The 144,179-nt window shown below is 42.2% G+C and overlaps 2 long non-coding RNA genes across 4 annotated transcripts, besides 8 other annotated features; both read right to left on the bottom strand.

The window, feature by feature from the left end:
* Positions 20,088–20,137: an enhancer, noted in NCBI's record as "active region_16442". NCBI's record gives its function as "activates an Ori minimal core promoter by ATAC-STARR-seq in GM12878 lymphoblastoid cells {active_cell/tissue: GM12878}" and the evidence as "EXISTENCE:reporter gene assay evidence [ECO:0000049][PMID:35858748]".
* THORLNC (testis associated oncogenic lncRNA) lies at positions 33,571–37,035 on the bottom strand. The gene is made up of 3 exons (NR_144530.1): positions 36,880–37,035; positions 35,987–36,039; positions 33,571–33,971 (listed from the first exon to the last, which is right to left on the bottom strand). It is a non-coding gene; the product is annotated as a testis associated oncogenic lncRNA (long non-coding RNA).
* Positions 37,020–37,199: an enhancer, noted in NCBI's record as "active region_16443". NCBI's record gives its function as "activates an Ori minimal core promoter by ATAC-STARR-seq in GM12878 lymphoblastoid cells {active_cell/tissue: GM12878}" and the evidence as "EXISTENCE:reporter gene assay evidence [ECO:0000049][PMID:35858748]".
* Positions 37,340–37,389: an enhancer, noted in NCBI's record as "active region_16444". NCBI's record gives its function as "activates an Ori minimal core promoter by ATAC-STARR-seq in GM12878 lymphoblastoid cells {active_cell/tissue: GM12878}" and the evidence as "EXISTENCE:reporter gene assay evidence [ECO:0000049][PMID:35858748]".
* Positions 38,622–77,237, bottom strand: LOC105373578 (uncharacterized). Of its 3 annotated transcripts, none has more exons than XR_923249.3 (5): positions 74,429–77,237; positions 58,751–58,824; positions 48,374–48,486; positions 47,822–48,018; positions 38,622–38,829 (listed from the first exon to the last, which is right to left on the bottom strand). It is a non-coding gene; the product is annotated as an uncharacterized LOC105373578 (long non-coding RNA). The 3 variants fall into 3 exon arrangements; XR_923250.3 differs by lacking the exon at positions 74,429–77,237 and adding an exon at positions 74,369–74,421; XR_001739664.2 differs by lacking the exon at positions 74,429–77,237 and adding an exon at positions 60,008–60,381.
* Positions 72,682–72,976: an enhancer, noted in NCBI's record as "tiled region #9538; HepG2 Activating non-DNase unmatched - State 12:CtcfO". NCBI's record gives its function as "activates a minimal TATA promoter and a strong SV40 promoter by Sharpr-MPRA in HepG2 cells {active_cell/tissue: HepG2}" and the evidence as "EXISTENCE:reporter gene assay evidence [ECO:0000049][PMID:27701403]".
* Positions 75,195–75,244: a silencer, noted in NCBI's record as "silent region_11896". NCBI's record gives its function as "represses an Ori minimal core promoter by ATAC-STARR-seq in GM12878 lymphoblastoid cells {active_cell/tissue: GM12878}" and the evidence as "EXISTENCE:reporter gene assay evidence [ECO:0000049][PMID:35858748]".
* Positions 100,073–101,272: an enhancer, noted in NCBI's record as "MED14-independent group 3 enhancer chr2:119007000-119008199 (GRCh37/hg19 assembly coordinates)". NCBI's record gives its function as "activates an origin of replication core promoter dependent on BRD2, BRD4, P300/CBP and CDK7 cofactors, and independent of MED14, by STARR-seq in HCT116 cells {active_cell/tissue: HCT116}" and the evidence as "EXISTENCE:reporter gene assay evidence [ECO:0000049][PMID:35650434]".
* Positions 100,791–100,840: an enhancer, noted in NCBI's record as "active region_16445". NCBI's record gives its function as "activates an Ori minimal core promoter by ATAC-STARR-seq in GM12878 lymphoblastoid cells {active_cell/tissue: GM12878}" and the evidence as "EXISTENCE:reporter gene assay evidence [ECO:0000049][PMID:35858748]".
* Positions 106,774–107,612: an enhancer, noted in NCBI's record as "OCT4-NANOG-H3K4me1 hESC enhancer chr2:119013701-119014539 (GRCh37/hg19 assembly coordinates)". NCBI's record gives its function as "activates a minimal SCP1, AML or CMV promoter by ChIP-STARR-seq in naive H9 embryonic stem cells {active_cell/tissue: H9 hESC(naive)}" and the evidence as "EXISTENCE:reporter gene assay evidence [ECO:0000049][PMID:30033119]".

A 144,179-nucleotide genomic window follows, 5' to 3' on the forward strand; every position in this document is an offset into this window, starting at 1 on the left:
AGTTTGACTGGATCCCCAAACATTGTCCCTTAATTTCTTGATATCCTGTGGTCTACTTGGTTTTAAGTCATCTGGTGTCACCCAGACCTTCTTTGAAATAAGAGAAAACATCCCGATAAACTGAAGTTTCATTGCTTTCATTTTTAACTCAAACCCATTTTAGTTAGCTGCCATTTTACAAATCTGGAAAACTGAAATCCAGAGATGAGAACAGGGATTCTTGAGAATAAGAGTGGATGGATTATTTCACTGACGTGGATCAGTACCCAGCAAACATTATCCCTGCCTGCAAAACTCTGAAATTTGTAGGAACTTCAAAGAGGAGGTGGTGAGAAGTCGAGTATTTGATCATTATGAGCCCAAAGAGGTAAAACAGAAAATCTGGACTGCTTCTTGGAGGGAAAAACCAATGACTTCATTGGTCCAGTTCAATTTTAATTTGGATGATTTTTAGTCTTGTTATGGTCACTCTGGTCTCCTTGGCTGGGGCTGAGTCTTCTCAGAGTGTTGATGATTCACATTGGCTCAGGTCAGCCAAAATTCCAGGGACACCCCTGGCTCCAACCGAAAAAAATGTCTCCTGTTAGAATCCAAAAAGGTGTTGCATTGATGTAAAATGCAGAGTTTCAAAAGAGGGCTTTTCAAGCAAGTAAGTGGACAATAAGAAAGGAAAAGCATTTTAGAGTAATTCCTTCAGCACACAGAATGCTTCTACCGCAGGACTTGTGTCAAGACTCGTCTTGTAGGATTGAGATATTTTCAGCTGTATCTAATTTAAGTTTCAGCTTTTCCTTACAGATGGATTGCTCCTGAAACAATCTTTCTCACTGCCCTCCCCATCCCTGTCTTCTAAAGCCTGTTTGTAGATTTGGGGATTGCTAACAGATTTTAAGAAGAGCCAGAAATCTCTGAAATACCATACAGCTGAAAGCCAAAACTAGGAACATTTGAGAACTTGATTTAATTTTTTTTCAAGGGGTGGTCTCAAGCTCTCAGCCAGATTTCTTCTCTGGACTCAGCCATGAAGGTTGAAAACTCCACAGAGATTTGCAGGTTGAAAGTTGGAGTTTCTGTAGTATACAAAGGCTTCCTTTCAGGGGGTGACCTTTTCTCTTTATTCATTTTCTTCATTTTCTTCTTGGCATCTTGTCAATGCCAGATCCATGAACAGGGCCCACTAGATGAATAGCAGGAGCAGAATATTCAGCACACAGTCATCCTGGTTTTCCAGCCAGGAGTCTAGAGCTGTGCTGTCATTGGAGATCAGGAAAAGGCAGAGCATCAGTACTAGATGGGCAGTATGCAGGCAGACATGTGGGCAAAAAGCAAACCAAAGTTCAGGAGTCCTGCAAGCCATGCAAGTTGGGTCAGACTTCATCAATCCAAACACTTCTGGGACCTGATTCAAGACAAAAAGTCTAGTGGGTAAGCGCATGAATCAGTCCCACCTCTAATGCAAAGTTCTAATTCAGTATCTCTACCTTTGCGCAAATAGCTTAATCTTTCCATGTATTACTTTCTTCATTGGTAGTGGAGATTACACGTCTTATAGAGTTATTGGGAAGGTACAATGAAGTAATGCTCTCTTCTCATCAAAATTCCTACCCTACGAGTAGCCACTATTCTGACTTCTAGCAGCAGAGATTAAATTTGTTTGCTTTTGGGCTGTATGTAAGTGTAACCATGTACCACATGCTCCTTTGTGTCTGGCTTCTTTCAGTCAGCATTTGTTTATGAGGTTCATTCATACTGAGTCCTGTACATGGAGTTTATTCACTCTCACTTCCTATAGTATTTCATCATGTGACTACATCACTATGTTCATTGTTGGAGGATATTCAGGTTGTTTCCCATTTAGGGATATTGTGAATAGTGCTTCTGTGAACACCCTTGGACATGTCTCTTCATGGACCTGTGTAGTTTTTTCTCTCGAGCATATCCCTAAGAATGGCATTGCTGGGTCAGCTATGGAAGAGGCTGTCAGTTTTTCGAAAGTGATGACCAGTTACTCTACCAGTAATGTTTGTGAATTTCAGTTGCTCTACATCTTCCCCATCACTTGATATTGCCTCTGTTGTTTTAATCTTTCTAGTAGTTCTAGTATACTGCACTATGGATTTAAATTTGTACTTCCTTGGTGACAAATAGAGTTGGGCATATTTTTTGCTTGGAAATCTATAGCTCAGAAAAGCTAAAGTTCTCTCCAAAGATGTACAGTTATAAATGGCGGTTCTTATGACACCCTATGCCAACACTGCTTTTGTAAACTGAGGTGTGGGTTTAGGTCATAATGATTAGTGTGGGGGAGGCAAGTGTTCTTCACACTCTGTATCACCTCTTTGCATCTTGAGCAGTACTTTTCTATTCTGGGCCCTGCATTTTAAGAGGGATGTGGGTGAACAAGGTGATGTTCACCGGGGAGTGATCAGGTCAGCAGTCAGACCGCTAAGGTCTGACCATCTGATCACCAACCTCAGAAGTGGGTGAAGACAAAGGGGAAAAATTGTTGTCTGATTTGTGGAGGGCTACCTTCTGAAAGAGGGGACAGGCTAGTTCTGTGGGGTCCATGAGGCAAAATAAAACCTACAGGAGTGAAGTTTACAGGATAGCAAAGTTCAGCCCTTTGCTATCACACTCTTGGTCTGGGGTTGGCCTAGACAATAAAACCAGGGCAGTTTCCCTGGAAGGCCACAAAATGCTCTCATGCTCATCTAATTTGCATAGATTCATTAGGTTCTGTAAATAGTGGTTATCTGAGAATACAAATGTCACTCACTTCATAATGTTATCCCTCCCAGTAAATATTTATGGAAACTTCTCAAGACGCAGGGCCTAGACCTGAGTTGCTCACAAAGGACAGACATAACTAGAGGTCTCCACGTATTCACTGATGAATTCCTGCAAAATTAGGACTTGTAAAACAGAACTAACTGGGGCCAGAACAGGCAATCAAACAAGGATAGTTTAAGAAAACCTCTTCTTATGCTCAATGGACTCAGGGTGAGTGAGAGATGCTGACAGCCAGGAGTCAGGCCAAGGCTGCACAAGGCTAAGGAAGTTTGAGAGGCCTCCGAAAGGACACAGGGAACAATTTGATTTCAAAGGAAGGGATGGCTAAGCAATGGCTATTGGAAAGGAGCAGGAAAGGCAGGCCAGGCAAAAAAGGGAGAAGAGGTCTGATATTTTTTAGAGGCCGAAAAGAATCAGGTTCAAATGCAAGGGAGATGAAGTCCTTCAGGAAGAGTGCCACAGGATGAAGGAAGTGTGAGCAAAGGGGATGGAGGGAGAGAATAAGGAACAAAGGATGGGAGTTATTTCAAGGGATCTGAAAATCCATTTAAACATCAAATATTGTCTGTATGCTTGATATATAATGTCACACACAGATATTTATGCTAATTTTTAAATATGTGCAGATGATACTCCGGTTTATATATCTTAAAAATGTGACACTAGATTCATAGTTGATTTTGTCATGTGTTTTCTCAATCAGTGGATTTTAAAAGTCCAGCTAACAACGTGTATGTCCAACAGGAATTTTTTTGTCATGAAAAATGAGCCTTATAGTTGCAACCATTGGTAATCATTAGCCTGGAATATGGTTGTTGGTGTCAATCTACAGAGAACTGGAAATATGCAGAATTAAGTAGGGGAAAGATAGATGAAGTCCGAAAGGGATTTTGGGTGTCTCACTTATCTCTTCCAGGGCTGAAAATTATCCAGAGAGCTCATGTGATACCTTCCCCTCCTTCTGGCCAGGGTCAAATCCCATCCATCCAAGGCAGATGACAATCTTTCTAGTTCTCTATCATTATTTGAATTTGTTTCCCAACTTTTTGTGTGTGGAAATCACTGCAGTGGATACCATGGAAATACAAAAATAAATAAAATATGTTCCTTGCTCCCTGAAAAGAGAAATGCAGCTATGTACCTGGATCCTTCATTTTGAAGTGAGTGTCCCTCTCTAGGATGTCTTTACTGAACCTGTGTTTGACCTTTGCAAGACTGTCATGGAGTGGTCTCAGGATTTACATTTTCTTCTCTAGGGGAACCACGAAAAGACACTTGATGCTTAAAAGACAGGACAGACAAGAGGCTAGATTCTCTCTACACTCTATTGTATTACTATCCATAATATTATTCCAATACCAGTGGAGAAATGTAGTAAGGGCACTGAAGGAGCCTAGCTAGAGTCACAACTATGAGAATGACAATGTCTTTCCCCGTTCCCCCCCCAAGCACATGTGCACACACACATGCACACGTGCATGTACACATGGACACACACATGCACACGTGCATGTACACATGGACACACACACACACACCTTGCAAATTATGCACTTGTAAAACAAGCTAATCAGTACTCGAATGGGCAAGCAATCAAACAACAACAAAAAGACATTTAAAGGAAAGCTCCTATTTCCTCAGTGACAGGACACACATTAACTAAACTTAGCAACAGCTGCTCTGGTAGGAAGATATTTTTCTTTGGGCTGTCAAGAAGTTTTGATTTCCTTTTCCCCCATTCTCCTAGTATATATCTAGAAAAATTTCTACATGATATCACTATCTCAGCATTAGAGGAGAAGGTTAGGGTAATGCAGGAAATATTCTCCATCACTTTCTGGATGGAATAAGGAGGTCATTTAACTTTTCTTATCAGCCTATAAACTCTGGGTACAGGAACACTACCATTCCAAAGAATAGCAGACCTGGAAAGAAATTTTCCAAAGGTAATAATCTTTGAGCTGAGCTTCGAAGAATAAAATCTGCCATACCTTCCATCACAGCCTGGTCTATATTACTAGCTCAATTTGTGGTTATTCACCGATTGAATTAATATGACCAAAAAAGACACACACATATGTATATTTAACAGAAAGATAGTGCCATGCATATATGAAAATAAAAGGGGAAGCATGAAGGATATTCAAGGTTGGTAGCAGGCTTAGTGATGCTTTGTACTGATTAAGCCAAGGAAAGTGAGAAGTTAAATTGGCCTCAGAGGATCAAAAGGCCATATGTGCTGGGATGGATCCAAAAGCTATTCCATGGAATTGAAAAGGGAGAAAGGTCTGTTGTTTGGGAAGAGTGAGAAAGACAGCCCAACTGGAGAGATGGTTTCTCGCTAAAGAGCAGTATGATATATTCAAAATAATTTATTAAATACTTACAAGATACAACAAAAAATGAGATGACTCCTGTCCACAAGGAACTCCTAGTCTGATGTAAGAGATAAGTGCAAAAGCACACAAATTAGAATACAGGGAGATAAATGCTGAAATAGGATAGACATAATGTTTTATGAGCTTATGTAGAATGGCCACTAACCCCATCTGTCCTTAGGTAAGAAAAGGCTCCTCTAGAAGTCAGTCAAGCAGAGAATGTAAAATGGTTTTCCTGGCAGAGGAAATTGCATGTGTATGAGAGAGTACGATAAGTTATGGTAGAGTTTCTTAATTATGATTACATATTACAGCCAACTGGGGGACTTTAAAAATAACCAATCAACTTCTACTTCTGGCTATGATAAAATAGCTTCTATGAGAATATATTTCCCCTTGAGAACAACTATAAAAGCTTTATAAAAATAAAAAAGCAAACTACTCCTTGAAGGCATTGGAGAACAACCAAAGCAGCCAGGCCTTGAGGGGCCATGATCCTGAAGAAAAGTCAAGCTCAATATTTTCTGATGCTTTCATTTTTGAGGTATTGGCTGATTTACAAGCAGAACAAGGCCAAGAGATTGAGAGAGAAGCAATGAATCAGAATTTTTGGCAATCTCGTGGGCAAAATTTGGAGTTCAGGGCTACTAAGGCAGATGTGGACTTGGAAAATTAGGATCCCAGAGAAAAGAGAACCTCAGAGAAGTGACCCCTCTATTCTGCCTTGCTTTCACCTGAGGTATTTGCCAGTTTCTAAGTTGCATGGGCCAACATAAAGAGACTATAAGCAACAAAGCAACACAGGACTTTCTGCAATCTCATGGTACTGCAGGGAGATGTAGAAATCAGTGGAGTTCAGGATACAACAAGTAAGAGTAACCCTGTAAAAACTAAGGCCTTCACTTGAGATGTCTAAAGGATATACCTCAGAATTAAGGGCAGACCTAGTATAGATGAGCCCTTATGAAAACCAAAATCAAGTCTTGAATCATCTCAATCATTGCTCAGGCAGGTGATTTTTTTTCAACTTTCACTGCCAGCCAGAAGAAAATTAAAATTTCTCTGGAGAAAGATAACATCACCCAAATCTACAATTTCTTATACATAATGCTCAGCATTCAGTTAAAAATCACTAAACATGCCAGAAAGGGAAGCAAGAGAAAGAAACAGACAATAGAAGCAGCCAATCTCAAGCATTACTCAGGCAGGTGGTTTTTTTTCTAGTTTAACTGCCAGCCAGAAGAAAATTAAAATTTCTCTGGAGAAAGATAACATCACCCAAATCTACAATTTCTTATACATAATGTTCAGCATTCAGTTAAAAATCACTAGACATGCCAGAAAGAGAAGCAAGAGAAAGAAATACACAATAGAAGCAGCCCCACAGGCAATTCAGATACAAAGGTATTGGACACAGTCTTTAACTATAATTAATATAATTAAAAATTATATTAATTATAAAAATTAATGGAATACTATGAATTAATATGCAAAAATTAAATGACAACAGAGAATTTCACCAGAGATCTGGAATCTATAAATAAGAATTAAATGAAATTTCTACAACTGAAAACTACAGCAACTGAAATATGTAACTCAGATGAACTTGACAGAAAAATAGACATACCGGGAAAAATTATTAGAGAACTTAAGTGTAGACCAGTTGAAGATGTCACAATGAAACACAAAGGAAAAAAAGTTTGGAAACCACCAAAAAAAAGGGCATAAGAGACATATGGGACATGGTGAAAAATTTTAATATACCTCTAAGTGTAAACTATGAAAGAGAAGAGAGGATGAGACAGAGGCAACATTCTCAGAGATACTCTCTGAGGGTTTTCCAAAACTGATGAAAATTATTCAGCCACAAATTCAGTAAACACTGCAAACTTCAAGTAGAATGAATATACATAAAACCATATGAGGAACACCCTAGTCAAATGGCTTAAAATCAAAGACAAGAGAAAATCTTAAAAGAGGCCATATTGAAAAGTTACATTAACCTTTAAGAAGCAGCGATAAGACTGACAGTTAACTTTTCAACAGAAATACTGAAAGCCAAAAGGACAACTGGGTGAGATGTTTAACATGCAGAAAGAAAATATTTTCTATTCTAGATTTTTATACCCACCAAAACATCCTTCAAATATGAAGGCAAAATGAAGACATTTTTAAACAAACAAAAGTTGAGAGAATTTGCTACCAGCTGATACACTAAAGTAAAAACTGAAAGGAGTTCTTTAGCTAACAGAAAAGATCTCAGATGGAAGCACAGAAATGTCAGAGGAAATGACGGCAGTACAAAAGGTAAATACATGTATAAATTAAATGAATATTTACTGGGATATTATCACTAAGATAAAGAAAAAAACTAAATGAATATTTACTATGTATTATAACAACCACAAAATAATGTCTTTGGAGTTTAAAAGTATGTAGAATTTAAAATGCCTGAAAATGATAGCATGAAAGTAGAAACAAACATAAACAGTGTTAAAGTAGTTTAAGATTGTTGCATTATTAAGAAATAGTAAAAGTATCAATCTATAGTAGATTAATAAATACAAAATAGAACCAATGCACTTCCATTAAAAATCCCATGGATTTTAATAAATTGGCAGGCTGATTCTAAAATGTATATAACTTCCTATGGCGTAAAAATAAGAAAGACAATCTGTAAGAAGGACAAAGCTGGAAGACTTACATTGTATTAAAACTTACTGTAAAGCTACAGTAAATATGTTAGATGGTATTGGTACAACGATAGACAAATAAACCATTGAAAAGAATAAAGAATTTATAAACAAACTTACACATACATTATCACTTGACTTGTGAGAAAGAAAGAATTGTCTTATCAACAATTGGTTCTACAATAGTTAAATATCCATTTGGAGGAAAAATTAATTCTTACCTTATATCACATGCAAAAATTCTATTCATGTAGATTGTAGATCCAAATATGAAAGATAGACAATAAATACAACAGAAAATAATATGGCAGAATATTACCTTGTGTAGAAAATATTTTAAAAATAGGATATAAAACCATAACAAAATATTGACAAATTAGACTCCATTAAAATCATTACAATTAAGAACTAAAAAGCATCAGAAAGATGCTCACTGAGGGCAAGGAAACAATGCATGAACAAAGTGAGAATTTCAAAAAAGAAATAGAAAATATTTTTTTAAATACCATACAGAAATCAGGGAGCTAAAAAATACAATAACTAAACTGAAAACTTACTATAGGGGTTAGAGAGCAGACTAGATTAAATAGAAGAAAGGATCAGTGAACTGAAAGACAGGTCATTAGAAATGATTCAGTCAGAAGAGCAAAAAGAGAAAAATGAAAAAGAATGAAGAAAGTTTAAGGGACATAGAGGACACCATCAAGTGTACCAATACATACATTATGGGAGTCAAGAAGAAGAAGAAAATTAAAAAGTGCAAAAACTCTTATTCAAAGAAATAATGGCTATAAACTTCCCAAATCTGGGGAAGGAAATGGACAGCCAGATCAAAGAAGGCATAAGGAGACCAAATAAGATGAATCCAAAGAAATCCACACCTGGACAAATTATAAGCAAACTGTCAAAAGTCAAAGGCAAAGGCAGAATTTTGAAAGCAAGAGAAAAGCTACTTGTCACACGTAAGGGAAACTCCATAAGATTATCAGATTTTTCAGCAGAAACCCTGCAGCCAGAAGAGAAGGGAAATAATATATTCAAAGTGCTGAAAGAAAAAAAATCCTGCCAATCAGAAATACTATACTCAGTAAAACTGTCATTCAGGCATGAAAGAGAGATCATTTTTTCAATGAGGCAAAACCTAGGGAGTTCATCATTAGAACTGTCTTACAAGAGAAGCTAAAAGGACTTTTCAAGTTGAAATAAAATGATGCTACATGGCAACATAATAGCATAAAAAAGTATGAAACTTATGTAACTTAATGATAAAGGTAAATACAAAGACAAATGCAGAATACTGTATTACCATAATAGTGATATGTAAATCACTTTTAATTCTAGTATCCAAGTTAAAAGACAAAAGTATTAAGTATAACTATAACCAAAAAAGTTAAAAGATATGCAGTATGACTACATGTAAATTATAACAAGAGTAGCCTAAAGTGTATGTGTGGAGGGAAAATGTTAAAATGTAGAGTTTTTGTGTGTGTCATTGAACTTAAGTGATTATCATCTTAAAATAGACCATTATAACCACAACATATTTTATGTAAATCTCAAGGTTACCATACCAAAAACTACCTATAGAGGTATATAAAAAAAGACAAAGCAATAAAAACATATCAATACAAAAATATCAATAAAACACAAAGGAAGATAGCAAAAGAGGAAAAGACAATGAAAACTATAAGACTAACAGAAAACAAAAGTGGCAATAGAATATTCTTCCCTACTAATAATTACAGGTAAATTAAACTCTCCAATCAAAAGACAGAGAGTGGCTAAGTAGATAAATAGAATAAGACCCAACTATGTACTGCCTACAAGAAACTCGCTTTATATTTATGGATATACATGATCTGAGAGTGAAGAAATGGAAAAAGATATTCTGTGAAAACCAAAAGAGAACAGGGGTGGCTATGTTTACATCAGACAAAATAGACTGCAAGTCAAAAAAGTGTCACAGGTGACAAAGAAGAATATTATGTAATGACAAAAGAGTCAATTCACTAGGAATATACAACAATTATGAATATACATGTACCCAACATTAGAATACCTAAATATATAAAGCAAACATTGACAGAACTGAAGAGAGAAATAGATAGCAATACGATAATAGCAGGAGACTTAAATATCCCACTTTTAATAACAGACTGAAGATCCATACAGAAGACCAATAAGGAAGCAGAGAACATGAACAACGCTATAGGCCAAATGGGCCTAATAGATATATACAGAATATTTCACCCAGCAGCAGCAGAATACACATTCTTCTCAAGCACACATAGATCTTTCCCTAGGATAGATCACATTTTAGGTCACAAAACAAGTCTTAACAAACTTAAAAAGACTGGAATTATACCAAGTATCTTTTCTGACTACAATGGAATAAAACTAGAAATCAAGAGCTTAAAGAAAACAGTAAAACCCACAAACATGTGAAAATTAAACAATACTCTTGAACAACTATTGAGTCAAAATAGAAATCAAAAAGAAAATTGGAAAATAAGGCAAATGGAAATGAAAACACAACATACCAAAACTTGTGTGATGTGGCAAAACCAGTTTTAACAGGGAAGTTAATGCTGATAAATGTCTACATTAACCAAAGAAAGATTTCAATAAAAAGCCAATTTTATACCTCAAGGATATAGAAAAAAAAAAAAAAAGAACAAACCAAGCCCAAAGTTGGCAGAAGGAAAGAAATGATAAAGATTGGAGCAGAAATAAACAAAATAGAAAATAGAAAGACAATAGCAAAAAAATCAATAAACTAAGAGTTTGTTTTTTTGGAAAGATAAACAAAATTGCAAACTCCTGCTACACTGAAAAAAAGAAAGAAGACTAAAATACAATTAGAAATAAAATAAGAGACATTGCAACTGATATCACAGGAATTCAAAGGAACATAACATATCTGTTTTGAACAATAACATACCATCAAACAGGATAACTTAGGAGCAATGGATAATTCCTAGAAATACACAACCTACAAAGACTAAATTATGAAGAAGTAGAAAGTCTGAACAGATCTATGACTAGTATGGAGATTGAACCAGTAACCAAAAATCTCCCAACAAGGGAAAGCTCAGGACCAGATGGCTTCACTGGTGGATTCTACCAAACATTTAAGGAATTAATGCCAATTCTTCTCAAACTCTTCCAAAAAATTGAAGAGGAGGGAACACTTCCAAACTCATTACATGAGGACAGCATTACCTTGATACCAAAGCCACACAAAGACACCACAAGAAAAGAAAATTACAGGCCAATATCCCTCATGAAAATAGATGCAACAAAATACTAGCAAACTGAATTAAACATTAAAAGGATCATACATCATAACCAAGTGGGATTCATCCCTAAGATGCAAGGATATAAAATCAATTTATGTGATACACCACATTAACAGAATATAGGATATAAATCACATGATTGTCTCAATTGATGCAGAAAAAGCATTTGACAAAATTCAACACCCCTTCATGATAAAAACTCTCAACAAACTAGGAACAGAAGTAAAATATCTCAGCATAATGAAGACCATCTATAAAAAGCCTACAGCTAACATCGCACTCAATAGTAAAAAACTAAAAGCTTTTCCTCTAAGATTAGGAATAAGGCAAGGATGCTTACTTTCACCTTTTCTATTGTAGGGGCCAAGGGAAAATTACTCTTTATCTTCAGATGGTTCACTGAAAAATCAACTGATAAAGGTGGATTAATTGGAGAAAAGGCATACAAATTTATTAACTTGTATATGGGAGAGAACCACAGCATAATTACCCCAATCACCCAGTAGGTTTCAGAACCTTATGTGCCATCTTGAGGTTACAGAAGGAATGGGGGTTGGATATCAGCAAAACAGATTATGGGAGGGGGAGAAGAGGAAGCCTGGCTAACAAAGGTGGTCCTGCTATGTAAGTGAAACCTCACAGGTAGTAGCCTTCAGAGAGAATGAATAATGAATGAATGTTTTCTTCAGATCTTTTTTTTTTTTTTTTTTTTTTTTTTTTTTTTTGCATGTGTGTGGAGACAGGGTCTTGCTCTATTGACCAGACTGGAGTTCAGTGGCACAACCATGGCTGTCTGCAGCCTTGAACTCCTCGTCCCAAGCAATCCTCCAGCCTCAGCCTCTCAAGTAGCTGGGACTACAGGTACACGCCGTCACACCTGGCTAACCGTTTTTTTTTGTTTTGTTTTTTGAGATGGAGTCTCACTAGATTGCCCATGCTGATTTTGAACTCCTGGACTCCAGTGATCCTCCTGCCTTGGCTTCCCAAAGTGCTTGGATTGGAGACATGAACCACTGCACCTGGACTTTCAGACCTTTAAATGTATTATACTCTCAGTTAATCTTTTGTAGATAGGACGAGGGAGAGCCCCAGAGAAAGCCTGGCAGCATCAATGAAGATTTCGTACAAATGCAAATCTCCCCTCCAAAGACAGCTTTGCAGGGCTACCTCTGTTTGCAGACTTGCTGAACAGCCACCTCAAAATATGTCAAGGAAGTATATTTGGGGATGAAATACTTTGATTTCCCTCACTCTTCAATGCAACATCGGAATTCCTATCCAGAGCAATTAGGCCAAAAAACAAACAAAAAGGTACTTAAATCACAAAGAAGTAAAATTGCTCCTATTTGCAGATGACATGATCTTACGTATAGAAAACCCTAAAGACTTCATAAAAATTTTCGTTGGAACTAATAAACATATTCAGTAAAGTTTCAGAATACAACATTAACATACAAATATCACTTGCACACACATTAACAATGAATATGAAATGGAAATTAGGAAAACATTCCCATTTACACTAGCACCAAAAAGAATAAAATACCTAGAAATAAACTTAACTAAGGAAGCAAAAATCTTGTATACCAAACACTACAAAGCATTGTTGAAAGAAATTAAACAAGACACAAGCAAATGGAAAGTCATCTGTGTGTTCATGGATTGGAAGACTTAATATTGTTAAAATGTGCATACTTTTTAAGACAATCTGCAGATTCAATGCAATTCCTAAAAAAAATTTCGTTAGTATTTTTTACCAAAATAGAAAAACAAAATTCTACTATGCAGCCACAAAAAAGAACAAGAACACATCTTTTGTAGGAACATAGATGGAACTGAAGGCTATTATCCTTAGCAAGCTAAAGCAGGAACAGAAAACCAAATACCACATGTTGTCACTTATAAGTGGGAGCTAAATGATAAGAACTTATGAACACAAAGAATAAAACAACAGACAGGTCTACTTGAGGGTGGAGGTTGGGGGGAGGGAGAGGAGCAGAAAAGATAGTTATTGGGTACTCTGCTTAATATCTGGGTGATGAAATAATCTTTACAACAAACCCCCATGGCACTTGTTTTCCTATGTAACATGTACCCCTGAACCTAAAAGTTAAAAAAAGAAAAAAATTCTAAAAATAATTTGGAACCACAAAAGACCAATAGCCAAATAAATCTTGAGAAAGAATGACAAGGCAGTCATCACACTCTCTGACATCAAAATATAGGACAAAGCTATAATAATTAAAACAGAATTGTCATGGATAGATATATAGAAAAATGAAACAGAATAGAGAGCCCAGAAAAAAATAACTATGCATATATGTTTAATTGATCTTCAATAAGGGTGCCAAGGATATACAGTTGGAAAAAGATCATCTCTTCAACAAATGGTGATAAGAAAACTAGATATCCACATGTAAAAGAATGAAATTGGCCCTTTATCTGACACCATACGCAAAAATCAACTCAGAATGGTTTAAATGATTGAATGTAAGACACAAACCTATAAAACGCCTAGAAGAAGACATTGGGGGAAAGTGCCATGACAATAGTCTTGGCAATGATTTTGTGGATATGACAGCAAAAGCAGAGGCAACGACAACAAAATAAACAAGTGGGACTACATCCAACTAATAAGCTTCTGCACAGCAAAGAACACAATCAAGAGTGAAAAGACAACATATAGAATAGTAGAAAATTCATATGATTTGGCTGTGTCCCCACCGAAATCTCACCGTGAATTGTAACTCCCACAATTCCCATGTTCCATGGCAGGAACCCAGTGGGAGGTGATTGAACTATGGGGGCAAGTCTTTCTTGAGCTGTTCTCGTGATAGTGAATCAGGCTCACGAGATCTGATGGTTTTAAAAAGGGGAGTTTCCCTGCACAAACTCTCTTCATTTGTCTGCTGCCATGTGAGATGTGCCTTTCACCTTCCACCATGATTGTGAAACCTCCCCAGCCATGTGGAACTCTGAGTTCAGTAAACCTCTTTCTTTTGTAAATTGCCCAGTCTTGGGTGTGCCTTTTTTTTTTTTTTTTTTTTGAGATGGAGTCTCGCTCTGTCACCCAGGCTGGAGTGCAGTGGCATGATCTCCACTCACTGCAAGCTCACCCAGGCTGGAGTGCAGTGGCGTGATCTCCACTCACTGCAAGCTCTGCCTCCTGAGTTCACGCCATTCTCCTGCCTCAGCCTCCTAAGTAGCTGGGACTACAGGCACCCACCACCATGCCCGGCTATTTTTTTTGTATTTTTAGTAGAGACAGGGCTTCACCATGTTAGCCAGGATGGTCTTGAACTCCCGACCTCAGGTGATCCACCCGCCTTGGCCTCCCAAAGTGCTGGGATTACAGGCGTGAGCCACTGCGCCCGGCCGGGTATGTCTTTATCAGCAGCGTGAAGACGGACTAATACAGTAAATTGGTAGCAGTAAAGTGGGGTGTTGCCAAAAAGATACCTGAAAATGTAGAAACAACCTTGTAACTAGGTAACAGGCAGAGGTTGGAACAGTTTGGAGGGCTCAGAAGAAGGCAGGAAAATGTGGGAAAGTTTAGAACTTCCTAGAGACTTGTTGAATGGCTTTGACAAAAATGCTGATAGTGATATGAACAATAAGGTTCAGGGTGAGGTGGTCTCAGATGGAAATTAGGAACTTGTTGGGAACTGGAGCAAAGGTGACTCTTGTTACGTTTTAGCAAAGAGACTGGTGGCATTTTGCTCCTGCCCTAGAGATTTGTGGAACTTTGAACTTGAGTGAGATGACTTAAGGTATCTGGTGGAAGAAATTTCTAAGCAGCAAAGCATTCAAGAGGTGACTTGGATGCTGTTAAAGGCATTCTAGTTTCAAAAAGGAAACAAAGCATAAAAGTTTGGAAAATTTGCAGCCTGACAATGCAGTAGAAAAGAAAATCCCATTTTCTGGGGGAGAAATTCAAGCTGGCTGCAGAAATTTGCATAAGTAATGAGGAGGCAAATGTTAATCACCAAGACAATGGGGAAAATGTCCCCAGGGCATGTCAAACACATCTGTGGCAGTCCCTCCCATGACAGGCCCTGAGACCTAGGAGGAAAAAGTGGTTTTGTGGGCCGGGCCCAGAATCTCCATGCTGTGTGCAGCTTAGGGACTTGGTGCCCTGTGTCCCAGCCGCTGCAGCTGCGGCTGAAAGGGGTCAATGTAGAGCTTGGGCTGTGACTTCAGAGTGTGCAAACCTCAAGTCTTGGCAGCTTCCACATAGTGTTGACCCTGTGAGTGCACAGAAGTCAAGAATTGAGGTTTGGGAACCTCTGCCTAGATTTCAGATGTATGGAAACATCTGGATGTCCAGGCAGAAGTTTGCTGTAGGGGCAGGATACTCATGGAGAACCTCTGCTAGTATGGTGCAAAAGGGAAATGTGGGGTGGGAGCCCCCACACAGAGTCCCTACTGGACCACCACCTAGTGGAGCTGTGAGAAGAAGGCCACCATCCTCCAGATCCCAGAGTGGTAGATCCACTGACAGCTTGCACTGTGTGCCTGGAAATGCCACAGACACTCAATGCCGGCCCATGAAGGCAGCTGGGAGGGAGGTTTTACCAGCAAAGCCACAGGGACGGAGCTGCCCCAGACCATGGGAACCCACCTCTTGCATCAGCGTGACTTGAATGTGAGACATGGAGTCAAAGGAGATCATTTAGGAGCTTTAAGATTTGACTGCCCTGCTGGATTTTGGACTTGCATGGGGCCTGTAGCCACTTTGTTTTGGCCAATTTCTCCCATTTGGAATGGCTGTATTTACCCAATGACTGTACCCCCATTGTAACTAGGAAGTAAGTAACCTGCTTTTGATTTTAGAGGCTTATAGGCAGAAGGGACTTTCCTTGTCTCAGATGAGACTTTGGACTGTGGACTTTTGAGTTAATGCTGAAATGAGTTGAGTCTTTGGGGGACTGTTGGGAAGAAATGATTGGTATTGAAATGTGAAGAAATGAGATTTGGGAGGGAACAGGGGAAGAATGATATGATTTGGCTTCGTGTCCCCACCCAAATCTTGTCTTGTAGCTCCCATAATTCCCACATTTTGTGGTGGGACCCTGTAGGAGATGACTGAATCATGGGGGCAGCTCTTTCCGGTGCTCTTCCTGTGATAGTGAATGGGTCTCATGAGATCTGATGATTTTAAAAATGGGAGTTTCTCTGTACAGGCTCTCTCTGTCTTTGCCTGCTGCCATCCATGTAAGATGTGACTTGCTCCTCCTTGCTTTCCACTATGATTGTGAGGCCTCCCCAGCCATGTGGAACTGTAAGTCCAATAAACTTTTTTATTTGTTAAATTGCCCAATCTTGGGTATGTCTTTATCGGCAGCATGATGGACTAATACAGTAAATATTTGTAAACCAAACATTTGATAAAGGGGCTCCTATACCTCAATAGTAAAAAACCAAATAACCTGATTAAAAAATAGCTGAAGGACTTGAATAGATATTTCTCCAAAGAAGACTTACAAGCAACCAACCCATACATGAAAAAGTGCTTAAAGTAACTAATCATCAGAGAAATGCAAGTCAAAACTACAATGAGATATCACCTCACACCTCTCAGGATGGTTATTATCAAAAAACCAAAAGACCACAAGTGTTGGCAAGGATGTGAAAAAGTTGGAACACTTTCACCCTGTTGGTAGGAATGCAAAATAGTGCAGCCACTATGGAAAACTGCATGAAGGCTCTTAAAAAAATAGAACTGCCATTTAATTTAGCAATCCCAATTCTGAGTATTTATCAAAACAGTTAAAACAAGGATCTCAAAGTGATATTGATGCCCCAATGTTCACTATAGCACTTTTCACAATAGCTAAGATGTGGAAACAACTTAAATGTTCATGGATAGATGAATGAAGGATATGTGTTATATACATTGGATATGATACTATTCAGCTTTCAAAAAGAAGGATATTGTGCAATATGTAACAACATGGATTAACCTTGAGGACATTATGCTTAGTGAAATAAGCTAGTAACAGAAAGACAAATGTTACATGATTCTACTTATAGGAGATATTTAAAATAGTCAAATTCATAGGATCAGAGTAGAATGATGATTCCCAGACTCTGGAGTAGAATGATGATTCCCAGACTCTGGGGGAGGAGGAAATGGAGAGTTACTGATCATTGGGCATAAAGTTTCAGTTAAGCAAGATAAATAAGCTCTGGAGAGCTGCTGTATAACATTGCATCTATAGTTAACAATAAGGCACTGTATACTTGCCATTTGTTAAGGGGGTACATCTCATGTTCTATTCTTACCACAATAAAATGTAGTGAAAAACAAAAACAAAAAAGCCCTAAAAGACACCAAAGAATGGACAGATAAGCCACAGGATGAGAAAAGATATTTGCAATACATATATCCAACGAAGGACTTTCACACAATATACAAAGATCTTCTACAGATCAATACACAAAAACAGACAACAACTTTACAAAAGAGGGAATGGTTCAAGTGGCCAATAAATATATTAAAAGATCCTCATATTTATTAGTTATGAAGAAAATTATAACAACAGTGACATAGCAACACAGCCATTAGAATAGCTAAAATTATAAAGAAACTCAAAATACCAATTTTTGGAAGTTGTGGAGCAGATGAAACTTTTACACATTGTTGGTGGGAATGTTAATACAACGTTTTGGAAGACTGGCATTACCTAGTAAAAATGAGCAATTATGTTTCTTAATGATTCAGCAATTTTATCTCTAGGTATACATATTCAAGTGTGTGGCCACCCATTAGATGTTAAGAATGTTCAGCTGGGCATGATGGCTCACACCTGTAATCCCAGCACTTTGGGAGGCAGAGGAGGGAAAATCTCCTGAGCCCAGGAGGTTGTGGTGAGCCGTGATTGCACCATTGCATGCCAGCCTTGGTGACTGAGTGAGACTCCGTCTCAAAAAAACAGCAAAACAAAATAATGTTTGTAGCAGTAGTATTCATAATATTCCTAAATGGAATATTCCTCAAATGTTCATAAATAATAGAATGGATACATAAATTGTAATACACTCACCCAGTAGAATCCTATATAGCAATGGGAATGAGCAAGTTACTATTAGGCACAAAAACATGAATGGATCTCATAAATTATTGAGCTGAAGAAATCAGATGCCAAAGAATACATACTATGTGACTCCATTTATATGTTGTTCAAAAACATGCAAAATTTAAACTTTAGCAATAGAAGGAAGAACAGTGGTTACCTGGAGGTAAGGGGTGGGTGCGTAATGACTTGGAGAGAGCACGGAGGAGATTTCTGGGGCGCTAGCATACTCGATGTCCAGATATGGTGGTAACACAAGCATGTTCACTTTGGGGTTGGCTGACCTGAGCTTGAATCCTGGCTCTTGGGGAGTATGACCCCAACTTACGTAACCTCTCCAGGACTCAGTTTCTTTATTTGCAAAGTTCAGATAGTGAAACCCAGAAAGATTAATGACACGACAACAGGTAAAGCTCCTAGCCCAGGCCCTGGCATGAGCTGGGGCTCTGCAGTTATTCATTTCTTTCCCCTCACTCTGTGGTTATAAATGCACTGCCTGACCTAGTTAAACAAGATACCACCCCTTGTCCCCTCTTCCTCCTCTACCATCCACACACATCAGTGAGGCCTTCTTTTTATTTTTTATTTATTTTTATTTTTATTTTTTTTTAGATGAAGTCTCACTGTGTTGCTGTTGCCCAGGCTGGAGGGCAGGGGCCCGATTTCAGATCACTGGCTAACTGTAACCTCCACCTTCCTGGTTCAAGTGATTCTTGTGCCCCAGCCTCCCAAGAAGCTGGGATTACAGGCGCATGCCACCATGCCCAGCTAATTTTTGTATTTTTAGTAGAGATGGGGTTTTACCATGTTGGCTGGTCTTGAACCCCTGACCTCAGGTGATCCATCTGCCTGGGCCCCACAAAGTTCTGGGATTACAGTTGTGAGCCACTGCACCCAGGCAGTGAGGCATTCTTTATGAAATGATTTATCTTTTATGAAAGGGTAGAGGCAAGGGCAGCCATCTATGCAATAGGGACTCTGTCTATGGCTATTCAGCAGAGTAAAGATATGTAACTGGCCTAGATGCCAAATCTATAGGCTTGGCTTTCTCAGGCTGGGCTGCAGGCTGTATGTATAGTATGTATTCCTCAAATGTAAGGATCTTTCCTAGTTCCAACTCTCTTCATGGGGAGGGCATGGCCTCTCACATGCAGATAGATGCCTGTCACTTGATTCATTCAGTCTCTTAGAATAAAGGATGAGGCAATGGCGTGGAGGGTATCCCAAGCTTTGGCAGAATCCCAATTCTCAGGATTAACTTTTACCTCCCTGACCTCTCCCTGCAATTCCTTTTGGATCGGGTGTCCTTAGCTTCCTGTCCTAAACTGTTGGAGGGTGGTTGCCGGGCAGCTGTGAAACATCTGCCACCACATTCCACCTTCATTGGAGAGGTGGGCAAAGTGATATATGTGTGAATTTTCCAAATATTGTGTGTGTGTGTGTGTGCACTTGTATAAAATTTCATTTTTAAGGCCCTTCACAGAGTCTCAGGGATGAAAGCATGGAGTTGGTGCTATCATTATTACCGTGAGGCCCTCGTATTGCTTTGGCATATATAATGTTTCCCAGGCATATAACATTTTTCATTTAAAGAGGCAGCCTAGAGCACATTCCAACTTCAAAGATTTTCCTTTCTGGATGGTGGTTTTCTGCCCTAAGTCCTTGGGAAAATGTTGCCACATTTTTTTTTCTTTTTCTTTTTCTTTTTTAACCCAAGTGATTGACTTCCTTGAAAGGAGGAGATAGAGCTCTTGTAAAGATTTAATTTTTATGAGTTCTCTAATTCTCTCCGGGAAAAAACAGATTACTCCTCAAAGTTACTCTATGGGGTGTAGAGCCCCAGTGGCAAGGCAGAGGCCGGCCCATGGGTGTGACTTCCTGTTTGGTGCCGGTGGTGCACTGCAGGCTGTGGAGCTCAGGGTCAGAGGGAAGAATGCAGTCTCTGGCAGAGCCGGCTTCAATTCCGGTTCCATTTCTTCTCAGCTATGTGTCCTTGGGCTTTTAACCTCATCCTCAAAAACAGAAACACCATCTCTGCTCTGAAGGACTAAATAAGATAGTGTACATAGGTGGTTTTCAACTGGGATGATTTTGCCTCCTCCCACCATGGGGTACTGGGCAATGCCTGGAGACATTTTTGGTAGTCAGGATTGGAAGTGGGGTTTGCTACTGGCATCTAGTGGGTAGAGGCAAGGGATGCTGCCAACATGCTACAGTGCCCAGGACAGCCCTGCAACAAGTAATTAATCAGCCCAGAATGCCAACAGTGCGAGGCAGGGAAACCCTGGTGTACATGGCCACTTGGGGCAGAGCTGTCCTTTAGTGGATCTTCCCTTCCTTTCTTTTTTCCTTTGGTCTGTAATTTCTTCCCCAATCATTTTCCCCATGGAGGACCTTCTTGGAATTTTTGATGTTTTTTTTTTTCCAGTGAGTTCACCCCCTGCTTCTCTGCTGTGGTTATTTTAGATCTCTTCACTCCCATCAGAACTCACACCCACAACCCCTTCCCTCTCACTCTTAGCAGATGACAAACTTAGAGGGAAAATTGACATTTCCAGAGAATTCATTCATTTTTTCTGCTCCCAAGCCCACTGACCTACTTCATCTGTACCTTTGAGGCAGACATGGCTATTTCTAACCCAGAGTTGCCCCTTTCTTCTTTCTCACTGAAGCACTGATTCTGTTCGTGTGCTGGGTGGGAACTGGGCCCAGCCTTGGTCTGTGCGTGACTGTTAAGTCCCAATTTTACATAATGAGATGTGTCAAGAAGTCTTGTGAAGTGCTTCTGAAAAATGTTTTTCTTTCTTCTAAGAGAAAAGTGCATGAAGAGAATTATGCCCTTTACGGACACATGGTTCCTGGTTATGAATGGGGTATGTAAGGATGTGATGCTTAGAGCTGCTGCAGCCATCCTGCAACCATGAGGCAAAGGTGAAACAAATTACAGAGCTGTTGATTCTGAGCCCTGCCAACATTGAACAGTTTAATTAAGGGTAGCAAAAAGCTACTGTTTGACTTTCAAATGTCCAAGCTACTTTCCAAGTTACAATCCCAGAGGGTGTACTGTTACCTGAACCCGACAGAGTTTCTAACATATACAGCATCTTCTTTCATTCTTGTCCCAGTGAAATACCTCCTGGATCCAATCTCCATCCATCTCCTCAGAGATTTGCCTCTACTATTATTATTATTTCCTCCCTCTCTTCTACATCTTTAAAACTTTTCGTTTCTTGTATTGGCTTTTTCTTAGATGTATTAAGACATGATCAAATCTCTCCCATATTACACAACAAACAAAAAGCATCATTCCCAAAACTCAGCCTATAGGTATTTCTTTCCAGGTACTTTCCTATCTTTCATCTTAATGTTTACAGTAAGTGCCTCCTAAGCTTTGCCTGCACTTGCTGTCTCCTCCTTCCTACCTCCTACATTCTCCTCCTTCATCTTGACAATCTGGATTCCACTCCTACCACTCCACTGAAACTTGCCAAGGTCACTGAGACTTCCACTTTGGACTATCCAATAAGTACTTCTCAAGTCAGATATCATCATAGCAAAATCAATTTACCCCACCCTGTTGATATCCTCTTTTTCCTTGGCTTCTGTAACACTGCTCTCTCTGTGGGGTTCCCTCCCATCTCTCTAGCTAATTTCCAGGCTCTTGTAATGACACATCCTCTTCTGCCCTGTTAGAGGGGCTTTGCTGGCTGTCCTCTCTTCCTTGTTGCCCCTGCTCTCTGTAGAACGTCATCAGCAGCCCAGCAAACATTCATTATCTGGGGGCTGACATAATGCCAAACTTCTGTCTCCAATCCAAAATTTCCTGGTTTGGAGTCCACGTACTCATCTGTTCTTAGACAACTCCACTTGGATATCTCTCAGGAACCCCGATCTTGATATATCCAAAGCTAAACTCAAGATCTTTCTCCAAAACCTCATATTAGTCAATGGTCCCACCATTTACCTAGCTGCCTCAGCCAGACACCTGGGGGCCACCATTGACTGCCTCCTCACCCTACCTTTAACTCCGATCTCTCATGAGCACTTTGAGTAATATTCTGCTTTCTGTAGTGTCCAATGCTCTCTACCTTTCTTTATTTCCTGCAACTCTCTCCTTACTTGTCTCCCTGGCTATCTTGCCCTGCTCCACCCAAATCTGCTACTGAAATGCAAATCTGACCATGTGTGTCACTCTCCCACTTGAAACCTTATGGTGATTATTACCATGTGGGTCAGACTCATGATCATGGCTTATGAGGCTGTCTTCTGGTCACTTCTTTCCCTCACTCTCTGGGGGAGCGCAGGCCTGAGATGCAAGCCTTCCTACAAAGCTCAAATCCCATCTCCTCTTCCCCACCCCACCAACCTGGATGACTCTACTTGCTTCTGAAAGCTGAGATGTCACTGGCCTCTAACAAGTCTCTCTACACCCACCTGTCTGAATGAGGAGCCACTCCCATGTCCCAACTCTCCCTCGTGTCTCAGAGCACTGAGCTGAATTCACATCATTTCTTTAAGCATCTGTATCCCTGTTAAACTGTCAGCTCCATGACATGTCCCAACTCTCCCTCGTGTCTCAGAGCACTGAGCTGAATTCACATCATTTCTTTAAGCATCTGTATCCCTGTTAAACTGTCAGCTCCATGAGGGCAGACCTTGTGTCTGACTTGTTCCCCATTTGTATATGCTCCCTGAATATTTGTGGAGTGACAAGAATAACAGGATGAATGAACAATTATGGATATGTCAAGTGTGCTCCCTTGCACCGCCAGACGACCTCTCCCTCTGGCTCCTTCGGACTTCTCTCTTTCTGTGCCCCATTTCCAGCCCAGCACCTTCTACAGTCCACGTGCATTTTCTGCCCACCTTTGCATACATAATCTCATTACATTTCTTTTTATCCTTACACATGACACATATGGGGTGGCATTTTTATTTCCATTGCAGAGATAAAGTTTAGTGAGGTGAAGTAAACTGCCAGAGGTCACGTGGCTGAGAAGCTAGCATTCAAATGTTTTGTTCTTTGGTGTCCGTGCTTCTTCTACCACAAGAATCTTGTATGAACATTTTATAGAGGCGTTTCATTTACAGTATTGTTTTGATGTTCATGTAAATGTGTTTGTATGTTGCTAAGAAGAGTGTTGAGATATGGTCCAGGTCTTTTTTTAACTCATAGGTTCTTAGGAAATAGTTGTAGGTGGATTGGCTGATAATTCCAATTTAGAGCTGGGTGCAGTTTCTGGGTGGGAAGGGCGGGAAAGACGAGTGTTCTTCAGGGCTGATTTCAGGACTCCTCTCTTCCTCTCTGCTAGAGGACAAGTTCATCTTTAACTTCAAACTCTATTTCTGGCACAAATGGGAGCACAGAAATGTTAATTCTCTTCCTTCTGCCCCTCAATAACTTTTCTGAAATCTCTCTAAGAACCCTTCCTGGCACCTGATTTCATGGAGTTTGCACGGCCTTGACGCCTAGCTTCCAACTTTGTGTTTCTGAATGTTCTATCATGATTAGGTGCTTCATAAATGGAGCCCTAGGGATGTTAAACACAGCAAGTGGTAGCCCTGTCAGCATCCCAGGGATCTTGGGAGAAACTCTCCTTGTATTTAGATTCTACAAGGTCCCCTTGAGAAATTTGACACTATTCTGTCATCACTGTCTTTTAAGAAAAGGTTGGCCAGGCGTGGTGGCTCACGCCTGTAATCCCAGCACTTTGGGAGGACGAGGCTGGTGGATCATGAGGTCAGGAGATCGAGACCATCCTGGCTAACACGGTGAAACCCTGTCTCTATTAAAAAATACAAAAAAATTAGCTGGGTGTGGTGGTGGGTGCCTGTAGTCCCAGCTACTCGGGAGGCTGAGGCAGGAGAATGGTGTGAACCCGGGAGGTGGAGCTTGAAGTGAGCCGAGATCGCACCACTGCACTCCAGCCTGGGCGACAGAGCGAGACTCCGTCTCAAAAAAAAAAAAAGTGTGTTCCTCATTTATTTGTTTATTTACTCACCAAATAAGTATATGTTTTTGAAAACTAGTGGTAGGCTTTGCATGAGCAATGAAGAATACAGATCACAGAGAGACAATTACAATAACTGGAGAAATTCTGGGGGCGAGGTGTTAGGAAAGGCTGTCTGGAAGAAGTGCTGAGCTCACCGAGGGCTCAAAGATAAGGACGTACTCTGTGGGGGCAGTGTGGGTGGCACCATGGCAGGCACTGGAAAGGGGTGCACGAGAAAACCAAGCCTTGGTCTCTGCCTTTCAGAAACTCAAAATTAAGTTAAAAGGCAAAGTTAAGTCAAAATTGAATTAAAAACCACGTCCTATGAGATGGTTAAGAAACAATGTCAAGTGTTCGCTATTCAGTGTCCAAATGGATGAAATAGATTTTAAAAGCTAAAGAATTCCCACAGTGTTCAGGATGAGGGTCTCATCATCTAAAAGCTTCCCTTTTAAATATATTTATTCCTCCTCCTGAGGAAGTGAGTTCCCCATTACTAGAGGTATTCAAGCAGGTCTGGAGGGCCACTTATTAATAAGGTTGGGTGGTCAGGAGAGCAGGCAGAATCATAAACAAGACAGAACAGTGTTTCCTAAGTTGGTAGTTTTTTTTTCCTAAAATTTCTATATGAACTTCAATGGCCAAATACCTTTCTCACGATTGTTGCTATGCCATAACTCCAACGGTGTTGTTATTTATACACTGTTTTAATTAAATAGATAGATTTAAAAGGGAAGCTGGTGCAGATCTATGTCTATGATATAACCTCTAATATTTAAGTGAAAATAGTAAGTTGTAAAAAAGTGTGATGGATCCCATCATTTGTGTGAAAAGTTGCATTTATATTCATATATACTTGTTAGTGAATGAACTATTGCTAGAAAGTACAAAACAAGCTGATAACATTGGTTGCCACTGGGGCGGGATGCTGACAGACTAGGGCACATACATGTTATTTATTGAAAAAATAGAATGAAAATCATTTAAAAAATCAGTATCAATTCCACACCTATTTTGTAAATTTGCATGTATGCCATATGTCCCGAAAAGAAGGCTTGAGTAGTAAACACCTGCCTTTCTTTATTTTCCTGTATTCTCCAAAATTTCTACAGGGAACATGTACATGATTTTTAATTTAAAAATTGCATTAAATGATACTATCAGATAATAGAGAATAAAGCAGTCAGGGTTAAGAGGTGGGAGGAGGCAGCAAGAGCTATACACAGCTTAGAGAGCAGGGATGGGGAAAACACTAAGGCTGGGATGAGGGAAGATATCTGGGGTTTGTGATCTGGAAGGGAGGTTTGACCTGATGGAGAAAGGTTGGACCAGCGATCAGGAGGAAAGAATCCCAGGGGGATCGGAGATTGACTTAGATTCCTCCAGTGAGGGGATGAGAGCTTGGGAAGGGCTTTGGCTAGAGGAGTCCTGGAGACTGAGAGCAGGTTCATACCTGAGCAAAGGGAACCAGCAAGCTGGAGGAGGCCCAGGGTGTAGAACCAAGATGGAGCCAAGCTGGTGGTGATGAGTGCCAAAGGGTTATCTGGGCCACCGAGTTGCACAATCCTGGGAGGCACCTTCTACTTGCAATTGTACATACAACTGAATGGGGGAACATGGCTACCATGGCTGGGACCCGGGAGGGGTGCTGGGTGGGTTGAGGGAAGGCAGGCTCAGTTGGGGGACTACCAGAGGTGAGAGTTGAGAAAAGGCAGGATGGAGGTAGAGGATTAGGAAGGGCTCTACACTGGGATGAGCTGCAGTCTAGGAGATGTAGGGGCAGGCGGCTAGTCAGGGAAGATCTGGTTTGGGCAATCTTGTGTCCCAACTGCAGTAGGTTAGGTGGGCTGCCTTCCTGATGTGGAACATGACCATGGTGTGCCTGCAGGCAAACTCTTAGCAAATGAAGTCGGGGTGTTATCTGAGAATTGCTTAATCATCTCCATTCCAGTGGGGGCAGGCAAGTCACGCCTTAGGAAATGTTGGCTGGGGTTAAGGTAGGACTAGATAGCCTCATTGGTCATACAGCACCAGTAGATGCAGGATTCTAAGCAGCTGAGAAGCCCTAACTTGCTGGAGTGGTTGAGGTAGAGGGAGGGCTCATGGTTTCTGGGGAGAGGGCCCATGGTTTCTGGAGGCAGAGGTGACAAAAGTGAAAGAGAGCTATGGAAGGGAGGGTAACCTCTAAAAATTGATGCATTGAATCCATGCATGATGTTCTCATAGGAAGGGTGGTGGGCAGCAGGGAGGAAGCAAACATAGTCATCATTTTCCTTGACCTCATGGTCATTCAACGGGTCCTGCTAGGTGGAATTTAATATAATCAACTTGGCCTTCCACCTTGTCCCATACTAATGAAAATTCCAGTTCATATAAAGCATTTCTCCAAGACAGCCTTATTGGTCTTCTTGGAAAGGAATATCAGGCCTCTTAGAAACCTTAAATTTAAGATTATAAAAACATTCTTTTCCATAGTTCTGAAACTCTACCACTGTATTTATTTCTCTCTTTGTTTAGGAATCCATCAGAGACATGTATTTCCTTCCCCTTTCAGACTAGGCAAGAAGGAGACACGCTTTTCTTTTCCCTAATTTCCCTTAGAAGAAAATGACATTTGCCTATACAGTTCTATTTTTTTTCTTTTGGTTTTTAATTATAAAAAGCTTCTAGTAGCTGATTTATTATATAGGGAACAAATTGTGTCTTTGAGACCCACTGCTCTGTAATTACTTGAGTTAGCACTGCAGATATCTACACAGGGGCCAGCAGTCAATTTTGACTCAGAGTAGATAATACACGGACTGCTATTAAGTTTAATGTAGATTAATGTGAGTTGCTTCCCTTTGCACGTATGTGTGCAGGTACCAATAATTAAGATTAATTTCTGCTAGGTAGAATGGCCTTCGTTGTGCACAGTGCCAGAAAATGCTTCTTTAATAGCTGCTAATTGGATATATTTGCTTTGATGGTGAAATCCTGATTAGTCTTGTTACCCTGAAAACTCCCCTCCTTGCTCCTTCTCCCCACCCCCACCTACTGTTTAGGGGAAGAATAGATTGACAGTCTTCTTCCCCTAAAGCAGAGTCAGAGCTTTGGAGGTGATGAGCTCTTTTGCACTCTTCTATGTAAAGCCATGTTGTGCAGTCCATTTTCCAGCAAATCAGTCATAGCTGCTTCTACTTACTGAGAGCCGACTACATGCTCGCTGCTTTATTTTCATGTTCATTCTGAACAACACCACTGTGGGGTGGAAATCACCACTCTGTTTGTTCAAATGAAGATATTGAGTTTCAGCAATGTTAAGGCAGTTGTTCAAGGCCACAAGCTGGGAAATGATAGAATGGAAATTTCAGTCCAACCACTTTCTGGTAAATACATCAGAATTTTAAAAATTGCCAAGATGAGCCATTATCTTATCGGCACTGTTCTTTTTCATTTTCCTGTTTTTCTGCAGGTCTCAGAGCCCACACTGAAGTGCCATTTCCCCTCCCTACCCCAGATCTCTCCTCACTATAATTCCCCTCCCTGCTGTCCTGATGGTTCAAAGCCACTTAGAAATAAAGTGGAAGGCTTCAGAGTTGGTCAGAAGCACAAAGCCACACCTGGAAATTTCCTCAACAGGTCCCAAAGGCTAGCTTATGGAAGGGAAAGTTGTAAAATGGTGATAGTTGTAGAAAGGTTTTCTCCTTAGCAGTAATGCCCTTCCCCACTCCCGTTCCACCACAGGAACTTCCTTTCTTATATATTCAAGTTTTTTTGCATCAAAAGCAAAGCTCCTGGCAGCAGCAATCGAGAACCAGGTTCTACTGGCCAAGTCAGGTGGTAAAGGGATGAAGCTGAGGGAACCACATGAGGAGAGAAGGCTCTCAGATGAACTTTGCCTCTCTTCATTTTGCTCCAGGTTGGCAGAGCCTTCAGAAGACCTGAGGCGTGGTTTGAGGCACCCAGTGGGTGTTGGCTGACCTCACAGGGCTCCATGGAAGGACTGTGCGATTTTCTGCCTGGGACAGCTGAGTTGGCATCTTGCCTCTGTCACAGATGAGCTGTGTGACCTTAGTCAGCTTACTCAACCCCTCTGAGCCTCAGTTTCCTTTCTTCCATTGCCATCTGATTCACAGATTTTTCATTTTCCCAGAGGAAATGAGATTGTCTTTATTATATTTAATGCAGGATTTGATAACTTTAATGAATACCATTTCCCTTTCTATTTGTAGAAGCTGCAGCCCTCTTGATGAGTTTAAGAGGAAGTAACAACCTTCATAAAATGTTTTCCTGGAGGAGCTGAATTTGCACTGACAACACTGGGTAGAAAAAATTTTCTCTAGATCTCTTCCAGGAGATTCACTGAAATCCTTCCTCATCTATAAATTTAGAAAAGAGACTCAGTCATCGGGGTCCCAGTGGCATTTTGAATGGGCAATTCATCATTGCATGGGACTGTCCCACACATTAGAATACACTTAGAACTTTCCCTGCCCACTAACTACCCACAGCACCCTCAGTCATTGCAACAACTCACTGTCACATGTCTGAATGCCCTCCAGGGAGATCCTATGCCCCACCCCAGCTGATAACCACTAGCTGAGTCTCCTAGTTCTAACATTCCTCCTGGCACCCTGCACCCCTTTCCCTGGAGTGTAAGGGCACCATAAGTCAGGCTCGTCCTCTTGGCCACAGCTTCTGGTGGTTTGAAGAGGTCACCCATGAACGAGGCCCTGCTGTGCAGCAGTCTCCTGCAGCAGTCTCCTGCTGTGCAGGCTTCCAGGGCTGGTTTAGCCACCCATCTTCCTTCCTCACCATTGGGTGGTTAATTTCAGCATGGTTCCCAAATCCTTGCTGGCCAAAGAGCATGTGGACCAGAAGAGGTGAAATGCTCTGATCCCTTTCTTGATGCTCTGTTCTTCTGTGGCTCTGAGTTGAAAGAAGAGATTTAAGTCTTGTGTCCCTTTTGCACAATGACTTACTTATAGGCTAACTGACTCCTTTCATCAGGAGTTTAAAGTGCAATTAGAAAAACTATTGTCGATATTTAGATAACAGGACATGATCTGGGGGCTAAGTCAGGTAAAGGTAATTAATAGCTGTGAAGATTTTTAATGAGGCCTGGATTCTGCTTCCAGAACTCTGTATGTAGATCTCACTACAATTGTAAGGTGAATATATTTAACTCTATTTTTTTTCCTGATAAAAATATAGCCTAGTATTAGTAGCTCTGCTGATGGAGTCTGGCCAGAGTTTGCGCCTCCTTCTGTCATTTATTAGCTGTATGATATCATGTGGATTACTAAACCTCTCATGGTTCTAGTTTCTCATTTCAAAATGGAGAAAATAAAATCTATCTTGCAAAAGGCTGCTATGAGAACTAAATAAAATAATCTCACAAGGTAACCAATATGATGCCTCACAAATGGTAGGTATATAACTAAGAGTGTTATTATTAAGAAGAAGAGTTCATAAAGAAGCAAAAATTAGGCCAGGCGTGGTGGCTCACACCTGTAATCCTGGTAAGTTGGGAGGCTGAGGCGGGTGGATCACCTGAGGTCAGGAGTTCGAGACCAGCCTGACCAACATGATGAAACCCGGTCTCTACTAAAAATACAAAAATTAACCAGGCATGGTGACATGCACCTGTAATCCCAGCTACTCAGGAGGCTGAGACAGGAGGATCACTTGAACCCGGGAGGCAGAGGTTGTAATGAGCTGAGATGGCGCCATTGCACTCCAGCCTGGGAAATAAGAGCAAAACTCTGTCTCAAATAAATAAATAAATAAATAAGCAAAAATTGTAAGCCCCTAGGATGGGCTTTAATTACAGCAAGATGGGCCAAAGTTGGCTCTGAAAGAAACTTTTGAGAGGTGTATACTGTTTGATCTTGGGACAAAGAGTGAGAGAATATCTGGAATACCGGGAAATCTTTAGGAATGTGTAACCTATTCCATCAGAAGTAGTTCTGCTTATGCCTGAGCAGAGAGAGGGAGAGGGATTAGGTTAGTGGTTTTCAGACCTCAGACTGTATGTGTGTGTGTATGTGATTGCTGCATGCTCAGCTGCTAGTACACATCAGATGGGCACAGGCATGTGCCAGGCAGGTGTGCTTGTGTCTTGGCTGACCTCTAATTGAGTATGGCTCAAGCAGCCCCTGGTCAAGGGTGAGCTTGTGCAATTTTACCTGAATGGATGTGTATAGAACTGACTTTTGAAAAGAACTAGTGCAGAATTTTTTCTCCCTAATTAGGCCACATTTACAAGAAGAAATTTGTATATGTCCAAGTATGACCAAAGACACTGGATTCAGAGGTCTACAAACAGACAAGAAACCTAGCAGCAAAAATGGGCATTTTGAGATATTAACATTTGGAACATGATACCTCAGCAATAAGTGGGATTTGGAAGAGTCAGACCTGAGTAGGGCCCACAAGATTAACCTCAGTGCCACAGAGTAATCGCAGAACTAGGCAACCAGGCAAAGCAGGCACTAGTAATTTTGGAGTGCGTGAATAGTGGGAATAGTTGAGAGACCATGGTATGCCCTGAGATCCTGGAGTGGATATTAGCCTGCTCACAGGGGCTTTATGCTGATGTCTGCAGATCATTGCTGAAGGTGCACAATAGCTGCCTCAACAGGTGCTGAGGCTGACCTTGCTCTTAGAGCTGGACTTCATTTCATCCTATTATTAAGGTGCATTATTCAAATACAAAGTATAGATTGGCATTTCTGCCTTGATTGGGATATTTGTGATGGAAAAACAGGTGGATGGAGAAAAATGGTTAGGAAGAGCAAAGAATGAAAAGAAAGAAATAGATGAATGAAAACTGAATATAAAATTTAATTGGAAATGCTCGGAGCAGTTATAGGTTTCACACTCAAAAACAGAACTGTAGAGACAGCAAGACCCCAAAGAGTGCAAGGACCAGGGTGAGGTCCATGAAAGAGAGAGAAAAAACAAAAACAGAAACAAAACTCTTTCACCACACTCAATATGAGCTGGGATGTGCTCAAAGCTAACATAGAAAGACATGCATAATGCCAACTTGGGCACAGTCACAGACCTCTTATATTCTAGTGAAATCATCAAAATGCTTCAAGAAGATAGTTTGAACACAAATTAAAGGGAACATTTCTTTTCATTCTATTAAATTATGTGGAACATGAGGTGGTTATGGATTGGAGTTATTACTGGGACTAAAGGATAGAATTTACATGGAGGCAGGTTTAGCAGGAAATTTATCATTAAGAAACTGTCCAGCAATGAGGCAGACTTATTTAGACATCTTGAGCTCCTGGTCATTGAAAATGACCCATCAGGCAGGTGCTGGAAGTGATTTCTGCACCGGGTCAATGGTTGAACCAAAGACCTTGCAATTCTCTGTTTAATTCTTAGGTTTAATATTTCTAGAATCAAGAAAGACTTAGATAAATTCTTATGTGGCAGATCCCATTACAGGTTGTTACTGGAGACTGAAATATGGTATAATACACATTTATGAAATAAGGTCAGGGAGGAAGGAAGGGAAAAAGAAAGGGCACTAACCTGGATTGTGCTTGGACCTGTGCTGAAATTTGTATTGTCTTATTTAATCCTTGCAATTATCTTTTGACGTAGGTGCAATTAGCTTCAGTGTTACAGATAAGGAAAAAGGCAGTCAGAGAGGCTAAGTGGCTTGTCTGAGATGACACAGGAGCACAGATGGATTTTTTTGCCTAATCTTTCTAAAGCCTAGTCCAAGCTCTCTCTGCCATGCCATGTGCCTCCTGAGTGCCCTAGGCTGGTATTCTCCTGCGTGCTGCTGTCCAACTTGGCTCTGGTCATATGGCTTTTGGGCTTGAAGTGGTGCGACCTACCTTATTTTCTATTGTTATCTAAAGGAACGCCCATCTCCAGGCAGGATGGCATAGTAGTCAGTGAACTGAAATGGAAGTAAGAATGCACTGGCCGTTTTCCTGTTCTGTAAACTGCAAAATGAATACAACTCTCTCCACTCATCCCCTCAACAAATATGAAACCAAAAAAATCATAATTGTGTAATGTTCTATTACTTATAATTCTTTGGTAAAGCATTTTGACTTGGGAATCAGAAAACAAGATTCTTGTCCCTGGACCAGCTTTTTAGTCCTGCTGAGCCTCCATTGCTTTATTTTAAAAGCATAGAAAAAAAGGAAAAGCTAAATTATCTCTAAGATCTTTTAAGTTATATATATTTATGTGACATACAATAATTATATATAAATTATGTGTGTAAGTCTGTACGTATATGTATATGTACTTATGTTAATAGTTAAATCGACATCTACTTATCTACACTAATATCAGCAACAGTGAAGTAATTGCCCAATAATCCCAAAACAGAAAATAGTTTAAAATCCAGTGTTTCGTTTTGGAGTGCATAATTTAGTGATCTTACTGTAGATTTACTTAAAATAAGGATAGAATAAAATTCTGTTTCCTAGTAACACCATAGTTGGTTGATGCAAGTAAGACATCCAGGAGCATTAAAGGAAATTCACTTGGGTTGAAACAAAATCATCTGCAGATTAATGGCCACCAGCTGAGATCTGACTACAGTTCAATGTGGAGGCTGGCATCAGACAGGCCTAAGTTTGTGTCCTGACTCTTACTTTCCCTGACTAGAATAATCTTAGGCAGGTTATTTAACTTTTTTGAGTCTCAGTTTCCTTACTGGAAAGTGGAGATAATAGTACCTATCTCTCAGGATTGTTAAGGGCAAGAATTGTGCAAGTATGGGGCCTGACATAGGTTGGTGCTTCACAGATGGTAGCCATATTGGCATGCAAGACCTTCCTGGTCATCCACACTCCTGCCCTCAAGGGCAAGGTCAGTCTTGCTTCTCTTGGGTCAGCATGCTGCCTGGGAGTGCAGAGGCTTTTGCCAACCATTTGCATGAGGGGCAAGGACATCTTGACTATAGAAATGAAAGTCTCTAAAATGTGGCCCCTGGAAGAGCCATTCCCATTTGCTTTCCACCATGCTCATGAGGAGTCAGGGGATTTTCGTCATCCCTGTAAATTAGCCTCCAGTTACCAAACTTTAGCTGCCTCTTGCTATAGCAGGCCGATGCCTGGAGTACCCTGGCCAGCTCTCCAGCTAGGAGGGGGTTAAAACCAACATTTGCAGATAAAGAGGTAAACATATTTACATTCCTCTCTTCACACTTTATGCATATGTCATGCAGTGAATAGTTTTAGAGGTCTGTTTGTACTATCTCTCCAGAATTTTTACAGTCTGGAGGACACAAAATCTCTATAAAGTGACTTATTGAAATAGAAGCAGATTGGTAAAACCGTTTCCCTCTTATGAACTGTGAAGAATGATCCTCTAAATGAAATCAGGAAGGAACTGGACAGAATCTTGTTTAATGGTCTGACAAAATGAATCACAACGATTCCAGACATCCATCACTGCTAAAAGGGAACCACAAATGATCTGTGAACCACTATATATTGATTACCCATGTAGTACAAGTGTCGGATTTAATGTTCACACACCATAGAGAGGCGGCAGGGACAGATGGTGCCTTAACTCTTCTTTGATAGATTTTAATGGTGAAATATTGATTTCTGTCTGGCCAAGACCTGCTGTTAGGGGCCAAAGTCATTTGTTGGGTATTGCCGGACACCCAGTTGGCCCAGCGTAATCAATCATTTTTGGCAAGGCAGGTGAAAATCCAGAGAGAAGCACCTTGGAACCCAAACTGGAGCGTGATGTGTCTGAGTCCAGCCACCTAGAGAAAGAGGGAGAGAGAGAGGACTCTTGGAGATTGTGCTTGTAAAGAATTATTAATGATAAGACATGTTTACTGAGGAGAGTCGCAGCGAATCAGAGCTGACATGAAATAGTCCGGGAGCCTCGTGGAGAAAATGAGCCTCTTGCTAAGAGCGACTATATTTTATTTAAACATCCTTCTAAGGCTGAGAACTCAGGTAATCTGTTGTGTTACAAGCCACTGGCTGTTGTTGCTATCCAGAGAGATAACACTGAGGCGCTAATAGGAACACATCAATCACAATCAGGCTGCAATTCCAGCGGTGTCTTGTCCTCCCAGCTCCTCTTTAAGCTCCTTAATAATGGTGATAACATAGTTCGGGGGCTGCTGAGAGGGGCTCTCCCCTCTGAGGGTCATATTCATAAAGTGAATAGCTTGCCAAGTCAGCATCCAGGGAACGGGATCTATGCTGGGGGACTTGTGTGCAGGAGAGGGAGGGGCATGGACCAGCTGGGGAGGGTTGGACTCCAACAGGAGAATTTTCTATCATCTGTTGGTCCCTGGGTTTTGTGATGTCACTTCTGCCTCCTTCCTAAGAAAGGGGTGTGAGTGTGCATATTATATGTAATTATTAAATAACAAGAATCATTTTCTTGGGCAGCTTATAAAATGGTTTAGAAGGCAATTCCCAAAGGGAACCCTCAACATGTTCTGAGTGATGACAACCTCATGGGAATAAGTGTGTGGCTTCCCTGGAAGATTCTGGTGCAAGATATGTCAGGAGGGTGGGGATGGGTGGGGGAAGGGGCCATCCTAGTCTCTGCAGCTCTGTGTCAGCCTCTAACCTATCACCCTCAAGGTTAAGCATCTATTTACTTGTTTGACTCCCCCATAGGTGATGAGTTCTTGAGGGTGGCCATTGTGTCTAATTAATTATTGTATCCTCAGTACCCCAGCACATGGCTTAGGGACTCACAAGATGCTCAATACATGAATATGGCTGAATATACAAGTGCAGGCAGGTGTTTATGTTAAAAAGAAGTCAGACATACTTCCTTGCACCTTTTGACAGTTCACACGAACATGTGTGTGTTATGCATGTACATAAATATATAAATTCATAATAGAATGCACTGACCTTATGAAGACATGCAACACATTTTATATCTACTTGTGTGCTTTACTTTTTATGAAACAGCATAACTTAATGGATAATACACTGGACTCTAGAGCCAGACTGCTTGGATTCAAATCCTGGCTCCACCACTTATTAGAAGATGACTTTGGGCAAGCTGCTTCAAACTTTTGTGCCTCAGTTATCTCATCTGTAAAGTGGGGATAATAACAGTACCTACAATTTGAGGATTAAATGAGTTATTAGATGTGAAGCATTAATAGCAGTTCCCTGCAAACATAAGTATAAATATTTTATGTTATATATTATGCTTAAATTATATGTCTAGCCATGGCATTATATTCAAAATATTTACATAAATGAACGCATATATATGCATTCCTTTAGATAACAATAGAAAATAAGGTAGGTCGCACCATTTCAAGCCCAAAAGCCATATGACCAGAGCCAAGTTGGACAACGGCACGCAGGAGAATACCAGCCTAGGGCACTCAGGGGGCATATATATATGCATCAAAAGCCTTTACATGGTTGGTATTAGGAATCCCAACAAGTATTTGCCTTGTTCTCTTTGATATAGCAAACCCGCGCTTAGAGCCGTACGTTTATCTTGGTGGAGCTTCGGTGGGATGGTGGATATTTTGATTCATGGTAAATTTGTGTACTCTTAACGCTATTTCATGTTGGGGCGTCAGTGGTCGGTACACTTGCCTGACTGTATTTATCTACCAAAACCTGTAAGTGTGTGTCTCTAGCTAAACAAGTGTATATATTGGTATTCATATACAAAGGCGCTGCAGGACAGGAGGAGCCCAGCTTTGTGGACGGCCCAGCTGTGCAACCTGCCCCCAGATGTGAGCCTGCAGGCGGCAGATTCCGCTTAGATTATCTTGCTTACCTAATGATGTTTGCTTCACTGCCTTGCTCGATTGTGTTCACCAGGACGGCAGGCTATTAAAATGTCAAGGCACATTGAATTGTTGTTATCCGGGAGAGAGACCTTTCCAATCAACCTGTGTTGTGGGGGTTGCAAAAACTCCCTCCGAGAAAGCGATTGGAGAGAGGCTTTATGGCTTTTTTACATAGATGGGGGTGAGCGGGGAGGTTGAGAGAGGGCACGGCGGGGGAGGGGGGAGGAGGGGGCGGGGGGAGAGGTGGGGCAGGAGCCCGGGTTTATGGCAGCCGGAGTGTGCTAATTAAAATGCCATCTTCTCAAACAGGTATTGGTGGCTTCTTGCTTTTCCATTTATGGATAACTGCAATATGGCCTTGCCGTTTGGTTTAAAAAAGGGAGAGGGGGAGGTGACTCACAGCGGGCAGTGGCAGTGGGAGCTGCAGTGCTGAGGATCTGGGTGGGGTATAAGGAGCGATTGTAAGGCAGAAACACCAAGGAGTTATATCCCTGATGTATTGGCAGGAAGGGCTAGAGAAAGAAACAAAAACAAAGACTTCCTTGGCCCTGCGCCTGTCCAGGCTCTGCTAAGAGCCACGTTCCCTGCATACAGACGTCGGCGGGCCTTTCTGGGTGACAGTGCTGAGCCGCGGCTGCAGTGTCACCAAGCGGCACCTCGGCCCCGGCCCCGCCCGCGCCAGCTGGGACAGTCTGGAGACCTTCTTTTCATGCCGTCAAGTCTCATTTTGCCAAGGATTTATTTTTCTTCGGGGAGAGAGGGAGAGCGGGGGCAAAGGATGTTCTCTTAAAGTATCCAGCGATCAGAGCCGCTGAAGCCTCCAACCAGAAACTCAAACTTCCCTGGATTGACTTTTCCCCCTTTGTTCACATCATCTCACAAATATTTGGCTTTCCCCGGCCACGTCTGTTCTATTTCTGCTCCGGAGAGATGGCTTTGTTTTTGCTTTCGTGCGGTTCTGCGAGGCGCTCCACGATCCCGCCCCCTGGCATGGCAGCACCTACCGGCGGCGCGAACTCGGCTGCTGTGGGCTGCTGCGCGCTCTCGCCTTTGTCAGTTTCATCAGCCGGCGTTTCAGCTGCGCGCGCGCATGCGCCTGCCCACCCCTCCGCCAGTTCCGGGCTTGCGTCCCCGCCAGGCTCCCGCGCCCGTGGTTCTCAAGTTTCCCGCCCTTCTAGCCCGCGCTACACCCTTCCCAGCTCGCCACTTTATTTTCTCGTTGTTGGCGCAGCCCGTTCTTCCGGCCTAAACCAAATCTCATTTTCGTTCCTCGCCTCCTCCCTCCTTCTCGTGACTGGATTTTGGCAGAGTATCTCTGTGGGGCTACCCCAGATCCCTCAGCCTTGGATCCTTCCATGGGCCATGCTCCTGGAGTGTCACTGGCCAGCGAGACTTGCTTTGGTCTGTTTTCCCCATCTTTTATCTGAAGACTTCTACCCCCACAGCCGCAGCACGCAGTCCGGCGCCGCTTGGGAAGCTTTGGACGGGATGCTCCCTCCTTCTGCTTCCCTAGTAGGGGTGAGGGCCGCATATTTGAGTTCCCAGGCCACTTTTCTCTCCCCTATAGCTTTAAAATGCTTCCTTGAAAGTGTCCGTTTACTTGTCTTGAATTAAATTGGTTTATTTATTTAATCAACACATATTTATTGAGAATCTACTATATTTAAGTATTAACCTGTTGTTAAATGTTGGGGATATACTGGGAAGAAAAACAGACACCTCTCAGCCTCCCATGGCCTATAAGAGATTTTCTCTGGGTCGAGGACCATGCAGTATTTGTTTCTGTAACCTGGAACATATAGATGCTCAATAAGTTTCAAATGGACGAAGGAAAGAAACAAATTCTCTCCCTGCCCTGAGCCACCCCCCATTTTCTATGTGCTGTATCATAATGCCGAAACACAAGCTCACTGTGATAACGTTGGTAGATTTTTCTCAAATTCCTGTATTTTCATTTTCTCCCCCTCTCCTGCTGAAGGTCTTCAGAGCCACCAGGTGGCTTTGGTCCAGTTCTAGCACTCCATTTTATTAAGGCACAGATAGGACAGCGTCAAATATCAAGTGGTTAATTGGTGATGGAGCCCAGAACAGATTTGACCTTGGGCCTCCACAGTCCTAGTCCGTGGCTCCGTAAATGACACATAGACTTGCATGTCCTTGTCTCCTGTGCCTGTCACATGTCCCCCAGCCAGAATGTCAAGAAAATGTTAAAGCAGGCTGGTACCTAGTTTCCATTAAATTCTCTTCTAGGTTCTTCCTGGACTCTCTCTGGCACTGCTTAAGAGGGAGATTAACTTAATGGATATTAAGACATGATTTCCTTTCTTAGCTTCCCCTTAGCCCCTACCCTTGCCCTCAATTAACTGTATGCAGCACAGTAGGCTCAGCTCTATCTTAATTGGATTTTCTGACAATCACCAGTAACTTGGAGCTGAGTGCTGTGCCCATCACCTGGGTCAGTTTATTTCCATGATTAGATTTATTTAATCAACATAACCCCCATGTACCTGGGCTGAGAGGGACAGATAGCTGCCCAAATGTTCCCTGGACATTGTGCTAATGGCAGACTTGATTTCATGCCAGCAACCTTAGCCTCAGCCAGAGCTGGCATTTGAAATCGTCACTGTGGTGGTGAGGCCATGGCTTCGGGGCTCCAGGGGGTGCTGCAGTGATCCAATAGCCTGACACAGGGGGAAGACGAAGAGGGGCATTGGAGGGACTGAGTCACCAGCAGCAAAGGACAGCTCTGCCTCTCCTGTGGTACACTGGGGGCAGCGTGGATTCCATCATATATCAGCTGGGTCTTTTGGCTTCCATCTAAGTTCCTTATCTGTAAAATGGGAATAGTAATGATCACAAGATTGCTATAAGGACTCAATGAGATAAGGTCTATAAAGTGACCATCTCAATGCCTTGCGCAGAGTGTACCCCACCCCTATATTTCTCTGTCTGGTGTAAGTGCACACACGCATGCACACACACACACACACACACACACACACTCACAAGCTTCTTCATACTGGCTGGGATCCTCTTCATTCTTTCACTTTCATCTCATCTTTTGCAATATTTCTTTATTCTCTTCTTCCTTTCCCTGCATTTCCTTTCCTCTTGCTCCCTCTCATTCCCTCTTTTCATTTGGCTGCATTTCCTTATCTTTCTGATGAAGATTTCTCCTCTGCGCCCTGCCCATAATGGGTCCTGTGATCTGGGCAGTTGCTCCTCTGTCTCTCCAGAAGCACTTGTCCTAGCTGGGTTATCCTGTCCTGCAGTCATTTACTTCCAAGTCTGTCCCATCATCAGACTCTGGGCCCCTCGAGGCAGGGACTGTGGCTTGGTCGGCTAGCAAATAGGGGAGACTTGGTAAGGTTGGTGGAAGGAGGCAAAGACTCTTTTTGTGATTCAAAGTCAGTCTTAAAAACTCCAAAGAAGCACCTGGCCACCACTAGTTCCTATGCGGTTTATAAAAATTCGAGAGGCACCTCCTTCCTCCAGCCAGGGAGTCTGGCTAGCTGCATGGAGGATGGGCTGGGCTTTGGCCCTCATTTGCTCCCTTGGTTCAGGGCCTGTGCGTAGGGCGCACTCCATAGCTGTATGAGTTATGCTGTAGAGTAGCCAAGGATGCAGACATGGGCTGCCTGGGCACTGGCCACTTGCTCCTTGAAGTGGACCAGGCTTCTGCTTTTAAAGAAGTCCCTGCCATCAAGCTCCTCCTCGGTCATGTAGCTATTTCCCACTGAGCCTCAGTGGGATGTGGGTAGCTGCCACCCAGTGCGACATAGCTGCCTGCACCCCCATGGACATGCAGTCATTTGGCAGTGGTTGCTACCTTCAAGGCAGTAGAAGGGAAGAGTGCCTCCTTCCTCATTTGCCCTGAAGCTGCCCCCATAGAATGACTTTTCTGCTTTAGTATTTCCCTTGAGGTGATTGTGGAGAAAGGCAATCATCTGTCCAGCTTCTTTTATTAAGTGCCTACTACATCAGGTACTGTGCAAAAGTTCTTTGTTCCTCACAAATCTCCAGGAAGTAGGCAGAGTCTCCTCATTTCAGATATGGAAATCAAGGCTCAGAGGAAAAAAGTAAGAATGGAAGATTCTTTCCAGCACTCTGTTCTCCTCGTTTCCAGGGATGGCACCCGACCTCTGGCGTCTCTGAAGATCCTCTTTGGTATCTGTCAGGCCTCAGCAGTTAGGTTGGAAGGGGCACCTCTGAGTTGGGTAAGAGATATGGTTTGAGAGACTGGCTGGGTTACGACTTTGTTTGGCCAAAGTTTGGGCCATATCAAAACCATATAGACACTGGCCTGCTAGAAAAGCGTCCCTTTTCTCCATGCCAAAGAACAGCCAAAAAAAGATAGATCAAAACATCAAGCTCCCGGGAGGCCACACACATTTGAAGTCGCTTCTGTTAATATAGCTTGTAAAAATATAAAACACATTTGTCACTATTTTGGAAGCAAGGAGGCAGAAAAGGTCATATTTTCATCTCTTCAGGTTTCCAATAATAGAATGAACGTTTGGAGTATTTTTGTTTTGTTTTGTTTCCTGCTCTTTCAATGTGTCTCAATGCTCTCAAATTACTAGTATTTCCACGATTTCCTGAAATTTCAGTCTTTCACCCCCCACCAAGGGCTGGTGTTTACCACAGCCTCAAGCTGGGCTCTATCAGTTTGCTGGCAAGTGACTACTTAGAGAACTTTAAAAAATCCATTAGGAATGGCAGGCTTGTAGGGATTGAGGAATGGGGGAGGTGAGCATACTCCACAGAAAACACAGGATGGACCCAGGTTTGAAAGACTGTCCTGCCACTTATGAGGCAATTCTGAATCTCTCCCAGCCTCGGTTTTTCCATCTGTAAAATGGCCCTGACTGTGAGTGCGTCACAGGGACACTTTGAGGAATGAATGATATCACACAGGTGAAGAGCATGGGGCATTACTTGGACCATATTGGGCTTTCCCTAGATGTTGTTTAACTTTCCTTTCCAGTTATTCTAGTCACATTGATCCTCTCTCTAGGGTGCTCCTATGTGACACTTGCTTGACTTAGTTCCAGGAAATTACTAGTTCTATGCTTAATGACTAGATTTTCATTTACATGCATTTGTCTTAGACTCCCCACTTCAAGTGGGATTCCATCAAGGATTTAAATTGGCTTTGAATTTCCCCCACTGGGCTGGACATCCTGGGTATTGCCTCTGTCTTTGAAGTGTCTTTTTGAAGTGGCTGCAGATCACAGGGAATGAAGGCTCTTTATTTGTATTTGATGCCATATGGCCACTAGATGCCCTTGTCTCTTAATTACATAGGACCACTGTAAACCTTTGACAAAAGGCAGTTTTGCTTGGTGGTTACAAGCAGTGAAATCTGATCTCAGCCTAGCCTCTCTCACTAAATGTTTACTCATTGATGAGTTGCTCAACCTCTGAGACTCAATATTTCCACTGGTACAATGGGGATAATGAAAATCATCTCCCAGGATTGTTTAGAGGAGACCACAGGATCAGAGATGCAAATAATTAGCCCAGGGTCTGGTACAGAGCCGCTGCTCAGTCAACGATAGTTATTATTATTTGTGGTTGATATATTTATCCCTAATGTGCGAAAGGTCTATCTATCTATCTATCTATCTATCTATCTATCTATCTATAATCTATCTAGCTATTTATCATCTACCTACCTACCTTGTTAAATATCACTAGCCATTTCCATTATAATCCTCCTAAGAGACCATTTATGAAACAATGCCTCCAACAACTGAGCAAAAGTCGTGCTGCAGCCAAATCAAGGACCATTATCTCCCGTGCCAGTTGTAGACCAAATTCATTTAATTTGCTAATTTCACCCTTAGAAGTTGTTTAATGCCAGCCAACATTTGGAATTTTTATCTGCACTTTGCAAAGCAAATGACATAGTAAAATACATTAATATAGGCAAATATCTAATTAGGCTTAAAAAGTTAGATTCTACATGTAACAAAGATTTGCACTCTTAAGAACAAAGTAGCTGTTGCTCCTTTAGAAATTTTATTAACTGTCTTCCCTCATTGTGTGAAGGAATACTTTAATGAGGTTCTCATCTGTTTATGAAATAAATATTTGTTGAGTCACAGAGGATATGAAGACATGGTCCCTGTCCTCACAAAAGTCTCAGTCTAGTGGGGAGACCAACCTGGGTCAATACACCTGTGCTATGGGACAGGTTTATAGAAGTGTTGTGGAGGCAGAGGGGAGGGCTTCTTATCACACTTGGAAGAAAAGGGAGGTCAGGGAAGGCTTTCTGGAGCAACAGAGATAACCCTGCAGTTTTACAGAGGAGGAAGAAACACACTGGGTATGTTGAGGGATAGTAAATGGTATTATGGGTGGGGGGCGGGTGAAGGAGGCAAAGCAGAAAAAGGCTGAGGTCCCAGACAAGTGGCTAGAGTCAGTCCAAGAAGTGTGGACAGGATCCCAGGAGGTGCAAGAGGGGAAGCGATGTGATCGATCTTGTGCGTTAGATTACTGGGAGGATGGAGGGTGGGCTTGGGAGTGCGGGGTTCTGCTGAAGCAGGAGATAGGGAATTGCTTTTCAAAATGTGGTCCAGGGACCGGGAACATCTGCATTACCTGGGAGCTTGTTAGAAATTCAGACCCTTTCTCCCCACCCTGGACCAACTGAATCAGAATCTGCATTTTAACAAGGTCCCCAGGTAATATATATCCAAACTGCACTGTAAGGCTCTTGAAAGGTTGGACTAAACCAGGATGGGCAGTGGCTTTGGAGACAGACAGAAGGGGAAGAGTTAGAGTCCTGTCTGAGCCTCTGGTTCCACTGAAAGTGGAAGGACCTAGCAGGGAGTAATGGAAGAATTTCTTGGCAAGTTCTCTCTAGAAGCTACTGTGTAAATGGGCATGTTGTGCCATCAGATCTGTAAATTAGTTAGCTGTCCAGAGTTTATTAGGAAGTCCTAAAATGTACTAAAAGAGAATGTGACAGGTGAATTATTTATGCAGGGCTTTGCTCAGATAGAGTACTAGGTAAACACCATTTGAAGTGAGTGGGATCTTCCTTAGCTTGTTCTACTAGCTTTAAGGGTATGTAATGTGCTTGGGGGTGGGGGATGGGGTGGGGCTATGGATGGATAAAGGATATTGGACGAGTGGAATGTCTGGCAAGGCCATGGGGTTGGGGGAGCGGCAGTGGTGGTGGTAGGTGGTGACCTTTCTTTTAGAATAGCTCCATTCATCCAGACATTCATATGTGGAGTATTATACCAGGCATTGGGAACATAGAGATGGGCTAGAACGAATATAAAATGTGCCACAGACTTAAGATGTTTGAACAGCCACACACATAGACATGATGTGTGCAGCAGGGATAGGAGCTCAGCACCTACTCAAGCTTTGGTAGCAGTTAGTGCTCACACACATAGTTTCTGAGCCAAGGCACCCAGATTCCAAACTCTTCCTCCTGGGATACCTTGGGCAAGTCCCACAACCTCTTTATGCTTCAGCTTCCACGTTAGCAAAATGAGGATGATAATACTTCTCAGGGTAGTATCAGAATTAGATGAACATATGTATTTGAAATGTTCAGGAAAGGTAGCAATCATCATCATATCATTATTATTGTTGCTATTATTATATTATTAACTTTGTTTTTATTCTTGTGAGACATATAGAAGAAATACAAAGCATTCTCAGCTCTCAAAAAATCTCCTAGTTAGTTGGAGAGAGGACACACCCATTGGTATCACCATGCAACAGAAGCTAAATGTGGGGCGGGTAGGGGGCATCAGTTTGGAGGTGCTCTGAGGAAGGTACTGCCCATGGGCTGGGATACCCAGGAAAGGCTTCTCAGGAGAGCTGCTGTTGAGGTGGGAACATGAATGAGGGGCAAATGTGTCCTACAGTCATACTAGAAGGAGAGCAATAGCAGGGGAACCCTGCAGATTGGAGGACGGAAGGATCTACAGCAGCCTTTTGGCCCAGGGCTTTCATTCTGCACATGGGGAGCAGGCCAGAGGGCCTCCTTCTTGCTCAAGGTCACACAACAGGTTAGAGGTTATGCTGGGGCAAGCACCCAGTCTGCTGGCTCCTGAGCTAGTGCTGTTTCCACCTCAGCAACAGTGTGTCTGCATAGAAAACCATGCATATCCACATGCGAAAAATGACAACAGACCTTACACCCTTCACAAACATTAACTCAAAATGGATCACAGACTTAAACGTAAAACGCAAAGCTACAGTATTTTCAGAATGTGACATAGGAGAGAATCTAGATGACCTTGGATTTGATGATGACTTATTTTATTTTATTATTATTATTTTTTTAGATGGAGTCTTGCTGTGTTGCCTAGGCGGGAGTGCAGTGGTGCAGTCTCGGCTAACTGTTAACCTCCGTCTCTAGGTTCAAGCAATTCTCCTGCCTCAGCCTCCCTAGAAGCTGGGATTACAGGCATGTGCCACCATGCCCGGCTAATTTTTGTATTTTTAGTAGAGACGGGGTTTCACTATGTTGGCCAGACTCCTCTTGAACTCCTGACCTCAGGTGATCCTCCCGCCTCAGCCTCCCAAAGTGCTGGGATTACAGGCGTAAGCCACTGTGCCTGGCCCTGATTATGAGTTTTGAGATGCAACACCAAAGGCATGCTCCACGAAGGAAGTAATTGATAAGCTGGACCTTATTAAAATTAAAAAGTTATGCTCTGCAAGACACTGGCAATAGAATAAAAAGAGAAGCCACAGACTGGGAGAAAATATTTGGGAAAAAATATCTGATAAAGGACTGTTATCCAAAATATAGATAAAAACTTAAAACTCAACAGTAAGAACACAAACAACCAGATTAAAAAATGGGCCAAAAACCTTAACAGACTTCTCACCAAAGAAGATACACAGATGGCAAATAAGCATATGAAAAGATGCTCCACATCGTATATCATCAGAGAAATGCAAATTAAAACAACGATGAGACACCGTTATACTCCTATTAGAGTGATCCAAATCCAGAACACTGTCAACACCAAATGCTGGCAAGGAGAAGGAGCAACAGAAATTATTCTTCGTTGCTGGTGGGAATACAAAATGGTACGGCCACTTTGGAAAAGTTTGGTGGTTTCTCACAAACTAAACATACGCTTATCATATAATTCAGAAATCACACTCCTTGGTATTTACCCATAAGAACTGAAAACTTACACGCCCATGAAAACCTGCATGTGGATGTTTATAGCAACTTAATTCCAATTGCCAAAACTTGGAAGCTACCAAGGTGTCCTTAATTAGGTGAAAGGATAAATTAACTGTAGTATATGTAGACAATGGACTATTATTCAGCACTAAAAAGAAATGAGCTATAAAGCCATGAGAAGACATGGAGAAAATTCAAATGCATATTACTAAGTGAAAGAAGTCAATCTGAAAAGAAGCTATATATTGTGATTACAAATATATGACACTGTGGAAAAGGCAAAACTGTGAAGGCAGTAAAAAGATCCATGATTGTCAGGGGCTGGGGGTAGGGAGGGATTAATAGGTGGACACAGAGGAGTTTGAGGGCAGGGAAAGGGGTCTGTATGGTAACGTAATTGTGGATGCATAACATCACATTTGTCCAAACCCATAGAATGTACAACACCAAGACTGAACCATAAACTATGAACTCTCGGGGGCCGGGATGTGTCAGTGTAAGTTCATCAATTGTAACTAATGGACCACTCGGTGGGGACATATTGACTATGGGGAGGCTATGAATGTGGGAAGGCAGGGAGTGTCAATTTTTCTGTGACCCTACAACTATTCTAAAAAAATAAAGTCTGTTAAAAAAAAAAAAAAGTCCTTGCAGGAGCTCACTAGTTCTTGGGGGTGGTGATATTCTCAGGCCAACTGCAGCAAGGTAGATGGAGAGGAGCCTTAGGTTCTGAGTCTGGTGAGAGATCGAATCCAACCTCTCCACAAACAACTGGGGACCCCTTTAACCTAATTCTTTTAATGGCTCTTCTTGTCCCCTCCCTCTCTTTCTTTTTTCCCTCTTCAAATGTGTTCCAAGGCTCTACTGTATGCAAAGTCTCATGTTAAGTGTTGGAAACATAGACCTGAATGAGACTTAGTCTCTGTCCTCAAAAAGCAGAGTAGAAAATGTCTGTCCTTCCTTCCTTCCTTCCTTCCTTCCTTCCTTCCTTCCTTCCTTCCTCCCCTCCTTCGTTTTTTGTTTGTTTGTTTTGGTTGACAGAGTCTCACTCTGTTGTCCAGGCTGGAGTGCAGTGGCACGATCACAGCCCACTGCAGCCTTGAGCTCCTGGGTTCAGGTGATCTCCCACCCCAGCCTCCCAAGTAGCTGGGACTGCAAGCAAACACCACCATGCCTGGCTAAGTTTTGTATTTTTTGGAGAGACAAAGTTTTGCCATGTTGCCCAGGCTGGTTTTGAACTCTTGGGCTCAAGTGATCCACCCGCCTTGGCCTCTCAAAGTTCTAGAATTACAGGCAGAAGACATCGCTCCTGGCCAGAAAATGTATTTCAGTATAAGAAATCAATTTCATTTGATTGGCAGTGGCAGCCTTAGTGCTGTATGAAGGGATCTGCTGCTCCACCAGGACCCTGTGGCAAAGCATGCGATGGATGATTGATTAGCAATGTATGGCAAGCGTGCAGGTAGGTGCAGGTAGAGAAGACTGGTTGCTTCTGGTTTGTGCATATTTTCCCAGAAACAAATCCTGGACTTGGAGAATGTTTGCATTTGGGCCTCACAACCATAAATGGTAATGTTCACTAGTTAGCGCAATCAATGACTAGACTAGCACTAGAGAAAAAAAAAATCCATCAGCTAGCCAACCAAAAACAAACAAAAAAATCCCACCTCATAAACAAACAACCTTTCTTTTCTCTTAAGAATCTCTGGGATTATAAGAGGCCTAGACTCTCCAAAGGGTAGCCGCATATAAGATACTCTCTATGCAGGCCTTTAGAGGTGTTTCTTTCCTTGATCCCTCCTGATTTGACCAATGGGTTGTATATGTTGTGTTTAAAAAAAATAAATCCCAAGTTTTACATAATTTGTACATAGAACCCCGTTGCATTGCACTCAATGCTGCCACATGTCCTGATCCAGCTTCTGCCTTCTGGAGTAACAGGTGATAGGCCAAAGCCTCTGCTCCTCCCCAAACCTGATAGGAGACCATTGAGTCGGTCTGCGGCTTGAGAAGAGAGCATTCTATGTAATGTAGCAGTTACAACATATGATGAACATGATGAATGGTCTTCCTGGTCTGGGCATATTCAGGCACAGAAGCAGTACTCTCTGTAAGCCAGCAATAGTAGGAGGAAGACCTGGGTTTACTTTGCTGGAAGTGGGGATGGCTTTTACAGACTCATTCACACTCTCTGGGCCTGGTTTCTCTTTGTGACCACAAGTATATGGCTGTGATGTTCCAGGATGCTGTTACTGTCTAGCCTTGACTCTGTTTTAGAGCAAAGACACCTGTAGGCCTTGGTAGGGAACCAAACAGAGGTCTTATTGACCAAGTGCATGAACCATGTCAGCAAATTGTGAAAAGCAACATAACTATAAATTCACAGTGCTCACAGTGCTTAAGGATTCCCAAGTGCAGAGGCAGAATTAATATAGAGGAAAGGACACAGGCTTTGGAGCCAGGCAGACCTGAGTTCATATCTTCAGGGTGGTGTGATGTTGGATGAGTTATTCTCCTAACCTTTGTTACTTCATAAACTGGGATATTAAGTCCTGCTCATTTCATTGTTGGGAAAATGAGAAAGCCAGTAGTGTGATGGTTAGGATTAGGTTTGCTATGAGTAACAGAGACACCACATAGCAGTGCTTACACAGATAGTAGTTATCTCTTGCTTCAAAGTCCACAGATGTATAGCCTAGGGCTGGCCTGGAAGCTCCTCTCTGAAAAGTCCTCTGGGATCCACTTTCTTTCTGCTCACTTCACCATTCATCAGGTTTGTCCTTATTCCCAGGGTCTAGTATGATCACAACCACATCCACATTTTCCAGCAGAAGACCAGACAAATGCCTGAAAAAGAAAGGGACAAAGGGTGTGGACCAACCATTCTTTAAGAAAGGTACCAGTGCTTTCATAGCCCTTCTGCTTACATCCCACTGGACAGAACCAAGTCACGTGGTCACACTCAGCTGCACAGGACCCTGGGAAATGTAGTCTTTATTCTTGGTGCTCACGTGACCTGCTAAAAGTTTATTTATGGAAGATGGGAAAGAATAGACTTTGGGGGTCAACAAATCTTTGTCCCAACTTATGAAGCCCTTAGCACTGTGGTTGGCTACATGATAACTGGTGTGGGGCTGTGGGCTTTCATTTCAGTCTAGTTGCCACCTGCACGTGACACTCTGGCACTATTTTCTAAATTTACCTAGAGAAGTTGTGGCAGAAAAAATTCGTTTTACTCCCTCCTTGCCGAGGAGCTGGTGGACACTTGGTGAGCGTAGGTTTCTTGTCCCTAAGCTGTGTATCCAGGCATGCTCCCTACAAAATCAGAAATTGTTTGGTAATTTACATGGTCACCTTTGCTTACCAGGAGTAATTCTATGAGAGGAGTAGAGCTCTGACATAGCACACTACAGTGGTTGCTGATCCCAGCCTACAGTTCTTTCAAGAATAAAAACATATTTAAATGACACTCCTACACCCTTTTCTTTTGTGTTCTGTGGCATAAAGACAGGTGGCAGCAACTCATTTTCACCAATATTTACCCAGTGGACTCTAAAGCCAGGCAATATGCAAAACATATATGTGGAAATATCCACATATATTGTGAGGATACAAACACTGCCTCTGACCTCATGGAGTGTTCTGTAATTGGGAAAATGGATAGAAAACACATGATTACCCCAATACTTTTTAAACTATAATAATATCTAGATGTAATCACCATTAATACCCGAGGAGCCATTTTCCAAGGACAGATGTTCCTGCTTCCTTCTCACCTGCCATATCTGACCAGAAACCAGGTCTTGGACTTTTTTCTTGGAAATGTCTCTTACATTATTTTTCCCTTTTCACCTTTCACCATTGCTGGCCTGGCTCAGGCCCTGTGACTTCCTGTGATGGCTGGATTTATGCAGAGGTTGCACCTGTGGGCTGTTGAGCGAGGCACTCTGCACCAACCAAGTCCCACCAGTTACTGGCTTAGTAATTTGGGGTTACTTAACCTTTTGTGTCTCAGTTTCCTTCTCTCTAGTGTGTGACAATAACAGACAGACTGTATTGATTTGTTAGGGCTTTTGTAACAAAGTACTGCAAACCAAGTGGCTTCAACAACAGGAATTTACTGTGCCACCATTCTGGAGGCTACAAGTCCAAGATGAAAGGGTTGGCAGTGCAGGGTTTATTCCTTCTAAGGGCCATGAGGGAGGATCTTTTCCACGCCTCCCTCCTAGCTTCTGGTGGTTTGCTGGTAATCTTTGGTATTCCTTGCCTTTAGATGTCTTACCCTAATCTCTGTCTTCATCTTCACACGATGTTCTCCCTGTGTGAATCTGTGTCCAAAGTTTGCCTTTTTATAAAGATGTCAGTCACATTGGATAAAGAGCCTTCTCTACTCGAGGATGACCTTATCTTAACTAATTACATCTGCAGAGACCCTATTTCCAAATTAGTTCACATTCTGAGGTACTGGGGTTTAGGATTTCAACATATGAAGTTTAGAGGACACAGTTCAGCCCATAATGCTGCAAACCCTGTGGATGCAAATGTGCTACATATATATATATATATGTAAAGCACTTAGAAGAGGGCCTGGCGTACAGCAAGTGCTTAGTAAAGGTTAGGAACTATCATTTTTTAAATGTGATGTCTTTCTAACTGGTCCTCCGGCTCTGATCTCCACCCTCCAATCTTGCCTAAATGATATATCTTTCTGGGGCTGGGTGCAGTGGCTCACCCCTGTAATCCCAACACATTGGGAGGTCGAGATTGGTGGATCACTTGAGGCCAGGAGTTCAAAACCATCCTGTCCAACATGGTGAAACCCCACCTCTACTAAAAATACAAAAAAAAAAAAAAATTATCTGGGGGTGGTGGTGCATGACTGTAATCCCAGGTACTTGGGAGGCTGAGGCAAGAGAATCGTTTGAACCCAGGAGGTGGAGGTTGCAGTGAGCCAAGATCGTGCCACTGCACTCCAGCCTGGGTGATAGAGTGAGACTGTAAAAAAAAAAAAAAAAAAAAAAAATTGGGTGTTTCTTCAGTATAGATTGATTGCATTATGTCTTTGCTCAGACCACAAGTCTGGCTGTGACATTCAGGCTTCTACATAATCTGGCACAAATTAATCTAGCTCTTCTCTGTATTCCCACATTACATTATTTATAGTGTTATTGCATGATCTGCTTTGAACTGTGATTGGCTGTGAATGCCAGCAGCCTCCGTGGTGATGGCCTTAGGGCCAGGACCATGCTTATTTAATCTATTCTCAAGTATAGGTCTGTTCTCATTCCTTTTTTTTTTTTTTTAATTTTTCTATTGATATATCCTAGTTGTACATATTGTTGGGGCACATGTGATATTTTGATACATGTATACAGCATGTAATAATCAAATCAGAGTAATTGGGATACCCATCCCCTCAAACATGTATCTTTTCCTTGTGTTGGGAACATTACAATTCTTCTAGTTATTTTGAAATATACAGTAAATTATTGTTAACTATAATTTCCTTACTGTAGTATTGAATGCTACAATTTATACATTCTAACTGTATTTTTGTATCCATTAGCCAACCTCTCTTCACCCCTGCATTCCCCCTTTTTCTTCCCAACCTCTCATATCTATTATTCTACTCTCTACTTTCATAATATCCACTTTTTAAGCTCTCATCTATGAGTGAGAACATGCAATACTCATCTTTCTGTGTCTGGCTTATTTCACTTAATATAATGCATTCCAATTTCATTCATGTTGCTGAAAATAGCCAAGATATGGAATCAGCCTGACTGTCCATCAATGGATGAATGGATAAAGAAAATGTTATATATATATATATACACACATATATATACACACACATATATATATACACACATATATATACACATATATACACACATATATATACACATATATACACACATATATATACACACACATATATATACATATATATGCACACACACACATACACACAAGGATGTCATTCTTTTTTGTGGATGAATAATATTCCATTGTGTGTATGTATTACATTTTCTTTATCCATTCATCCACGGATAGACACTTAGGGTGATTCCGTATCTTGGCTATTGTGAATAGTGCTGCGATGGACAGGGGAGTGCAGGTACCTCTCTATATACTGCTTTCCTTTCTTTTGGATATATACCCAGTAGTGGGATTGCTGGATCATATGGTAGTTTGTTCTATTTTTAATTTTTTGAGGAACCTCCATACTGTTTTCCAAAATGGCTGTTCTGCTTTACATTTCCACCAACAGTGTATGAGGGTTCCCGTTTCTCTGCATCCTCTCCAGATGATATCTCATTGTCGTTTTGATATGTATTTCCCTGATGATTGGCAATGTTGGGCATTTTTTCATCTACCTGTTGGCCATTTGTGTTTCTCCTTTTGAGAAATGCCTATTCAGGTTTTTGCTCATTTTTAATCAAATTATTATTATTTTGCTATTGAATTGAGTTACTTATCTATTCTGGTTATTAGTTCCTTATTGAATGGATAGTTTACAAATCTTTTCTCTCATTATGTGGGTTGGTTCTTCACTTCGTTGTTTCCTTTGCTGTGCAGAAACATTTTTGCAGGATGTGATCCCATTTGTCTATCTTTGCTTTTGCTGTCTTGTTTCCATTCATTTTTGCAGCTCCTGTGTCCACAGTGGTGCCAGGCTTCCACCAGATTTTGTGCAATGCTGACTAGTGTTTGCTATTGGGTGTGTGTTTGTGTGCATCCATCTGTCTTTCTAGGCATTCCCTCAGAAGGGGCGGCAACACGTGGTAGGGAGTCAGGCTCTATCTGCCCTGGAGGGCTTTGCTCTCTCCCTTATACCCAACCTCTGCTCCTGATCTGGCAAGCCGGCCTTCATCACACCAGCCTCTGCTCCTTTCTCAACCCTGGACCCTGCTAATTTCCATCCTGTCGTCTCCCAGAACCTCCCCATCCCCCAGGTGAAGTCTAAAGTTGCTTATGGATAGTGAGGAAGTTGACTATCAGGAGTAGCTGATGTCTGGAAGGAGAAAAAATCTTCATGGTAGAGGAGCATGAAACTGCATGGTGGAGTGACAGTGGCTGGGAGGGGCTTTTCCAACCTCCGTGTGCTCTTTCTTTTTCTTTTTTTAAGTCTTGTTTCCATAAGTGGTTCCTTTGTCCTTTCTCAGATACTTCACATCTTCATGCTCCCTGGCCTGTATCTAAATATGCTCTTGAGAAAGAAGACATTATCCATTTTTTATCTATCAATAAGAAAAGAAGCCACAAGGTTTCACCTTCCCAGTCTGGTCTCTGATTAGGGCCTGGAAGGCTTTTCCTTATGGATATTTCTGATGTCTGATGTCGGGGAGGTTGGCATGCGAGTGGGGGTAATATATACCCCTGCATGGCTGAAAATCCTCCCTGGATAGAGCTCCTTCACGCCCAGCTCGTTGGCACCCATCCTACAACTTCTCATCTATACATTGATCTCCTTCATTAGTGGACCACAAATGGTTCACTAATGGACCATTAGTGGTCTGTTAGTCACTGGCAGCTATATGAAATTGCAAAGCGACAGATTTTGTGGCCCTCCGTAGGTGTTTCCATGTGAATGATGGGCTGAGCACACACGAGAAACCTGAGTGACTGAAATGCAAGGATGCACATGCCCCCTGCATGCAGGACACATGCATGAACATGGACTTGCCTGGACCAAGAGAAGGATTGAATGAGGGCAGTAATTCGTCCTTGTGGGGGATTCTGGAGAGGCTGTCTTGAGGAGACAAAGGAGCAGACCATAGCTAGAAGACAAGAATGGTTAGGAGTGCTCTAAGAAGGGAGCAATACCTCAGAATCTCAGTAGGGAGCCCAACTTGGAAATGGGGAGAAGTCCAGACCAAGAAGAATTGATGGCCGGGCATGGTGGCTCTTACCGGTAATCCCAGCACTTTGGGAGGCTGAGGTGGGTGGATCACCTGAGGTCAGGAGTTCGAGACCAGCCTGACCAACACAGTGAAAGCCCGTCTCTACTAAAAAAAATTTAAAAAGTAGCCGGGCTTGGTGGCGGGCACCTGCAATCCCAGCTACTTGGGAGACTGAGGCAGGAGAAGGGCTTGAACCTGGGAGGTGGAGGTTGCAGTGAGTTAAGACGGCATCATTGCACTCCAGCCTGGGCAATAAGAGTGAAACTCCATCTCAAAAAAAAAAAAAAAAAAGAATTGATGGTGAAACATTCACTTTTCTGCCCAGAGAAATTTCCTTTGCTTTCTGGATCCCATCTGCCTTCCCAGCTAGTTCTGCCTACACAAGCCTGCTCTAGCCCATAGGGACCCTCAGTTAAAGTAGAAAAATATGCTTCAACTGGGCTGACCTGGCCCTGCAGGCACACAGGTTGGCCAGCAGATGGCATCTTTGTGTGAATTGGAAAAACCATGGCACAAGGCTTCGTCAGCCCCGTGCTGAATTTTAGATTCCCCTGGTGCCTTCAGCAGAGCATCCTTGTTCAGGGTGGACCTGCGCAATTATACAGAACAGTCTTGTCTACACCCCTGAGACCCACCTTGTAAACCTTCTCCCCATTCTCTGGACACATCAGCCCCCTTCACAACTCCATAATCTTAATACGTTCTGTTCTTGTCTTCCTCTTTGCAAATTTCAACTCATATCTCCAGAGTCAGCTCAAGTGTCCCGCCGTCGGCAACACTTCTGGGCTTGATGAGGTAGAGTGGAGGCTCTGAGTTCCTGCATCACAGCAGTGAGGGGCACTGCTCATCCACCAACACACACACACACGCACACACACATGTCTTTTTCTGAAACTAAACTTTTTCAAAGCAGTGTCTTCACTAACAATGTGCAATACACTAATACTTTCTATTCAATTCCATTCTGCTTTTATTAATTTCTTTTTAAATTTTATTTTAAGTCCCTAGGTACATGTGCAGGATGTGCAGGTTTGTTACATAGGTAAACATGTGCCATGGTGGTTTGCTGCACCTATCAGCCCATCACCGAAGTATTAAGCCCAGAATGCATTAGCTGTTTTTCCTGATGCTTTCTCTCCCCCTGCACACCACCCCACCTCCCAACGGGCCCCAGTGTGTGTTGTTCCCCTCCCTGTGTCCATGTGTTCTCATTGTTCAGCTCCCACTTATGAATGAGAACATGTGGTGTTTGGTCTTCTGTTCCTGCGTTAGTTTGCTGAAGATAATGGCTTCCAGCTCTATCCATGTCTCTGCAAAGGACATGATCTTGTTTCTTTTTATGGCTAAATAGTATTCCATGGTGAATATGTACCACATTTTCTTTATCCAGCCTATCATTGATGGGCATTTGGGTTGATTCCATGTCTTCGCTATTGTGAATAGTGCCGCAGTGAACATATATGTGAATGTATCTTTATAATAGAAGGATTTATGGTTCTCTGGGTAATTGCCCAGTAATGGGATTGCTGGGTAAAATGGTATTTCTGGTTCTATGTCTTTGAGGGATCACTACACCGTCTTCCACAATGGTTGAACTAATTTACATTCCCATCAACAATGTAAAAGCGCTCCTGTCTCTTCACAGCCTCACCAGCATCTTTTGTTTCTTGACTTTTTAATAATCGTCATTCTGACTGGCATGAAATAGTATCTCGTTATCTTTTTGATTTGCATTTATCTAATGTTCAGTGATGTTGAGCTTTTTTTCATGTTTGTTGGCCGCATAAATGTCTTCTTTTGAGAAGTGTCTGTTCATGTCCTTTGCCCACTTTTTAATGGGGTTGTTTATTTTTTTCTTGTAAATTTGCTTATGTTCCTTGTAGGCTCTGGATATTAGACCTTTGTCAGGATTCCATCCTGCTTTTAAAATGCTGGTTGTGACCTATTAAATTGATTTCCCAACGCATGAGAGTCGCAGCTCTCAGTGTGAAAGACACTAATTGAAACCACCAAGAGGTAGGAGTCTGAGAAAGTGCTGGCCAGTGAGTGCACCTGAGGGTTCTGTCTTTGGATAGGCATGGGAGGGAATGGATAGTGTCTGGGGTCAGTGAGGAGGTGGTCAGGCCTGTACTCAGATGTTTTCCTTTCCATGGCCATGAGCAGCAATGTCGCCAATGCCCAGACATATTTCCACCTCCCATTTTGAGCCCTGTCTGGCACCTAGGACCTTCCTGCTGCCTCCTGGGAACCCCCTCGTGGTGGCTAACGATGGCACTATCCCTTCTCTCTGTCTCTCCACATCTGAGGCACTCTTTCTACTATCCCAGTCTTGTCACCCAAGGCCGTGGAAGTGAGGGGATATGTCTTATCCATTCTTACATCCTCAGTACTTGCAGAGTGCGAGGCCTTCGGGTACTCAATGAACACTGGCTGAATAAATGAATGAGTAAATAAATAAGTGGGTGACCGTAGCACCAGAGTTCTGCTGAGCGAGGAGTTGCAGGGACTGCCAACTCAAATGCCTTCAGGGATCAACAGGCAGGTAACATCATTCCATGAAACAGGCCAGGTGGGAGACATAGGAGACAGCCACGAAACCTCTGGAAGGCCAGTGTCTCTGTATGACATGTTCCTCTTGCAGCTGTAACAAATCACCACAAATATAATGGCTAACAACAGAAATGTATTTTCCTACAGTTCTGAAGACCAGATGTCTGATCTGAGTCTTACAGAGCTAAAATCAAGGTGTCAGCAGGGCTAGATTCTTCTTGAGATCCCAGGGCAGAGTCTATTCCTTCTCTCTTCTACCTTGTGGTGGCTGCCCATGTTGCTTCACCGGTGGCTACATCACTCCAGTCTTGCTCTGCCATCACTGTCTCTGCTCTTTTGTGTCAGATATCTCTGTATCTTCCCCTTATAGGATCCTTGTGGTCATAATTAGGGCCCATTCAGATTATCTAGTATAATCACTGCTTCTCAAAATCCTCAATCATATCTTCAAAGTCCTTTTTGCCATATAAGGTCACATTCATAGATCTGGGATTAGCACCAGGAAACCTTGGGGATTATTTTTCAGTCTACTGTATCATGGCTAGGCAGAGTCAAGGGCAGGGACGGAGCTGAGAGTCTCCTGGGCCAATCTTCTTACTGTAGATGCAAGAAAGTGGAGACTGGAGAGGGGAAGGGACTTGCCCATGGCCACTCTCCAGTTAGGAGCAACGCCATGATTGCATTCCAGGTCTCTGCGGTTTCCACAATAGCCTCTTCTCAGAGGTGGCCTGTGGCCCTGATATACTTTTCTGCAATGTATCGTCAACAGTGATACCGAAAATGTCAGACAAAGGCTCTACACTTGTATTTTTCACCCTAGAACTCAGACACATTCCCAGTTATTTCAGGACTTTTGGAGTTGAACTAATACATGAAAAGCTGGTGTGACTTTCCACAGAGATGAGGCATCCTTAAAGTCTTAAGGATTTTTAAAACCCCTCTGAGCTGTCAGGGGCACCTTAAAATAAATGTAGGTACTCTCTCTCTTAATCCCATTAATTATTCATGTCTTACTTTCCATTCAAACTACTCATCTCCCAAGTACTCCATACATTTTTTTTTCCTAGTTGTAATCATGCAGTTCAATAAATCCAAAGAAGTTTGCAGTGCTGATGATCAGAGGCCCAAATCCTTTCAGTTCTGCCTAGGAAGGGATTAGGAGGTTTAACCTTTTTCTTCTACACTGAGCCAGTATCAGAAAAAAATGTAAGAACTAACTTAGGAAAAAGCACCAAGGAAGAGGTGCTGTCAGTCAGCATCCCATGGTATAGCCAGCCAATGTGTCCCTGGATATTTTGTGAGGGGGCATGTCCTTCCTAATGGTGTCTCTGAACATTCCCAAATATCCTAACGTGTACTTAGGGAACTGATATGGTTTAATCAATTTCTATGGATAGATCGATTGATAGGACTCTTTATACACACAGATACATATCAATATATGTACATATACACATACATACATCTACACACATATATAGACATGTATATTAATCTATGCACGCACATGTGTGTGTGCATGTATGTGTTCTTGCAGACCTTTTCAAAATAATGCATCCCATAATGTTAATCACCATGTAGAATAGAATTTAGAGATGCTGGTTTTCCAATACCCAAAGACGACGGATGCAAGCAGGAAGAATCCGTTCTAATATTTTAGAATATTAATGTGGGTGTGGGAAATTGTCCTTGTTTTCCTTTGTGATTTTTATTCTTAGGCCCATTAATTGGCAAAGAAGATGAAGGCTGGATGTACCTCATGGAAAATGCCTGGATGGGAAAGGGGACATCCTCACCAAAACTCCAGGTTTAAAACTGTGGCTGGGCACCCCATCAATGAGTCAGTCACCCTGAGGAGGACTGAAATAAAATGTTTGCTCTACAAGCCTCACAGATAGCAGGACCAACCATGTCCTTAAAGTATGCATTCAAATACTTGAATGCATACTTCAGCGGAAATTTTCCTATTCTGAGGGGTTTTGCTTTATCTGTTACAGTAGCCAAATTTTGGTGCTTTCTATAGCAAAGAATTCTAAATAAATGCCCACAAAAGCCAGCAGCATAGCCAGTAGACATCAGTAAGGAAGATGGTGAAAGAACTGAGAGGGCTGGAGTCTAGGACATGGAGTGCGCTCATCCATGCTGAAAGGGGCAGGACTCAGCTCCAGCAATTGTGGGCATTTGTGGGTATGGATTCAATATTTACAGGTCATTCTATTTTATAAGAGAGGCTAGAAAATACCAATTTTAATACCAAGGAAACCATCTGGGCTGCATTAGGTCCACAGTACACCAGCTTGAGACCTTTCCTGTCTAGGGCTACTCTTTGGCTAACCAGTCAGTACCGTGCAACTAACAGGCTAGCACAATAAGCAGCGTGACCATTCTCTCTCTCTCCCCCATACCCTCAAAAACAGTATTTTGTTCTAGCAATGTTACATTATGAAATGATCATTTGGGAGAATAAATTCAAATAAAATTAGAGATAACTCATATTATTCTGCAATTAACTTGATCAAATTTAACCAATATTAGTTGTTTGCTACTGTTTAGCAGATTCTGTGCAGGCCCAATGACACGTTAAAGCATTCTTTCTTTTCTCCATAACTAGTACTGCCCCCGGATTCAGGTAAGAGGGCCCCACCTGGTCCTGTACGCCGGCCAGCACTGCTTAGACTTTGTGTGCACCCAGATGTCCCAGGGGTCTTGTTAAAGTGCTGATTCTGATTTAGGAGGCCTGGGGTGGGGTCTGAGATTTTGCCTTTCTAACGAGCTCCAGAGCAATGCAGATACTGCTGGGGCCCAGCTGCATTTTGAATAGCAAGGCTTAGAGACCCAGCTCTGGCTGCTTCTGGCTGTGCCCTGCTGATGGGGTGAGGAGTCTTGAGGGTGAAAGGGTAGTGCCCATATGGAGGCCATGCCCTCCACCTTCTTGGCCACACTCTGGGTTCTGGGACCCTGAGATTCCCTTCTTGAATGGCTCCCAGCCCTCAATCAGGACCTGCATGGACCTCTTTTGTGGACCATCCTTCCCGAGGCTCACTAGTCAGCTGAAGCATTGGCATAGGTGTATACGGGAGGGGCAGAAGCAGCTTGGCCTGAGGCCCAAGGCATCCACATACTTGTGCGTAGTGTCCAGCAATCAGCTGACCAAGCTCTGCACGTGATTGTGCTGCACACTCAAGTTGAGAGCCACCTATGTAGACAAAGCAGGACCAACAGTAAATATCAGTTTCTTGGAAACCATCCCAAATAATCTGAGATCAGTAATCTAGGAGTAGTGTCGTTTCTCTTCCTCTGACAACATTGCAAGGCAGCCTCCCCTCTCTTTCCTCTTAGCTCTACTACTAGGTTTTGAGTTTGGACAAGACAGCTCCCCTCTCCAAGCTTCCAAGTTTTTAGCCACAAAGTAGGAGCTGGGCTACCAATCATGAGCATGTTGCCAGAGTCTCTTGTAGACTGTAAAGTCAGTGAATCTGAATAGATCTCCCTTAAAATCTATGACATGTCTTCAGCTTCACTTATTCACATTAAAATCTCACTGATTAGTGTCATAAATTTTCTCTTTGAGCACACATATACCCCTGGGTGGGATAAGGGTCAAAGAGCTGCATGGGACAGCACTTCTCAAATGCTGACATGCACATGAATGGGGGTCTTGCTAACGTGCACATTCTGATACAGGAAGTCTGGGGTGGGGCCTGAGAGTCTGCATTCATAGCAACCTCCCGGGTTATGCCAGGCTGCTGGTCTGGGAGCAGACTTCGATAGCAAGTGTCTGTGGTGGCAATAAGTTTGATCAGATTGCTTCCTTTTGAAGACCTTTGATAAATCTGAGAGGAAAACAGTGTTTTATGGAGGCAGAGAAAAGAGGAGGAATTAATTGATAGCAGGGTACACAAAAGTGTATCTTTTGTTAGGTAATCAGTGAACTGTGACTATTCATAAGAGAGAGCAGTGGGGACTGTAGCAAACTGGAGAGAATGGGCCTCAGTGACGGAGTGGGTGCCACTCAGCTCTAGTACCTTGGCACCATGAAGCCACATGACCCCTAGTGCCAGATCTTCCAGCTTTTTGAGATAATCCAGTCACTGAATTCTATGAACTTTTTTGATTTTTATATGTCAATTACTTCACATCAAACTAACTGGCCAACTAAAAACCAACTAGTATCATGTGAGCCAAACAGAACGTGTATGAAGAACAAATGGTGTGTGAGTGAACAAATTCTAGATGGGAAAGAAGTCCTTCCTGGGCCCTGGAGGTTACAAGGGTAGGGAGAGGACACTTCCTGAGTATAATAGGGGTTGGGTAATAAAAAGAAAGTGGGAGGCCTTGGAAGACCAACATGGCTACTTCCAAAGATGTTGCCTACTTACTCCGTCTCTCCCTCCTAGAGATGCTGCAGAATTTCTCCCTCTGGAGCTTGAGGTAGGAGGAAATAAAGAACAAGGGGCTCACAGCTGAATCTGGATTATGAGTGAAGTGTTTCTACTCAGGGGTAGGGAGGGGACCCAGGCCCCCTGTCTCCCTTGTGGTAGCACTGCTGTCCAGTGACCCTTGGGGAGTGTTTTCTCTATCCATCTGCTGAACTGGCTCTTTGCTCTTCATGGGAGGCTCTGTGGACACAGGATGTTTAGGTCCCTGTAGGTAGCCTTGTGGATGGTAAGATTCCAGAGAGTATCCCTGAGGGCAAGTTGGATACAATGAGTTGGAGAGACTTCATCTAGTCCACTCTCATTTTGTGACAATCTGAATCTCACTGAAGGTCTAGATGGAAACCAAATTCTGGAGGTCAGGTTTTGGCGTCCCCTTCAACTTCACCTCTAGGTTATCAGGAGAACTAAATGTGAGCATGTGTGAAACATGCTTTGTAAACTATAAAGCACCACAAATATGTCAGTGATTGTTAGGAGGTAGCAGGAAGTCAGCAAGCTCAGTTAGTATCCCAGCTCTTACTAACTCTGTAAACATAGTCAAGTGACTTAACTTTGCCAGACTTGTCTCTCCACCTGTAAAATGGGGTGCATAAAGCCTATCTTACCTCTGTGAAGATTAAATGAAATAGTGCATATAAACTACTCAGTATTTCATCTGACCCAAAATAGCTGCTGCTCAATAAACAGTAGCTAATATTATAGTTATTTCTAATATATATAAATACTTCATTTCATTTATACTTTTAAATGCTTTTTAAAATTATGCAAGTGCTTTTCAAGTCAAAAATCAGAAAATTCTGATGAAAAGAAAATAAAAATCAGTTATGATCCCCATATCTGGAAGTTAGTCACTGATACCAACTCCGGACACTTTTCTAGACTTTTGTATACACATTCTACTGTAAAGATATAATTACAGTGTTTTACAACTTGACTTAGCAACATATTACGAGAAAAATTCCACATCAATAATTATATTTTATGTCATTTAAAAGAACTGCAGACTCTCCCACTTCTGGGGAGATGGAGTAGATAAAATTTTCCTTATTCCTTCCTCTGAGTACAACTAGAAACCTTGAATATTATATATAAAACACGTATAAGAAGACTGAAAAATGGATAGAAAAAGGCAGACTGGATAGAGGCTTCAGGACCTAAACAATGACTCACTGATGAGTTTCCTGGTTACTCTGTTGTTGTTGTTGTTCTAACCTTATATATCCCAATGTTAGAGCTGAAGAAGCTGAGAACCTGGAAACTCCAAGAGGCACAGACCGAAAAATAAATAAATAAACAAACAAACAAACAAATAAATAAAGGCTTTCTAGTAAAGTTTCAGTAAAGGGGAAGCCTAGCAAGGTAGAATATATTTACACGATAATTATTACACTCTGGCCAAACGCCACAGGATAAACTGTGGACCAGTCCTACACATGCTAGCAAAGCCTGTCATGAGGTGCTTCAACACCCACACACAGGAGCAGTGTTAGAGAAGGCCAAATAGGGAGCCAAGACTCTCAGCTCTGCCTGATATCAAGTTCTCCTTGCACCCCAACATCACGATGTTAGTGGGGAGCAAAAACTCACCCTGCCCAGCAGTAAGGATGAGATTCCTTCCATGGGGAGTGGCTGAGTGGGGAGCTTGGACTTCTACCATCACGGAAAATAATGAAGTAGTATCTCTCCTCTTCCTGCTGGAGTGATGTCAGACAAAGCTAACTATAATAGAAGACTTAAATAAGATCTAGAGGTTCTTAACGATATAAAAATATGCAGGTTTCAAACAAAGATCACTTGTCATACCAAGAACCAGGTAGGTCTCAAACTAATGAAAAGACCATCAATAGAGGTGAACACAGAAATGGCAGAGATGTAAGAATAATTTGACAAGCATTTTAAAGTAGTCTTCATAAAAATGCTTCCATGAGCAATTATGAACACCCTGGAAGCCAATTTAAAAATAGCAAGCCTCAGAAAAGAAACAGGAGATCTCAGCAAAGGAATAGAGGATATGAAGAAGAACCAAATGAGAGTTTTAGAACTGAAAAATACAATAACCAGAATAAGAAGCTCAGTGGATGAGCTCCACAGCAGAATGGAGGAAACAAAGGAAAGAATCAGTGAAGTCAAAGAAAGAACAATTGCAATTTTACCAAATTTAAGCAGCAGAAAGAAAATAGACTGAAAAAAAAAGAATAGAGGCTCAGAGACCATGAACTGTAACAAAAGATCTAATGTTGTGTTACTAAAATCTTGAAGGAAGAAAAAAAGGGTGAGGCTGAAAAAGTACTTGAAAAAATAATGGCTAAAAATTTCCAAGCTTTGGCAAGAAACAGAAACCAACAGATTCAAGAAGTGGAGCAAATCTCCAACAGGATAAACCAAAGAAATCTACACCAAGGTATGTCATAATTAAGCTTCTAAAAACTAAAAACAAAGAAAAAATCTTGCAAGCAGCCATAAAAAAAAGAAAATAAAAAGATGCCTTGCTTCCAAGAAAAAAACAATTAGAATGGCAACAGATTTCTCATCAGAAACCTTGAAGGCCAGAAGAAAGTGGCACGGTATTTTTCATGTGCTGCAAGAAGAAATCAAGACATTCGAGATGAAGGAAAGCTAAGTGAACTTGTTGCCAGCAGATCTACCCTAAAAGAGTAGCTAAAGGAAATGCTGCAAACAGAAAGGTCATGATAAAAGAAGGAACCTCAGAACATTAGGAAAGAAGAAAGAATAGGATAAGCAAAAATAGAGGTAAATACAATAGGTTTTCTTTGTCTTGAGTTTTCCAAATTATGTTTGATGATGGAAGAAAAATTGTAACACTATCTGATGTGGTTCTAAATGTCATGGAAAAATATTCAAGATAATTATTTTATAAATGGGTGGAGGGTATAGAGGTTAAGTGAAGGTAAGATTTTTATATTTCACCCAAACTGGTAAAATGTTATCACTAGTAGACTGTGATAAGTTATGGATATATAATACAGCAATCAGTACAAATCTATACAAGGAAATATACTCAGAAACATAGATAAATCAAAGTGGAAGTCTATAGTGTTCAAGTAATCCACAGGAAGGCAGAAAAGAGAAAATAACAGTGAAAACAGAAGAAGGTGAAAACAAAAAATTATATGGTAGACTTAAGCTCTAATATATTAATGTATAAATTCAATGTAAAAGATCATAAAATATTAATTAAAAGTAACTGACAGAGTGGATGAAAAAGCATGGCCCAGGTGACTGCTAACTAAAAACAATTCACTTCAAATATGTTATTGGCAAGTTGGAAGTAAAAAAATTGAAAAAGATATATGATACATTTATCAATCAAAGGAAGACAGAAGTGGCTATATTAATTTCAGATAAAGTAGAATTCGGAATAAAGAAAATTGATAGACAGGGACATTATACAATGATGAAAGGATAAATCTAACAAAATATAACAATTCTAAATGTATAACAAACAACAGATCTGAAAATATGCAAAGCCAAAACTGATAGCAATTAAAGGAGAAATAGACAAATTCATAAATAGGTGAAGATTTCATCTTTCTCTAAACAATTGATAGAACAATTGATAGAAAATTAGCAACAATATAGAAGACTCAACACTATCAACCAAAAGAATGAAATGAATATTTATAGAGCACTCCACTCAACAACAGTGGAACAGATACTCTTTCTAAGTGCCCTTGGAACAGCCATCAAAATAGATTGTACTCTGGGTCATGGAACAAACCTCAACACATTTAAAACAACTGAAATCCTGCAAAGTGTGTTCTCCAACCACTATGAAATCAAGCTAGCAATCAATAGCATAAAGGTAATATAAAAATCTCTAAGCACTTGGAAACTAAACAACACAATTATTCTAAATAATCCACGGATCAAAGTCAAAGTCTCAAGAGTAATAAATAATACATTGAACTGAATGAAAATAAAATTATATCACAATTTGTGGGATACTGAGAAATCATTGTTGAGAGGGAAATTTATATTACTAAATCTGTATATTAGAAAAGAGGAAAAGTCTCAAATCAATAACATAAGCTCCCACCTCAAGAATCTATAAAAGAAGAGCAAACTTAAAACCAAAGCAGGCAAAAAGAAGGAAATAAAAATGATAAGAATAGAAATCAATGAGATAGAAACAGAAAATAGAAAAAAACAATGAAACAAAGAGTTGGTTCTTTGAAAAGGTCAATAAAATGGATAAATCTGTGGCAAGAAAAAAAACGACACATTACCAGTATCAGGAGATATCACTACAAACCCTGAAGGCATTCAGAGGATAATAAGAGAGTACTATGAGCAACTCTACACACGTACATTTTACAAGAAGATGAAGTGACTGGCATTCTTGAAAAATGCAAACTACCACAACTCATCCAGTATGAAATAGATAATTTCAATAGGCCTATGGCTGTTAAGAAAATGGAATTCATAATTTTAAAACTCCCATAAAAAACTCTTGGCCCATATGGTTTCACTAGATAATTCTACCAAATATTTAAAGAAAAATTAGTACCAATTTTACATAATCTCTCTGAGAAGACAAAAGAGGGACCGCTTTCTAATTTATTTTATGAGGCTGATATTACTTTGACACCAAAACCAAAGACAATACAAAAAAAGAAAAGTATAGACTCTTACGAATATAGGTACAAAAATCCTTAACAAAATATTAGAAAATAGAAATTAGAAAAACATACAAAGATTTATACCAACATGGTCAAGTGACCTTTGTTCCAGCAATGCAAGATTGGTTCAATATTCAAAAATCAATCAATGTAATCCACCATTTTACAAGCTAAATAAGAAAATTACATTAACATATAAATTGATACAGAGAATCATTTGAGAAAATTCAACACCCATTTATGACAAAACTTATAGAAAAGTAGAAATAGAGGAAATTTCAACTTAATAAAAAACATTTATTTTTAAACCCCTAGAGTTAAAATTCTGCTTAGTTGTGAAAGACTTAATGCCTGCTCTCTAAAATTGGGACTAGAATAAGGATGTCAACTCTCACCACTTTCATTCCAAGTAGTACTGAACGTTCTAGTTAATTACAATAAGACAAGAAGAGGAAAAGACATACAAATTAGAAAGGAACAAATAAAACTGTCCCTGTTTGCAGATGACATAATTGTCTATGCAGAAAATTTCAAGAAATACACATACAAAACAGATCGAAACTATTTTGTTTGTAACTAATAAGTGAGTTCAGCGAGGTTACTGAGGGCAAATCAACACAAATCAATTGCATTTCTATATATTAGCAATAAGCATGTTGAAATGGAAATATAAAATACAATACCATTTACAATCACTCAAAAAACACAAATGCTTAGATATAAATCTAAGAAAACGTGTATTACTCATATGCTAAAGACTACACAACGATAATGAAAGTTTACAAAGTTCCAAATAAAGAGAGAGACGTACTATGTTCATGGATTGGGAGATTCATCATACTAAAAGTGTCAGTTCTCCCTAAATTGATATACAGGTTTTATGCAATTCCTATAAAATCCTAGCAAGGATTTTTTTTTTTTTGTATATATAGACAAAATTATTCTAAAATTTAGCTGGAAGGGCAAAGGAACTAGAATGACTAAGACAATCTTGGAAAAGAAAATAAAGTTGGAGAAATCAGTCTATGTAATTTCAAGACTTATTATATAAGAATTCTACAGATTTCAAGGCTGTGTAGTATTGATGGAGGGGCAGACATATTGATCAATGGGACGGAATAAAGAACTCAAAAATCAGATCCAATATGCTCATCTGATATTTGAGAAGGATGCAAAGGTAATTCAATGGAAGAAGAATAGCCACTTCAATAAGCAGTGCTGGAACAATGGACACAAAATTAACTTTGACCTATGTCTTACACCTTATGCAAAAATTAACTCAAAATTAATTATGGACTCACATGTAAAACATAAAACCATAAAACTTTTGTTTGAAAAACAGGATAGGCCGGGCGTGGTGGCTCATGCCTGTAATCCCAGCACTTTGGGAGGCCGAGATGGGTGGATCACCAGGTCAAGAATTCAAGACCAGCCTGGCCAAGATGGCAAAACCTCAACTAAAGACTACAAAAATTAGCCAGGCATGGTGGCAGGTGCCTGTAATCCCAGCTACTCGGGAGGCTGAAGTAGGAGAATTGCTTGAACCTAGGCAGCAGAGCTTCCAGTGAGCTAAGATTGCACCCCTGCCCTCCAGCCTAGGCAACAGAGTGAGACTGTATCTAAAAAACAACAAAAAACAAACAAACAAGAAGGATATTGGGAGGCTGAGGTGGGTGGATCACCTGAGGTCAGGAGTTTGAGATCAGCCTGGCCAACATGGTGAAACCCTGTCTCTACTAATAAAATAAAATAAAATAAAATAAAATAAAATAAAATAAAATAAAATAAATAATTAGTTGGGCGTGGTGATGCGTGCCTGTAATTCCAGCTACTTGGGAGGCTGAGGCAGGAGAATCACTTGAACCCAGGAGGTGGAGGTTGCAGTGAGCTGAGATTGCACCATTGCGCTCCAGCCTGGGTGATGGAGCAAGACTCTGCCTCAAAAAAAAAAAAAAAAAAAAAAAAAAAAAAAACACACACAAACACAAAAAACAGGATAGTTTTTCTGGATCTAGGGCTAGGTGAAATACTCTTAGACTTGACACCAAAAACTTAATTCATAAAATAAAAAATAAATTGTGGTTCAAAATTAAAAACTTCTGTTCTGTGACTCTGTTAATAAGAAAAAAAGACAAGTTACAGAGTGAAAGAAAATATTTACAAGTCACACATCTGACAGAGGGCTAATATGTAGAATGTATAAAAACTCTCAAAACTCAACAAGGAAATGACCCAATTAGAAAATGAACAAAAGACATAAAAAAACATTTCACCAGAGAAGTTATACCGATGGCAAAAAAGAACATTAAAGGTGTTCAACTTCATTAGCCATCAAGGAATGCAAATTAAAACCACGTGACATAGCACTACTATCAGACTAGCTGAAATAAAAATTGGTGTCAACACCAAATTCTGATGAGAATGCAGAGAAAATGGAGCATTCATATATTGCTAGTGAGAATGTAAAATGGTACAGCCACTCTGGATACAAGCTGGCTGTTCCTAAAAAACTAATCATGAAACCACCATACAACCTAGCAATTCACTCCTGCGCATTTATCCCAGAGAAATGAAGACCTATGTTCCCACAAATCCTGCAAAGAAATGATTATAGTAGCTTTATTTGTAATTGCTCTCAAAGTGAATAGAATCTGGCTGTCCTTCAGTAGCTGAATGGTTAAACAAATGTGGTACTTCCATGCCATGGAATACTATTCAGCAATAAAAAGCAGTGATCTGCATAAATATCCAGAGAATTACGCTGAGTAAAAAAAAAAAAAAAAAAAAAAAAGCCAAAGAGTTGCATACTGTATAATTTCACTTATATGACATTCTTGAAATGATACAATTATAGAAATGAAGAAAAAGATTAGTGGTCACTAGAAGTTAAGGAGAGAGAGAAAGTAAGAGGCAAGTGGGTATGGTTATAAAAAGGCAACACCTTTTATAAAACACCCTGATGGTGTTGGAAACTTTCTGAATCTTGTGATATTGTTCTATAGTTTTCCAAGATATTACCATTGAGGGAAACTGGGTAAAGAGTACATGAGCTCTGTCTGTATTATTTCTTACAACTGCTCATGCATCTATAAATGTCTCAAAATAAATGTTTGATTAAAAAGTTTGATCTGGAAGTAGACTCTAGGATGAATAAATAAAAACAACAACAACAAAAACAATTTGATGAGCTTAAAAAAGGATTGCAGACAATTGCCTCCTATGAATATACTTCTTCAACCAATTTCTTATTGTTTGGACATTTTAGTTACTATAATTTTCTTATTTCAGCAATCACAGGGATGACTGTCCTTGTAGCTAAATTTTGACATATATTCTTTCACTTCCTTGTAAACATCCCTAGAAATTGAATAGCTGGTCAATGGCTTATATATTTTTTCACATTTTTCGGACCCCTTTGAGCCCAAGGTATAGAAAGAATCAATATTTGGAAGCATTGTATTTATGGGACAATTCAATATACGAACAAGAAGAAAATTTTTAAAAGATGACAGCCCTCTCTGAATTTATCTTGAACAATTTAGGCGTAAGAAGTTGCTAATGTGGCATAATAAGCACAATTTGAAGGCTTTAAATACATGTTTCAATGTTTTATCCATTTGAAAAATGTAGATAATACGAATTCCTGCCTTCTGAAGTTGTTGTGGGGATTAAATACATGTAAAGCACTTGGAGGAAAACTTAGTACATTATAAAGTCTCAATAAATGTTAGCTACTATTATGATTTTGATTATGATTGAAATCCAAAAATATCGCAATAATTGACACTGGCCTATAGGAGGAAACCCATTGCCTCATTCCCTTGCCAACACCATGCATTACCAACCATTTCTATCTTTGCTATGTTTTATTGTTATTTTAATTTTCATTTCTTAGATTAATAATGAATGGGGCTGGGTGTGATGGCTCACGCCTGTAATCCCAGCACTTCAGGAGACTGAGGAGGGAGGATCATTTGAGCTCAGGAGTTCGAGACCAGCTTGGGCAACATAGTGAGACCTCATCTCTATCTTTAAAGTAATTTGTTCCTTTTTAAAATAAAATAAAATAATGAATTGGAACACATTTTTCATGTATTTATGGGCCATTATATATATTCTTTTGTGCCTTGCCTGTTTGTATTTCTTGTCCATTTCTCACTTAGGATGTCTTTGTTGCTTCGAAGGAATTTTTTTTTTTTTTGAAATGGAGTCTCGCTCTGTCACCCAGGCTGGAGTGCAGTGGCACGATCTTGACTCACTGCAACCTCTGCCTCCCCGGTTCGTGCCATTCTCCTGCCTCAGCCTCCCGAGTAGCTGGGACTACAGGCACCCGCCACCATGCCCAGCTAATTTTTTGTAATTTTTTTAGTGGAGACGGGGTTTCACTGTGTTAGGCAGGATGGTCTTGATCTCCTGACCTCATGATCCGCCCGCCTCGGCCTCCCACAGTGCTGGGATTACAGGCGTGAGCCACCGTGCCCCGCCAGGAATTTTTATACAGTAAAGTAATTAACCCTTTTGCACTTATAGTGAATATATATATGTGTGTGTGTGTGTATATTATATACATATATATATATATATGCATATTTTAGAGACAGGATCTCACTCTGTCACCCAGGCTAGAGTGCAGTGGCGTGATCATAGCTCACTGCAGCCTTTAACTCCTGGGCTTAAGCAGTACTCCCATCTCAGCCTCTCAAGTGGTTGGGACTGCAAGAACACACCGTAACACCCAGCTAATTTTTTTTTTTTTTTTTTACTTTTTGTAGAGACAGGGTTTCCTGTGTTGCCTATGCTGGTCTTGAACTCCTAGCCTAAAGTGATCCTCCTGCCTCAGCCTCCCTAAGTGCCACAACACTCAGATTTAAAATATTTCTATTAATTTGTTCAGCTTTTAATACTTTAAATTATGTTTTTTGATATGAAAAGTTTTAAAAATTTTAGGTAGTCATAGTTTAGGTGACAATAATATCTTTATGCTTTTTGCAATTGTTGTTTTGTTCATAAGAACCTTCCTCATAGGAAAATTGACCACCTTTATATTTTTCGTGTTTTATATTATTTAATTTTTACTGAATCTTGGGTGCAAAGAATTGCTTATTTGTGACACACTGTCACCACTGGTGCACACATGGTCCATGTGTAGTCAATCTCATGATTTTAAAATGTGGTAAGCATCCATGAACCCATCATTTAATAGAATAACTAGGATCTTGAAATAATTTATACTCTTCCATGTGATCTGTACACCTCCTATCCTCCTGCCTCCTTCTACTTGAGAAAAATATTCAGAAGTCTGTGTTTATCTTTTTCTTTTAGATATATAGTTTCATCTTATCTATGCGCTTTCCTAGGAAGTACATATTTTATTCAAGTTGTTTTTATTTGTATAAAAAGCCTGTCATGCTGCATGTAATCTTCTGGCACTAGCTTTTCTCCACTTAATATTATTCTGCTCAGGCTAATTGCTATTTACCTGTGTCTACCATATTTCAACTGCTGCACATATTCAGTTGTGTCTATATACCACAGTTTTTCAAACACTGCCCCATTTATAGACATTCAGGTCACTATTATGCCTATTACTGTTCTGAATGCATTTACATATTTTTTTTTCTGGTGTGCAGGTGAAAAGATTTCTGTCGGGTCTATACTCAGGAATAGAATTGCTGGGTTATATGGTATGTGCCAAACTGTTTGCCAAGGGACTATATATATCTTTCCTTTCCAGAAACCTTGTTTAAAAAGATCCCAGGGGACCACATCCTCTCCAACACTTGGTATTGCTAGATTTTTTAAATTTTTGTCAGTTGAATAGTGTTATGGTCTCTAAAATATGGTCTCTAAAATATGGTCTCTAAAATGTGTGTGGGTGCTGGATATTAAATGGTGCCTCACTATGTTCTTGGTTACCATGTCCCCAATCTATTCTTTTAATTATTGGCTTGGTTTTTTTTCTGCTGTCAGATGACGATTGTGACTATTGCTGATTTTCTTTTTACAATGTAATATTTGAAGGTAACTCTTCAGCAATATGAAATTTATTTTTGGTTAAGGTATGTATTCCTTTTAACAAATGGATAGTACATTTTTCCAACAATGTTTAGTAAACAATCTGCAATTCAGGCCTTTGATTTGAGATGTCAACTTTATCTTACACTGAATTTTTATAAATACATAAAATATGTCCTTTAATAAAATACATCCTTTCTGTACTCTTTATTTGTTTAATTGCTTGGTCTGATTTTCACACCAGTACCATCCTGTTAAAGTTGTAGTTTTATAGAACATATCATTAGGTCAAATTTTATTCGTTTTCCAAATATGTCTTCACTGTTTTCATTGCATTATTCTCTTAAGTGAAGTTTAGAATTACTTTGCCAAATTCCCTTCTATCCCACACTTCTAACTCACTCATCCTATTGATTTCATTTATATACACAGTCATCCCTCGGTATCTGTGGGGGATTGGTCCCAGGACCTTGCTCAGATACCAAAATCCCCAAATACTCAAGTACCTGATATAAAATAGTGTAGTATTTGCATATAACATACACATTTCTTCCTGTATACTTTAAATCATCTCTAAATTAATTATAATTCCAAATATAGTGTAAATGCCATGTAAATAGTTGTTATAATGTACTGTTTAGGAAATGATGACAAGAAAAAAGTCTGTACATGTTCAGTACAGACTCAACTTTTTTTCTGATTATTTTTCATCTGAGATTGGTTGAATCCATGAATGTGGAATCCATGGATATGGAAGGCCGTCTGTATGTAAATTTGAGAATTGATGTCTTCACAACATTAAGTCTCTGCATTTAAGAAAACAGTCTTTTTCACCTTTATTTGAATCTTATCTTGGAATATTCATCAAGAAAGTTTGTAGGTTTCTCCATGTACTTTCTTCACAATCTTCTTAAGTTTGTAATAAAGACTTTTGAGTAAGGTGATGACAAAATAATTATTGATCTTTCTTGTTTGGGTTGTCTTAACATCATGCAAGTAACAAACAGCCTTGTGTAGGTAGATCCCTTTAACACAATTAGCTGGAAAGCCCCTGCTGATTCAGGTGTAGACAATTGCAACTAGCCCACGACAGCCAGCATGGCTGTTTCAGCTTCACAGACCTGGCACCTATCAGGGGCTCAGTTGGTTAACATAAGATTAATAATTCATCAAATGATTTCACTAATTTAACCCAATTGAGAATCATTCTCTCTCTGAGCTCAGTTTTGCAGGCAAAGCATTTGGGGCTCTATGTTACTAGAACATGGTCTTCATTTTTCCTCATATTCTGTAGTGCACACCATCAAGTTTATTGTCTCCTTGAATAAGAGACCTTCACATAAGATAGATGTAACACACACATATATGCATACTGCATTTTACTGGGTATATATTCCATTTTTTAAAATCTAGCTTGGCTTTGAGAAAGAAGTATCAACCTTTGCACCCTGTGGTCTTTATCACCAGGCAGGAAGGCCATGAAAAAACGTTCCTCATTTGAAGTCTGGGAAACCCTCCACACTCTAGTGCTGACCAGCACTTTTGAGAGAAACCGCAGATCCAGGGGCTAGTAATGTGTACTAACAAGCTTTGTATCCTGAAATCCATACTGCAGAGGGGATTGAAATCTACAGAAAGCCACATCTGTGTGTTCCTCGCAGTCCCCAGCAAGGAGCCTGAATACAGCATGTCATTATGATTAATTGTGGGTAATGAGGGTCTTATGAAACCAAGAAAGAGAAGCGTTTATTTCTCTGCTGCTACAGTTATAGCCTCCGATTTGTTTTCAAGCACTCTACAGAGGACAGCCAAAATAGAATAGGAAATGACTATTCTCCAGCCATCCTTTACTTCCCTGCCAGGCATTTCAGTAAATTAACAGGCAGGGACCGGTTGGGGATTTTGTGAGCCTTCTCAAGGATATGATAAAGAAAAGACTTCCCAGTTCAAAGAATCTGTATAAAACCAGGCTATAGGAGAGATCAGCTGTGAGTTCTGAGAAGCTAAGTGGTGCTCTGAGTTCAGCTACAAATCGGACAACAGACCACAGTGAATAAAAGAATTCTTTTATGGAAGCAGCGGGTGTTTTCGTCATTCTCTAACCTACCAGAAGGTGGTGCAAATTCACTGCTGATACAGTAAAGGAGGACGTGGCTTTCTTTTCCAGCCCTACCCTGTCCAAGTACAGTAAAACAGAGAGAGAGAGAGAGATTTAAAAATAAATTAGACAGGAATATTTAATCTTTTTAAAAACAAATAACTCCCCTTCAAGTTGTCTAACATCTGTCAACTTATTTCTTGCTGAGACTCAGTTGATGTGAGTCAAGCTAATAAAGAAACATGACACAAAGATTTGAAGAAGATAATTTTGAATATCTTAATGTAATAAAATTAAGATGGAGTATTTAATGGCTTAGGACAAACACTACATTAAGGAACTGGCCTATGTTCCTAGAGATTCTAACAAATAGCAAAGAAGTGGTTAATTGGACAAACATTTTATTCCATTAAAGCATCATTATAGTATTTTAATATTTGGACATAAAAAAATCTTTAGGATGAAGCACTATGAGTTTTGTGCAGCAGCACACGCATTTTTGAAATGAAAATTAACCTTTCTCCTAGGAAGATAATATAGGATGTAGAAGACCCAACAAGAGTGTTTAAAAACAAACAAAAACAAAACAAAAAACAAAACAGAAACCTTTCACTAACAACAACCAACATAACAAAACCCTCTTCATTTGGTGTGAGGGGAGTTGCTGGAAGCAAGCCCTGGCTTAGAGCAGCTCATCAGCTGTGTGTACTGGTGCCCACGTTTCCAATAGTCAAGAGTATTTTTAGAGATGGGACATCTACCTAGAAAGAAGAAAGTTTTAAAAAACAATTTGTTATTTCAGTAACATATCAACTGAGGGCACCATCAAAAATATTTTCCTAAATTCTCTTAATCTCCAAGACCACTCTATTATATCTAAACAGAGAAGGAGTATTTTTGAATAAAAAGAAAACAAAACAAACAAAAGCAAAACACCCCAAACCTTTTTATACAGAAAACAAAACAAAGCTCCAAATGAAGGCTTGAACATTTTCGAATTAGAATTTCTAAAGAAAACGCATCCAGAGAGTGACCTCAGAGTTCTGGGTAACTACTGATTTTTCAGCCCGAAATCGAGCATAGGTTTAGCAAACGTTACCAGGGAGAACAATGTATTTTTGTTTCTAACTCAAATCTATCTTTTAAAAAATTAATTTTCTCTCTCTATTGCCGGATTACATTTTCATTTAACTTTGGTGCCGTGCCTTGTAATTAGTTTTTCTTGATCTGTTTCTTGGAAGGAAAAAAAAAAGTTAGGGGAAAAAAAGATAAAAAACAAGCTTGTAGGTTGCAGTTAAAATATTTTGCTTTATCACGCCTGGCGTGAAAAGAACCAAGAACACTGAACCCAGGGCAGCAGCGAATCCCACGCCCCACGCTCCCTCTTCCCAAACCTCAATATCGTTGCTTAAAATCTTCCGGGCTTATTGTGAAGCCAAGGGCGCTTGGCATGGGAAGAGAGCCGCTCGTGATTTATTTGGGAGAGGGATGGGGTTTTGGAAAGGAAATTGGGGGGTTTACAAGGAGGACGGGTGGGTTTTACTCAACAACTTATTCTTGGGCGTTTTCGTGGACTGGAGAGGAGTTTCGATCCCGTCTCGGGCTCACCTGGGAAGCCCCCTCCTGGCGCCCGCTTTGTTTGGCGTTCCTTTAAAGCCCGGTGTTGGCAGAGCGACCCACAATGAAACAAATTCTCATTTTATGACGTCTTTCCCCCCGTAGGAGTCCGAACAATGTCTGGGGGCTTGGCACGCATGAAGATAAAAGAATTTTATTTTAAATGCGATACATGTCAGGATTAGACAGCGTTTCCTTTCAGCTAAACTACAGAGCGAATCTTCATTTCCTGTTTCACTGCTTCCCCCGAAAGAAACTTTTCTTTTTCTTTTTCTTTTTCTTTTTTTTTCTTTTCTTTCTCTCCCCCAGCAGAGAGTCCGAGAGAAAAGTGCTGGGCACAGAGCTCCCCACGAGGTCCCCGGAAAGCAGACTTAGCTCCTGATCGTTGTCAATCTTTGGGCAACCCGGGGCCTCGCAACGGCTCGGGTTTAGTGTGATCTGGGGAGGCTGCAGCCCAGTTCCGGCTACCGTGGGCGCCTGAGCAGAGCCGGGGCGAGTTGTAAACCTCAGAGAAAGGCACTTGTCCCCAGCAAAACGCTTGGAGAGGACCGTGCACGCTGTGCTGCCCCCGCCCCGAGACGCGCCGGGCCGCCGGGTCACCGGTTTTCCGAAAGGGACCCGGCAGAGACAAAGTGCCTTCGCCGCTGCGATAGGTTGGTTTTACTTTGCAATAAACAGCCCCTAATGGGACCGGGCGCCGGGCGGAGAGCTCGGCCCGGGGCGCGGCCTTTGCCGCCTGGCTCTGCGGGCCGCCCCGCCGGGCGCCAGGTTTTGGGGGGTGGCCCGGCCCCGCGTCCGCCACTGCAGGCCGCTCTCCTCCTTCCCGCGCACACAGCGGAGAAAAAAGGACGCAAACAGCATTTTACACTTTTCCCACTTTAGCGGGAATCGGAGGAGCCGGGCGAGAAAGCCCGAAAAGGGAGGCGGTTATTTACGACCGGCGGGTTGGAGTCTGGCACCAGATGGTGGGGGTCTGTCAGGCCCGGCCGCCCCGCCCAGCGCCCCGCAAACAGCGCCCGGTTGGCAGCGTCGCCTGAGCAGCCCCCATCTTCGCTTCCAGCCCCTCCCGTATATTTTCTCCCGTCCAAGTCGATCAAAGACGGACTTTAAAAATTACTCGCAATTAGACCCAAAAAAGTCATTCGTGATCTTTGGGTATTAGCACTTAACGGCCAGTGGTCTCTCCTTTCCCTCTGGAGGAGGTCGGGGTGGGGGCGACTGGGACCAGGTGGAAGGTAGTGTAGGGTTAAGAAGCGTCAGACCTCGGAGAAGGGCCTCACTTCCTCTTCGTTTTGTCGCCCTTTGTGTTACATACGGGGCAAGCAAGGTCTGCCAATCACTACCATTTCTCTTTCTTGTTCTATAAAGACAGGGTCGTCACAGCAACAGGGACATGACAGGCTGGTATCTCTCTCGAGCTCCAGGGGGCCCCTAATAGGATTGAAGCGAAAGATCAAGCGAATGGTTTCCTATTTTAGGCCCGTAATAACTCCCAACTGCTTGCATATACATGGGCCTTACAGTATTGAGGCAACTTTTAATCCCAGAAAAGAGCAGCCTGTTTTCTAGCAGGGTCTATTTTTGAATACCCTGTGGGATCCTCCCTCTCTCACCATCCTCCATCCTCCCCTTGATTTTGGGGAGTCAGGGTAAGAAGGAATCCCCTCCTCTGATTTTACTTATCACTCCTTCCCCAGAAGCTGAAGGTGTCCTTTCTTTTCATTAATTCATTTTACCAGCTCAAAGTAAATACTCCATTTGGAGGAAACAAAGACACCCCTTTTTGGTATTCTGTTGAAGTCCCTGGGTGAGATCAGAAGTTTCCACATCTTTTGGAGAAACTGGCCTTGGATGTACTTTGGCCAGACCTCTCCCCCCACCTCTCCAACACACATACCTACAAAACCAAAAAGCAACCTAAGGAGGAGTGAAAAGGTTTCTCTCCCCCAGGCCATTTATGTTCAAAACGAAACGTGAGGCCACGTGGGTGTGGGGAGTGCGTGTGCTGGGTGGGTGTCCTTTATCTGTGTGTTTCTGGAGTAGAGAGAGGAAATAAATGAAATGCGTGCGGCAAGAGGAGCGGTTTGTTTTCACCCCCAAGACCTGGGAAAACCCATCAAAAGAGATTGACTTCAGAAAACCGAGAATGCCTGGGAAATCTGAATGCAAACAGCCCTGGAATAATCAGCACCACCAACATCTGTCACCACAGCTGTTTCTTTTCTGGTTGGTGAGAGAACCCGTCTCTCTTCTGTGGGTTGGCAATGAACTCCAAGTAAGGGGCCCATCGTCTTTCTCTTCCAAACAGAATCCTCCAGGTCTCTGTTTATTTAGCCTGCTTAAAAGTAGAACACAATACAAAACAAAACAAGCATAATATTGCCACCTTTTAGGTGAAAATAAGTAGCCTGGTAAAGTAGGTTAGGAAGAATTATTCTTGACCTGTGGTCACAGATGAGGAAACTGAGGCATGGGGACAGCCTTTGATTTTCAAATTGATATCCAGTAAAAAATCAGAATTAATAAATCCAATCCTCAGCTCTTGGAAGGCACTCCGTTAAAAACAAAAAAAGCCCCCCAAAACAGGTGAGTAGTTGTATTATGTTTTTTCTTTTCATTCAATTCACAAATAATTATTAAGCTTATGGAACGTGGAAAACAAAATGCTTTGTTTTGCTGGGGGGAGAGAATGAAATATCTTCCTTGCCCTAAGAGAATATGTCTTCTGGGAGGGGCACTGTGACAAGCAAAGACATAGATACCAGGAAGTGCATGGTTACAGCAATGTGGTGGCTTGATCTGAGGTTATGGGAGGGAAGCCTGACAAGGGAACAAGGACACGTGATGTCTGGCTGGAGTAAGGAGCAGAGAATTCATGAAAGAAGCAGTAGCATTTGCCTAGGAGTTGAAGATTGGTTGAGATTTCGATGAGTTGAGGTGGGAGAAAGGCATTCAAATGCAGGGAACAGCATGCAATCCGGAGGGAACAACAAATTAGTTTTTGTTTCAGAGGATGGAGGGAGATAGAGCAGGAATGAAAGAGGAGAGAGATAAAGGCAGGCTAAGACTTGCCTGTGGATGAGGGGAGCCCCAGAGTGACAGACCTAGGGGGCATTTGTAAAAGGTGAATCAGGGGCTGTGCCCAGGAAGGATTTGGGGTTGGGCAGAAGGCCTGGATTCTGAGATCCCAGTGGGAGGCTATGGTGGTCATAAGGAATGAGGGCTGCTACAGGCCAGTGTTATGGGGATGGAGAGAAAGAATGATTTGGTAAGATTTGATGGCCAAAGCACATGGAGCTCAAAGCAGAGAGGCAGGTCAGAGGTGACTGGGCTTTCAAACCTGGGTAACCAGAGAATAAAAGACAGCCTCGTTATATGCAAGAAATTAAAATAGCATTTAAGGCTGGGCGCGGTGGCTCATGCCTGTAATCCTAGCACTTTGGAAGGCCAAGGCAGGTGGATCACGAGGTCAGGAGATTGAGATCATCCTGGCTAACACAGCGAAACCTCATCTTTACCAAAAAAAAAATACAAAAAATTAGCCGGGTGTGGTGGCACGTTCCTGCAGTCCCAGCTACTCGGGAGGCTGAGGCAGAAGAATCACTTGAACCCAGGAGACGGAGGTTACAGTGAGCCAAGATTGCACCACTGCACACCAGCCTGGGCAACAGAGCAAGACTCCATCTCAATTTAAAAAAAAAAAAAGCTTTTAAATCTACCATTACATTCATTGCAGCAGTGTTTAAAACATTGAACACTTCATTATAACAGAGAAACTCAGACACCAACATTGACGATCTTTCTTCCAGTGTTGAAGAGCTTTCTTTGTCAAAGCTGGGCACTTGGCCTCATGGTTGAGCTTCAGCCAGACTTAGAAAGCCAGCATCCCAGAGCTCAGTGACTTTGTAGGGTGGACGGAAAACCAGCTTGTAGAAGCTAAATTTTCCCCAAGACACATTACTCCTCCTTAGCATTCGTTACCATTTTTATACCATTATTGAGAAAGAAAATTAGAGAAAGATACCCCAGAGGCATTTTCTCCGCAACTGCCAGGAAGTGAGGAAATGTTCCAACGATGAAACTGATCTGGCATTTGTTTACTTTTCAGTTGCATCCAGTGTCTGCTTAAGAATGTTCTGATGGGCAGATACCTAGATTATCACACAGCAAATGCAAGCCAGAAAGGTGATAAATAGTGAAAAGGGCACCAGACTGGGCATGTGGGTTGGGAGTTCCCTTCCTGGTCCTGCCTGCTAGCTTGTGTGGCCTCATCCATGCAGCGGCACTCTCTGCCCTAGTTCCCTTCCTGAAAAACGAGGTGAATTGGGTGATTTTAAAGGTTCTTTCCAGCTCTGTGTGAGTGGATCAGTGATGTGCCTCTTGCTTTGGGTTTTCCCCAACTCTTTTTTCTCACATTCTGCATTCTGCTTTGCATGTGCAAACAGAAGGGATATTTATGTCAGATGATTTAGACCTTACTCTGGTTTTTAATAACTTTATTGACATTGAACTTTATTAATATTTTTAAAGCATCATTCTGTCTATTCTCCCTTGATCCACAAAACTGCCATGTAAAGTAAGTAAGCCAGGAGTTTTATTCCCAAATGTGCAGCTAATGATAACAATGATGATTTCTATTTACAGAGTGCCTGCCACATGTCAACATATGCCTTATATTGAATGTCTCACTTAATCACCACAATCTTCTAGGTACTGTTACTCCCACTTTACAGATAAGGAAGCTGAGACTTGTAGGGGCTGGGCCTCACCGAATGCCTCCAGCTTCCTGATGGCTGAGTCAGGATTTCAATCCTGGTCTATCAACTCCAACTCTGTGCTCTCTAAGACCTTTGGAGGTTATGTAAGGGTTGTCAACTGTCTTCCTCTACTACCCAATATTTTTTGTGGACATTTACCTCTGTACCATCAGAGAAAACCGTTGGCCAATGTGACCCTCCATTTGCTTTGTGGGCTTCCATGGCCTCCCCATGTGAAATATAAGGCCCAGATTTAAATCAGGCAAGCTGTTGACAAATGTCTATCAAGCACCCAGTATGTGTCTTACAGTCTACCACAGGCTTTGGAACCCTGAAGAAGTATTAGAAATGTCTCCTTCCATCCAGATTTTACAATCTGAGATGAAGAAACTAATTGAGCGAGTACAACATCAGTGAACGAGCAGTGTCCTGTGTTATCATGGAGACCACCAAACTTTATGGAAAGCTCATTCTGCTCCCACTGCAGCCTGGACTGTTTGGCTTAATTCTCATGAAAAGCTTATTTGATGGCTGCTACACAGTGAGAGCTTGTTGACAAAATCTACAACCAACATGCTGGTCCAAAGCAAAGACAGTTGGGGAACTTGTTCTTTGTGCAGTGGCGTCTTTGTCCTGGCCTTTGATTTGTTTCCTGGTATTTTAGCCCTGGAATTAATAGGTAAGCCAAACAGACCCAGTTCTGGCCATTATTGCATACTAATAATGGCTCAAAACAGTGGCTTGAAGCAACACACATTTATTCTGCTTTTGAATCCGAGGGTCAACTGGGCTCCGTGAGGCAGTTCTTGCTTAGGGTTCCTCAGACACTTGTAGTCAGGTGGTTCTGGGGCTGAGGTCATCTGGGAAGCTTCTTCACTCATGTGTCTGGAGCCTGGGCTGGGAAGACTCAGACAGCTGGGACCCCTTGGGCATGTCTCTCTAGGTGGCCTCCTCATGTGGTCTCTCTGTAAAACCATGAGAAGGCCCAGGAAGGCTCTCAGTGGCCTCCTTTGGGTCCTGTGCCCATTCTTGAACTCATCACTGTGGCCAGAGGGAGTTGTGCTTTGATTCTTATCTTGTTCTTACCTTGGGTCAACTCCACCCAAACTACTTAGACTGAATGTGGAAAAATGATGACTCCCAAGGGAAAATTGAAGTGAGGATGGATGATGGAAAATTAAGGCTAGCTGAGGTCCACTGGAGTTACTTGTTTCTTGCTGGTACTCATAGATGTTTGTTGATCATGGTATTGGATGGGGATAGGTCTCATACCCCTTTCCCTGAGATGCTGAGACCAGTGGCTTCTCTGCCTGGACTGGAAGCTACACATAGCTACACATAGCCTAGGGGTTGGAGCAGTGGGCAGCTTGGGGTTTTTATGAACCTACACTTCGGCTGAAGTTGCATTTTCCTACATATGTACCTTTGCTTATGCCATCTTCGCCACTCAGCATGGCCTTTCTACCCATGTCCACCATTTTAAATTAAATTGTCCAATTTGTAAGGCCGGATGTAAGAGCACACTAGCCAAAGATGAACTTTTTGTCCTCCGATCTCTGTGGCCTTGCTGTTCGAAGTGGAGCCCAAGCGCCAGCAGCATCAGCATCCCTTGGAAACTTGTCAGCAGTGTGGTCTTACTATGTACCTCAGAGCTACTGAATTAGAACCTGCATTTTAGCATGATTCCAGGTGTCATGTGGGCACAGCAAAGTCTGGGCAGCGCAATGCCAGAGCAGCAGTTCTCAGAGTGTGGTCCGGGAAAAGCTGAAGGTCTCTGAGACCCCTTCAGGGGGTTGGAAAGGTCAAACAATTTCCATACTAACATACTAATTTCTGCTGTGATAAATATAGCCGGGTGCAGTTATTCACACCTGTAAGCCCAGTACTTTGGGAGGCCGAACAAGTGGATCACTGGAATTTAGAAGTTCAAAACCAGCCTGTGCAAAATGGTGAAACTCTATCTCTACAAAAAAATTCAAAAATTAGCCGGACATGGGAGTGTATACCTGTAGTGCCAGCTACTTGGGAGGCTGAGGTGGGAGAATTGCTTGAGCTGGGAGGTTGAGGCTGCAGTGAGCCATGATTGTGCCACTGTACTCCAGCCTGGGAGACAGAGTGAGACCCTGTTTCAAAAAAATTAATGATAAATAAATAAATACAAATAGACATATGGCCAGGCGTGGTGGCTCACGCCTGTAATCCCAGCACTTTGGGGGGTCAAGGCTGGCAAATCACTTGAGCCCAGGAGTTCAAGACCAGCCTGGGCAACATGACGAAGCCCCGTCTCTACAAAGATTACAAAAATTAGCTAGGCATTGTGGCATGTGCCTGTAGTCCCAGTGACTTGGAAGGCTGAGGTGGGAGGATTGCTTGAGCCTGGGAGGAGGAGTCGCAGTGAGTCAAGATCGTGTCACTGCACTCCAGCCTGGGCGAAAGAGCAAGACCCTGTCTCAAACAAATAAACTCTCTCTCTCTCTATATATATATATATTTATATTTATGTATGTCTATATATTATGTATTTATATGTTTGCATATAAACATATAATATATATTATATATTTATATAAGTATATAGTTGATTTATATAATATATAACCTATTTTATATATAAACATTATATTTTATGTATTATGTTTATATATGTATATATGATATATTTATATATGTAAACATATAATTATATTGTATAATAAAGTATATTTATATATTTTTATATGTATTATAGGTAGACATAAACCACATAAGTTTTAAGAGTGTAAAGGGATTCTGAGACCAAAACATTTGAGAACTGCAGCTCTTGATCCTTCTGTCTCTGGCTAGGGAAAGTGTTGACCTTCCCTCCGCACTCTGGCTTCCGGCACTGAGCACAGCCCGCTAAGGGCATTGAAAGAGATCAACCTATACCTCCTTAGCCTTGAGGACAAGGAGAGGCTCCAGGGGTCACCCCCACCCACCCTGGGCATCAGGCTCTATGTAATCCACTTGCCAGGCTCATGGCTAGACACACAGCTCCTGAATATATATTTGCTGAAAACTGACAATTATAAAGATTTTGGGGGGTAATTAAAAAGAATTCAGATCCCCTAGCCCCTTGCCTTTGTCCTTTAATTTATGACACTTTTCAATGTTCAATTCACACTGCTCAAAGAGGAGCTCTTGCTCCCATTTAAAGAAAAGCAACACAGGTTAAGAAAGGGCCTCTCAACATCATGGAGTAAGCCAGTGCCATTTAGGAGCTGCGTTTCAAAATCCCCAGTGCAACTCCTTGTTGCCACACTATGGGTCTAGGAAAGGCCATAGATGAGCCCAGGGTGTTCCGATGCCTCGCTGCTGAGAATGGCTGAAACATCAAGTGGTGGTGGAGCCAGCCAGCCACTCAGGGGCCAGGAATGGAGTGCAGGGAATGTGGGTGTGGCTCGGACTTGCCTGCTCCTTCTGGACTCTACTCATCCCTACCATGCTTTCCACGAGTCCCATACTGGGCTGGTCCTGTACTTGGGAATCTCAGTTCTTTCCCTCAGCAGCGTGAAGAAATCTTCACTCTTGTTATCCTGACTGTTCCTATGAGGAAATGGAGGCTTTGAGAATAACTTGCCCAAAGTCCCAGTGGATAAATGGCAGATCTTGCCTTTAAAGACCTGCTTCTCTCCTTCTGCCAGAATGCCTCTGGCCCTCTTTCCTGATGGCTTTACTCCCCTGAGGATCTAGATTTATGATCTCCATAGTGCTTATTCATCAGTCTGATCAGAATATTGAGAAGGACTATTCTAGAACTGTCTTGGAATCAAAAGCCTATTCAGGTTGGACTGAAGCCTCCCTTCCTCCCTCCCTCTTCCTTCCTCTTCTCCTTTCTCTCCTTCTTCTCCTCCTTGTCTCTCTCCCTCTTACCCCTCCTCCTCCTCAGTAGCTCTTGGAACCCCAGGAAATGCCCTGTAAGAGGATGGACTATCCCCATTCTAGGGCTAAGAGCCTGGCGATTGTGTAGGGCAGAGAGGTTCTTGTAAAAGGCAGTGTCTCCCACCCCCCATGCCTGCCCTGACACACTCAGCAAAGAAGCAATGAGGAGATTGATTCTCCAGGGTCTCCCACCCTGTAAAGGGCAACTTCACACTCCTGGACCCAAGGCCCTTGAAATATCACATTCAAAATCCACTGGGCTGTTTCTAGGGCCCACTCCATCCAAGGTAAACTGTTCATTACCCAGCGATAGGGGCTCAGGTGGGGGGCGAGGGGGCTATGGAGAAGTGAGCTCATTGAAATCCGGATAATCCCCAAACCTCATTTTCCCTACTGCATACGACTGCCTCTGCCCTGCCCCCTTTTACCAGAGCGGCCAAGAAGCCACTGGACCGCTTTGCCTGGTGCTCCTTTTATCTTCCTGGCCCGAGGGGTCCATGGGCTAATGATCAGTGAAATCAGGAAAGGCCGAGAGGCCCAGCTAATCCACAAATTGGATCATCCGCCCCTGAATAATCAAGAGCTGCTGGCACAAAAGTTGGTTTCTCTCTTTGATCATCAGCACGCAGAGGACACACCTACATTTGCTTCCTGTGGGAGTCCTCTGGGGAATTCGAGGCTGGTTCTGTTTGGCCAGATACAATTCAAATGCAGGACTAAAAAATCCCAGTGTCCCAGTGTCCCTGGGTACTGTTTTAATGTGACAGCGAGGAGAGAATTGAAATTCTAAAGAGGTCGTGTAAACTCTCGAGATTTGATGAGCCAGTTCCATTCTGTGTTGTAGACACTTCTCCACCAAGGGGGGGATTTAATCATATGTAAACCTTATCATGCCATATCTAATGTTGTATATCTTAATAATAGTGATATATCGCAGTGATGCTGACAAGAATAGTTCAGGCATCCACTGCTTTAAGAAAACCTGAGGTACAGAAACCATACTTCTGGAAGAAGAAAGAAGAATGGTTTGTCATTATTTGTGTTCCAAGATGGTTTTTTCCCTCCCCTTAACTAAGGCTTTCTTTTAGATTCTTTTAGGTAGCAAGCATATCGGTGACTTTCAAGTGATTTAACTGATAAAAACTGCATTTACATACAAGCTGTCATGTATGGGTTCATGTGGTACATGCAACTGTGTTCACAATTTTTCATGATCATTAAGGAGCATCCACCTACACTTGATCTTGGCCAACAAGCTGAACCTGATAGATGTCCTCTTCTCGGGCTAGGAAATTCCCATGCACTGTGGTGTTATAAGAGTGGGTTCCAAAGTGAAGGGAAACTGAGAATTTCGTTGGGAAATTTTTTAAAAGAAGAAACATTTTAAAAGAAGGGAAATGTTCCCATGTTATGCCTTTGCAATGGCATGGACCCTAGACTCTCTTTGGACTCAGATAGACATGGGACTGAATTCCGACTCTGCCACTTATGGACAATGTTATTTACTGTCTCAGAGCTTCAGTTTCTACCTATGCTTCCACATCCTTCTCAAAATCCTCTAATACTTTTTCTTCTCACCCAGAATAACATCTGCAAGGCCTCATCACAGCCTGTAGGACCCATATGATCTGGCTGCTGATCTCTTCATTCTCTTGTTCACCAAGCTTTCACAACCCAGCCCAGCAAAGCTCACTTCTGCCCCAGGAACTTTGCACATGCTCTTTCTGATCCAGGGAAGCTATTTCTCCAGACCTTTGCATGGCTCCCACTCTTACCTCATTCAGTTCTTTGCTCAAATGTTATCTTCTGAAATATTGTCTTCCTGGCCACACATCCTCAGGTCCCTCTCTGGGCCCTCTGCAAGCTTGATTTCACTTCACAGCACTTATTGCCTGACATATATCATATTTATTCCTTTGTCGATTAATTTCATGTTTGTATTTGTTGACAAAAATGTGAGGTCATGAGGCAGGGGCTTTGTCTTATTTGTCCTTGTGTTCCCACTACCTAGGACTTTGCCTGCACCTGGCATAGACACCTAGTGATAGTAGACTGAATCACTTTGGGAACTGGTGATCATGAGATGTCGCCAGGATTAGTAACCATGTGGGTAAAGCCTGGCAAGAGCAAGTAAATGATAAGTACTATTATTGTCACTAATATTATGAGCCCAAGGCCTAGTAAACATTGTTTGTAAATACTTGCTGAATCTGTTGGACTTGAAGGGCTCAAGGGACCTATAATGGATGGCAGGTCAATTCCTCTTAATGAACACAGCCTCAGGAACCTGTGTTTCTGAAGCACCTGTCAAGACCCCCTCCTCCTGTTCAAGGGTCTAAAACTCAAAAGCTTGCAGGGGCTAGACAGATAATATAAACAACTGAAGCTGTTTGAGTGGGAGCTGTTGAACTGGAAAGGCCATGTTCAACTCCAGGTAAAGACCTAGGGTTGCCAGAACTCTTACTTTTTCAAGACAAATTGGAAATCCAGACTTTTATATAAAATCTCCTAATTTTAAAATGTTGTTTACTGACATATTTTGGATGTTTATTCCCTCCAAATCTCATGTTGAAATGTGATTTCCAATGTTGGAGGAGGAGCCTAATGAGAGGTGTTTTGGTCATGGGGGCAGATCCCTCATGAATGGCTTGGTGCCCTCCCTTCAGCAATGAGTGAATTCTTGCTCTATTAGTTCACATGAGAACCGATTGTTAAAAAAAGGCTGGTACCTTCCCTTTCTCTCTCTTGCTCCTTCTCTTCCAAGTGACACACTGGCTCCCCTTGCCTTCCACCATGATTAAATGCTTCCTCAGGCCTCACCAGAAGTGGACGCTGGTGCTATGCTTCATGTACAGCCTGCAAAGCCATGAGCCCTCTTTTATTTGTAAATTACCTAGTCTCAGGTATTCCTTTATAGCAACATAAAATGGACTAATACAGTTATTATGTTGGGGGTTGACAAGACCACCTCCATGTTTGGAGATCCACTAGAAGGACTCACAGAACTCAGCATTTGTTTGTCACCACTTCTAAGTTTTAGTACAATGTGGTAGGGGTACACAGGCAGATCACAGGGGGAAAGACATAAGCAGAGCCTGGGGGAATCCATGCACAGCCTTCCTTATGTTCACTCCCTCCTAGAGGGCTCACACACTGCCCACTTTTCCCCAAGCAGCAAAAATGCAGCAACATGTGTGTGATGTTTCAGCCCAACGAAGCCCATTAGATTCCTTGCCCAAGCTTTTTTATTGGGGGCTGGTCACTCTGCCAGCATGTACTGAAATTCCAGACTCCCAGGAGGAAAGCAGATGTCCAGCATAAACCCCATTGTGATAAGAATGTCACAGTGAGCCACTCTTACCAGTTACAGAATGTTTCACTTCCATGTAAGGAACTGTTTACCAGCCAGGTTTCAAGATGCCAGTCAAGGGCCACCCTTGCAAGTAGACCTTTCTAAGGAGAGCAGTTTCAGGCTTTCTATGTCAACTCTTTACACAGTTACTAAATAAAAAATTGTAAGCTTTTTATTAAGAAATATTTCCAACACATACACACAAAAAGAAAGCGCTATCATGAACCTCCATGTACCCATCACTTAGCCGTGTCAACGAACATGCACCTGCATTGACTCATCTGTGTCCCCATCTGCTTCCCTTGAATTATTTTGAAGCAAATTCCAGAAATTGTGTTCCATCTGTAATAGTTCGGCAGGTATCTCTAAATGATGAGGACTCTTTACAAACGATTTGGAGTGCATGCTGTCAGAATGTAACCTCTGCCCTAGCCCCATGTCAGGAATCATTTCCAAATGACAATTCTCATTCCCTGGCTACTCTGTCAGACTTTTCTCCTGCCATCAATTCCTTAAAGACTTGAGCCTGAGGGGAAAGTGAGAGAGCACATTTTCTGGAGCAGCCCTGTGCTCCAGGTGATCAGGGATGGACAGCCTGGCACTAGGTGCCTGCAAGATGTTTGCTTTACCAGGATGATACTAGTGGCTGTTGGAGTGACTGATATGGGTTTCTTTGGCTTGATCATAAGCTGCTGGAGGGCAATTATTGTACCTGCTTTTATTTAGCTGTCTTCAGTGGGGCCCAAAAGAGGCTCCATGTTTACAGAACCCAGAAAACAAGTGACATCTGGGCCTCAGCAGAGGGACAGAGAACCGGAGGTGAGAGCAGCCACTTCCTGTGAACTAAGCTTTTCTTTCTGAATATTGCTGCCATTTGTGCCAAGAGATACAGCAAACAGAGAGGTGAGCACTGGACAGGAAGTCAGTGCTCACCTGACTAGATAAGTGTCCTTGGCCCAATCACTTCATTTCTCCAGCCTTAGTTTTCTCAGTCGTAAAGGTATGGGGTCAGTCATTCCTTCACTCACTCTACAAGCATTTATCATATGTTAGCTTCTGTGCTAGGTACTGTGGATATGAAGATTTAAAAAAATTTTAAAGTTCCTGCCCTCAAGAAGCTTACATTCCAGTGTAGGAAAGATATGCAGACACACACAGATAAATATATCAAGAATCCGACGTGATAAGTTATGTAAGAAATGCAGTGTTTTAAGACTTAGGTATTCATTACCTACTGAGCTCCCACTATGTATCAGCCCTGACTATAAACACATTGTGCCTACCCAAGCCTCACAATGAACTTGCAAGGGAGATATTACTATTCCTGCCCTTTCTGGCCCTTTCCCCACACCAATTTTGGATGAGACAGTTGAATCTTGGAGAAGTTCAATAAACTTCCTGAGGTCACATGGCTAGTAAGAGTCTAAACTCCCATTTCGCACCCAGATTTTTCTATCAGACCCCTTGGTATTTGGTGGTACCTTCCCTGGAGGGATGAACCTGGATGCCCTGTTGACTTCAACAACCTGTGATTCTGACTCTTTGTATGTTAGATATGAGTTAGGAAGTGTCTTGGGTTGGGTTCCCAAGAGGCAGACCCTGAGATTTGATTGTTAGTGATCGGTTAAGGAAATGCTCCCAGGAGAAACTGGGAAGGGAGTTTTGGGAAGCAGGACAGGGAAGGGGAAGAAATTTAGCAAGGGTATGATTTCAGAAAATTCTGCAAAGGGTAGCTGCAGCCTGATCCCACAGGGGACATCTGGAGCATATTGGACCTCAAAGTCATACCAAACAGAGGCCAGGGTTCTGGGCTTTCAGTCTCTGCACCTGTCAGTCACTGGCTAAAGGCTGCCCCCAAGGGGACATTTTCAGCTCTCTGGGTGCTCAGGCAGTGTGGCTCTGGTACCCAGGATAGTCCTCTGAAGAAAAGCCATAGGTACAGGAAGTTAGAAAAGTACACTGAAGCTCAGGAAAAGGGTGCACAGAAAAAGGGGGTACAAGAGGATCTAGGCAGAGCTACTCACAGTGTCCAGTACAAAGGGAGAAGGAGGCTTCTTGGGCCATCAAAGCACACAAGATAGTTATTGCAAATATGGAGAAGGTTTGACATTGTCTCACTTTTCTCTTGCTTTCTCAACATTCAACTCTTCTGCAGGACTTCTAAGAGGTATGGGTGGCCTCAAAAACACCTATGGAGAAATGAAATGAGGAATTTTGGGCTTTCTTCTTGGCTGGTTGGAGTCTTCAAAGGAACCCTGGGCTGAGAGTTCTGGGTCCAGTGCTAGCTGTCACTCTGGCTGTGTGTGTGACCCTGAACAGATCACATTATGCCTCCCATCTCACCAGTCGGGATAATAATCCTGTCTATCCTTTCCCAGGCATGCAGTGAGGGAAAAATGAGGTCACAGATGAAAGAATGCTCTGGGAAGTAAAAAGGATTAAATGAGGACAAAGTGTTGTCTTAATGATATGACAACTGGGCTGTGAAGGGAAACATATAAATGCCAGGTGTTTATTATCTCAACTAGCATTCGTATTAGTGTTATTATTTGTACCAACTGTAAGCCTGATTGTCAATGATGGAGAAGTCTCACCACCCCAGTATGTGAGACCTCAGGGGTTAAGAACTGCAAGGGGCCGGGCGCGGTGGCTCACGCCTGTAATCCCAGCACTTTGGGAGGCCGAGGCGGGCGGATCACGAGGTCAGGAGATCGAGACCATCCTGGCTAACACGGTGAAACCCCGTCTCTACTAAAAATACAAAAAATTAGCCGGGCGTGGTAGCGGGCGCCTGTAGTCCCAGCTACTCGGGAGGCTGAGGCAGGAGAATGGCGTGAACCCGGGAGGCGGAGCTTGCAGTGAGCCGAGATCGCGCCACTGCACTCCAGCCTGGGCGACAGAGCTAGACTCCTTCTCAAAAAAAAAAAAAAAAAAAAAAAGAACTGCAAGGATCCAACTTATAAAGTTGGAAGGAAGGGTCCACACAAGACCACACTCATTTCTGTGTGTGTGTGTGTGTGTGTGTGTGTGTGTGTGTGTGTGTGTGTGTGTATGTGAGATAGGGTCTCTCCCTGTCAAAGGCTGGAGTGCAGTGGTATGATTGTGGCTCGCTGAAGCCTTGAACTCGTGGACTCGAGCAATCTTCCCACTTCAGCCTCTCGAGTAGCTGGTACCATAGGTGTATGCCATCACGTCTGCTAATTTTTTGATTTTTTGTAGAGATGGGATCTCACTATGTTGTTCAGGCTGGTCTTGAACTCCTGGGCTCAAACAATCTTCCCACCTCAGCTTCCCAAAGTGTTGGGATTATAGGCATAAGCCACTGTGCTCAGCCCACTCTCACTTCTGACATCAACTTCAAGTTCAGAGGTTTCCCAAAACCATCCTCAGGTTTGATTTACTAAACACACTCATAGCACTCACAGAAATGCTGTTATACTCCTGGTTGCAGTCTATTACAGGGAATGGGCACAGTTTAAAGCCAGCCAAAGGAATACACGCATAGGGCAGGCTCTAGAAGGGATACAAATGCGAAGCTGTCTTGTCTTCAGGACATTCTCCCAGCATCCATGTGGCGATTCACAGAGTATTGACAACTTGGGAAGATGACCCCTGCCTCAGTGTCCAGAGTATTTGTTAAGGTTTCATGATACAAGTGTGAATGACTATATGCCTTTGTGGTTGAACTAAATCTCCAGCCCTCCTTCCCCAGATGTCCGGCTGATATCATATGGCCCAAGGAACACATGAGTCACTTCATTAGCAGAAACTATCCGGTGTGATCCAAGGGGTCCCCTTGAATAGCAAAGAGTTTATGGGTTACCTCCTAGGAGCTAGGGACATAGCCAGATCTCTCACTGGGCAAATCCAAATTCTTTCTTACACACCTCCACTCCCTCTAAGTTATCTTTCCAGACATAGCTCCAGTTCTTCCTTCCAGGGCTTTATTAGCCTCTCTTTTCTCTAATCTTCCATGGCACTGATTGTTGCTAATACACAGAGAGGAATGGTTGTTAAGTTGAGTAGTTAAGTTGTTAAGTTGCTCTAGCCTTTGGGCAGATACTTGGGTTCAAGTTCAAACTATGTTACTTCCCAGGCTGTGTGACCTTGGGCAAATTACTTAACCTTTCAGAGTCTCCATGAATGTTAGTTATTATTTTTATTTTTCTAATTAATCACATGCTGTTTACAACTTACTTGGTATTTGTATGATGGATTGACCCTTATTTTGTACTATTGTTTAAACCTCTTTAGGTCTTAATTTCTATGTTGCAATCTCTTTGAGTGAAGGGATTTTAGCACATTTTAAGGCTGAGACTAAGGCATTGAGGATACAGAGATGAACACTTTCATCCTCCAGGAGCTTTTGATTTTCTGGGGGAAGGAAGGAGACAGGTGGACGGTTAATTACAGTGCAGTGTGATTTGTACTGAGACAGAGGTAAACAGAAGGTACTTTGGGATCAAGGAGGAGGACTGGGGAGGATTGGTGGGAGAGGAAGGTCAGAAAGTCTCCCTGAAGGAGGTCACACTTAAGCTGGACTCTTATTATATTATTGGGCTTCTCAAGTCTTGGTGTGTTTTATAAGCATTTTGGGAGCTTGTTAAAATTATAGAAATTAGGGCCCAGCCCAACCTACTGACTCAGAGTGTACTCAGAGGGATGGGGCCCAGTCATCTGTTTTCATGTTGTTTGGTTGTTTGTTTTGAATTTGCCTGACTCTTGTAGGTACTTGTGTTTTCAAGGTCAGTAAGGAATGGCAAACTTTGTTTTGATACTTGTTAGAAAATAAACTACTGACTTTAGCGAGCTCATTTCATTATTAAAATCGGCAACATTTGGGAGGTTTAAATGAGGAGTCCAATTTGGGAAAGGGTTTTTGGCAAATGGTGAGAAAGATTAGTGACCACAAGGCTTCACAATCTGACTTTAGAATGTCAAGGAGGAAAGGGTTGTTAGGGATTGTCTGGCACAACATTGTGTAAACTCTGTTCTGTGGAGTCCTGTGGGGTCCCATGGAGCTGCCTTAAGGGTTACCTAGCTGTGTGGGGTAGAATTTTAGACCTCTTTCATAGCCCATGGCCCCTTTCAACCAGAGGAACTCTGCTGCTTTTGGCTTTATTTGTTGTCCTTCTTGGGATTGTTTTCTTTTGCAGAAAATGTTCTGAGACTAAAAGAACAACTTGATAGCCGCTGATCTTATTGAACACCTTCATGTTGCAAATGGAGACAGTGGGACTCAGCAGGAAGTCTCTTGCCCAATAGACACAGAGAGACTCAGTGGGAAGTTTCTCACCCAGTGGACACAGGGAGACTCAGTGGGAAATGTCTCACACAGTGGACACAGGGAGACTCAACAGGCAGTGTCTCACCCAAGTTGTTCAACTCCTGCTGCCTCAGTGTGTGCTGGAACTTGGGTCTGACGCCCATGTGTTGCTCTCGCTGCAGTGCTGTCCAGTCTCTCAGCTGCGTCGGGAGTGACCCGGCATAGGTGCTGCTCAGCATTGCAGACGTGATGTGTGTAAAGGCAGGAAAGACGCCTGGTCTGAATATGCTCCTGAGCCACTGCATCCTCAACCTGATAGGCCAAACTCACAAAATCTTATATATTTGCTTCCTGGAGAAAAGTCCTTAGAATCGTTTCATGGTTGCCTTCCTGTAGGGACAGGGCATGTAACAGAGGTTCCTGAAGCATCACAGGAGCCCAAGCTAATTCAGGAGGGAAGTCTCTCAGGTACTTCAGTGCATCTTGCTGGAATGCTGGGTTGACAGCTAAAATGACCTACAAATGGCTATGAGATACTAATGAAGTTGACAAGCATTTGGGCCTTAAAACACCTGCTCAGGTGACGTGGGCCCTGGGGCCATGGAGGGTGGGTGGTAATTTGTTAAGTTTTTAATCATGTTATGCAGTGGCTGTTGTTTTAAAGAAATGGGGCTAAAAATTAGCAGTCCTAGGACGTGAGTGAGTCTGGCTTGGCTCTTCCTCACCTCCCAACCTGGAACAAGTCTCCTGAGCTCTGTGAGGTGAGCTCTATAGTGAGCTCCACAAGGCAAGGACTAAGTTTTAATCATAGCATCCGGCACAGTGCCCAGCAAGTTAAGTGTTCAAAGTCTTGAGTAAACAGGGTTTAGGGGTACCTTTGGGCCACTGCTCAGTATGGGAATAACCCCCTGCTTTGCTCCTTCTTGAACTGCCTCTCCCAGTCACTGGAACTCCCCTTTCTCTCCTCTTACCCCCTCACTGAAAATACACCTTCTCGCTCACCTTTTCAGCCTTCCTCTTCTCCCTACTGAGGATGTGATTGTTATGTGAATGAAAAAAGTATGGGTTATGGGGGAGAGTGAAGGGCTGCCTGGATTCTATCCAGTTATACATGCTGCTGCTGGGAAGAACACGATGCGTGTGTCCTGCATGTTCACCAATGTGCTGTGCCTGGACAAAGGTGCATAAGCTCCAGCCCGAGGGCCATGTAATACTTGACAAACAGACCCTCAACACCTCTGGTATGCTAAACACCTTGGGGCAATGGATAGAGAAATGTGATACCTTTTCCTCCAAAGGAACACAGGCACTAGAAGAGCTATTCTATCATAGAGACAACAGTATAAGAAGTGCCATGTGGTGGAACATGAGTCATTAGGCATACAGAGGGTGGCCTGACTGTCTGAGACCACATCCTGAAAGAGAAGTGTCCTCTTTTTGGTTAGGTTGGCAGTGGAACTGCAGCTTCCCAGGGCTACTATGTACCATGGAGCAGGTCGTTCACTGGACATGCTGTCCAGCTGGGGGATAATGAATGCTGTAATCTAGCCCATGCTCCTTCTGGAGAGTTATGCACTCTAGCAGGGCTGCACAGGTCACTGTGGGCTCACAAGACATTAGCTGTCAGCCACAGTATGTGTGCCACCTTCTGCAGAATTGAGAGGCAGAGCTGGGCTCTCTGGCCTTTCATCCTCTACCCCTCACTCCTGGGCAAGTATCAGGGGCAACAGACCCTCATGTTTCCATGTAGGGTGGCTCTAAAATATGTTTGGGTCATGAATCCCTTCAAGAATCTGATGAAGGCTTTTAACCTTCCCCATCACCCACAAAGGCACATTCCCACATTAGCTTGCATGAAATGGCAAGATAATTTATTTATCTGAAGTCCATCAATAGAGTCTTTTCCAGAGATTACTCCCTATGGTCAAAGACCTTGGTACTAAAGTAGTAGTGGTCTTCTGCTCTGACTCATGTGAGAGGAATGAATCACCTGACTAATGGAGGATTCCCACCGATCAGTGTTTCTTGTTGAGTGGAGCTAATTTATTGAAAGGCTGGAGCAATGGGCATTTGACCTCTTCCTTCTCTTTGCACACTGGGCAGTCTGAGGTAGCCATCGTGGGTGTGGATGTGTGTCTTTGGCAATTCCAAGCTCTCCCTCTGGTTGGCTGTTCCTCAAAACACAAGAGGTGGGAAGTAGAGTGGGCAGGGAGGCTTATCAAGCCATTTTATGCAAAGATCTAGAATCAGGCTTTCCAAGTGACTTCATGGGTGGTCACCTGTGCTTGGGGAAGGCAGGAAGAGTAATGGAAAGGAGCACATAGACACAGTATTGCCAGTGTTAGTTCTTGCATGGGTGGTGAGTTTGCAATAAACACAAATAAATGAAAACAGAAAGAGGTCATACATGGACCAATTCTGAAATTGTGACATAAACCAAAGATCATGATTAACTGAGTTCCATGCATTGAGGCTGGACAAGAGGCAGGGTCTAGGTCATGGAGAGTCCCTAGGGATGTGCTAAGGAACATGGCCTTTGTGGTGGGCTATGAGGAATCCGACTCCAAGGTTGCCAGCTTGAATGAAAGGGTGGATTTTAAGGCTACCAACTGAGATATGAGAATAAGAGGAGAGGCCAGATTCATTATAACAGCTAACATTTATTGAGCACCAACTATGTGCCAAACATGTAGTTGAGTGCTAACACCTCAACAGGGATAACTATATTTAATTTTCATAGGAATGCTTTGCTATGTTTTTGTTATTTTACGGATAGTAAAACTGAGGCTTTGAAAAGTGAAGCCGCTTTGAAAAGTGAAGCCGCTTTGAAAAGTGAAGCCACTTTGAAAAGTTAAGTCACTTGTCCAAAGTCGCAAAAAATACACATGGTTGTGGTGGCTTTGAACTGTGTTAGTGTGGCTAGGCTAAGATAATTTCTCAAAACTCCCTTTCTTGTGTGTTTTTGGTTGTCATGGGCCACGGAGTGATTCCTGTGGGAGACTTGGAGGGCAGAGGTGAGGCAGTCACTGCTTTGCAGCTCCCATGCATGGACATGGCTCTCCTGGTGCTGCTAATCTGCTGGCTTGCCTCGTTGGTGTGAGGCAGCAGTTGGATCTGCTTCACCTTTTCCCTGAATCCTCCTTCAGCTTTCCCAACTCCTGGGCCAGGTGTGTGTTTAAGTCCGAAACAAAGATTCTGGCTTCTTCAGGAGACCCACATTACAAGGGTCAGAGGCAAAAGGACTGACCTGGGTCTTAGTCCATCTTCATGGGCCCTAGCTTGTACTCGTAGGGCCTAGCTGGCTCTTGCTCTCCAACGTCCCTTCCCAACGGTCTGCCCTGCACATTTAAAGCTCCAACACGTGATGCAAAGACACGTCTTACAGAGACCAGCTCCCACAATTGTGTAAGGTCAAATCCTTACAAAAAAAAGTTCCTTTATATATCCAAATTATCTATATCGAATCTGCATCTATGTATGTATCTGTATCTATATTTATCTATACCTATATCTATACCCACATCTATATCTGTATCTATATCTATAATGTGTTTCACACACATACTTGAAGTATACACACAAACATATACGTATATGTCTGTCTATCTATCTATCTATCTATCTATCTATCTATCTATCTATCTATCTATCTATCCATCCATCCCTTAGTGGCTGTGCTTCTGTGAGTGAACCCTGACTGATGACTGATGCTGATGCAGTGCTGTAACAAAGATCTGATCTCAGGCTGTTTCACCGCAGGACCTGCACACTTTAGTACTCAGATCACACAGCAGTCAGGTGGGGGTCCACTTTAGACAGGCTGAAACTGAGGTGCCTATGGGATGTTTGGGTGGCTGAGTCACAGGCAGTTGAAGATATCAGAGAAGCCTCATGCACAGTGGATGATCAGAGAAGGGGAAATGTGGGCAGGCTGGAATTGGAAACAAGTTTTATGGTGGTAGACTTGATTTAAGTCTCAAAGGCTGGTAGGAGCTGGTTAAATGGATGGGGGTGAGGGAGAGCAATGTCAATGGGGAAATAGCATGAGAAAAGCCTACAGCAGGAATAGGCAGCCAGAATGGCCTACAGCAATCAGCCCAAATGGCCTAGGAGGGGCCTATTGATTATATGGCCATTGCTATCTGTTCAGTTCTGGGAATTATATCTCCCCAAGGATATGCTGGGCTCTGGGTGTTGCGTATTGCACCTGTTAAGTTTCTAGTTTGAGTAAGTTCAATTTGTCTCAAACATTTTGTGAGCACCTACTATATGGCAGCATTGCATTGAACATAAATATGAATAAAACATGAACTATATCCTGGAGAAATTTGTGTTCAGGTTACAGATATTCAACACATTTCAGTGAAATTGGATTGAATGGAAATCTTGAGCCAATAGTAGGGCTAACTCTGGACTTCTGATTCCATTTTGGGGTTAATTGCTTGGACACAATGATAAAATAGGTCAGTCTACCCATCCACCCATACCTCCATCCATTCACCCAAAGCTAGCTTGTTTTCCCTACCTATTGATCTATCATTCGTCTATCTCTACTTATCAATCATCTATTACCTCTTGTTTTATTAAATGGAAGGCAGAATTTGAGCAGTCTGCAAAATTAGCCATATATAAAATGACAATTAAAAGATAAAAACAGGCCAGGCGTGGTGGCTCACGCCTGTAATCCCAGCACCTTGGGAGGCTGAGGGGGGTGGATCATGAGGTCAGGAGATCCATACCATCCTGGCTAACACGGTGAAACCCCATCTCTACTAAAAAAATACAAAAAAAATTAGCCGGGTGTGGTGGCGGACGCATGTAGTCCCAGCTACTCAGGAGGCTGAGGCAGGAGAATGGTGTGAACCCAGGAGGTGGAGCTTGCAGTAAGCCGAGTTCGTGCCACTGCACTCCAGCCTGGGTGACAGAGCGAGACTCCGTCTCCAAAAAAAAAAAAAAAAGAAGATAAAAACAGATAAAAAAATGAAGAAAAACATGTTGATAGTGATGGTGACTGAATAATTGTTATTGATTATTGCAATAACCAGTTACTGTAGCTGAGTGTTGCATTTAATGCTGAGTTTATTAGAAATGAAGGCAAAAAGAAAAAAAAAAAAAGATGCACACTGGGTTACCCAGTCCATAACAATTGAAGAGAAAAGGAATACAAGTTGGAAGAGATGGACATTCCCCGGCATTGTGTAGAAAGAAGATTTATTGTGTCAGGACTAAGTCAGGAGACCAGTTAGCATAATGGACGCAGTCTTCACTGCACTTCTGCAAAGGCAAAGGAATGCTCCTCAAATGTTTCTCCTATCGATCCTCTATAAAGGCCAAGGGAATAACATTAAACCTTATTTCAGCTCAGGCTTTTCTGTGGCAAACTAAGATAATAACGTCCAGCCACATTAAATTCAGATGATCAGGCTCAGAACAGGGAGAGAGCCCAGAGCACTTAGAGGAAGGGCTGGTTAGCTGGCTATTAGGCTCTATCTTTCAAATTTCAGTTGTCTCCAGAGAGTCTTTGGGTCAGGGGACTTTAATCTCCATACAAGGAAGATCTCTCCAACTCAAAAATACATTGTTATCAATTCACAACTTGTTCTATTCCAGGAGTAAGAGACCTGTAGACTTGGTCACCTTGCCCTCTGTCCATTTCTAAAGCAAGGAGCTAAAACACTGCATCAGGATCCTTCAGCTTAAAAAGAATTCACATGATGACCTCCTTCCCTTGAACACAGAATGACTTGTGAGCCCTTTGGAGAACAGTGCCTCCAGTTACCACGTCCAAGGCTGACACATTTCCTCACCACCGTGGCTTGCTCTCAGTGGGGCTGGCCCAGGGCATGGCCAGTTTCCAGGTTGGCATCCACCTCATTCTAGTTGGCCGCTCCACTGTGTCAGTGTGTCAGAGCATCAGCTGGAGTGGTTCCCAGAATTCATCCCGTGCTCACAGCAAAACCTTGAAGACTTAGGTCAGCCCTGAAGGCCAGCTGGGATTGTGAATGTTGAAGCCAGCGTCCCCAGTGTGAAGGTCCAGCATTCCATGAGGATTCATTGAGCACATGTTGGGTAAAGCATCTCGAGGTGCTTCAGTGTGTTGTGAAGAGGGGAATTGGAAAGAGGAGGAGCATGAAGGATGCAAAGGAAATAAATGGGATGGACCTGGACTTTTAGGATTATTCAGAGGGTTTAGAGAAAGGATGGATAATATCTGAAATGATACAACTCAATAAAAAGACGCCCCAGTTACCAGTTACCATGGCTGAGAGGCATGCCTCAGGTTACATACGTGGCTTTGGAAAAATCATAGAACCCCTCTGCTCTCAGGTTGCTCATCTTTGTAAAGAAGGAAAAGTAATAAATCTGCAGCTTTACTGAATTGAGGTGAGAGAACAAGAAAGATCACAGTATAAAAATGCACTGAGAAAGTAAAAAAGGGCTACGTAGAAATGTAAGTTGATGTGATGGTTAATATAATAATTATTGATTTTTAAATATCATCTGTGAAATCAATCTGCTTTGGTGTCCACAGTTACCAGTGTCAATAATGCCAGGCTTACCATGGAAGTCCACTCCAAGTGATGCAAGCATTTCCTACCTTTCCTCCTCAGCAGGCTCCATCAGCCAATGCTGTCTTCCATTGTCCTTCCCTTTGTGCCTCTCTAGACTTTCATACATGATTTGTCAGACACCCACACTTAAGCACACACCACACAAGTCATCTGACCCCCTGCTTCTCTCTAGGTAGCTTGCTACTGCTTCCATGTGTATTAGAGGTCAAAGCTCCTTCCTTCCATTCTCCTGCCCCATAGACACTGCCCAGCTCCCTGCTGCTGCCAGAGAAATCCTACTTGTCCAGCTCCGCTCAGCTCTCTTTTCCATTTCAGTAGACAAGATATTCTCTTTTACATGCACCACTTAAAGGAACATATAATAATATGCTATAACCATAGTATATCATATATAGTATATAACATAATATACTATATTATATAATATAACATGTGTGTTATATATATAATCATGTATAATATACTATATACCATATATTATTCTATATCTGTATTATATGTCCTATGTATAAATATATAATACTACATACTATATTACACATATAGCATGTATATCACTATATATTATAAATTATACAGTATAATTTCTTATTCAGTTTTCAGAAAGAACTCACTGAGGTATGTACTGTTGTCATCTCTGTTTTATACAGGTGAAGATACTGAGAGTCAGAGTGGTTTGGATAATTTGCCCAAAGCCATTTAGCTAGTTGTGTGTGAGCCGTAATTCTGACCTGGACACTCCTCTTTTAGCTACTGTTCTTTACTGTTTCCCACTGATTCTTGCATTCTCTAACAATAGATTATGATTTTCTTTATTGCTAATGCTGTTATTTGGTGGTGGGATGGTTGTGCCAAGGGATGTGTGTGCGTGTGTGTGTGTGAATGTGCCTGTGTACATGTGATGACTTTTCAATTTGATTGTCAGTTTCTTGAGTCCGTTCCTGCCCTAGAACCTTCCCTGTCACATGCTGAATAAGGCACAAGCTCACACTCCAGAAACTAAGCCTTTCCCCAGAGAGGCCCTAAACTTCCTTTCAGTCCTTCTTTGTGCTTTCTCTCCAGTGACCCAAACTAAACCCTTGACTCATTTAAGAGCCAAGCCTCTGACTTAGGCTGGGAACTCCTAAAGGTCACATGTGCACCGTTAGATTGGACACCTCAGTAGACAATGCTTAACGCAACAATGTAAAAAAAATCTGCTGGAGTGGCTATGGGCATATTCAAGACCACCCTGAGCCTTCAGCTCTTGTTGTCTCATCCACTGATGCCCAGGGACCTTCCCACAGCTTTAAACAGTGTGGCAGTTCCCTCTCTTGGAGGCCAATGTGAAAAACAAAGCATTTACAAGAGATGGTAGAAGACACCTTAGCATCTAATTGAAAACGTTGCCTGCTGTGACAAAAGAATTGAATGTTAGTTGCAGAAGGGGCGCTATTGTGTATGCACCCTCACAATCTTGTGAAAATGGGCAACATCTAAAACTCAGACTTTGTATTAATGGTGATTTGCCAATATTTTATTTGTGAGTTTGATTTCCTGTGTCTCTCTGGACCAACCCCTCCACCTCTGTGTGTTTTTGCTTTCTCCAGGGAAGATACAGAAATACCACTTCTTTTCTCTTCTTACGGTTACTGCACCTGACAAATTAAAATTGCTTTACAGGCAGTAGGCATTTTATGGGCCATCCCTGCAAGAAATAAATGTTAGAAGGCGCCGCCTCCCCATTCTTGCCAACCAAGGAACAGAGTTATGGGCGGAAAAGCAGCCCCACCTTTCCTTGCAACCTCTGCCCTCATCCTGCCCACCCCGCACTGCCCCTGCCAGCTCCAGGCGCTTCCCGCCTCATGCTCTCCTAACTTACTGCTCTAACTCTCATTCTCCCCACTCACATCCATCCTACACTCCCTAATCAGCATCCTCTTCTCAAAGTGCAGCTCTGCTCAAGTCCATTCCTGCCCCAGAAGCTTCCCTGTCACATGCTGAATAAGGCACAAGCTCACACCCCAGAAACAGCCTTTCCCCAGGAGGCCGCAAACTTCCTTTCACACCTTCTCTCCGTGCTTTCTCTCCAGTGACCCAAACTGAACCCTTGACTCATTTAACAAATATTTTGAGGAACTTACCATATGTTAGGCATTGTGGTGGGATCGCACACACAAGAAGTTTTAAAATGACCTGAACTGCCTTCACGTTGTTCAGGGTTTAGTGGGGCAGATATGAGACAGCAATATTCTGTGCTAAGTGCCGTCGGGGGTGAATGCCTAGGGTGCTGGGGGAGTATGAGGAGGGGTAGTTAACCAGCCCAGAGCAGTCTGGGAAGGCTTCCTGGAAGAATCCTGAAGAAATCAGCACTCACCACCTCCCAAGTAGCACTCTCTGCCTTCTTGTTCATGTGTTTTCTTCTGGATTGAGTGTCCCTGGCATATCTACGCCTTCTGAAGTTTATTCTTTGTTCAGGACTCATTCAAACCACCTCCTCATCCAAGAGTCATCTCTGGATTGCTCAACTTGAAGACAGCTTCCTTTATTGACTCCTGGTGGTATATTGTACATAGTCTTGCCTCTCGTGGTTCTTTGCCTTGTCTCACTCTGCTTTTTTTATAGTTTATTGACGTCATTATCTCAATATCTTCAACCTTATGTTTTATTCAGTATCCTTTTCCAAGCATAGAGCTTTATATAGCTGCCCTGATGCTGCCTGAATTAACTGCTTTGCGCATATGTCCCCCTAAAGAGGACCAGGAGCTGCCCAGGATGGATTTGAAGGGAAAGTGGAGTCAGGCTTGCTGAGCCTGGTACACGGTGTCAGAGAGCTCAGAGCCTGAACTTCATCAGGCCGAGGTCATGCATGGTCACCATATGACCCAGTGATCTTGGCCAGGAGTCCTGGTCTCAGTCTGGGTCCCAACGTTCATCTTTCAAGTGCAGGCCCTTGGTCACAAAACCATCATCTGTAGGAAAATGCAGAGGGCCCACAGTACAGGAGAGACGAGGTCGGGAAACCAGGATTCCAGTGCCACCTGTCACTTCCTGTTGAGTCACAGCATAGATCTTCACCTTTGTTTCCCTAGTTGCAAAATGTCAGTTTTGAATTAAGGGTTTTTTCCAACTCAGAATTGTGCAAACTAGGATGAAAACAGTTGAAATCACTCATTTTTTTGGGGGGGGGGTACAATGGGCAAATCCTAATTTAAGAAGTGGTTGCCCCGTGTTCACATGACATAGTCCAGCGTTCTCTGTCCTTTGATCCAGACTGGAAATATGTTTTCACTTGTTGACTGGAATTGTGCTGTTTTGGTATAAAAACAGGAAGAACATCAATATGAAATGCCACATTTTGCAGCTTCGATGACTTAACTGAAAGTTCATTCCTGCCCACTGGTCATTTGGTTCTGAGAATAGGCTGTAAAAGGTTTCCATTTGATATATTTCAGGCTATTTCACCCAAAAAGAGTTTGTAAGCAGGGAAGACATGAATTTTGAAGAGCATTAAGAGCTTCTGAAATTGTCATTAACAGTTCTCCTCGGTGCTCCACTTCAATGAAATGAGTGGCAGTGACATAAGAAAAAAAATAACAGCCCAATCTTTGTGTTTTGTAATGAATAATAAAGTATTTTAACCTCTTTAGGGACTTAGCACCACGTTAATCCTTTAATCCCTAGAAAAACCAATTTTGTTGACATAAAAAGGGGATATTTAACTTCATCCAATTAATTTTCTACCTTAGAGATGCCATGATTATGAAGATTAGATTGAATAGATTCATTAAAACTACTATATTGTGTATTAAGTAGAGGCTTTGACATCAAAAAGTAGCATCAGACAAGAAATTCTATGTCACAATTTTGTTTACGTATGCCCACTCTGAGGTGCCAGGGCTTTGAGGCCTTCATGTCTGGGCACTGTTGCTTAGACTGAACTGCTGACATCTGCAACTACTCAGCCACCATGCAGCCATTAAACCAGTGACTAGACTGACATTCCTGCAATACCAGCTCCCTCTGTCTGTTTGAGCTCCAAATTAGAACTGTGCTTGTGAGGAGGCTGAATTGCGTGCCACAGAAACATTCCTAACAGTAAAAAGTTAGCTAAGTGTGAACTCAATTTTAAATTACATAGCATGGGGAAGCACACCATTCAAATCGTTCTCAGAACAATGGATTGGAATTGGAGATGGAAGATAAATGGTTGGAGATTTAATTATTTTTGCACTGGACTTCAGCAGGCAGACATGGAAAGGTTTTAATTCCACTCCAACACCCAATCTCCAGCCAGAATTGAATTTACAGGGATGAAAGAGAAGAGATGATGGAAAGTGAGGGTTATGGGAGGGCCACAAGTATTTTAATGATGCAGTGCAAAGCCCCTGGACTCTCTTGGCTGAAGATGGCATCCTGAAGAAAGAAAAGTGGGACATGGAAAATGTCAGGGTGACCTATCACTCTTATCCCAGCAGTCACTTTCAGTAGATGTCACTGAGCCAGCCTGCCACCTAAGCTGGAGGGCAAGGGCATAGATTGTATGTGTTGGCATCCCTTGCATCCCTTATGTGTCTTGCATGGCTTCTGGCATGCAAGTAGCATTGTCTAGTATGGTGCTTTCTATGAGGAATAGCATTATACAACTACAAAAAAACAATACTGATGTTCTTTATGTGGCTTGTGAGGGAGCACAGTACCATGGGGGAATGGGAAGTTTTGGAAACAGCATCTGGAATCTGAATCTTTGTCTTACCACCCTCCAGCTCTCTAGCCTAGGATATGCTACTTGACTTATTTAAGACTTGGCTATCTCATCTGTTCAATGGGAAGAACTGTGTCAACCTCTTAGAGTTTTCGTAGAATTAAATTCTGTAAAGCAACTGGATAATGAAAACCCCAGAACAAGAGGTGCCAGGTTGACATTAGTTTACTTCGCTCTCACCATGTAGCAATTAATCTCATTTTTGTTTCCTTAGGCATGAATAATAGAAGTTTAAGGCACTACCAATGTCACCTAATTTTTCCCTTAATTTTGCACATGAGAAGTGCAATGATTTGCTTAATTCTTAAATGATTTGCTAATTGATTTTAGAATGTACCAGAATCGAGAATCCTGACTCCCAATTCAGATCTATTTCCATGAACTCCTATAGCATGATTTGATTGACTGACTCTAGCTTTAGGGGGAAGCATTTCTCATCCAGCCCATATTTTCTCAGGTGACTGAATTCAGCCCTCTATCCTTTGATCTTCCATCCCTCAGGGCCTCCTTCTAATCAGAAGCATTCCCAACTCCTTAAATTATCTGTTTGGGTCCCATGCTAACTGTGCCTCAACTCTAGAACTTCCATTAGGTTTTTTTCTGGGAAATAATATTGGTTTTCTCTTAGAAGCTGTTCTTTGCTGAACTTTTGTCCCTAAGTGCTTTTCAGAGTGTTTCAGTCCCTGAATAATAACATACATTTCTTTCAACCTCCAGTCTTCTTTAGCAGCCAGACCAGAGCTAAAGGCCAGGCCTCACATGGAAAGGAATCGAGGGGGCAGGGTTTGAGTCTTCAGATGGAGCTCTGAGCTGAGAACTGCAGAAGCCAAGTCCAGCTGTGTGTTGCAGTGGCTTTGCTTAGCCCTCTTCTTTTTTTTTTCTTTTTGAGACGTAGTCTTGCTCTGTCACCCAGGCTGGAGTGCAATGGCATGATCTCGGCTCACTGCAACCTCCGCCTCCCAGGTTCAAGTGATTCTCTTGCCTCAGCCTCCTGAGTAGTTGGGATTACAGGTGCGTGCCACCGCACCCGGCTAATGTTTTGTATTTTTAGTAGAGACGGGGTTTCACCATCTTAGCCAGGATGGTCTTGAGCTCCTGACCTTGTAATCCGCCTGCCTTGGCCTCCCAAAGTGCTGGGATTACAGGCGTGAGCCAAGCCCTCTTCCTTTAAGTCTGCTCTGATTATTTCCAGAATACCAGTGGTAAGGTTAAGTTAGGGTGCCCTTGGGGTTGGTACAGCAGACAGGGAGGGAGACCAAGGCAGGAACTTCTCCACACTTGGCTCAGGCAAGGGCAATAGCCACAGGAAATTGTCTGCTACATTTCCTGGAAGAGTATTGGGTTTGTTCCTGCCAAAGACCAACGTTCCAGGTTTGTCTCTTATCTTCCTGAAACTCCACAGTCTTCAGAAAAATGGTAACATTCAGCAGAACCATTTGTTTGTAATGGAATTTTCCAGAAGGATACTGGCAGCAGACAAATCTTCAGGGACTAAATGTAGCCTGATTGGCAGAGGGAAAGGAAAAGAAAAACATCTGGCACCAAAGACAGCAAATGAGAAGGTAGTCCATGTACTGTGGGCCAGTTACTGCTACTGCTGCTGCTGCTCCTGAATTTACTCATTCATTCAACAAAAAGTTTATTGCATACCTTTTCTGTACCAGACACTAGAGATACCATAGGGAGAAAACCAGAAATGTCACCTGCCTTTATGAAGCCTTCATTGTTCTTTCCTTTTCCTAAATGTGTTTGTTAGAGTCCTAAGATTTCACCATAAGAAATATCCTTGCTATTTATAAAACACTTTACGACTTATTAACCATTGATGAACTACCCTCTTAACAACCCTGTGAATGTATTCCCAATTTATTAGACAGGAAACATAAGGTTAAGTGTTACCTTAAGTTGCACAATAGTTGGCTCTCAGTCTCCATATCTCAGAGTGACTTTGCCCTAAACTGGAAAATTATTGCAAGTTCCAGAGCTTATCATAAGACCAAGGGCTGGCATGCTGGTTCCTTACTATTAATCCCAACAGAGTCACACAGCTCAACAAGGACCTCCTTGTGGGCTAATGTGTCCCCAGTTGCATATGGCTGGAGTCGTCCCCATCTTTATCCTTTCTAAGTGAGCATGATTTTCTAACAAGACCCTCTTTGGCCACCACACCACACTACACTGTCCTCTCAGAACAGTGAAAGGCCACAGTCCCTAGCTACAAAATTTGCCAATGCAAAGCCACACAGTAGAGTAGACTGACTTTAGGTGCCAATGTTGTTCGAAATGCAAGTGGGTTTTAGTTGCATATTTTTAAAAGTTTAATAGGTTGTTTTCATGAGGACCCCCTAACCCCCAAATGTCTAACCACCTCCATGTGGTTGAGGGAGACTCAAACCCTGTCCCTTCAGTTCATTCCCAGAGAAGCAGGGCATGCCTCTAACTCTGGACTGGCTGCCTGGGACCACTGGAGATGGAAAGAAGGGCATGTTCTTATTCAGGGACTGAGACATTCTCAGACGTCATTGTCAGCATGAGACCTGCTCCAACTACAGTGGGAAGGAACTGACCCTACACCATTCTTGGCTACAGTTTTTCTGCCTTCCTTCCCCCTGGGTCTCAAGAGGATGAGGGGTCTTTGGGTTTGAATGGAGCTCCTTCAAGCTTATTTATGATTTAATCCATCTCTGTGAAGATCCGTTGAGCTGGAGGAGGAGTCTGCTTTGCTGACCCCTGTTGCTAGAAAATTAGCCCCTCATGAGGTGTCAGTGCTTCTGTGGACTCTGGTTCCTGATAAACTATAATCTGATGGACACAGAAGTGTCAGATGTCTGCCCATTTGCAGTTTAGGAAGGGAGGAGGAAAACCTGAGTATCTAAACCAAAAATCACCCTGAAGGCAGAATTAAACAAAGGCTGGGCTCCAGGCCATTTAAAAAATTACACAGAATTTACTCTTTCTCATTCCTATGTCCACTTATAAATGTGCCACATTATCCCATCAGCCCATCCTCTTTGGAGTTTCCATCTGTGACTGGCACCCAGAGGTTCTCTGAGGCATATTCTCCTGTCTGTCGCTAAGTGGGGCTCTTTGCTGTGTCTCTTCCTTTAGAATGTGCCTCCTCCTCTTTCTTGGTCTTCCCAGGTTCCCACAGCCGGGCCATGTAAATGTGGAGGGCTGTTCTTACCCAGCAGGTAGGCCACTGCTCTTGGCCCTTAGCTGGGGACCAGCTCCTAGGCCTTAGCAGATTAATTAACAATTAGTAATTATTATCTCAGTGGTAAGATTTTCTCTCCACCACCCCCTCCTCCTCTCACTCCCCCCAGCTATGGTATAATTTCAGACATAAAACCCTGTGAGCCACAGTTTAGGCTGCAGCCTGGGCAGCAAGCCTGAGGACAGACCTGGGAGGAGCCTGCAGATGCTTGCCCTTGAAAGGCCTGGACCAATTGGGAAGGGAGAAAGCCGGGGCTGGGGCTCGTCCTCCTTAGGCTGGTTCTCCTGGGCCTGACCCAATGCCAGATAAGGGCTTTGGAGGAGCCCTCACATTCCACCCTGTCTAACGTTTGCAGACTAAGTCTCCTCAAATAGGCCCACATGCTGCAGACTCTCAGCACTCACCCTGCTCTCTCTGTCAAGAATCCATCAATTAAGGGCTGCTAATAATATGCATTGACACAGCAGATTAGGCAGCCGTGGTCCTGTTGGCCTGCTCTTCAAGTCAATGGTTGTAGGATTATCAACCCTGCCATTGACGTTTGCTTCATTCTTCCCTCTCCAGTCCCTGGTGAGATTTGAGAGAGAGAGCTCCATTCAAACCCAAAGGCTCAAAAACAAAAGAGTAATCTCAGCATGAGGGCCTGAAAAGCAATTCAGATCAAGAGAATACAGAGGCAACCCATTGCTTTCCTCTCTCTCATCACTGCTTTCTCCCTGCTTTGTGCTGAAATTGTCATTTGTGGAGAGTTCAGCTCAGAGGACAGGGGTGTCAGAACCCTCTAATCCTTTAAACCCAATGGGCACAGGGAACCAGGCAAGCTGCCATTGGAAAGGTGCTTATTTTCCAGGCATAAGGCAAGGCTGTGACTGCCACACCACATTTTTCTCTACTCTGGTGGGTAAACACATGGCTGCAGGTGGAGAACAAAGGTTTGGCATAAATCTGGCCTTGGGAAAATGGGAGATACTCACTTGTCAGGGGAGATAATCAGCACCTTATCTGGTCTTTTCCTCTTGGCCCTTTCCTCTCTACCAGGCTTTAATTCCTCTTTAGGGGCAGCATTAGTGTGTTGGATAGTAGGGTAAGCAATGGTGGGTCTACAGCCCCACAGTGGGAGGTGAGCAAGGCTGGTGCAAGACTGACCCTGGGGGCAGGGCTCTGTGATGAAGCCATCCAGGGAGCCAGCCCAGTTCAAGAGAGAAAGTGGAGGCAGGTCTAACGCCTGAATATTGTGTGTCTTGCAGGTGACGGAAGGTGAGGAGAGAGCACTGAGACCAAGCAAATGGAGGCACTCAGGGAATGAGAGGCTAAAGATGAGAAGGTAAGAGTATTCACGTGAGCTGGATTCCATCCAGCAGTTGAGGTGGGATGGGACAAGGATGCCCCACTATAAATTCACAATGATTCCAGTCCTAATCAGCTCAGGATGCCATAATAAATACCACAGAGTGGACAGCTTCGACAACCAACATTTATTTTCTCACAGCCCTGGAGGGTGGAAGTCAGCGATCAAGGCATCAGCAGGTTGGGCTGATGAATTGAGATGTTTTCTTTGAATGTGGTCAAAGTTATTTGTTTCCTTTTGAAGTTTATAATTTCTGTGTCTTGTCTAAGAAATCCTTCCTCTACTCCCAAGTTCAAGAGGATATTCACCTATCTAAAACTTTTAAATCATTTATTTTGTCATTTAAGTCTGTAGATCATCTCAGGGCAATTTTTGTGAGTGGTATGGATAGGGATTCAATTTGTTTCCTCATAGTAAGGATGACCACATTGCCAAGTTCCAATCATTGAATGATCCCTCCATTCCCGCCTTTCCATGCTAGATCTTACAGGGCTCTCTTTTCTATCCCTTTGGTCAGTTAGTCTGTCCTCTTCCAATACCATGCTATCTTGATTACCCTGGCTTTATATCACGCTTTGATATTTATTACAGTAAGTACCTCCTCCCTCTTATTCTTGTTTTTGTCCTAGTGTGCTTTTATTTTAGAATCACCTTGTCGTGTTCCATAAAAAAAAACCTGTTGGGAATTTGATTGGAATTACATTAAATTATTGATCACTTGGGGAAGATTTGACATTTTCACAGTGTTAAGTCTTCCTTTTCACAAGCATGAAATCGCTCTCCATTTATTTACATCTTCTTTAATGTCTCCTTGCTGTGAAGTTTGATAATTTTCTGTGTGTAGGTCTTGCACATCTTCGGTTAAGATAAATCTCAGGCACTTTAAAGGTCTCATTGTTATTGTAAAAGGTCTTCTAAAAAAAACCCTATATTTTTTAGTTATTTTTTGCTGATGTAGAGAAATGAAATTAACTTTAGAAAACTGATCTAATATCCAGTCAACTTGAAAATATTTTATATTATTTTTAATTATTTGCCTATAGATCTCTTTTTAATACTTTCAAATAATAGTATTTTTTCTACTTTTCAATATATTTTTATTCAACTGTCTTTGAGGTATACCTCACACACAATAACATACACCTTTTATATGTATAGTTTTGACAAATGAAGATACCTGTATAATCACCACTCCAATCAAGATATAGAGTATTCCCTATCACCCTGGGAATTTTCCTGCTCATTTGCATCTAATTATCCTTTGCTCCTGCCTAAGGCATTCACTAATCTGATTTTTATCACCATAAATATTTGGCCGGTTCTAAAACTTTACATAAATGGAATCATATAATATGCACTCTTTTGTTTTTGGCTTCTTTCGCTCAATATTGTGAGATTAAATCATGATTCTGTGTATTTGCTGTTTGCACATTTTTAGTGCTGAGAAGTATCCCATTGAATGAATATATTACAATTTGTGTGTCCATTCAGCTGTTGACAATCATTTGGATTGTTTCTAATTTGGAGTAAATATTTTTGAGGGCATTTATCTTCAACTCTTGTGGGAAAATACTTGGGAATGGCATTGCTAGATCAGAGAGTTAAGTCTGTGTTTAACTTTATAAAAAACAACCAAACAATAAACTAAATGGTTTTCCAAAGTTATTATGCCCTTTTGCATTTCCACCAGCAACACATGAAGTGTTTCAGTTATCATACATCCTCTTCAACTCTTGGTATGGTCATTTTTTAAACCATTCAGTGTAGTTTACAAACAATAAAATGCATCCCTTTAAGTGGACAGTTTGATGAGTTTTCACAGATGGGTACACCCATGTAACTACCCATCATAATCAGGGTATAGAGCATTGTCATCATCCCAAAAGTTGTTATATGCCCCTTTACAGTCAATCTTCTCACCCCTAGTGCTTTAAAATTACTATTTTGCTTTCTGTCACTACAGATTACTTTTGTCTTTTATCTGCTTTTTTACTTCTAGTCATTCCAGTGAATGAGAAATGGTGTCTAATTATGATTTTAATTTTCTTTTCCCTTATGGCTAATGACGTTGATTATCTTTTTATGCACTTGTTGGACATTTCTGTATCTTCTTTGGAAGTATCTGTTTAAATATTTTGTCCATTAAAAATAGAATGCTTGTCTTTTTTTCAAAATTTTTTTGGCATTTCTAGCTCCTTCATATTTTTGTACAAACTTTAGAGTCAGCTTAACCATTTCTAAAAAGAAGCCTGCTGGGATTTTGATTTGCATTTTGCATTATAGATCAATTCAGGGAGAATGAAAACATTAACATTTATTGAGATGTCCAATCCATGAACATAGTATACTCTTCTTTTATTTCTTTCAGCAGTAAAAGAAATCGTTTTTAGTCTAAAGGTCTTGCATTTTTTAATTGATTTTATTTCTAAGTATGTTTTTATGCTATTTAAGTGGTATTATTTTTAAATTTTTATTTTCCAAATGTTCACTGTATATAGAAATGTAACTTGGTTTTGTGTATTGGCTTTATTTTCCACAACCTTCCTAAGTTAATTTGTTAATTCCAGGTTTTGCACCGATTCCTTAGGATTTTTCCATGTAGTTAATCATGTCTTTAAATAAAGACAGTTTTACACTTTTATTCACAACCTTAATGTATTTCAAGTCCTATAATATGCTCTCTCTGTGTCTTTCATCAAAATGAAATAGACTTAGAAGTGGGCACCCTTGTATTGTTCCTAATTTTAAAGGGGATGTTTCTAATGTTCTCCCATATATCAGTTTTATACAGCATTAGATTTGGTATGTTTATACTTTAAAAACATACTTGTATTGATATTTATAAATTAAACTTGTAATTTTTCTTTCTCATATTATCCTTTTCCTTATATCAAGGCAATAATGGCCTCATAGAATGAATTGAGAAATTCTCTGGGAGACCTTGTATATCATTAGAATAATTTTTTTTTTTTTTGCATTTACATGGTAAATAGTAGTAAAACTCTTTGATGTTCTCTGTGTGGGGAACTGTGTGTGAAGTAGTTAATCACTGCTTTGATATCTATATTTTGTATCAGGCTACTCAAGCATGCTACATATGTTAGATTTGGAACATCCTATTTTTCTAGAAATATGTTCATTTATTCAATTGTTCAAATATATTGGCATAAATTAGTTGATAATATTATCATATCTTTTAAAATTTGTGCATTAACTCTGGCTATGTTTCCATCACTTATTTCTGAAGTTGCCATTAAGTAGGAAAAATACTGCCTCTTTTAGGACCTACTGTGATATTCCTGAATTAAGGATTTAACAGGATCTCTAAGCAAAACAGAATCTTGGGGTGGGCAAATCACAGAACTCACCAGGGGGAACAAACAGGAATAGGAGGGGTGTGTGTGTGTGTGTGTGTGTGTGTGTGTGTGTGCACATGCATGATCCAAGGGGATTTGAATCCAAATAATCTGAATATAGACAGAGTACTTAGTCATTACACTAATGGCTATATGAAGAATGACAGAAGGAAAAACAAAGGATTTATAAGTTACATACACACACACCTCTGTGTGTGTGAGAGAGAGAGAGAGAGAGAGAGAAAGAATTAAGTGTGGAAGGTACATGATACCTCTTTCAAAATACATGCCATGCTTTTAGTGGAAGGGGATTCAGCTTGGATCCAAAGCAGTAGAACAGACCCAACCAGTGTTGAATATACTGGGAGATAAATTTTGACTCAGTGTAACACCTGGAGGTACTCAAGGACAGCATGGGTTGTTCCACAGGTAATAAGTTTATTGCCATTGGAGGTACTGAAGTAGAGATTTAAAACTGGTTCTCAGGGTTGTTTACTCAGTCTCTAAACATTTATTAAGGATCCGTTATATGCCAAGCATTCTGCTAGGCATTAGGAATGTCACCATCTCAACATCTCACAAGAGATGGTTCTCGCTTGAGAACAGCTAAGGAGTCATGGAAAATGAGAGTCATGAGCTCTAAAAATGATATGGTTCAAGCCCTCAATGAATGTACAGTCTAGTTCACAGGAGCTGGTTAAATATATACAACTCTACAACATACTTATGTATTTTTCATGTCATATACCTGTATACATGTGCATATATCTGCTAATGTTTTACAGTGTCAGGATCCAGTTGGATCTAAGAGTCAGGAAGAAAAATGGATTATTAGCAATAATATTGGATTAGAGCTCAGAGACCTGGGTTCCAGTTCTAGTTCTGTGACCTTCAGTAAGGAACTTACCTTCTCTTTATTTCTATTTCCCTATCTATAGAAAGAGAATAATGTACAATAAGGGAGCATGTCCAGCTTTAGCTTATTATCATTATCATTATTTTTATCTGAGCTACAGTGCCCTCTTTCAAATAAAAGGTAATAAAAGAAGTCTAATATGTAAAGTGTAAATATGTAGCAAGTAACATGTAAAGTGCTGTAGCATTGTGTGGGGGTGTGAATTCCCACCCCTGGGTATGCCTTCACTCACTCCTAGCCCCCTTCCCTAGTGGCTCCAGAGTGAACCTCTAGGACTTCTCAAAACACAGTTGAAACCAGTGACCAAGATAAGCCATAAGATTTGTGTGAACTCTGACGTTTTAATTCTATATGCCTTTTCTTTTGTCTTATGTAGTCCAGAAAATCTTCCTGAAGGCAGAGGGGTCCGAGCTAAACACTGGCAGGTGAAAGAAACACAGGCCACCTGGCAATAAAAGACAGTAATCCCAGGCCTGGGACGTATATAGTTATTTGTCTTTGCTCTATAAGTCTGTGGCTTCCAAGGGAAGACCCTGTGCCTGAGAATCACATGTGGTTTTTCACCTCAGCCTCTATGATTTAGTAACTGTGTGACTTTTAGTAAGTTACTTAACCTTTCTGAGCTTCAGTTTCTTCTTCTGTGAAATAATGCTGTTAATATCATGGTGGGTTGTTATGAGGGTAAGGAAGATGAGAGGATATGTTTCTCATCAAACCTCACAGTGCAGTTCAAATGGGTCCAATGCCCAGAATGTAGTAACTGATTACAAATATCAGTTTTTCTGGAGGATTCCCATGAAGGCTTGTTTTCACCCCTTCCCCTGACATTTGACAACTAGAGAATCTCTGTGGCATTTCTGCAGCCTCCAAACTCCCCACACTGGTTGCAGTCTGCCCTTCGTCTGTGCCATATTTGATAAACACACATACTTAGGCCATGTGCCTTCTGCCTTAAAGTAGAAACACTTCTACATTATTCACAAAAAGTATTATCTCGCAAGATCAGCCATAAAAAGTCCTTCACATCCATTCATACAAACAGGTTTTTGAACCCTTTCCAGAAATAGAAATGCAGAGGCAGCTCTGGAACTGCAGGGGCAGAGGTGTGTTATTGTGTGTAGGCCTTTAAATATTGCCTCCCAAAACCACTTTTCATCTCGTTCTCGAAGGGATTAACTTCTGGCCAGTTCGGATTAACTGATGTCAGGTTAGAAAAGCAGCCAACACCAGGGTCGACGAGCCTGACAAGATTAGTCCCTAAATAAAGAATTTACTATCTGTTTTAAGACTGCATAACTGTAATTTTCTCTGAAAGCTTTCAGTACCTTGAGAAAGGAAGCAAGTTTCTGAAGCCAGGTGACCATATGGCTCACAGGCAGGCCTTAAAGTGAGAAGGGAAAGCTAGTGAGGTGGGTGGACCCTCCCCTCCCTGACTGCCTTGGAAGGGGGCCACAGTTGGGCACCACATCTGTGGAGGGACAAGGACATGGTGTGCCCCATCTATAGAGGAGCCTTTGCAAGATGGTGCAGAGTGAAAGCTTCCATCGGTAGGAGCAAGCCAACAAATGGTCCTGGAAATATTTAGTGGGATGGGCTGCCTCATGTTGAAACTATGCCTATCCCCTGTCCTTCCATCCTAACACTTACCCACACTCTCCATCTTCCCATCTTAACTCCTGCCTGGATGCCCAGTTTCAGATACCTCCTTGTCCACATTGCAGTGGTCCCTTCTGACCCCTATTACGGGCTGCTCTGGGATGGTGGCCTTCCACTGACCTCAGTCAGAAGGCTCTCTTCAGGCCCCCTGGCTCCTTTCTCTATGTGTTCTGCTAACACATAGGGTTGGCAAAGCTGGGCATGAAGCCAGAGTGCAGTTCTTAGAGTCTGAAAGCCTGGACTGAGATCCCAGCCACATCTTGAGTTATAAGACCTGTCTAAGCCTCAGCCTCCTCATATGTAAAATGAAAACAATAGTAGCACCAACGTCATAAAATTGTAAAAGACTTAAATGAGATACTGCTTGTGACACACTTAGTAAGTGTTCAATTGAGGAAAGAAAAGCAAGGCAATAATCATATACAAGTCACATAGCAGATGCTTAATAACTGCGTGCCGAACACATGTATAAATAAATGGTCCCTATTATGCATTGAGTTGTGACTTCTCTCCTGAAAGATAAGTTGAAGTCTTAACCCCCAGTACCTCAGAACGTGATCTTATTTGGAAATAGGGTCATTGCAGATGTTATTAGCTAAGATGAGGTCATACTGGAGTACAGTGGGCCCCTAATCCAAACTGACTTATGTCCTTATAAAAAGAATGCCATGTGAAGAGACAGAGACACAGGAAGAATGCCATGGGAAGACAGAGACCGAGATTGGAGTGAGGCAGCTGCAAGTTAAGGAAGGCCAAAAATTGCCAGCAAACACCAGAAGCGAGCGAGAGGGAGGGAAATATCTTAACTAGAGCTTCCTTAGGGAGAGTGGCTCTGTGGATGTCTTAAGTTTGGATTTGTAGCTTCCAGAACTGTGTGACAACACACTTCTGTTGTTTCAAGCCACCCAGTTTGTGGCACTTTGTTACAGCAGCCCTAGGAAACTAATGAAGTTCCCACCAACCTACACACAGCGCACGTCTTGCTGACGCCTGCTCCCATTTTCCTGCATTCTCTTCCTCTCTGTCTTCTTTATCTCTGTGGGGCCCAGACCCAGTCTTGCATCCACCATCAAAGGCCTGTAGCAGGAGAAACAAGGCATGGTTGGTTAATTTAGCTGAGTTGAGTGGGAACATATTCATTTTTCTGTCGTTGTCCCAGGTATGTGTCAGAGGCACAGGGCAGGCTTGTGGAAAAGAGGTTTTCATGAGGGCCGGCCTCTCTCCATCCTCCTGATTCCAATGAACAGGCACTTGACTCCAGAAGCTCTCTCCACATCTGTCACCTCTGTTCCGTCTCTGACTTGCTCTTGCAGCCCTTCACCCAGTGAATCCAGAGTCAGCATTAAAGATGATGGGGCTCAAACACTGACGGTCCAATAAGCAAATATTTTATCATCTAAGCAGATGATAGCATTACTAAAAAACCATCTGCAAGCCCCTGACTTACTATACCCTCGGTTGGGGAGAATGTATTTCCTTTTCTCCTCTTTGCATGTATATTTTCCTCCTGAACACAAACAACAATCCAGTTGCCCCATAATTAGATTGGATTATGGAATAATTACAACCTTGTTTGCTCTCGGCAGATTACATGGTAATTATACTTGGCATTACCATGAAGAACCAAGAAATTCCAACGATGTCATTACATGGTTATTTGTACAGTACAATACAGCAGTGTAATTATATATGCAACATTTGTTCTCCAATAGAAGAATGATTAAAACAATGCTAATGCTTCAAAGTGTTGATTAGGCACCAACATGATATGACATTTATAATGTGAGTAGGGTGTCTGGTTTTTATAATTTTTTCTCTAACATAGCAATATTTATTTTCCTCTGGGTTCCCCTCTGACCGCGTCAGTAGGCTGTGCTGTGGTCAATAAGGTATGTGTGACCACATACTCTACTCTCTGCCCTCATTGTGCACTCCTGCTCACAGCAGCCAGCGGACCTCAGTCCATCTTAAAAACCAGAGCTAGCTGGCCACTTACCCCTCAGCAGGAGAACTGCTTACTCATCTACCACTGCTTTATGAGGCTACCTTTCTTAAAATCTTTGGAGAGAGCTAGGGATAGAGTATTAGACACCAAAGTTCTGGTTGGAACCTGGCTTTAACACTGCACCACAGGGCAAATGTTTGCCCACACAGGACCCCAATTTCTTCATCTTTACAACCAGTGTCCTGGAGATAAGCTGTAAGGGCCCATGTAAGTCTAGGAAAGCATGACAATCCATGGCATGATAGCACTGGCTATTTAGTTTTCATATATTTCAGACAATACTTTTCAATAATGATGCTGTTTTTATGGGAAAGGACTTCTTTTTCTTTAAATTCCCATAGAGTCCAACCGGTATTGGTTGAATACATAAAAGAATGGCTTTTCTCTCTAGTTTTAGATAATGAGAGTAGTTAACCTTATTAGTGGGTTAGATTTCAGCTATGATGTTCAGCATTGTCATTGTGGGGAGGGCGGTGATGTACGTGGTGTAAGGGAAAGAATGGGATTTGGGAGCCCAATCACCTAGATTTGAATCCCACCTTCAAGATCCTGACTACTTAGTTTTTTTAACCTCTTTGAGCCTGAGTTTCCTCACTACTAATATGATATGAGGACAATAATGCAACTTTAGAGGGTTGGGAAGCTGAGAAATAATGTGTACAAAGCTCCTGGCACCTTAACTTGTGTGAGTGGATATCACTCAATAAATGGTGGCTGTTTGTATAAGCATGAGGCATTAAAGGTGGTTTCTGGGTATGAACCGTGGAGCTCCTGTCACTGAGATATTTCTCCTGCATGGGGATAAGCTGCCTGCATTATGTGCTTTCTGGGCAAGTCAGACTTAGGGTCCAGAGCCTGCTTGTTGTGCATCAGCAGCGTGCCTGGAGGAGCAAGCATCTAGGCAGCACCGTGTGTGCAGGCTGCTTTCTACATGATCATTCATTCATTCTTCCTAACAACCTTCTGAGGATCCCAATGCATGTTCTCACCAGTGACATGTGCAGCTGTGGAGTCCACAAACACCTGACTAGTGTTAAAAAAAATTCCTGAGTGTTCTCTCTTTTGTTTTCCCTTGGCCTGAATAAAGCTATGAGGGTCAGGAGACAGAAGCGAATGCGGCCTCTGCTCTTCTCCCTCTGCTTAGAAATGCATGGAAATCAGCGTGTGTGTGTCTGTGTACACTGCATACTCATGCAGAAAAAGATGCATTCTTCAGGCTGGTGCTAGGTGTCATTCTGTCTAGTGAGGTGGAGAAAAGAAAAGGAGGCAGGGGTGGATAGTGATGGGTAGGGTTGAAGGAGAGGACTCTGGGAAATGTAGCTTGTTCTGTGAGCAGTTTACCAGCCAAATGATATTTTTGCAACCTACTGATCTCTAAAAGCTATTTGGAAGACTGCCAACATCTCAGTCCATGTGTGCAGATGATTGCAAGATGCAAACATCACTCATCAAAAATCTGGAAAACCAGAGAAGTTGGGTCAGTTGGGAGTACAGAAGGCTGGATGAGGAGGTCAGCTTTAATCAAAGGCACTGGGTTTATGGGGAGCCCACAGGAGAGGAGGCATTCCTCAAGGGACCAAAACTTCAGAATTGTAAGCCTTATGGGCCTTGGGAAGACAAAGCTCCTACTTGACCCAAGATTTCCTGCTGCCTGGGACTAAAAATCATGGTGGGAAGAGAACAAGGACTTCTCCAGCCTACTGGTATTTTGAAAATTATTTTTTTTCTGGAAAACATTGAAATAAATAATTAAATATATATTATTCATTTCATATAGATTACATATATATAGGGAGAAAACATTACATCTACATTCGTATATATGTACGACGTATATGTATATGCTACTCTCTCTTTGCTTCCTAGACACTGTGCTATGCGTTCTGTAGCAGGAAATTAAAATGAGTCAACCCCGTTTCACATTCAGGTAGCATGAAGGATGAGAATAAAAGGCCTGAGTGGAAGGTGCAGATGTATAGATGGTTTCTAGGGAAAACTGCTGACCGTAAACTCCGTGTAAAAATTCCCAGTTTCGGCATTTCACATGGGAACATTATGGTCTCTGCGGCTAGCCTGGGCTGGTGGATCTGCCAATGGTAGAGTCCCACCAGGATGGAGACATGGAAGGAAAGTAGGAGAGGCAGCTACTGGAGCTTATGCACCACCTGGGGAGGGACGTGCAGAAGTGAGTGTCTGATGTCTTGTCAGCATTGAATGAGGACATCTCACCAAAATGCACACCTCCTAGTCTTGGCATCTCCTGGATGACTTTTGCATCTATCCTTTCAACCTCGTTTTATTCTCAGTTCTTCTATTGGAGAGGCAGTGTCACTGTGGCCAGGTAGCAATATGGGCCCTGCCACCGGACAGACCAGAGTTCAAATCCTGGCTCTGTCCCCTTGACTGTGTGATCTTGTGTAAATTACTTAGACTCTCTGAGCCTCCGTATTCTCACCTGTAGAACCAGGCACAGCACACCTACCTGCTAGTGTTGTGGTTAGAACTGTGGGCAATAATTTATGTAAAGTACTTGCCACAGTTTCTGGAACACACCACAGGGCTTAAGAAATGGTAACCATTATCTTCCATGAGGGTTACCAGTGGGGTTAAGCACAATTTAGAGGGACACAGGGAAAGGACCTAGAACAAAGGCACTTGGGACGTGGACACAAGATCAAGACCAGTGGCTGCTGGACATCCTGCTGACCAGTAGAGACAGACCCTTATAAGGCCAGGTCCTGAGGTCACTTGCGAGCCATCCTTTAGAATCTAATGCCTTCGACAGTAGACAGAAGAATACTAGCCTTATTAATCCTCCCTACCTACAGATAAAATCTTACACCCTAAGAAAGTGGAAAGAGCACTGGAGTGGGAAGCTGGAGACCAGCTCTGCCTCTGTACCAGGCAACTGGTAAGTCTGGAGCAAGGCTTTTGGCTTTCCTGGCCTCAGTTTCTCCAATTGTAAAATGAGTGGTCTGAATTGGATAGTTTCTAAGGTTCCTTCCAGCTCCAAAATTTTATAATCCTGAGAAGGGTTTATTATTTCCCTTCCAGGAAACGTGATCACATTGTATATTTGAGATCAGTTTAGTTTTACTGAGCCGAGCTTCATTCTCCACATACATATGCACACTCTAAATACACACATAAGCAGATGTATATACAGGCATTGAAAGAGGAAATTGTCCCTACACTTCAGTGCTTTCAACTGAGCCATCAAGTCATTCAGGTATTTATGATGGGGAGAAAAATACATGCACTGTTTTCCTCTCTCTGGAGGATCATGCCAGGAACTCCGCCTGGATGTATAACTCGTGTTGGGAGAAAGAAATGAGAGTTTGACATGCGAGTGGTGGCTGTACAAAAAATGCAATAACTTGTCTCCTCTCTGGCCCTGTATTTCGTGCACCAGCACGGCTGTCCTCTCAGTCTTTGATGGGCCCCACTAACAGACGTGCCCCTTTCTCTTCTTAAACCCTCCTGGTATTTGAATTAGTTTGGTTTCTGCCACGCCTGCATCCTGCAGCTATAGTACTATCTGTTCTCTTGGCCTATAGATTTCTTTCTCTGTCACTCATGAAACCCATGCTTATGGGGCCGTTACTCTGGGTCAGGAAGTGTGCTCAGTGCTGAGAATGCAGCTGTGCAGAGGACAGGCTCCATGTTCTCCTCAAGACTCTAGCAGGGCTGTGTTAGATAGAGTAAAGCTGGCTACCCAAATACTCAGTGTTTTAATATAATACAAGTTTATTCTTGGCTTATGTCCTATCAATTCAGTGTAGGTATTTGACAGGCAGGCTTCAAAATAGGCATTCAGGGAGCCAAGCTTCTTCCACCTGGAGCCTTGCCACCCCCAGGGTTGCTCGTCCTTTCCTTCCATTGGTAGATGGGTACAGGATGAGCGTGGAGAAGGTTCGTTCACTTCCAAACTATTTTAGCTCTGAAATGGCACTCATCACATCACGTGCACTAACTGAGTCATGTTCCCCTCCAGACTGAGGGCATGTCAGGAACAACATACACGATGGACAGGGAGCACTAGTCTTCTGTGGACAGACGCCAAATGAGCACTCCCTAAAAGGAGCTTGGGAGCTATGAAAGGGGAGAATTGAGTGCTTGGGCAGGCCTAGCCGAGCCCAGGGACAGTGGAGGCTGCCCGAGGAAGCAAAGTGCAGTTCACCAGGCACGAAAAGAGGAAAGGCAGAGGTACTGGCTGAGGATCTTCAAAGCCTGTGGGGTAGGGGAAGGGAAGGATCTTCTAGAAGTGAAGCATGGATTAAGGCACTGTGTCAGAAGGGGAGGTGGACGGGAGAGATGGAGGGGAGGAGGTTGCAGATCATGAAGCTTCTAGTAGGCCACGATAAGAAATTCTGACTTTGTCCTAAATACAAAGGAAACTCCAGGAAATGTTTAAGCAGGGGATGTGAGATGACTGCTGCTTTTGAAAGCTCACCCCGGCTGCTGGTGAGGATGTGATCCTGAGGCAGACAGATTCACCAAGGGCTACTGTGGCCATCTTGGGGAAGGACTATGGATGCAGCCCAAGGGGTTGTCAATGGGATGGAGAGTAGAGGGAGATTCGGGGGACATATAGGTGGTAGATTCCTAGAAATAAGTACCTGTTGGAGTTCCCTGGTCTCGTCTTTCCTACTTGGGTTATCATAGTAGCCTCTTGACAGTCATCGTGTCAACACTTACCTCTGCCAGCACTTAGATGAAGTGGCCATTTCGCTCCCTCTATGGGTCAGGCTCTATATGGCAGGTAACACAGGCCACTCTAGCCAGTTTTAGCAGAAAGCGATATATTTATGGGTAGAGGAAATGCATAGAACTACTGGGAGGACAGAAGAAATAGATTCTAGGCAGGGTGTTCGGGAGGAACTCCCAGTGCCCACTGCAGAACTGGCCTGCCAAGCAGCTGCCTCCTCTGCAGCCACCAGGAAGTTGGCACCTTAGCTGTCCCCTCTCCAGGCACGCTGCCACCCTCTGCCAGCAAAACAGAGGGCCACGCCCCACCTCGTCCATCCTATAACTGCTCCAAATCAAAGCTTACTGCAGGGGCATCTGATCAGCAAAATTGAGTCACATTTGCCTTCTAATGGCAGTGGAAGCTGGAAAATGTGGTTCTGGGGAATCTCTGATGGGAAGGTAGGTTTCACATTCAGGGAACAATCCAAATGCAAAGGGAGTGTTCCAGAAGTTTTGGGCAACCACAGATGACAGATGTGTACAACACTCCCCTGCTCACCGTGTTGAGTGTCTGACACCCGCGTCTCATCATTGAAAGCTCGCAGCAGTGCCACTGGAGGCACTTTCTTCCCACTCACCAATGAAGAAACTGACTCCTAGAGGCAAATGAGCTTGTCCAAGGTCACATGGCAAGCAGTTGGCTGCGTTGAAATTTGAACCCAATTTTGTCCCCCAAGCCTGTCCTTTCCCCCTGTGTCTGTGGAGTTATCATACTTACCAATCGTTTCTCTCAGGAAAACTCTCCTCAATCTGACCCGATTCAACCCATCCAGGTTTATTTTCCCTCTTGCCGCCAGGACATGAGGGCAGAATGGCAGCCACCTACAAAGCAAGTACATTCTTGGCATGCGTGGGCAGGACTGTGCCAAGCCATATGAGAACTCGGGCCGCCATTTGAGCCCAGCTAGGATCTTGTTAACACACACCATACACTGCTGCTCTGGGCAATAATGGAAGAAATACAGTCGTTAAATTTTAATTAGGAAGAAAAGAGGTTCATTATTAGTTGTCATTCCTCATTGTTTCCTAATTATGCTCATTGCGTGATAAAATGAAAGGCTACATTTCACTTGCATTGTGCTCGCTCACGGCTGATGGAGAAGAAAGAATGTCCCGATTCTCGCTCCTCCGCCTGGAGCCTGAACTGTCCCTCGGTAAGCGCCAACTGAACAGCCCAAAGGTGACGAGGGAAGATTCAGGAGTCAGATAGCCTGGGTTTAAGTTCAGCCCCCACCACTCACTAGGTCAGGTTATTTACCACATTAGATTTGTTTCTCCCTTGGGAAAACAAAGAGCAAAAAAACCTTCCTCCTGAGGTTCCATAAGGTTAACATTATATAAGATAATATTCATAAAGTGCCTGGCACAGGAGATGCTCTAGTAAGTGCCAGCTACTTTTATTATAGTGTTAAGGTCAATTATCAGCTAAAGGCTCAAATTCCAGGCTAAGAAGTCTAGACTGACTATATACGTTTAGGGACGTCCTGAAGGCTTTTTTAGCAGGGATTTGCCAGGATGGATGGGTGAGTGGTATTCAGGATCATCTGGTAGTTGATGCTGTAAAGAAGCAACTGAAAGTGTGAGAGGAAGAAAATGCATATTTGTTTCTAAATATAGTTTCACTTAATTGGGCTTCCCAAGAAAGATGTGATTTTTGACTTGTTTCTCTTGTCCCAAGGATGGGTTTGCCCTAAGCCCATTGGTACCATGAAGCCCGCTGTAACCCTTGGTAGGAAAAGACAGGCAGGCTTTAGGGCAGCCCATTGGAAGAGCACAGTGAATCGGTTTTGGGGACATTATGCAGCTTGGTGTCAGGTGCAGGTTGCATCTGCAATCCCCAGATTGGCTAAATACTTTTGAACTTCCTACTTGCCTCAAAGTTAATACCTCCATTTATGTTTAATTATTTGAGTTCACTGAGATTAAATTCACCTGGGGAATAGGGAATTGGGAGTTTTGCTTCTAGCTGATGCCCCAATTTATGGGGAATATATGTGGAGTTAATTTGCTCCTGCAGAAAAAGAGAAAAGGAAGAAAAGCTTAAGGATGATGTTTTTTTTCATTTGATACTGAGCCAAATATATTTATTTGGGTTAAAATATGTAATTCCCAGAACTGATCGAAAATTCACAAGGCTGAGCACGCCTCATGCGTGGCCTGCTGTGGAAACGCTATTGCTGAAGGAAAACTGTTATCTTGACTAATTCTCTTTCGAAAAGCATTTACTGTAATATGAGGCAAATGGCTGGTGAGAAAAGCAGCAGGCTTATTTTTGTTCCTTACAAGCTAAGTGGTACCCCTAGAGTAAAAATGTATGTCTCACATTTAGAGAAGGAGATAGTAGAATTCAACCAGTGAAGGGATGGAGTGAAAGAGAAAGGCCAGGAAAGGTCTCCAAACAGGTTTTGGAATAAAACTTAGGGTTTTCAAAAGCCCCGCTGATCTGAATCTTGGGATGTTACCAAAAACCAGTTGCATGGCCAGAAGCTTACAGCAGTCAGCATCATGGTCGGAAGTTACAGGTCCAGGATTATTATAGTGTTAGAGTCCTGAGCTCCTGGGGCTGCAGCCAGTGATTTTAGGGCCATTATAAGCACATTCAGTGTCTGACTCCTAGGGGACAGTTGGTGGGTGGGGTGGCAGGGTGATGTCCCCATGAGGTGGCTGCTTGCTGGGGATGTCACTGCAGCTCCTAGCACTGGTCATTGGCTCTGTAGCTGCTGAATTATGTCCTGGTCTGTACATCCAGTGGGTGTTCATGCCTAAGGAGCTCACTCACCTTAGTCAAAGACCCCAGAGACAGGAACAGGGAACAGACACCTGAGCCTTCCTGGAAAGGGGATGAGCTGGCTGCAAAACTGGGGACCTGACTTCACTACTGCTTTTTTTTGTTTTTTCATTTTTTGACAGTGTCTCGCTCTGTCGACTAGGCTGGAGTGCAGTGGCAGCATGATCTCAGCTCACTGCAGACTTGTCCTCCCAGGCTCAGGTGATCCTCCCACATCAGCCTCCTGAGTTACTGGGACTACGGACGGGCACCACCATGCACGGCTTACCACTGGTCTTTATACTATGCCCTGGATGCCTCTGGCTTCTGCAGACATGATATTGAGCTGAGGGACAAAGTTTTGGGGATCCTCATGCTTACTTGATCCAGAACTGCTGTCCTTTTATCTGCTTTACATACTGGAATTTTACAGATTTTGTTAGCATTTTTGGAAATTATTCTCTTTGCCCAAATAAGTAAACATCTGCTATAAAGTTATTCTCCACTTTGAGATAATTATTTATTTCTGGTTATAAGGGTAATATATGTATGATGTGGAATATCTTTAAAACACTAAAAAAATGGGAAAAAAAAGAATCTGATTACTCAAAAACTACCACCATTAATGTTTTTAGGTATTTCTTTCTGGTCTTTTTTCATGCACATATTTTTTTAAAAATGTTTTCCAGTTTATAATAAAGAGTGCAACTCAGGAATAGCCCAACGAAATACATATACAGGGCAAGGGAAGAGAGTGGGGGACAGTGGGGAAGGGCAGCATTTTCCCTTTGGGGGCATGTCACACTCCCAGCCCATTACCGTGTCTGCCAACCTGGAAGCTCCCCTGCACATATTTTTATGTGTTTCACATAGTACTGCATTCACCTTAACCAATGCTTTTCATGATTATTTTTACTTAAGATTATTTCAAAAGCATCGATAATATGGTAGTATCATAATTTCCTTGTTATTATTACTAGTCTTACTTTTTATTTATTACACATAAAGCTCTCCCCAATTTTGAATTCTTTTCAAAGGATCAAGTCTCAGCTGCAGCATGATAGGTTTAAAACACCTGGGTATTTTAAAGGTTAGAACACAACACAGAATTATCTTGCAAAAGGGTCATGCTGACTTGCTTTTTCATCAACCATACATGAAACTGCCTAATGTATCATACCTTCGCTAGCACTGGGTATTTTTCTTTTAAAAAATAGCATCGTGTTTCTTTGATTATGCGTAATTGGAGTATTTTTCATATTTGTTATCGGGTTGTATTTTTAGGGGGTTCCTTCAAAAAAATAAATCTGAAACTTTGCTTTTCTACTTAGAAAGTCCCTGTGGTCCTCAGTGCCTACGTCCAGGGCGTAGTCCTGTGGTGCACAGATGGGGGTGACCATACTCATTTGACGACAGAAATATCTTCTGCTCACAGTTTTTCATGTCATATCTGTGTGACCCTGGACGAGACCCTTGATCTCTCTTAGTCTTAATTTCCTTACCTGCAAAAATGGAAATTATGACACCAACCTCCTAGAGTCAAAGATTAAATAAGATGTCCTTTGTAAGAAATCCAGCAGAGCATCTGTTATAGAATAGAGCTCTAGAATGAGTAAGTGTCATTTCTATCATGATGAAGTATACAACTTTCATGAGAATAACAGCCAACATTTAACAACCACTTTCTACTAGCCAGGAACTCTGCTAAGCCCTGTACACATGTAAAATCATATAGCCTAACAATACCACATGTGAGAGATGATATTATTATGTTTATTTAATAGGGAAATGGAGATAAAGAGTTAATAAACTTGCCCAAATTTATGATATTATATTTATTTAATAGGGAAATAGAGACAAAGAGAGATTAATAAACTTGCCCAAATTTATACCACTAGTAAAAGGAAAAAAACCAGGAAATGAACCCATTTTTAGAGGACTTTTAATATGGGGTTCCATCTTCTCTCAGGCCTTTTCATACCTGAGCTCTGGAATCTTGGCCACTTGGAACTACATGGCCTTTCCCAACCACATCGTGCCCTTTCACCTCTTGTGCCTTTGCACATGCTCTTCCCCTCTGTGAATCTGCATCTCTGTTCTTCACCTTGAAAGCCCTTTTCACCCTTTAATGTTCGACTTAAATGTCCCCTACGCTGAGGACAAAATCAGCCTCTCCTTACTTTGAATTCCATTAATATTTGTACTTTTATCCCCTAAAGCACTTAGCCCCTGTGTGTGCACGTTGTGCATGTATATGCACATGTATATATGCATGTGTACGTGTGTGTGTGTGCACACAAGTGTGTGTGTCTTGTCATTTTTCTTGCAATATATGCTCATAATATATATCCCCTTTTCTAGACCCTGGGCTTCTAGTAGACTTCAATTTTATTTTTCTATTATTTCTAATTCCTAGTCTGATGCTTAATGCCTAGAAGGTGTCCAATCACTATCTGTTGCATGAATGAACATGGCTAGGGAGAGAACTGGAAGCAATAGGGCTTTCTGGAGGCCTTCATATGACCTCCCCTATTAAGTTCTGTATAAGGCTAGTCCTGTAACAAAATAACCTCTCCCTTTTTAACTGGCCATTGACTGCAGCTTGCCCTCCATGCAGAAATGCCTGTGGTTGCCAGCTGCACTCCCAGAGAGCCCAGAGAGCCTCGGCTACATGTTTTGAGGTTTGCATTCCTGCTGGTGGTGCAGCGCAGCAAGCTGGCCTGCTTCTCGCTCTCTGGCCTTGCACTTGGGTTCCATAAGAAGCCTGAAGGAGATGCCTCAGCTCCTGCATGAGCTCTGGAAAAATTGCTCTTTTGGGACTATCTCAGCAGGGACAGATTACAATATGCAAATGAGCCAGAGGTGACCCAGAGCTGGCCACAAGGAATAGTGTGCACAAAGAAGACAGGACATGGCTCCTAGGGTTTTCAGGCCAGATATAGGATGTGAGATGTGGGAGCGATTACAGTATGTATTCTGGGAGCCCAGCACTAATCATGCAGAGGGTATAATAAAAAATATTGTATTAGCTTCCTGTTGCTGCTGTAGCAAATTACCACAGACTTGGTGGCTTACAACAAACAACACACATTTTTTCTCTTGCAGTACTGGAGGCCAGAAGTCTGAAATGGGTTTTCATGAGCTAAAATCAAGGTGCCAGCAGGGCTGTGCTTCCTCTGGAGGCTCCTGGGGTTGGTCTGTTTCTTTTTTTCTTTTCTTTCTTTTTTTTTTTTTTGAGACGGAGTCTCACTTTGTCTCCAGGCTGGAGTGCAGTGGCAACTGCAACCTCCGCCTCCCAAATTCAAGCGATTCTCCTGCCTCAGCAATTCTTCTCCTACAGGTGAGCGCCACCACGCCCAGCTAATTTTTGTATTTTAAGTAGAGATGGGGTTTCACCATGTTGGCCAGGATGCTCTTGATCTCTTGACCTCGTGATCTGCCTGCCTCGGCTTCCCAAAGTGCTGACTTGTGAGTCACCGTGCCCGGTCCTGTTTCTTGTCTTTTCAGGCTTCTCCAGATCACTCTCATTCCTGGATTCACGGCCTTTGCTCGCTCCCCTTGCTTCTATCATCACATCTCTTTCCTGTTCTGTTCCCAATGTTTCTCTACCTCCCTCTTCTAAGGGCATTAGTGATTGCATTTAGGACCCACTTGGATAAGCCAGGATCACCTCCTTATCTTGAAATCCTTAATGCAGTCACATCCACAAGGTCTCTATCACCATGGAGGGTAATATCCAGAGGTTCCAGGGATTAGGACCTGGCTATCTGTGGCCATCGTTCAGCCCACCCCAAATGCATGCCATGGTGCTCTGTTCCATTCTGTAAGTGGGATGCCAGACTCCTTCCTTCCTTCTTTCCATTCTTCCTTTGCCTGGCATGTGTTTCCAGCACCTGCTTAGGACCAGATCCCATGTCAGGCACTGGAGATCCAGAGAGAGGCACCATCTCATCTGTGGGCCTAGAAGGGGTGGTGGGTGAATAGTCACGCAGAGTGAGTGCAGCATGACAAGCGCCATGGGAGAGGACAGTGAGGGACTGAGGAGGGGCCATCGCCTCCACTGCCAGAAGAGGGAAGGGGTCACAGAGCTGTGGGTCCCAGCAGTTGGTTTAATGGGTGAGGAGTTTCCTAGGGAAACAGCATATGGGAAGACAACATTCAAGGCAAAGGAAATAGCAGGGACTGATGTGTCAGAACAGGGGCATTTGGGAAACTCTAAAATGAGAGAGTCGGGTGAGATTACCCAGAGGAAGCATCCGGATATCTGACTCTACCATTTGATAACACAAGTGATATTCGAACAGTTGGCTGGGGCAGTGGGCAGGAAGTGGCCCTGACAGATGTGGGGCACACCCGAATCTGTACCAGGAGTCAGGATTCCTCCACTAACTGGCTGGGTCACCTTATAAAATCAAGGGTGACAGACAGGCTTCAGTCCTTGACCTTCAGTGCTTGTGGGAAAGGCTCAAAAAAGGGACACACACTCACTCCTTCACTCTGGGCCGTGGCTTTCACTGGTTTTCTTTCTTGAACTGTGCCTGTGTGCCTCCCAGCCCTGGTCTTTCAAGCCTTCCTCAGCTGCTCCAGCTCACCCTGATCTCCCTCCTTGAATCAGCACAGCACAAAGCATTGAGTGGGTAGGGGTGGGCAAAACACGGGATGAGGAGCATAGACCCTGGAGCCACACCACCCAAAGTCACACCTCCCAGCTGACAGTCCTGACCTCTCCTTACTTGCATTTGCACATCTATAAAATGGGTCTGTTGGGGCTCAGAAAACAGTACCTGAAAATGAAGGCCTCAGTGGCAAAAATGTTTCTCTGATCTCCTGCCCTCCTGTCTCTCCTCCTGTCCCATTCCTCCCCGAGGCTAGCCTTAGAAACTGGAATCCCTCTTTCCCCAGAATGGGTCATGAAAACCAGAACACTTCTTCCCTAAAGCCAGACATAAAAGCCTAAAAATATTACTCTAATTTTCCCTTCACCTTTCTGTATAAAAACTGGCCATAAAGAAATCATCTGGCTGGGCACCGTGGCTCACGCTTGTAATCCCAGCACTTTGGGAGGCCAAGGCAGGCGGAACATGAAGTCAGGAGATCGAGACCATCCTGGCTAACATGGTGAAACCTCATCTCTGCTAAAAATACAAAAAATTAGCCAGGCATGGTGGCGGGTGACTGTAGTCCCAGCTACTCGGGAGGCTGAGGCAGGAGAATGGCATGAACCCAGGAGGTGGAGGTTGCAGTGAGCCGAGATCGCGCCACTGCACTCCAGCCTGGATGATGAGATCAAGACTCCATCTCAAAGAAAAAAAAAGAAAGAAAGAAATCATCTGACCTCCTCGTTTGACTGTAGGCTGTAGGACACCCATTCCAGAGAGGACTCTGCCCCATAACCAGAAGGAAGGAATTCATGCTCAGAGAGGCCTAGAGAACCTAGATAGACAGGCCTTGCTGGATTTTCCTTCTCAATCTATCACCATTAGATCATACTGTTTTTATGTAATCAAATTTCTACATGACTGTCCATACTTTGTTGAACCTAAGCATTTAAATGGACAATTTCCCCTGTATCTTTGGGCCTTTGTTCTGAAGGCTCCTGTGTACACTCCATTCATACATTTGTATGACTTTTTTGCCAGTTAATCTGCCTTTTGCACATTGATTTTCCAGCAAGCCTTCAGACGGCAGTGGGGACATTTTTCCTTAGCCCCTGCAGGTCCAATGCAGAGAGTGCAGCTTATCTGAAACACCCACTATATTTAAGCTGTTATTATCACACAGTTGGATGCTTAATACATTAAATACCCTTGCCTCCATTCTGTAATGGTTTTGTGAGCCAGTTTCTCCTCTTTACTTGTAAGCCACCAGAGGGCAGGTCTGTTGATGCAAAGTTAGTTATCACTCACGTCAAAAATTCTCTCAATGGGTGTTACGAGAGCTCGCAACCGTGACCTTGCTTTTTGTTTTATTCCACCAGTAAGGAGGTTGTCCTTAGAGAAGAATCTGCTAGAAAGAATTTCCAATGCTTCTTAATTTTGGAGGGCCACAACTGGCCAAGAGGGCCCCAATTTACCTGACTTGGTATGTATAACTTCTAATTCAATGAAGTGATCCATGAAGAAAATCTAATTTTCCCTAGGCCTTCTCATTAGCCCTTGGGTATGCTCCATTATTACGGACAGTCCACGCTCTCCTCTGCGCTGCTGCCTGCATGCAGCAGTCCTGAGCCACCTCCCCTCTCATTATTTCTGGGCATCTCTGGGCACTTACAAGTGTTCATTAATGAACATCTGGGAGTTTTCACAAAGGTCCTGTGCCTGCATACCTCCTGAGGATGGATGCTTGCCTCTGGCACTGATTTCAGGGCCCTCATGGGAAAATTGATCTCCTGCCTAGAACATTGCTGTTTCCTGGAGCTCCTAAGCTCCCAAACCACAGAGGTGCTAGCCTCCAGTTCCCAGTGCGGTGGAGCTCCCACAGTCTGTGCCGAGAATGCACCTGTGTGTGCCTCTCTGGGCTACTCTGGCCTTGCTTCCCCGAGAGCATCTTCTTCTGCCTCCAGCTCTTCTCATATGAATGGTCAGAAGATGGGCATTATCCCCATCTCTCTCTCTCTCTCTCTTTCTTCTTCTTCCAGTTGTGTCTGTGCACAAAGCCTCCTTGGCATTGGTTCTTCTGGAGCATGCCTCCAGGGTCCCCACACATATCTGTTAATGCCTGAATCCCTGCAGACAACTCAGACTGCACTCAGCTGAGAGCTCAGATTAGCAGAGTTCCTGCCATGACTCCATCGAAAAGCTCACAGGCAAATTCCATAGAGATTACGACTATTTGACAATCAAGTTTGAGGAAGGACAAGGCCAGAGCTGAAGCAAGTATACAACACTGGACACGTGGAGTGCACATCTGCTCCCTCCAGCATGATTACAACAGCTGAATTAATTGCCTGGGGGTTAGGAGCCCCTGGAAATGACTAGAACATCCATACCTGTCAGAGAGGTGAGGTGGAGAATGCAAATAGAAGTTAAATTCCAGGGGATACTGCAGCCTCCACCATGGGGGTAGGAGGAGTCTGATTCAGGAGCCTCTGAGCGTTGGAGTTTGAGGGCTCGGGGGAGCAGGGGTTCCTGGAAGTGTGGGTACCTGTCCCTTGAATCTACCCTTGAACCATCACCCTGTTGGTATTTGATATGTAGAGGAAAAAAAGGCCTACAGGCTAAAATAAATAAGCCAATAAAGATGTAGCTCCCAGGGACTAAAAAACCAGATGGAGGATCACTTTTGAGAGTAGAATATCCCAGCACTTCAGAGGCTGAGGTGGGCAGATTGCTTGAGCTTAGGAATCCTAGACCAGCCTGGGCAACATGGCGAAACCCCATCTCTACCACAAAAAATACAAACATTAGCCGGGTGTGGTGGCACACACCTGTGGTCTAGCTACTTGAGAAGCTGAGGGGGTCAGATCACTTGAGCCTGGGAGGCGGAGGTTGCAGAGAGCTGAGATTGTGCCATTGCACTCTAGTCTGGGCAATAGATTAGAATAGAGGGCAGGCGTGAGGACGGAGGGAGAGTTGCAGGCACTGGTCAGCAGGCAGAGGGCCAAGCAGGTGGGGAGTGAAGAATGGGTGGGGGGGTATAGGGAGGGTGATGATGCATACAGGACAGATATTAGCTCCCAGTGGGGCAGGAGGAGTGGTGAGGACAATAAGGAAGGGCTTTTGTAAGCCTCGTCCTTTCTTCAGCACCTGTGACTTGGTTCTGCCCATGGAATGGGGCTGTTGTGAGATTCAAATAAAGTACAAATCAAGGTGCTTTGGAAGCTTTTCCATTCCAAGCACAGGTAAAGCAAAAAAGAATTATTAGGGGGTTGTAATAGGGTCTCATGTTTTCAATTTAGGGGAGGCAGTGGTAGGAAGTAAAATTTGCGTTGAGTGTGAAAGCTTTTCTTTTTTTCAGTTTTTCATCCAGAGATTCTGAAATTTTTGATGGAATCCATGTCTCCATTCATCTGTTCATGTTTTCAACACATGCCTGTTGCCCCTACTGAGTGACAGGCCTTGGGCTGGGTGTGGCCATGGACTGGGAAATGGGGCACGTGTGTGGTATCTGCTCCAGCACTGTCTCCTCAGCATCCCAGTGGGGACGTGAGGAGGGCAGGGCCCCCAGCCTTAGAAGGTATCATAGAAAGGGTCTCTTTCGGCCCTGAAAGCCAAGGATTTCAGACCCACCCAAATGCCGCATTGTTGCGCTGCACTTTTAAAGGGCTGCTGACAGCTGTCATTAGCTGAGCACTAAGAAGGGAGTTGCTTTATAATCATCACTGAGTGACTGTAAACACCATGTGTCCCTGAAGAATATTCGGAGCATCAGGCAACTTGTTAGCTTTTGTCTGGGCCGGAGAGAGGAAAGGGAAGTTCCCTCAGAGAGAGCATTTGCCAGAGTGAAAACATAAAATCAATCGTATGGTTCTAACTTAATTTTAATTCACATTTTTACACGTGGAGTTTGTTAGAAGGCTGACATTTCACTGTGGAAATCTATAAGGGCTGAATTGTCCTCACATTAGAAGATTTTTAAAAGAAGTTCTTTGCCACTAGGTTGCAATTTGTTAAAACAAACAATAGCATAACCGCAGTGCAATAGGATGCCAAGGTATTACTGGACTCAGCGAAAATCAAGTAATCTTTTTTAGGTTCTATTCTCTCCCAACTAAGCTCCCCAGCAATGTCAGAAAATGACAAACTGCAGGATGAATGTAAGAACAGTGCCTTCAAAAATACAATAGTTATATAAACCATCTATTGTTAATGAAGAATATAATGCAATTTGCCTGTCTGTGATACAATTATGCAAATCAAAGAAAGAACTATCCAGAAATCTCTTTACATTCCGATTAAAATGAGATAATTTATCAAACAGAATATTACTGATTATGTTTATGTGTTGCACATTAATCCTGTTACAATAATGTATCCTTCTCATAATGTAATGGATTTGTGCAATCTAACAGAAAATGACTTTTATACTATCTACAATTAGAAAAATATTCAAAGCATATCCATCCCAATGCAATAGCACATGTCTACAACTGCACAATAAACCTATTAAAACAAGCAGAGCTTATGAATGTAACCTTCATCCCAATAAAGATGACAGTGCATTCAATTTTATTGTACTCATTACCTGAACAACTCCACAGATAATAAATACTAGGAGTAAATTAGTTTAACCTTCTTGATCTTTTTTTCTTTTCTTTTCTTTTTTTTTTAAGAAAAGGAGTGTACTTTAATCAACAGCATTAACATCACCTCTCCCCATCCAGATCTTTTGGTTGGTTAAAGATGACATAATTTTATATATAAGACATTTCCAGAAAATCCTTCATAAATGAGTTATACCTATTTCTACTTATTGGTAGGTGTTTGGACTTGTACATTTCCATCAGGTCAGGACTTTCACAAAATGTATCATTTCCCATCTTGTTTGTGTTCATATATGTTGGGAAAGAACTATGCTTTGCATAGAAATCCTGCTTGAACAGCATTCATCCATAGGGGGCACATGAATCCCCACTCTTCTCTGTGCATCACAGCCAAGAACTAATGAGGAGTATTGTCAGGAAAAACAAGAACCCAAATAACTGGCTAAGGTCTCACTTGTGCTTCTATTGCCAAGGATAATCATTTTTGCGTTTAAACCAATCTCTTCTACCTTGATGAGAGTCATTAGCATCTGACAGTGAGTGATAATGTGCTTACATTTCACACCTCTTGGCCTTGTTTGCATTGTCAACATTTTCCCATATGCATACCTTCGCACTAGGAATACAGGTTGACTTAAACAAATGTTTATCTTTTGTAGTAAAATTGTAAACTCTAGTGTAATTGTAAATTCTCAAATTATTTTTCCATGCCTTTAAGTACCTTTAAGCCAGTTTTGCTTTAGCTTATGCCTAAAATATTATTGTCTCAGCAATGTTGGGGGCGGGGGGATGGGAAAGGAGTTATCTTCCTATTTCGATTAGACTGACCTGCCAAATCAAGAAAAGAAGAAAAAAAAAAACTCTATGGAAAGCAGCATTTCTTTCCACTTTTGAGTAGCTGACTACGCACACACACACATATTAACACAAAGTACGATAGACAAATCTATTAGCCTTCACTGCAACAGGTCAGCATTTATTGTAAATGTAAAAGAGTAATTTCTCTCAAGGAAAGAAGGAAGGAAGGAAGGCAAGAAAGAAGGGGGGGCAGTATTTAATAAACCAACAGTTTTGTTGTCATCTAGAGTTTTTGAATGGTTTCCATGTAGATTGTTTAGAAGTAAAACCTTGCTGCTATCAATTTCACAGAGTGAGTCCTTACCAATGAAGAAGAATGATGAATTGAAACATAGCTTGCAGTGGCTAAAAAGTTTTTTCTTTCCATGGCATACCATCTGGTTTGGAATGCTGTTGAATTTTCTTTTCCTCAAGAATAGATTGGATTGTCCTAAGTGGAGACATTTGATGAAAGAAGAATTTATATTGCCTCTGAGCTACCTGGAAATATTTTGCACCTCTGCTCAAAGGGATGCAAAGGAGCATCTTCCACTGAGTAAGATTTCCTAGGCTAGGGCAAGGAGATCTGGTAGCTTTGACTTATCAGAAATGGGGGGATTAGAGAAATAGTACTAAGAGTGGGAGTGAGGAGTCTGAGGAGACAGCACGTATGGAAGACGTCACGCTCTCTGCACAGCCCAGAAGGACACCAGACCCAAGGGTGGTTGAGCGTGCACTCAAAGCTTAGGTTGGAAGACAATCTCAGTGGAAGAACAAGACTTGGGTGGATAGTCTGGGCACATCAGAGCTGTGCCAGACTGTCTTAATACTGTGTTGTAGGCTTTAGGACTGGGAATTCCAGACCCCTCTGCCATGAAGATGATCTAGAGAAAATGTAATGAACTCTCTTTCAGAGATTGAGCTGAGAGCAAACACGCATCCAGAAGAAGATAAAACAATGGGCAGGACACCCTGGGGAAGAGGGAACGATTGCATATTTTCTTTTTTTAATCTGAAGTGTATTAGCTGACTGCCAACTGCGTATCAGGCAATGTTCGGGGCACATTAGTGGCGTACATCAACAAATTTCTATCTTCGTGAAGCTTGTAATTCCAGATGAGCAACACAGACAATGAATAAATACACAATGTAACATATTAGTAGGGGATAAATGCTGGGGGGAAAAGTAGAACAAACTGAAAGAGATGATTTAAGAGTGTGGGAGATGATATTTGCAATTTTAAAAAGAATTACAGTTTTGTTGTCAAAACTTCTTTAAAAAATTTGCTTTAAATAAAGTATTCTGCCTAGTTAAGGCATCTGTTGTCATGAGGATATGCAACTAATTTGCATTTCCATAAATATGTGTGAAGTTTGATACACAGGTCCTTTAGGGCCCTGTTCTCAACTGATAACTTCCTGGAGTTTACTTCTGAAATTAAGACACAGGAGAAGAATCTTGATTAGTTATTTTGCTAGTTATTCTTGTCTGTGTTGGACAATAATCAATGGTATCATTTTAACTGCAATAAAATATTTATAATTGTTTTTAGCTTGATTATATTTAGTGGAGGTGGTTTAGTTAGGTTTCTTTAGGGGAAATAATAGGTTAGGGATCCCAAAAGATAGCATTAGAGACTGTGCATGCTCCCGCAGTTACCCAGGTATTTCAGTTTCTCTGTGGAATTTTCCATTTCTGCTGAGGATATTTACCTTGCTTTGTGCCCTAAAACCAGACCAACCATACAGATACTTTTGTCGCTGATGATCAACTGAATTGGACCAAGAATTAGACCAAGAGTGTACCCCGACACTGCAGTGGGCCGCCCAGACCCCTGTTAAGGATGGAAGTGCTCATAACCTTAGCTGCTGGGAGTGTCGGCAGCATCCAAGATCATAGTCTCCCACTGGGGGCAACTGGCATCCAGTGATTGGTCAGTCCAAGGTAGTTATAAAGGCCTGGCCCCCTTGCCCCAAGAAGGAACAACTCTGAAAGGGCATCCAAGCTCCTGACCTCCTCCTGGAATCAGCTGAGGCCTGCTGAGAGTGTATCAAAGTTCAACTCCTCCCTTTCCCCAACACCAGTTCCCTCACTCCCTAATAAACCTGCTGAATGCATTTTGCCTTCTCAGTCTGTTTCCCAAGGAACTTGATGTAAGAAGTGATTTCAGCTCTGTTTGCTGATGATACACATTTGCAGTTACGTCCTGGTCCTCGCACTCCACTCCGTTAGCTCTCTGCCAATTTCTGACCCTTTGGCACTCTTTCCAATATCTATTTTCACGCTCTCTATTTGGACTGCTATATGGCTTCAGCATCCTGAGTTTTAAGCTTTGCTCCTACCAGTTCTGGCCCTTTTTAGAAGGATAAAACCCCAACCATTCTAGCCTCAATTCAGCATCCTAATCCTGGGGTGCTTCCTCTCCCTCTCGTTCCATCCTGAGCAGCTGACTTCAGGAATGACCTTCTCTTACAGGCTGCACAGTGCCCATTCCATTCAGTGCTGAGACTCTTGCAAGCCTTAGGAGAAAGCACTATGAGACTAGGATGCAATAGACATGGAATTGTGGGCTACACACAGCAGTAATGGGGTTATTTCCTTCCACAAACTGGCTGAGTTTATGTTCACAGATAGGCCCTCTACACACAGTGTTTTCTTAAAACAATCGTGATTTTCAATGATAATATTTTCACGGTGATAGGGTTGGATTTGAACTCCTAGCTAGGGGAGTCATAACTGACCTAAAAGTCTACTTTAATTTTTTTTTAAATAATCTCTCTCTCGGTATAATGTTACCATAGGGTTTTGCAGGCATGGCTTCTCTTATTGTGTTATTCCAAATGAAACACCACCTCACTGTAGTGACTTTTGGTGCCCCTTAATAGCTCAGGATTTTTTTTCAGTTGCCTGTCTTTCTAAAATTCTCCATGGCTCCTGCACGGGTGGGTAAAGTTAGTTCCTCCAAAGAGTTATAAATCCAGGGTCCCCACTGAGCCCATTGTCTTAGATCCAAAAGTGTATGAATTGTTGCCCCAAGAGTTTTCTTTATTCTATGTTATAAAATGGGTAACCGGATATCACTGACTGAAAATCCTCCTTCGAAGACTTTCTGGCATCTGACTTCACTTTCAAGTCTTGCAAACCTTATTTTGGAAAAATGGTCATTTATAATATCAACATTTCTAGATCATGTTTTAAAGACGGTTACAGGCATTCAGAGTAACCACATGCCAACGCTGTCTACTTCTAATTTAACAACCCCCTAGGTTGAAACCAGAGTGAAACTTAGAGACAGGCAGCCAAGCGCTGAAACACTCTTGGGGGATATTTATAATCTCCAAACTCAACCAAAATTGTTTCCACTCAAAATTAATACTTGGAAACAGATTTTGAAGCCCAAATTTAGACTCTGTCTTCAGTTTCTTGGTTTGTTGTGGAGCCCACTGCTTGAAATAAAATGTATTTGAAGCTGATAGAACATTAAATTGATTGTCTTTTACATCAAAAAGACAAATGACACAAAACATTTAAAAGGATGCCCCACTTTTTCCCAGAGCCCTCCTAGCCAAGCACCAAGGATTGGCTGATGTCCATAGCTAGAAAGGGCCGTTACCAAGCTAGTGGCTTATACCTCTGTTTACACACGTGATTCTTCTGTAGCTTGAGTAAGAGTCTCTGCTTGGTGAATGCAGTTGCAATTCATATTTATGAAGGTAATGTGATATAATGGAAAGCATGTTGTACTTGGAGTTAGAAGATCTACGTTCAAAATATCGCTTTATCAGTTCCAAGCTATGCAGTCTTGAACAAATCATTTAGCCTCTTGGAATCTCAGTTTCTCCATATGTAAAATGAGACTAACCAGCTTGCTCTGTCTCCTCTTTAGAGCTGCTTGGGGGCTGACATGAAGAGAGATAGATAAAAGCACCTTATCACTATTCCAAATGCATGGTGTTACTGTGCTATTCTATTTTTTAAAATTACTTTTCAAATTTTAACACTTCTTGCCATCTGAGATGTCAGATCAGAGTCTCAGCCTTTATTTAACCAGTAATTTGCTGCAAAAAGGGAAGCATAAATACAGGCAAAATGGATTTCCCAAAGATGATCCCCTATAATAAACACTAATTAGAGCAGTGTTCTTGTCCTGAATATCTAGAGAGAGTTTTTTCCCAGAGGTTGAAAAGCATTTCCTGACCATTCAGCACAACCAATTTTAAAAGTTTGAGCTTTTAATTATTCTTTTATTTCTATATTCACATATTTCACAAAAATGTTTTGAAGATGTGTGAAATTCCAGGCAATATTCTATTAGGATTGCCAGAAAACATAAATTTTAATTTCAGATCAATAGCATAATATTTAAGTATAATACTGAGACTTTAAATTCATTCCCCAACTTACAATTGCACCTCTAGTATTGAGAACCACGCCAATGTTCTAAAGTTCTAAAATACTGTGTTGGCCAGAAGTAAAAAAATATTGCACAAGCATACTTACACTAAAAAGTTATTTGTTGATTACCTGAATTTCAAATCTAACTGGGCATCCTATATTTTTATTTGCTAAATCTGGCAACCTTATTTGTGTGCTGGGGATGTGCTGATCCCTGTCCTCAGGCAGCATTCATTTCATTGAGGGAGACAAAGGTAAGTATAAACAAGGTAAGTGTTATGAAGACAAATAAAGCTGAGTATGGAAAGAATGAGAAAGCAGTGATCCTATTTTTAAAAGGGATGAAGGGAAGGCTGCTTTGGGAAGGTGACTTGAAGTGGACACCTAAAAGTCATAGTGGGCCACCTGAAGATACAGGGAAGAGCCCCTAACCAGAGGCACAGCGGTGCAGAGAGCCTGGGTGAGAATGAGGTTGCCACGTGTGAGGACTGCAAGAAGGCCATAGGACTGGAGCCTGGTGTGGGAGGGGAAGGTGGTAGAAGACGAGATCAAACCTGCAGGGTAAGGACAGATTTTACAGCTGGCAACTTGTAGGCCAGAGTTTGATTTTAGCTTGGGTGTGATAGGGAGCCTTTGAGGGCTTTAAGCAGGGAGTGACTCAATCTGATTAAAAACACGATTCCAGAAGCCATGTGGGAAAAAAACCACAGAAAGGCCAAAGTGGACACAGGATGAGTGAGGAGCTTACTGTGGGATGCTCAGAGAAAGGGACCGGAGGCTACTAGGGTGGGAGGTTGGAAGAAAGGCTTGGAGTCGTGACACACTTCAAAGGTGGAGCCAGCAGGACTTGCTGTTGGGTTTAACACAAGTATGCGGAATTGTGGGCCCGAGCAATAGGGTGAATGGTGGCACCATTTACTGAGACAGGGAAAAGTAGAGAAGTAGATGGGGGGAAACAGAGCATTCTGGTTTGGACATGTTATGTGTGACATGCCCATCAGATATTCAAGTGTTGGCAGTGGAATACTAGGGTAAGAGTAGTATAGGAAGAGATTGCAGAAATTGCAAGAGCTGGGCCACCCAGGACCTTCTTGGCCATTGTAAATAATTTGGATATAACTTTAATGTTACAAAATACCAATACAAGTTTTTTAAAACAATGTAGAAATGAAGTGATTGAACTTTCATTTTAAAGGATCGTTTTATTGGGTGGTAAAAAAATTGGCAGGTGGGAGGAAAATTAGCACTGTTATCTCAGAGTTTCTTACCTGAGGAATCTTGTTGGAATTCCAATTCTTTTTCAGAAGATATGGGGTGAGGATCAACATTCTGAATTTCTACAAGCTCCTAGTGATATTTATACAGGTGACTGTGGACGACACTTTGGGTGGCAAGATATTAGGAGACTATTCTAAAAATTCTGATGAGAAAGGATGGTGACTTGATCCTTTTAGGTGATGGTGGGGATGGACAGAAGTGCACAGATTTGTTTTCTTGGGAGGGGATAGAGAAGGAATGAGGAGCTCTACTTTGGACATGTTGGGTAGACATATCAATTAGCTGTCATATGTCATAGCTGCATATATGAGTCTGGAGTTCAGAGTAGAACTGGGCATATGTATATCATGTCCAAAACTCTAGGTAGACTACATAGATCAGGAGTCAAAATCTTAAAAGCCCACCAATGCTAGGAAGGCTGGGTAAATGAAAGAAGTGGGCTGGCTGCAAGACAATAGGGAATAGGCTGGCTGTAGGACAATAGGACCATGGATCTCAAAGTATAACTCACCTTAACTGGCAGTTATCACTTCACTCCGCCAGGTAATTGGTGCCAAGCAGTAGATCTAGATCCTCCAACTTTTCAAGAAAAGCCAGAAATCCAGATAATTTATGGGAAACCCTTCAAGAGTTAGGAACCAAGCCAATGTTTTCAAATGCTGTGTTGGCTGAATAAAATATGTTGGTGGGGGCCAGGTGTGGTGGCTCATGCCTGTAATCCCAACACTTTGGGAGGCCAAGGCGGGCAGATCACGAGGTCAGGAGATTGAGACCATCCTGGCTAACAGGGTAAAACTCCATCTCTACTAAAAATACAAAAAATTACCCGGGTGTGGTGGTGTGCACCTGTAGTCCCAGCTACTTGAGAGGCTGAGGCAGTAGAATTGCTTGAACCCGGGAGGTGGAGGTTGCAGTGAGCCCAGATCGCACCACTGCACTTCAGCCTGGGCTACAGAGCGAGACTCTGTCTATATATATATATATATATATATATGTATGTATATATTTATGTATGTGTATATATATGTATATATATGTATGTATATATATATATGTGTATATATGTATGTATATATATATATATATGTGTGTGTGTATATATATGTCAGTGGGATGGACCTAACTTATGGGCTCCCAGTTTGCAGCCTCTGATGTGAACCTTTGAAAGGTATCATGTTTAACATCAGCTGTTTTGATTATTATATTAGTAGGAAAAGGAGATGCCCTGGAAGGTCTATGACATGAAGGAATTTATAATTGTCTTGAGGTGCAGATTTGAATCTGTCACTGGTTTGCAGTTAGTGAGTGATCCAACTACACACTGAGTGCTCAGTGTAACAGGACTTGATGTAAAGTGGTGAACATTTGATTGGGGCTTTGTACAGAAAACATGTGGCTCATGTTGGAAATGCAATTCAAAATAAAGCCAGCAGCCTAGATAAAAATTTCTACCATCACCAATGTGGAGGTTTGGGAAGGTCTCTGGATACTTTTGCCCAGAATCCTCAGGAAGATTTCTGACTTAATATGGATGGGAGAAAATGTGTGGTCTAGTTGAACATCAGGGCCAACCAAGGAACCAGGCTAGAATCTATTTACTTCCTAATGGCAGCACAGATCTCTTCTGAACCGGGTGCTCAGGTGAACAGAATGACATTCTCAGAAAGCAGATGCTTGTATTTGATAATGGGCTATGTGTGTGTGTAGACCTTTGCTCTTTTATGTCACAGCAGTTTTGGGGCACAATTAAGCGTGTGGGTAATAATCCTAATTGTTTTTGACTTAAGGTGCCCCAACCAGTGTCTTTCCGGGGCATCCAAGCCCTTCTTTATTTTCTCCCCCAGATCTCTAAGTGTGTCACACAGCAGTGCATAGATCGTTCTTATAGTTAGCATCACCTTCCTAGTCTTTGCTCGTCACCATGGTGGTCCCAACCTAAGCTTCGACGGCCAGCACCATTGGCAGAAAGAAGAGACTAAGGATGAGCTTGCCACTGGTAAGGAGAGGCCAGTGCTGATCGCCACTGCAGCTCTCCTCACTAAGGAGACGTAATTCTCTCAGCCTCTCTCTCCTCATCTGTAAACAGAAATGATAATATGGATTTCAGAATCCAAAGTGTCCAGTACAGTGTCTGGTATTCAGTAGGGACTCAATCATCTTCCCTCCCTTCCATTGTCCCCCATCTCTGTTTTTAAATTTTAACTAAATTTCAGTCTTGGAATCCAAATTTAGCATCTCCAAATCCTCCATCATTTCTCCCAGGAGGCCAAGTGTTGGATAGAAGGATGACTTCAGAGCCTTACCCCAATATCCCAGGATTCTCTAAATGGGAATGCACACTGAGTATTTTCCCCCGGAAATGCTGACCCTTGCTACACTTAATAAATCAATTAGTAAGCACGGCCCATTTATTCTATGAACTTTGATTGCTTACCATATGTTCAGTGTGAGACATGGTTTTGGCTCATGAGGGGCTGGCTGCCCAATGGGGAAGATCAGGCTTGTAAACAAAAAGTGCCATAAAGCATTGCAAATATGTATTGGGTGGCAGATGTTGGAGCCAGCTCACCCTCACATCTGGAAAAAATACACATTGCAATATTCTCTGAGCAATGTTTTCCCCCAAAATCTCTGTAAAAGTACTCAGTATGCTGAGTACTCAGGGCATGCTGGCATTCCCCCATTGCCCTCAGACCTGATGAAGCCTGACGTCTTTTTTTGCAGCATGGTTAGTCTCTCTCCTACTGTAACAACAAGGCAGGAGATTCTGTAGGTAATTAGGTTCAGTATGTCCATGTGTCCCACAGCTGTATCAACCTATGTGAATTTGGTTATGTCAAGGGACAGAGAAGAATACACCAGCCCGTTTCACAGAAGGAACAAGCTAACTCCAGTCAGAAGAGCTCAGGGCTGGGGACTTGGTCCTATTTGGTGAACTAAACATACGACTTTCCTCTTGATGTTTCCTGAGGGAAATGCCTCTCTCCTGGCTGACAGGCCTGGGGATAAATGGCCTGCAAACTCCTGTTTTCACACAGTACATCAGGTCTAAGTGAAAGGTTTGCGCTGCTGCCAAGAGCAGAAAATGATGCCTCGGCGTCACTTTCAGAAGAGAGGATGGCTTAAAGCAGACCCTGGCTCCCAGAGAGCTTTGGATAAGGCTGAGATGATCACCTGGGGCCTCCCAGGACATCTGGTCTGAGAGGCCCACCCAGTGCCTCTCCTTCCAAGCAATTCTCAAGGCTGGAGAATGCCTTGCATGCTTCAGACATCTGGGATGTTATTCAGATCTCTGCCTTCTACCTCTCGGTGAAGAAAAATATGGACTATAAATGAAGATTACATGAAAATAAAAGCTGATCATTTCTTGGAGCTACTTTTCCACAGGAGCATCCAGGGTCTGGACACAATTGATCATTGTGTATCATGGCCATTAAGTAGGATGCTCTGACTTGAAATGTGGGGCAGCAGCCAACGGGGACAGATCTCAGCACTCTCTTCTGGATCACAGCCTGCCTCCTGGACCCCTTGGCCTTGCCAAGCTTGAGCTCTCCTCCAGACCTACTGTGGTTTTCTTGGCGTCCTGTGACTCACAAGTACCCATTGCTTTTCACTTTTCACTCTCCATTCTGCCCCCTAGGGAGGACCTTGCTTTCCTTCTCAGATGCATTTCACCCTCAGCCCTCTCTGACTCTTTGACTGTCTGGCCAGTGACACTTTCCTCTCCTGGCAGTGCCCCAAGATGCCCATGTTATATGTCCTGCCTGGCCTTGCTGGCAGAGGCTGCTTCGTTTCTCTAGATTCTTCCTTTCCTCCTTCTTGAATGACTTTACAGGGACATCCTCACACTCTACATTAACAGGCCCCAAATCCGGCCACTACAAGCCTGGACAGCAAATAGACAGACATATGGGAGTGGTGGGGACTGGGGCAAACTGAAGGGTACCTGCCCTTACTCAGCTTCAGAAATTACTGCCTTCTGGAATGCAGGAGTGTGATGCCAGTTCTTCTGTTTTTGAAAGAGAAATCAGAAATACAGACTTTTATGTGAATCTTCTATTAAAATATTTTTATTGAGTTAATATGTATGCATGTTAAAAAAGAATTCTAATAGTATTAAAGGTTTATGATAAAAACATAGCACAATCCTGCCACCCTCTTCCCCACCACCAGTAACTCGTATAGTTTTTTTTTTTTTGGCATTTACCCTCTTTCTTGACAGGGTCAGTTTATGAATTTTAGACATAATCTGGCCACTCCTTTCTTAAGTTTTATTTCATTTTTAATTGACAACTAATTATTGTATATATTTATGGGGTACAAAGTGATGTTTTGATATGTGTATATACATTGTGGAATGATCAGATTAGACTAACATATCCATCACCTCAAATGCTTATCATTTCTTTGTGGTGAGAACATTTAAAAATCCACTCTTTTAGCTATTTTGATATATACACTGCAATATTACTAACTATAGTCACTATGCTGGATAATAGATCAACAGAACTTATTTTTCCTGCCTAACCAGAACTTTGCTCTCTTTGGCTAGCATCTCTTCTTTTCCTGTCCACCCTCCCTCCTCTTTGCCTCTGATAATCAGTATTCTAGTCTCTGCTTCTGTGAGTTGGATGTTTTTAGATTACACTTATACGTGAGATCATGTGATATTTGTCTTTCTGTGTTTGGTTTATTTCACTTAGCATAATGTCTTCTGGGTTCGTTCATGTTATTGCAAATGACATGATTCCTGCTTTTTAAAGGCTGAATACTATTCCATTGTGTGTGTGTGTATATATATATATATATATATTGTATATGTATATATTCAGTATATATGTATATGTGAATATACATATATATGTATATATGTGAATATTAGTTTATATGTATATACATATCTACTAAATTTTTTTAATCAATTCATCCATTGGTGGGCACTTCAGTTGTTACCTTGTCTTTGCTATTGTGAGTGATGCTGCAAGGAACGTGGGAGAGAAGACAGCTTTTGGACATACTGATTTCAATGTACTTTATTTTCCTTTTTTTTTTTTTTTTTTTTTTAACCAAACACTGACTCAAACCAGATGATTTCAAATTCTTTGGCTATATACCCAGAAGTGGGACTGCTGAATCATACGGTAATTCTTTTTTTAGTTTTTTGAGGAGCCTTCACAGTCTTTTCTAAAATGGCTGTACTAATTTACATTCCCACCAACAGTGTACAGGGTTCCCTTTACTTCACATCCTTGCCAACACTTGTTATCTTTCATCTTTTGGATAATAGCCAGTCTAACAGGTGTAACATGATATCTCATTGTGGTTTTAATTTGCATTTCTCTGATGATTAGAGATGTTGACCTAGAAGAAACTAATAAATTCCTAGAAACATATAACTTACTAAGACTAGATCATGAAGAAATTAGA

The sequence above is a fragment of the Homo sapiens genome, chromosome 2, assembly GCF_000001405.40.
Source record: "Homo sapiens chromosome 2, GRCh38.p14 Primary Assembly".
NCBI lineage: Eukaryota > Metazoa > Chordata > Mammalia > Primates > Hominidae > Homo > Homo sapiens.